Raw genomic sequence first — 141,312 nt, forward strand, 5'->3', positions numbered from 1 at the left:
CTGGGCAGGTTTTACCTTCCCTCTCACACCTGTCTGTTGTCACCTCTTGAAATTTAAGCCAGACAAACCTTGAAGCATCAGATATGTTTATTAGATAATTCCAAAAGTCAGTTTTAGTAGGCAACTTGGAAAGAAAAGTAGAATATATTTGAATGTCTTTGTTTTAATACTTCATGATCACAGGAGATAAAAACTGTTTTTACAAAAGTACAAAATGGCAGCAAACAGGATTAGCTGACAAGGAAGCTTTGGAAAAATGCAGATTTCCAGCTGATTCTGAACACTGATGGAGGTGCATTCCCAAAAAATCAGCATTGTGTGGAAATTAAGGCACTTTGGATACACAATATTCACCATTCCAGAGAAAACACAGGAAGGGATGGGACAGAATTCCCAGTACAGACCAGCAGAGCTGAGTGGGAGTGAAGCTCTGGAGGAAAAAATCTCACTGAAATATTATTTTTTACCATATTTGATAACAAAGTAAACTTATTTATAGAGGTTAAGGGACATCTCCATGATTTCAACACAATTTTAAACATTACATGGAAAACTGCATGGAATTCACATTAGGGATTAGTGCACATAGCTACTCCCAAATAATAATAATGAAAATAAAAATAAGAATAAAGCAGCATTGACCTTCTCCACTCAACACCCACGAGGTACCCACCAACCACAGCCCAAAGGGGATACAGTACAAGGGGAAAATTTGGCAAAAAAAGCAATTTAAATCAGCATTTTCTGGTCCTCCTGGTCACTTTGGATTGTCCTGGTTCTCTGCAGAGCCCACAAAGAATTATTTATTTTAAGGAAAAATTCCATCTCAGCTGGTTTTCCTCCCCAAACTCCATCAGTAATTGAGTAATTTTTAGATTTCTATTGCAGCCTTTGGTACATAAATGGAGTAAAAATCCTTCCAGAATCCAACCCCAACCCAAGAGGAGCTAAATGGAATTGTTAGCAATAAATTAAGGATTTATAATCAGGCACTGGCTGGGTTTTATTTCACTGTTTTACTTCATTATTGAGTGAAAAATGTCACTGTGCAAGGAAAAAAGGCATCTTCTTTAAAATCAAAGCAGGATTTAAAATGGACATGATGCTTCATCTGAAAAATCTGGTTTATCATTAAAATAAGTGATCTCCCCACTTTTAACAAAAGCAGGAAGACACTCAGATAATTTGTTATTCCCAGGATTTTTTAAGTTTTTCCTGCTGTGTCTTGGATGGAGCATTAACATCCAGAAAAAATCTGTCAATAAAATTCATGGTTTTTTTTTGTTTTTTTTTTTTTAGCAGGGGACAGCCTGGAACCCCTCAAATATAAAATACAGCTGAAATTTCCATGATAAACATGGAATTAACCTTCCTGAAACTCCATTTCCATTCCATATCCTATGACTGGGAACCACAAAATTATTTCTGTCCCCATTTCAGAGTGTTTAGTTAATTAATTCCCGACCATTCCCATCATTTAAAGCAATAAAATCCTATTTTCTTAAGTGTGATGATGAGAATGTTTACTAGAATAATGCTGTTTAAAAATATAGTGTTTTAATGTGAGAACAACCTTCTTCCAGACAAAAAAAAAAAAGGAGCTGAAGTTTGTTTTAAAAGCAAGGAGAAAATAAGAAATCCTACCCAGAAAAATACAGAGTTGAACATTAAATTGTGATTTTAACTGTCCTGGGGGGAGTTTCTCCTTTTGTGAACCTTCACAGAAGTCATGGCAGCTTTAAGATGCATTAAAATATATTATTAACCAAATACAGCCACAATTTTTAAATTTAATAGGGACAGGAAATATCTTTGTGAGGACAAAATTATCTTAAACATTAAGTGGAAGGGTTTTTAAACCTTTCATTAGGCAGTAAGAGTTGACATTAATTACATTTGGTTTTGTATCATTAAGAAAAATCACAATTTTTCTCAAATTACAATTAATGAGATGTAAATGAAATACATTAATTAAAATCCTAATTAAAGCAGAAAGATTGATCAAGCTGAACAATCCCCATCAGGATAATCTTTTTATCATTCTTTGATTTTATGGTTAAAAACCCAACAGGAATAGTGACCAATGGCTCAATGCAATTAAACCAAAAATTAATGCAAAGAGAGTGAGAAATGGATAAAACTGCTTGTAAGTTTTGTAAACTTCTCCAAGGAGAAATTCCCAATAATTCCAGATTTTAGTGACTGTCAGCACTGTCCCTTTGGCTGAAGTGCATTTCAAAAAGCAAATTATGAAGGGATAATGTAAAGCCAGGTGGATAACAGACCACACACATTATAATATTTATACATACACACAGGAGGAATAAAAAGCTGTAAAATATTCAGAATTACCAGCACCACAGGAGCTCCTACCACTGCTCCCAGCTAAAATCATCTCCTCTGCCAAACACAAGGAAAAAGCCTAAAATTGTAAGGAAAATGACTGCATTGCCAGCCAGCACCAGGCCACAGGCTCCCCATTTGATCTGAAATGCAAGAAATGGAACAATCAAAGCAGTTCTTGGACAAGATGCTCAGGGCAGTCAATTCTAGGCATTAGATCAGCTAAAATACTAAATAAAAATCAAAATACTACAGGAAGATGCTAAAAGCAGAACAGGCAAACAATAAATAATTCAGTTTGTGTGACTAATTATTCAATTAGCAGCTAATTGTATCACTAATAAACACTCCAGCCAAGCTACTGCTAGGATTTAGAAGAAAATGATGACTTGCCTTACAAATCATTAAAACACACCTAAATCAGAGAGAAATCTGGTGAAATTCATGCTCTCCTTTCATGGCCATGCAGCAAAATCAAAAGATCTTTTTAAATAAGTAACAGGCACAGAAAATGTGGATTTAAAAGCAAACAGCTTTTTGGTTTTTTTTCACTAGCTGCACAAGTAATTTACTTAAATAAGCAACATTTGCTTTTAAAATACATGACAGAGAGTTCCCTCTTGTGGTTGTTGTGGTGCTGCCAGGCCACAACTCCAAAATAAAAATATCAGGGGAATTTATTATTATAATTATCATAATTATAATAATTTATAATCATTATAATTTATTATTATAAATTTTATTTATTTATTATTATAAATAAATTCAGAGCAAGCACACCAAAGTGAAGGGAAAAAACCAACAGGACTCAGTAAAACATCCCTGGGGGGCTGGGACAGGGGGAATTCTTTACCTTTCACACAAATGTGACCAAAATCTCTCCATGGAGAGCAGAAAGCAAAGAGGAAAGAACTCAGAGTTTCCTCAGGCTTTGAGGGAACAAAGTTTGGGAAATGATTTGAGAGCCACAAGGAAGTTTGGCCTTTTAACCCCTCACAGTTTCCAAATTTGCAGCATCCTAAGGGGAGAATTCAGACATTCCAGGAGAAGAAATAAGGAAGCTGGAGCAAGAAATGATGCAAAGAGTCATGAGGCAGAGAGGAGGAGATGTTATCTTGTGTTGGACAAAACAAAGCTGGAGGGGAAAAAAAAACCAGCTAAAAACTTTTCAGTCATGTGAGTTTTGGGGGTTTTTTTCAGCTCAAAAAGGCAAATTTCAGTGGATTCTTTCCACCTGCACACAGCACCAGAATGAAATGAAAGCAGGATTGGAGATGATATCCAGTAAGGGATGCCTGGGAATAAAAATCAGCAAGGACTTACAGCTTCCACCCGTGCCAGGATGATGGGAAATCCAAAGGCAGACACAACAATTCCTGTGGTGAAGAAATAGGCCAGCTCCCTGCAGGCACTGCTGGCTGCATCGCTGTCATCACCCACTCTCCTGGCAATGAAGTGGGGAATGGGGCAGAGGAAGTAAAAAATCAACACAAACAGGGGCCAGTACACACTGGGAGGGGGGAAAAAAAAAAGCATCATCAGTTAAAATAAATATTTCAATCAGGAAGTTGGTGCAATACCCCTAATCCTACTTTTTGGGTTGAGAAGTGGATGAAGATTCCACCCAAAATGGGGCAATTCCACCTCGTTTTCCCTGCACTGACAGAGCAGCACCACCCTACACGAGCGAGTGGTGATTTATTTTAATTTTCCATTCAGTTTTGACTCATTTTGCTGCAATGCACTGGAGCAGCTTTCCCAAATTACAGGGGTGAGCCAGGCACACCCTTGTATTTCATCTCTGAGAGCTCTCAGGAGCCTTCTCGGAGTTTTTAAAGAGTTACAAAGATCACAGAATTGCAGAAGTTTGGACTTGAAGGGAACCCAGAGCTCACCCAGCTCCAGCCCCTGCCAGGGGTGGGGACATCCCACAAGGAAATTTGGAGGATTGTTCAAAAAGACAGGAAATTAAGGAAAATGTTGGTGTGAGATTAAAAAGCAAGGTGGCACCGCTTTTCCCCAGGCAGCACAGAGCTGTTTGCATTTTTATTTTAATAAAAGGAAGTGATGTTTAATCACAACAAACCCCACGTGCCAAGCGCCTGGAAGCGGGGGGGGAGCGTTCAACAGAGAAACACCTCAATTAATGAATTTTAAACACAACAAGCTTTGCCAAGGCCGCTCACCCGTAATACTCCAGGGCGCAGCCCAGCATGAGGAACGTCAGCCCGATGGCTCCGCTGAACGACAGCGCCACGAGAGCTGCAAAGCACAGGGCGGCCGGTGAGGCGGGACATCCCCCTCAGCGCCGGGCATCCCTCCCCGCCACTCCCAGCCGCCCCACCCCGCGCTGAGGCGCTGAGGCGCTGCCCGGGCCGCGCTCCCCTCACGGAGCTCCCGGTACCTTTCACGCCCGCCATGGCCGGGCTCCGTTGGCACCGCGCGACTTCCGGCTTTGGCCCCGCCCCTTGCGCCGCGTCACGTGACCGAGCCTTTAAAAGGAAGGGCGGGGCGTGAGGGCGGATTGTTCCCGCCACGCCCGCGCTCGCGCAAGGGGCGGAGCTTCGTGAGGGGACGGGTTTAATGCAGCAATCCTCACCAAAAAACGCGTTTATTTTCATATATAACCTCTGTTTTAACACCTAATGTGTATGTGTGCGCATTAAATTCATATCTGGCCCTAGCAAACGTAGATTTGTGCGCAGCTGCGGTTTGGATCCGCAAACACGGCTTTGGAGAGCCCCCGCCCCTCAGGCGCTGCCCTTTTGTGAATATTTTTTACTCCTGAAAATCTCTGATTTTGCCCCAAAAAATGGAGCCGGCTTTTGCCTCCAGCAAGGCCACCTCAGGATCTACATCACCACTAAAAAATTGTACAGTGTTTTATTTTAAAGCCGTGTTTTCAAACCTTGGATTTTTGAGGTGACACTTTGGAGCTCCACAGAAGCCCTTTTGCCCCAGTAATGGCTTTTTTACCCATTAACAGCTTTATTAATTCAGCGATGGCCTTTTTGCCCCAAGAATAATTTTTTTTTTGCCCCAAAACCAAACTTTTTGACCCAACACCAGCATTTTAGTCCCAAGAAAAGCCTTTTAGAGGGAGATTTTGCACCACCTTTTCAATAATTTTTTTCTTCATATCCATTCCTCCTCAGCTCTTCCCTTCATGCATTCCCTGATCCATATTTTCCCCATTTTTTGTTATCTAAAATTACTTTGAGCCACAAGGCTTATTAAAACAGGCTTAATCCACTAAATGCTTTAAAAAAAAAAATTAAAATTTGGGTTTGCTGGTTTGTTTGGCTGTGGGTCTCTGAAGGCAGTAACCTAAGAATAGCAGTGCTAAATTTCAATAATTCCCAAATAATTTGGGAAAAGCTGTGGATAATGACAAAACTGACCCAGCCAGGGCTCACCACCCCTCACACAGGATGTAGGACTTGAACCTCGTGGTCACAAGCACAAAAGATACCTGAATATGTTAATTTGAGCTTTTTAATGTATATACAAATGTTTTAGACCAGTCACAATTTCATCGAGTATATACTGTATTTACAAAAATTACAATAATTTAGTCAAACAGTAAACCTGAACATTGATAACCTCTGTCACTAGCAGATATGACAAGAATGGGTTTTTTTTTTTTTTAGTTAACTATTTGGATATACATACATCCTAATACTTTCATGCATCCATAAAAACATTAGGGATGGAAGTAATCAAAGCTTAAGTGGGGAAGAAGGGTTTGGTGATTTTTTTTTTTGGTAAAGTTTAATGATGGATTTGTATTTTGTGAACGTGTATCCAGAGTTATGTGCCGTGACAAACTCGATACAAAGCTAATGAGGTTTTCATCATTAAAAAAAGTACATTATAGTAATGAGATCCTTTTTATTATATAGGCATAGGTCACAATATCTACAAATGTGAATGAGAAACAATAAACCAACAAATCACAGGAACATGATTCACATTCCAGTTATCTCTTTAAATAAGACAAGCACATACTGGATCAAAACATTAATAAATAACATCCAGTTTGTTACTATTATCTTAAGGTCTTTTATATAAAAGGAGACCTAAGTGTTGGTTTCACATTTTCAGTTAATGGCAGTAAATAATGGACCAGTACAACAAAAGGATGTTTTATACAGAAAGCCATGGACTTTGACACACTGTCTTTGCAGTAAGAGCTTTGCCACTTGAAAATGTAAGTGCAACAAGTAGTGGATTGTCTTGAAAAACCACCAGCCTTAAAGACTCACATCTGATGGCAACCTGTTCCTGGGGCAGTAAATACACACAATTTCCTGCCCATCTTCTGAGTATCCCTCAAATACAGATAGGTGTTGGTAAATAAACTGCTAGCTTTAGTTACTCTGCAAAAGAACGCCAGAATTTGGGGTGAAGTTTGAATTTCAACTCGCTTTTGAACTAGGGAAGCTGCTTTCAGCTTCAGCACAGAGAGATTTCCTGGTGATGTTATTGCTTTGGTCCAATATAAACTTTGAAGATAATCAATTTGCACTGGAGTGACCTCAGAAATCAGACCTGGTCTGTGGATGTGCACCACGATCTGAAAAATGAAGTTGCAACAGGTTTCAGCCTGCCAAGAGCCTTGGCCACGTGCTCTGGAGCTGATAAAGGCATAAAGGTGATACAAGTGGGCTGGGAAAAGTTCTGAATCCTCAGGAGGGGAAGTGTTGCCTAGGAAGGGGGAAGTTTCTAAACCTCTCCAGCAGAATTTTAACTTGTTGGTGTTTCTCTGATGGTTTCAGGCTGCTGATGAGAACCACGGGAAATGCAGCACGCGCTCATTCCTCACTGGGACAAGGTGAATTCACCCTTCCCCCCAAAACTGCTGCTTGACAAACCAACAAGGGGCTGTTGGATCAAGGACTTGTTTGCTTTCCAAAGCAATTCTGCCTGCACATCTCACTGTGGGACTGGCAGGTGAAGCACAGCATTAACGCAAAAGCAGCTGCCACACTGACCCAGCCCAGGATTCAGCTTTGGCTCTGTTCAGCCACACTACACTAGATGAGCAATTAAGCAGCAAATGGTGACTGTTAGGAGTGTGCCTAAACCACAGCTGAGCACTTCAACTGGATAATTCCATCCAAACTCAGAGAAAAAAAAAATGTACATCGAAGTTTGGGCCTCACCAGCAGCTGTCGAACTCAACTGAAGCATTGCCATATCACACCTCACAAAAAAAGAAAAAAAAGTAGGAAATTCACCAGCTACACTTTGTTGGAGACACACCAATTCCACCTTTTCCCAGTATGTGTTCTCTCTTGTCCCACTGGAATTCAAAATAAAATAGAAAAGTCACCAGAAGCTGTAACCCTGTGGCTCTGGTCAGGTGAGCCAGGTGGCCAGAGCTCCTCTGAGCTCAGAATTCTGGAGACAAGTCTTAGGAAACCTTTCTCATGCTCTTCATGATAAGTGTTAGGCTCTTAGTTTTCTGAAACTTCTGAATTTCCAGCCAGAGTTTGGTTGATCTGTGATATTTGTGACAAGAGACTATAGAAGCACTAGCACGGGTCTGGAGTGGAGGCTGAGAAAGTTCCTAATACAAGGGTTTCTGTCCTTGGTTCTCAAATTCTGACCAGGCATCGTTCAGCTCCATAAATATCATCTTTGCATATTGTTCATATGGCTGCCCAGTAGCCTGGAATAAAAGCAGAGAGAAAAGAGGGATATCAAAGGTCCCAAACCCAACCACAACAGCTGGCACATCAGCAGATTCCCAAGCAGTTCCATGAATTTTCCTTGTCAAAAATAAGCTACTCTGGAAATTCCTTAAGAATTTCTTGGCATTGCTGCTCCTCAGAGCTCACAGCCCCCAGAATGGGATAAAGCACTGTCCCATGGGCATAATAAATGTGACCTTCTAAATAATAAATATAACCTTGGCACTGGGAGAGGAATTTCACCTGCATGGAAGGGGAAGAGCTGCCACCTGACACAGTTCCTGGATGAAATCAGAACCTCTGCAGCCCACATCCTCCCAAGCCTTGAGACCCTCAGGGCCTCCATTCCCTGCCAAGAGAAGTTTCCTCCTCCCCATGGGTGTCCCAGGGCAGCAGCCAGAGCAGGAGCCACGAGCTGGGCAATCAAACAAGCTGATGGTTCCACTGCAGGAGCTGGGTTTGGATCTCCTTTAGCAGCAGAACAGCTGGGAGTCAAAGTGAGGGTGACAAAAGCTCTGGATTTGTGCTGCTTGAAGCAGGTTCCAGGCACAGTTGTGGGGCTGGGAGTGGTTTCACAGAACCCCTGACTGGTTTGGGTTGGGAGGGACCTTAAACACTGAATGGTCCCATGGGCAGGGACACCTTCCACTATCCCAGATTGCTCCAGCCTGGCCTTGAACGCTTCCAGGGCTGAGTTTAGACTTCTCAGCTTTCAAAAAACCAGCAAAAATGTTAAGCTCCCACTTTGCAGCACTAAATGCAGTAATGCCATCCAGCATTTCAGAATCCCCCCCAGGTGGAGCAGCCCAGCTCACCTTGGAGCAATCCCAGATTGCTCCAACCTGGCCTTGAACGCTTCCATGGCTGAGTTTAGACTTCTCAACTTTCAGAAAACCAGCAAAAATGTTGAGTTCCCACTTTGCAGCACTAAATGCAGCAATGCCATCCAACATTTCAGAATCCCCCCAGGTGGAGTAGCCCAGCTCACCTTGGAGCAATCCCAAATTGCTCCAATCTGGCCTTGAACGCTTCCAGGGCTGAGTTTAAACTTCTCAACTTTCAAAAAACCAGCAAAAATGTTGAGCTCCCACTTTGCAGCACTGAATGCAGCAATGCCATCAAACATTTCAGAATCCCCCCAGGTGGAGCAGCCCAGCTCACCTTGGAGCAATCCCAGATTGCTCCAACCTGGCCTTGAACACTTCCAGGGCTGAGTTTAGACTTCTCAACTTTCAAAAAACCAGCAAAAATGTTGAGCTCCCACTTTGTAGCACTGAATGCAGCAATGCCATCCAATATTTCAGAATCCCAGCTCACCTTGTCGGGGTGAACGACGAGCACAGCGCGCCTGTACACCTTCTTCACCTGCTCTGGAGTCACCAGGTCTGCCATGCTCACAGGTTTCCACTTGGTCTCCCCTGCCCACAGCACCGTGTGCATGGTGGACAGCAGTGCCCTGATATTCCTCTCCTTCCCTTCAATCCACTCCAGCACCTGCAGAAAAGAGGATGAGTCTCTATTTATGTCTCAGATATTTCACCAGGACAGAATTTCATTTTAACAGCTGTGACCCCGAGGAGCATCTTAAACTTCCTTCCATTCCTTTAGAAATGGAAATGGATTCTTTTGAAATTTCTAAAGAATCCATTTCCATTTCTTTAGAAAACCTTTGTCTGATTGTCACTAATTTTTGTATCACTGCTTGAAAGTTAAGACAGACTTTGAACAACATCCCTGCTAAAAACACTGACTTAGTAATGCTTGATGGAACAGTCAAAAGACAAATTAAGTGTTTAACTGTCTGGTTCTTTAGCAAGGTTAATTGCACACCTAAACTAAGCTCAGCTAAGCTAAAATGCAAATGTGAAAACCAAATCATAAGTAGATTTTAGAGTTCCAGGCTGAGCTGTCCCAATGAAATAAAAATACATCAGAGGAAAGAGAATTATATTGGGAAGGCCAAATCAGTTGGGAGCTTCAGTGACTCAACAGCTTTTGTTAAAAAGGGGAGCTGGGCAAACTCCATGGCCTGACCTCTGTCCAGCTGCTGAGGCTGATGTGGTGCTCAGGATGTTACTGTCACTTCCCAAAGGTTCAAACCTTCCCACAAGGCTAAAACCAGGAATTTTGGGAGGGTCAATCTGTTTTCTAGAACCTGGCTTTTGCTGCAGCTTTTCCTCTGAGTTCTCTCTCCTGCAATTCCAATTTGTGGTCTCATATTTCACACACAGAGCAGGACAGGCTGAATTCCCTTCCCTTCCATGAGAGATCTGCAGTTTGGCAATTTATTGAGGAGAGATGAGAGAGCTCCAAAGCAGGCAGGATTGATGAGGCAGAGGATTAGTTCAATTAGCTGTGCCTGCTAATCAGGGCTGGAGTGCTGGGGAAGAGCAGCAGCCCAGCAGTGACACTGAGCAAGCCACTGTTGATGTGGCCTGGTTGGGGACAGAAATGTCACCTTGGAGTTTTAAATCTGCTGAGGACATTGAATGACTGGGAGAACATCCCCAAGAATTTTGCTTACTTTTAGTTTCTCAGGGTCCATCTCCTTTGCCATTTCTTCTTTTCTCATCTCAGCTATTGTTTTGGGGCCCTTCTTGTCCTTGTGAGCATTAAACCCTTGACCAGATAATAAATCTTCAAAATCTGCAGACACTTTTGGCTTGGAATCTTGAAAACCGAGAAGATTTGAAATTATTATCATAGCAGGGGTGCATTTAACACAGACTTTCAATATGAGATACATCCTTTGGTTAATCATATTAATAATTTCCCAGTGCTGATGAACGTGCAGGTTCTCATGAAAGATGTTATTAATGTTGTTAAATTTAAAAGTACTTAAAACTTAAAAATACTTTTAAGTTGTTTTTATTCTAGCATCCCAGAATGGTTTGTGTTGGAAGGTTTATCCAGACCATGGGCAGGGACACCTTCCACTATTTCAGGATGCTCCAAGCCCCATCCAACCTGCCCTTGGACACTTCCAGAATTATTTTGGAAGCTCACTTGAAACACAGAACTTCCTAAACAGCACAGTTAAGAATCTAGCACAGGCTAAACCCCCAAATAATCAACATGAGCGACTTGCTCAGCCCTACCCTGCCAACCAAAGATCCATCCCAAGGCACCCCACCCAATCCCAAAGCTCTCACCAACATTAGCGGCTCCTTTCCCCCGCTCCGCCTGCGCCCCCTGCGAGAAGCTCACGTTGTAGTTGGGCTTGTTCTGGGGGGAGGCGTGGGGCTGAGCTTTGGGCTGTGTCCCCTGCCAGCCGTATCCCGAGCCCTGCTGCCACCCGGTGCCACCCATGGGCTGCGGGGGTGGCTTCTGTGGGGACGGGGGGAAGCCCCCGCCCATGCCCGTCGGTGTGGTCGGCTTGCTGGCGAACGAGGAGCCACCTGCGGACAACAGGAGGGCGTTCAAACAGGAATCCAAGTCCCCCCCGGGCTGGATTTTTATCCTTTTGTGCCCCAGAGATGGGGGAACTGAGAGGCGTTTTGAAAAGGTTTTATTCCATTTTCATGCCAGTCTCGTATGGATGGTGAGACAATACAGATGTTAAATGATGAGACAATACAGATGTTAAAATTCACAAATGGTGAGACAATACAGATGTTAAATGGTAAGACAATACAGATGTTCTAATTCACAAATGGTGAGACAATACAGATGTTATAATTCACAATGCAGATGTTATCATTCACACCATCACAATCACCCCTCGTGAGCTCTACTACATTTTCCATTGTTCTATTTCTCCAAAGTATCTAGTCTTTTCTTTTTTCTAGCTCCATTTCTCTCTCAACAATATCTATCCTATTCCATAGCATTTCTAAATCAACGTTTCTTACCTCCAAGTTTACATACAAATACTGTATAACCCTTCTGCCCAGCCCTGAAAACTCTCCACAAATCCATTCCCCACACACCAGGCTTCCTTTTTCAGCTCTGCCACAATTTTTTTTTGCCCTGAGGTTGCTCTGTGGGTTGTTTATAGGACAGCACCTGGCTTGGAGGGTTTGAGGAATTGGAAATTCCTTGGAAAGCTGGATGTAGCAAGGAGCCACAGCTCTGTGTGGATGGTGGGACAGAATGATTAAAGTTGGGAGTGACCTTAGAGCTCATCCAGTCCCATTCCACTTGTCCAGAGCCCCACCCAGCCTGGCCTTGAGCACTTCCAGGGATGAGGAAGCTCTGGGCAGCCTGTGCCAGTGCCAACACCCAGCTGGTGGTGTTGAAATTCTGTCTCCTCACGCTGTGCTGATCAAAACCATCCACAGAGGTGTGTCCAACACCTCACTGCTTTGCTTTAGGAGATGCTCCCCTGCCTCTGGTTGTGCTGGTGGGAGGTACCAGAGTCAATGTTTTGTTATTTCACACTGACATCCACACTCAGCTCCCAGCCTGGGAATGTGTCATGGAAACTGGATGAAGTGCTTTCCATTCAGTCCCGACCAACAAAAATGTTGCTTAAATATCCTGGGGATGCCAAGCCATTTGTTTTGAAACCCCTCCACTCTCCTACAGGATGAGTGTTTTAGAAGGACCTCGGTGCCTCTGCCTGGGGCTTGGCAGCTTTTTTATTTTGCTCCTGCAGAGCAGCCTGAAATCCAGCAGAGGGAACTGGGAAACCTAATTCCAGAGGCGTGCTGGGGCTGACGCAAAGGGGAAAACAAACATCACACCAAACCACAAGGGCTCCAACAGAGCTGAGGGCAGCAACAAAAGCAAGAAAAATCTATTTATCACACTCAGACAATGCTGGGCTGTGGGGAAAGCTTCGATAATTTCTCAGAACTGCCTTTTAAACGTTGGAAATGAGGATTTGCTGATTGTTTTATGACATAAACAAAGGGGAAAAGCTTTTCTTAAGCAGTCAAGCTTAGAATAGATTAATAGATAACACTGCAAATTAGAGGCAGATCAATTCCACAGCTTTTCTCACAAAGCAGAAAAATGAGTCAAGTCTAGAAGGAAGTAATTCCTCAAGAAGCCCAGCACCTTTGCAGAGCCAAATTCTCCTCCCAGGCCTGCAGCAGCACTGGAACACAGAGCATCCTCAGCCAGAGCATGTTTGGGCTGAGCAGAGGTTGTGCTTTGCAATCCATGCAGCCTGCTGAGCTCCCTGCACTTTGCCAGCACATTTTTTTTTTTGCCTGGGGATCAGGAAAAGCACGGATTTGTGAGAGTTCACAGAGAATCAGGCAGAAGGGAAAGCCTGGCAGCAGCACTGCCATGCAGGTGGGTTGAGAGGCCCCACACACACTGCTCAGCCCATTTCTCTAAAAGAATCCTGGCAATTTATTCTTTTCCTTTTTGAAAATAAGGGTTACAAACCTGCTAAACTCGCTCCAAGACTTCCCAGATCAGCAAATGGATCCAGTGTTTGGGGTTTGGCCTGATGAGTGGGAGTGCTGTGGAGGGATCCTGTAGGACTGGTGGCAGCAGACTTACTTCCCATTCCTAGACCACCTTAAAAAGAAAGAAAAAAAATATATATAAAAGAAAAAAGAACATTTTCCCTCCTGTTTGATATGAGTGCAGCTCTTCCCCAGTGCTCAGCCACATTAAAATTGAGTTTTCCATTGTCAGGTTCCTGAGAACCTCAGACTTGTGGCACTCCCATCCCAATTAGGAGCAGCAGCAGCCGTGTTCCCAGACAGGAATTGTGACACATGGGTATATTTTAAGAACTAGAAGCCTTCAGGAAACAACTTTGGGAGGCCAGACACACTCTCCCAAGATTAGAAAGAGTTGTGCAATCATTTAGTGGGAATGCACAGCACTTCTCAGGTTTTTCCCAAGGCTTTACATGCAATGAAACAATCTCTGGAAGTCTCACCTCACCTGCCCTGCTCTGGGCTTGAGGAAACAAACCTAGATTTTTATTTTTTTTTAATATGGAAATCTTCTTAATTTTTTTAATATGGAAAATTTTTTATTTTTAATTTTTTAATTAGAGGGAACCTGTTCTTTGCAGTCACTGGCAGAATTTTCCCTCTACCTCTCCCCTCTCAGAGCTCCTTAAAGGTTTGGGTTTTTTTGGTTTTTTTTGCTAACCACCCTGAGTTTTATGACACATACCTGCTTTATTGGGCCAGTCCCAACCACTGGAAACATCTGGTTGGATGGAAACCGTTGGAGTGCTGGAAGCTGAAGAGAATGATTGGTATCAATATCTCAAACTGCCAGCACAGCCCAGTGGCCACAGGAGCCACTGGGACTCTGCAAAATCTAAAAACCTCAGGGGGCTGGAACTGGATGATTTTTAAGATCCCTTCCAACTTTCCAGGGAGATCCTCCCAAGGAACACGTGTTGGATAATCAGGCACAAACAAATCCATGACTGAATGTGCTTCAGACAGGCTTACACATTAAATTTTGGGAATTTTGTGAACAAATAGAAGAGAATTCCTTCTCTTCAGCTAAATTCAGCTGTGAATTTGGTTAGGGTTAGTACTGGAGCTAAAGGAAGTTGGTGCCTGCAACTAAAATCACCAAAGGCTGTGTGTTTCCTCTAAATATGGCTGTGTTTAGTGCAATTAATGGTAGTTTGGTTAAAAGGAGACCTCATAACCACAGGAATATGTGGGCAGACATTCTTCATGGCCTCTTTTTTCATTGATATAAATAGCCTATTAATTAAGTCTAAGACCTGAGCAAAACTCAGCTCATCCTACCACACTTCAGATGCTGAATATACTTCAAGTCCAGAGAGAAAAAAGCTCTTTCCTGTTTCGTGGGGTTTCTGTGGTTTAGAGTCATTTTATGGGAAGCATCAGTTTGTGCTTAATGGTTCCATTTCTATTTCAAAGCAACATTTTGCATTTATTTAAACACCCTGGAAGGGCCTCCCCTTTCTTACCCATGTGAAAGGGATCGCTGTGCACAGTTGGTGAAGGGCTTCTTGTGGCTTGAAGGAAAGGATCCCCAGGGCCAGCTGATGAGCCAAGGAAGGAACCCAGGAGGTCTGGACCAGTTTGCTTGGGGCTACTTCCAAATGGATCAAAGGCAGTGGCTGTGAAAATATATTTGAGAGAATATTTGCACCAGGAATGCTGTGGGGAGAGGAAAGCTGATAGCTGCAGGTAGCAAATAGGAAAGAACCTGAGGCTGGGGGGGAGCAACTGGAAAGCATCAACATCCCAAATTCTGGGCACCTAAAGAACCCCATAACTTGGTCATGGCAGCAAACTGAGCCCACCTCTCATTTCCTGAGAGAGGCTGAATTTAGAGCCAGGCAAAGTGAGTATTAAAGTGTTCAGGCACTTCAGATGGGTTTTAACTGTTAGTGGAGGGTGGAAGACAGTGTGGAGCTTGGAGTTACTGCCCTGGTGCAATTCCTGCCATTCCTGCTTCCTCTCAAGGTGATTTCAGGCTGGCAAAGGTTATCCATGTTGGGGATAAAAGGACTTTTAGAAACAGCTTTAGAAAATAATGGGTATCTTTTCTACATCACTTGTTACAAAAATCCAGTTCTTCTCAAACTCCATTTTTGATCAATTTGTTCAGTCTTCTTCTTTCGTGTAAAACCCTAACAAACTCAACCAAAAGAAACTCCTGTGAAGTCACTCAGATCCATGTCAACAAATTTAAGGCCAAAAGCATCCTGAAAGATGCAATCCCTAGAAGCTCTGCCCTGTGGAAATGATGCTACTCACTACTTATGTTACTCAGTCACTACTCTTCACTCAATTCCCGAGCTCTAATGCTTGTTTTCCTGAATTGGGACAATTGAGCTGTGTGATTCTGGCTCTGCAGAGCTCATAAATCCCTAAATCTTTTCCTAATCTGTTGCTGCACCTCTTGTGTGATATGTCTGCAAAACCTCCCCTGACTGAGAGCTCTCAGACTGAGCCTCAGACAGCCACAGAAACCTTCTCCAGGTACAAGTGACCAATTTCTTCCACTAAAACTTGCATTCTTCTTTCTCTTTGCACTTGCTCTGTTTTATCCTTCAAAAGATCCCTTTCCATATCTATCCAACCTCTCCAGCAGCCTTGGAAGAAACAGAAATTCTCTATTTCCTAGTCCAGCATCACTCTCACAGCTCCAAACCCCCTAAGTTAAAAGAGAAATTCAACTCATGGTGCTGTCGCTCTACCCCAACCCCCAGAGGATTTTTTTTCAAACTCGTGTGCACTCTTGGACACATCATGAGAGAATCTCCAGTGGTTGTTGGTGTGAGGAGCCTCCAGCAGGGACTGGTTTGGTGAGGATGCACCAGCTTAGAGTAGAGTAGAGTAGAGTAGAGTAGAGTAGAGTAGAGTAGGGTAGAGTAGGGTAGAGTAGAGTAGAGTAGGGTAGAGTAGAGTTGAGTAGGGTAGAGTAGGGTAGGATAGGGTAGAGTAGAGTAGAGTAGGGTAGGGTAGAGTAGAGTAGAGTTTAGTAGGGTAGGGTAGAACAGAGTAGGGTAGAGTATGGTAGAGTAGAGTAGAGTAGGGTAGAGTAGAGTAGGGTAGAGTAGAGTAGGGTGGAGTAGAGTAGAGTAGAGTAGAGCTGAGGAGAGTATGGTAGAGTAGAGTAGAGTATGGTAGAGTAGAGTAGGGTAGAGCTGAGTAGAGTAGGGTAGAGTAGACTTGTAGAGTAGCGTAGAGTAGGGTAGGGTAGAGTAGAGTAGTGTAGGGTAGAGTAGGGTAGAACAGAGTAGGGTAGAGTAGGGTAGAGTTTAGTAGGGTAGAGTAGAGTAGGGTGGAGTAGAGTAGGGTAGGGTAGAGTAGAGTAGAGTAGGTAGAGTAGGGTAGAATAGAGTAGGGTAGAGTAGGGTAGAGTAGAGTAGAGTAGAGTAGGTAGAGTAGGATAAAATAGAGTAGGGTAGAGTAGAGTAGAGTAGAGTAGAGTAGAGTAGAGTAGAGTGGAGTAGGGTAGAGTAGAGTAGAGTAGAGTAGAGTAGAGTAGAGTAGAGTAGAGTCTAGTAGAGTAAAGTAGAGTAGAATATGGTAGAGTAGAGTAGAGCTGTTTGTCCTCTTGGGATCCCCCACACCAAAGGGGGATAACCAAGAGCAGATCCCCCAGAGGGATCCTCCAAACCCCCCAAATCCCCCTTTACCTTCTCCCACCCTCGGCGACGGCGACGCCGAAGCCGCCGAGCGCCGCGGGGTCGAGTGCACGGATCCGGGTGCCCCCACGTGGAAAACCTCCTCAGCCGCGGCTGCGCCGGGGCTCTGCGACACCCCAAACAAATCATTCAGCAGCTCAGAGTTAGAGGGGGCAGCGCTGGGCTGCGAGGGAAAGCTCTTGCTCATGGGGCTGCCATCCAGGCCCAGCAGGTCCACGTCCTCGGGGGGAGGTGCTGCTGGAGGCTCTTGCTGCTTTTTGCTGTGTTTGGGTGTCCCGTGGGGCTTGTCACCGCTGGCATTACTGTGCTGACTGGAAAGGGACAAGAGTTCGTCATCTGACTGTTCGCTTTCCTCATGCACCAACGCTGCTCGATCCTCTGAGGTGGGGTGAGAGCTACTTTTGTCAGATTTCTGATCTAAATGATGATTGGAAATAAAATTAGGCAGCTGTTAGTTTGGTCATCACAAAGGTCCCGTAAAAATCAGCTTACAAGCAGAACAGAAAGCTGAGAATAGCACAGCAGCATTTGGCTAAAGTGATTTTGTTGGTTTTTTTTTCAAATAAAAGCTAGCAGATTTCTTCCCCAAAAAGGTTTTGCAGCCCTGGCACAGCTGGGTTCCCATCCATGGAGGATGTGGCACTTGGGGACATGGTCAGTGGTGGCCTTGGCAGTGCTGGGGAATGGTTGGACTTGATGACCTTAAAGATCTTTTCCAACCTGAATGATCCCATAATTCCTTTGCCAAAACCTACATTTTCTCATCAAGGCTTATTTATTTCAGATTTTAACCCAAAGGAGGCCTCAGGTGAAGGTTCCCCCTAGAGCTGTGTCAGTGATGGTCCCACAGAGCAGAGTTGGAGGAGGATGTTGTAGGAAAGGAATTCCCACTCCATTGCAACCCCAGCTGTGATCAGCTCTAATGGCAAAGCCATGCTGCAGTGCTCCAGGAGGGGAACACGAATTCTTGGTGTTCTTTGGAGCACATTTCACTCAAGACCAAACCTTGCCTACCTTGCCAGCTGAGAGAGGAGAAGAATGCACTCTGCCCAACGTTCCTGATGTTATCCTGGGGGGAATCCGTGGCACCTCTGCCTGCACAGAGCAGCAGAGAGGTGGAATGAAACAAAACCCAGCTCAGCAGGAAGAAATCATGACAGGGGAACAAATCCATGCAGCCCTTACCTGCCAAAGCAAGAGTGTCCTGGTGCTCCTGGTGGGAGGAGAAGAGAATGGAGGGATTGATGTCTTTTGTGGTGAAGTTCTCCCATGGGGGAGTTAATTCAGTTTGTCTGTCTGCAGACTGGATTTCTATGTCCAGTATAACATGAAAGAGCTGAGGATATTTGTCTGGAGAGTCACAGGCATCCAGCTCAGGCCTAAAAGGGACAAGAGTGGTTTGAAAAGGAAGAATATTTCTGGAAAGCTATAAAAAAAATAGCTTTGAGTATATTCAGGCTTTTCATATTTCATCTGTGACTGTTCTCCCTCAGCCTTCATCAGGCTTTTATGCATCAGGTCTGATTAATGTTCAGCTTCAAACACTCACTTGGTGAATTTGAGAGTGGTTGTTCCCAGGGCTATGAATCCAGTATGAAACTGAATTTGGAATATTTGTGTGTTGGTCATCTGAAAAGAAAAAGAAAAAAAAGCAGAGAGAACCAGACTGAACAAGGGCTTAAATATAGGGGTTAGTTAAGTCAACCCTAATCTTAATTTCTGCATAACTTAATTCATTCTGCTTGTTCTACAGGCAATAACTCCTTCTCAATATTCCCAAATATTCCCAGTATTTCCATCTGCCTTCAACCCTGCTGCTGCAGCCTCTGAACAGCAGAAAATAATTCAGGAATAATTTAGAGGTGAATTTGGGTGAATTTTGAGGTGAATTTTGGCTGTTTTGGGGATAATTTGGGAATAATTTTGAGGTGAATTTTGGGGATAATTTTGAGGTGAATTGGTGAATTTGGGTGAATTTTGGATGAATTTTGGAATAAGCCTTCTCTCCTTGCTTCTCTTTTTATTTCTGGGATCTATATACCAATTTTCCAATGAAATGAAACTTTTCCCACTGAATACATTGGAGCAACAGATTTGTGCCCCCAAAAAACATAAAACCATTTCACTTGGAAAACGACACAGGGAAATATCATCTACACAGCAAAGAGAATAATGAGTGGAGAGGGGCAAAATATTCACTGCCCACTCTGCAACGTGAACATTCCAGTTTCAAATATCCCCTGAGGGAAATGCTGGAGATTCCCTGTTCAGGCAGCTCTTATTTCCCCTCATCCTCCAAAAAATGAAAGCAGCTCCTACCTTGGCTTGCAGGCGTCCCCCGATGGTGGATCTCATGTGGTAGACAGAGACAACAACATCTCCATGGACTGTGGCTCCCAGGGGGATCAGGACCTTCCCTTCCTGCACACGGTATTCTCTTGGAGAGCAAGAGGAGGAAAGCCAGGGTTAAGCTCCCTTCAAAGCTCTCAGCTCCTTCAGGCCAAGCAAGGAGGAGCATTTAGTGTTCTGCTTGGTAAAAATAAAAATAGTGCACAGGGGGAAGCAACAGTGCACTGGGTGATATCTAGGAAGGCATCCTAGAGATAGGATAGGTATCTAGGGAGGTGTCCTGCTTCCTCCAGCCTCAGATCCTGATGTCTGTGCAGTTATTCACTCCTGACAGCCTCAGATCCTGATGTCTGTGCAGTTATTCACTCCTGAAAACCTCAGATCCTGCTGTCTGTGCAGTTATCCCATTCCTCAGATCCTGCTGTCTGTGCAGTTATCCCATTCCTCAGATCCTGCTGTCTGTGCAGTTATCCCATTCCTCAGATCGTGATGTCTATGCACTTATCCCATTCCTGAAAACCTCAGATCCTGGTGTCTGTGCATTTATCCCATTCCTCAGATCCTGCTGTCTGTGCAGTTATCCCACTCCTGACAGCCTCAGATCCTGCTGTCTGTGCAGTTATCCCACTCCTGACAGCCTCAGATCCTGCTGTCTGTGCAGTTATCCCATTCCTGAAAACCTCAGATCCTGCTGTCTGTGCAGTTATCCCATTCCTCAGATCCTGATGTCTGTGCAGTTACCCCACTCCTGAGAACCTCAGATCCTGGTGTTTATGCAGTTATCCCACTCCTCAGGTCCTGCTGTCTGTGCAGTTGTCCCATTCCTAACAACCTCATCCTGGTGTCTGTGCAGTTACCCCACTCCTGAAAACCTCAGATCTTGATGTCTGTGCAGTTATCCCATTCCTGACAGCCTCAGATCCTGCTGTCTGTGCAGTTATCCCATTCCTAACAACCTCAGATCCTGCTGTCTGTGCAGTTATCCCATTCCTCCCATTCCTCAGATCCTGCTGTCTATGCACTTATCCCATTCCTGCCAGCCTCACATCCTGCTGTCTGTGCAGTTATCCCATTCCTCAGCCCCTGGTGTCTGTGCAGTTATCCCATTCCTGAAAACCTCAGATACTAATGTCTGTGCATTTATCCCATTCCTCAGATCCTGGTGTCTGTGCAGTTATCCCATTCCTCAGATCCTGCTGTCTGTGCAGTTATCCCATTCCTAACAACCTCAGCCCCTGATGTCTGTGCATTTATCCCATTTCTGAAAACCTCAGATCCTGATATCTCTTCAGTTATCCCATTCCTAACAACCTCAGTCTCCCCCTGGCCATTTATTCCAACCCCAGGCACTCTCACTGAACACCTTCACTCAGCAGCAGCCAGGCAGTGCCTGCAGCTCAGCTACCCCACAGCAAAGTGCCAGAGGCTGCCTGCAGCCCCTGAGGCAGGCAGGGACTCACTTCATCCTCTCGTACTCCTGGGAGGTGCTGAGGATGCGGGTCTCCCCGCTGAGGATGTCGCAGAAGGGCCGGCAGCCGTTGCGCTGCTTGTTGAAGCAGGGCACGGGGCTGAGCGTGACTGACTTGATGGTCAGTGGTTTGCAGTGGGGGATGACAGGTTTGTCTGCTATTAGGTCACAGATGTATCCTATGTACCTGCAGGCAGAGAAAAACAAAGCTGGAATCTCCATTTCTTTCATTTCATGCTTAAAATCTGCCTGGATCTCCGCTTTATCCTTCAAAAGATCCCATTTCATATCTCTACAACCTCTCCAGCAGCCTTGGAAGAAACAGAAATTCTCTATTTCCTAGTCCAGCATCACTCTCACAGCTCCAAACCCCCCAAGTTAAAAGAGAAATTCAACTCATGGTGCTGTTGCTCTATCCCAACCCCCAGAGGATTTTTTTTAAACTCGTGTGCACTCTTGGGCACATCATGAGAGCAAAACAGAGAATCTCCAGTGGTTGTTGGTGTGAGGAGCCTCCAGCAGGGACTGGTTTGGTGAGGATGCACCAGCGTAGAGTAGAGTAGAGTAGAGTAGAGTAGAGTAGAGTAGAGTAGAGTAGAGTAGGGTAGGGTAGAGTAGGGTAGGGAAGAGAAGAGAAGAGAAGAGAAGAGAAGAGAAGAGAAGAGAAGAGAAGAGAAGAGAAGAGAAGAGAAGAGAAGAGAAGAGAAGAGAAGAGAAGAGAAGAGAAGAGAAGAGAAGAGAAGAGAAGAGAAGAGAAGAGAAGAGTAGGGTAGAGTAGGGTAGGATAGGATAGAGTAGGGTAGAGTAAAGTTGAGTAGAGTAGGGTAGGGTAGAGTAGAAGAGAGTAGAGTAGAGCAGAACAGAGTAGAGTAGAGTAGAGTAGAGTACAATAGAGTAGAGTAGAATAGAGTAGGGTAGAGTTTAGTAGAGTAGAGTTGAGTAGAGTACAGTAGAGTAGAGTAGAGTAGAGTAGAGTGGAGTAGAGTAGAGTTGAGTAGAGTTGAGTAGGGTAGAATAGAGTAGGGTAGAGTAGAAAATCCAGTGGTGGTGCCATCCTTTGAGAGGCAGGACTGGAGTTTCCACGTGCTCCAACATCCCAGCAGCTGGGACAGAATCTGCACTTCCAGCTCTGTTCCTGGGAGGATGCAGCTGGCACAGGAGAGGGATTCAGCAAGCCCTGTTAACCACAGGTTCAGCATGGCATGGGTGGGTTGGAAGGACCTTTGGTTGTCATCTAATCCCCCCTCTGCAGTGAGCAGAGACATCTCAAATAATGGAATAATTCAGGTTGGAAAATCTGCTCAGAGCAGGAGCAGCCTCACAGCTCTGTGTCACAACTTGATTTTGTGCTGGGGGTGATACCCCACTGGGGTTCTGCAAGGAAAGAAATCCCACAGCTGCTCTGGACAAGCTCTTCCAGCCCCTGATCCCCACTCATTTCTCAGGAACGCTGGGATCTGGACACCTGGCTGAGCCAAAGCACACCTGGCAGCTCCTTGGGCAGCTTGGAGCACGAGGAGAGGAGCTCCCAGTGCTGAGCCAGGATACTGTACCTCCTGTGGGATGGCCACAGTACAATCCCAGGTCTCTTTGTGTTCAGCAGCTGCACAGCAGGGCCAGGATGAGAGAAGAGGTGACAGAAACAGAACATTGCACTGACCAGAACTGCTGAGGCTGCACGGCCGTCCTGGCAACAAAAGGGGCAGAGAGGAAAAACTGTGAGTGTCAGAAAGATCCTTTACATTTCACCTCTCCATCCTCCTGAATTTAAAATATAATTCATCCAGAAAGACGAGGCTTGAGACAAAATAATGAGTAACTTTGAGTTCTGATTAATTTGTTCAACACTCAGGGCCTCAGTGAACAATCAAAGCAAAGATAAAATGCAGGGAGCAGCCAGAGCTGAGGGTGGTTTACACTTGTTTGGAAAGCCCACAAGAACATTTTGGCTGCAAATGTTGGTGTTTTGTGGCTGCTCCCCAGCTGTAATTTTATAATTATTTCAAACATAGGCCTGGAAATGACCACAGGGGTCAGAGTGCACCCATCCCACAGCTGCAGGCAGTCCTCTAACAGCAATTTATCCTGGAAAAGGATAAACTAACAAAAAATCCAGGCTCCTTCACCCAAACACCTCCACAGCTCTGAGCTTACAGATTGCTCCTGATGGGATGTTTTTAAAGGTGATTATAGGGGAGAGTTTGCTGAGTCACATTGATGGATCAAAAATACAGGAAGAGCAGGAGAAAATCAATGTATTCCCAGTGCCCTGGGTTCCTCACATACACCTCCCACCATCCCAAGTTGCTCCAAATCCCTTTGAACACTTTCAGGGCTGGGGAATCCACAGCTCCTCAAGGCCTCACCACTTTTGTTCCTTGCAATTGTTTTTTTCAGGCACCTTTTAGGCATTCCAGCCATTTTCTGTAGGATTTTCTGACCCAAGAACCTGCTGACATGAACAGGCTGATTGTTTTTTTCAAGTTTAGCCCCTGCCAGTTGTTTCTGACAAGATCTCCCAGGTTCACAAAAACTAAGTGAGCTTCTGCAGCCTTGTTAGAAAATGTTGGAAAGGACTCCCTGTCCTTTATCCCATTATCCTGATATCCATTGCTCAAAGGACAGGAGAGGAATTGGATTTTTGAGTTGGGTTTCCAGGATTGGAGGCATCAAGTGCATCCTTCTGTCTGTTTGAAGGGAATTTATGTCCTGGAGCTGCTGGCTGTGCTGTGCAAGGCAGAAATGCCAGGCTCACATGGGAGCTCTGTGCAATTTGGGATCAGTCATTTCCTCCATTCTGCCAGGTTCTGCTGATCAGTCCTGACAGCCTCCTGGATTAATCTGGGCTCCAGGAGCAGAGCAGAACTCTGCTTTTGGGCACTGCTGTCAGTGTGAAGGGTTGGATGGAGTGAATGAGGAGTGATCTGGGATCACACCACGCTCACACAGCCCAGCACTGCTGAACAATCCCTGGGGGCTTTCCCAGAGCAGAGGCAGCTGGGCTCCTTCAGCCAGGCCTGACCACTCCTGATGGCAAGAGACTTCAAAATCTCCATTTCACACTTCTACAGAATTCCCAGCTCTGTTTTCTGCCCAATTTCCAGCCCCCTTCAGTCTAAAAGCTGCATTTTCTCCTGTAACTACTTAGATTGAAATGCAAATCACAGAATCACAGGATGGTCTGTGTTGGGAGGAACCTTAAACCCCATCCAGTGCCACCTGGGACCTTCCACTGTCCCAGGCTGCTCCAAGCCCCATCCAGCCTGGCTTGGGCACTGCCAGGGATCCAGGAGCTGCTCTGGGCACGTCACAGCAAGCTGACAACCCCTGGGTGAAATTCAAACCTTTCACCCAGAGAATGATTTTGATCTCTTTGTATTCCTGCTTCTCACTCAGTGATTCTCTCCCAGCTGAGCTTTGGGTGGTGATTCCCTTCCTCTGGGTCAATCCCATCCCATCCCAATCCCCAATTCCAATCCCCAATTCCAATCCCCAATTCCAATCCCATCCCATCCCATCCCATCCCATCCCATCCCATCCCATCCCATCCCATCCCATCCCATCCCATCCCATCCCACCCCTCTTCCAGGCATTGTCCCAGACTCCAGACACCCCATGAGCAGTGTGAGCTGGGGCTCCTCAGCCCTGGGCAGGAGCTGGGGGTGCACTCACCATGCAGTGGATGACACAGACGTTTTTGGGGTTCTGCTGCAGCCAGTTGTGCATGTTCTTGCAGACAGCGTAGAGGTTGTGCAGGCTGGGCGCCTGCCGGACGGGCCAGCTGCACTCAGACACCTGCAGGGGTGGCACCAGCCACAAGAACAGCTTGGAAGGAGCTCCAAACCCCCTGCTCTACAAATTATCCCTGCCAAGAAAGCTGCTTGTGCTTTACAACCCAGAGTTACGTGCTGGAAACCTCCTCCTCCTCTCCTCGTGTGTAAATCCGCGCTGTGCCTCCCATGAGTTAGGAGGAGGCAGACAAAAATTCCAACATTCAATGAAGTAACATCAGGCTGGTGTGTTGTTCCTGACTGCACATTTTTCCAAAATTTGCATTTCACATCAGATTATCTGGATGGGCTCTTTTAGAATGCTCACATTGATTTCTAAAGCATTTGTACAACGTGTCCCTAAAAATTGCTCTGATTTGCACAGGGCACTGAGCATCTGTTGTTCTGACTCCTTCTGTGGCACAGGATCTCCAAGCCCTATGTGACAGATAATAAACTGATGAAATGAAAAATTCTGTTTAAAAAAAAAAATTTAAATCCTATCTGAGTAAGTATGAGCTAGAAAAATGACTGAAACCCCACAAATCCTGAAGGATGTCTGGTTCCTATTCCTCAGTGTGCTGGTTCTGAGCCAGTCCTTGCAGTCCCAAGCAGCACATCAAATAACCCTCAACAGGCATCTCCCTTTCATCTGGTTTTAATTGAAATATCTTTTTTTTAAAAGGCATTCCTGGCCAGAAGAAATTTGAAGGAGAAATGTCCTGAGGCTTGTCCTCAGCTGAAGAATTGGTTTTCTCTCTCTCTCTCTGAGCTGACATTTGGCTGCTGCTTAATGGGAACAGGGAAGGAAGGAGATGATTTGCCCAGATGTTCTTAAACAGCCACATGATCCCCAGAACTGTTTCATCTCTCAGAGGAAGGAAATGCTCCAGGTTTTCTAAAGCTTGCACTCAAGTTTCTGTCTGACACCTGCACAACATCTTGGAGCAGCAGCAGGTTCCAGCCAGAGCCCCACGGGCTGTGTCGTGCCCCACGAGGATCCCAAAGGCTCCCATGGGATGCAGGGCAGGCCAAGCTGCAAAATTCAATTTTTGTCTCACAGAAAATCAGATATTTTAGATCTGTGGAAGTTGTGGTCTCCAGAAGATCCTGCTGTGAGCAGATGTGGCTTTGTGCTGTGGAAGCCACTGAAGGAGTGAAGCAGTGCTCCAAGTTTGGAGAGCAGGGAGTGAGCATTCCCTGTTTACCTCCCCACATTTTCCTGTCTCCAGATTTTGTTTCATTCCTTCTGTTGTACATCCTTGATTTTCCCTGTTGGAATTCCTGCAGTGACCCTTCCACTGACAGTTTTCTGAGCACACCTCCCTGCCAAGCATCTGGAAAAGGCATTATCACTTCTCTAGTAAATAATACACATTTCCCACCAGTCCATAATTACATATTTACATTGCCTCTAATTACACATCTGCCTGATGGTTTGCAATTAGGAAATTAAATGTGTGCTTGGTGTTTCTACCAAACAGAACCTCACCAGCACTCAGCACAGACAACCTCAGGGAAAAGCCACTGGAATTCTCCAGCTCTGGGAATAAGCACTCAGCACTTGTTTGATTTTAGCAGCAGGGCAGCAAGTGCCAGGAATGTGACCCACGAGGGGCTTTGAAGTTTGGGTTTGTTTAGTGTCAGATTGGAGCTCTGTGTTCTGGAACTGCTCTCAGGGCAGTGGGAGCTCCCCTCTGGGGACACAGAGGGGACAGCAGAGCACAGGCAGCTCTCTGCTCAGCCTCACACACGGGGTGGGCTGGGAGGGACATTAAAAATCATCTTATTCACACCCTGCCCCCTCCCACCACCCCAGGGTGCTCCCAGGCTCCCAAACTCCCAGGTTTGGGGCAGCCACAGCTTCTCTGGAAAACCTTTCCAGTGCCTCACCACCCTCCTGTCCCCTCTCCTCCTCTGCACACTGGGGCCACTCAGCCAGCCCTGAAATGGCCCAGCAGGACACGATGTCACCTCCCTCCTGTGCCACCACCCAGCACACTGACCTACTTTGCTGGTGTTAAAGAAAGCAGGAATTCAAAAGCTGTTCCTGTCAAAGAACAAGTGTGTATCTCACAGCTGACATCCTCACCCCAGCAGAAAACTCACTGGGATTTCACGCCTTTGGTATTTTTGCAAGCTCAGCCTGGTAATTAGTTCATGTGTTGTGTTGTTCACACTTATTTCTCATAAAAAATACTTGGAATCAGGACTTCCCAGCCCATAAACTGAAAACAGAGTATTTTATTTAAAGAAAATGTTATTTTCTTCCTGTGTGAGTCAAAGCAGTGGTTCCAAAGCACTGAGCTATCCTTTGAGAGTGACATTAAAATCACTTGTTGAGGTGTTGGGTAGGGTGGGAGATAATTCCAGGGATTCAGGAATTATGGCCAGCTCACACAGCAATAGATCTTTAGTGCTGGGCTTTCAGAAGTTGATGAATTTTTCTCCACCCACAAATAGCAAAACACCAAAATCAATCAAGACTGAAGATTCAGAGCTCTTAATATCTCTTAATTAGTCTTCCCTGTTCATTTACTCCTGTTTGAAGTCTGGTTACTGATGGCCACAGAGAAATTTGCTTCAAATGCCAGTGAGTGGTTTTTGGTGATCAGAATTACTGAAGATAAATTCAGCTCCACCTCAAATTAAAACTCAATTAGGTTTAGATTAGATTCATTTACCCTGACAGAGGATTAAGCCTGGCAACTGCTGCTGCCTTTTGGGTTGAAGGCACCAAAAAGTTCAAAATTAAAATAAAAAAACCCACAACACCACTTGTGAGAGAGGGAAAGATTAAATCTAATCTTGCATTTCAGCAGCAGCATTTCGTGGAGATTTCCTCTAAAAGCCATTAATGAAGCAGAGTCTCAGTGCTCCCTGATGCTGCTCTGGTTTTAGAGGGGGAAACTGGGCCAGGCAGTGCAGGTGGCTTTTTAAAGCCACAAGAGTCAAAATGCCCCTCAAATCCCATTTCCACCCCGTGCTTTGCCTGCTTGATTAAAGCCCAACTGCAAGAAAATCATCTCCTTTTTTCTATTGGTAATTTCTTCCAAAGGCTTTTCATTTCATTCTTCCCAACACTCTGTAGGAGCAGCTGTAAACCTCTGGTTTATTCTGTATTTCTCTCCACTCTGTGCAATGCCATTCACCCTCCCAGTCTCCCATGAACATTATCCCTGAATTTCCAGCTCTTTCATCCCTGTGCTCCCAGATAAAGCCCCAAACCCACCCCAGCAGCTTAAAACCACCTCAAACTCCTAAATCCCCTCCAGTTCTGGCTGCAGGAGGAGCTGCTGCCCCTCTCCCTGAGGATTTTCCCCATGGCAGCACTCACCCTGTTGTGGAACTTGGCACTGCGATAATATTTGGGTGACAAGTTGAACACGGTGTAGTGGTCGGGGTGCCTGGAGTCCAGGAATGTCCTGACATCCTCAATGTGGTTCCTAAATCCCAGCTCCACACCCTCAGCAGGGAAAGACATCACTGGGAAAAGCAAGGAGAGCCAGGATGAGTGGGGATGGATGGAGATGGATGGATGATGGATGATGGATGATGGATGATGGATGGATGGATGGATGATGGATGGATGATGGATGATGGATGGATGGATGATGGATGGATGGATGATGGATAATGGATGGATGGATGATGGATGGATGGATGGATGGATGGATGGATGGATGATGGATGGATGGATGGATGGATGGGGATGGATGGATGGATGGATGATGGATGGATGATGGATGATGGATGGATGATGGATGGATGATGGATGATGGATGGATGGATGGATGGATGATGGATGATGGATGGATGGATGGATGGATGATGGATGGATGATGGATGATGGATGGATGGATGGATGGATGATGGATGGATGATGGATGGATGGATGGATGGATGGGGATGGATGGATGGATGGGGATGGATGGATGGGGATGGATGGATGGATGATGGATGGGGATGGATGGATGGATGGATGATGGATGGATGGATGGATGATGGATGGATGGATGATGGATGATGGATGGATGGATGGATGGATGGATGATGGATGATGGATGGATGATGGATGGATGATGGATGGATGGATGGATGGATGGATGGATGGATGGATGGATGATGGATGATGGATGGATGATGGATGGATGGATGGATGAATGGATGGATGGATGATGGATGATGGATGGATGATGGATGGATGGATGATGGATGATGGATGATGGATGGATGATGGATGGATGGATGATGGATGGATGATGGATGGATGGATGGATGGATGATGGATGATGGATGGATGGATGATGGATGATGGATGGATGATGGATGGATGGATGGATGGATGGATGGATGGATGATGGATGGATGGATGATGGATGGATGATGGATGGATGATGGATGGATGGATGATGGATGATGGATGGATGGATGGATGGATGATGGATGGATGGATGATGGATGGATGATGGATGGATGATGGATGGATGATGGATGGATGGATGGATGGATGGATGATGGATGGATGATGGATGATGGATGGATGGATGATGGATGGATCATGGATGGATGATGGATGGATGATGGATGGATGATGGATGGATGATGGATGGATGGATGATGGATGGATGATGGATGGATGGATGGATGATGGATGGATGGATGATGGATGATGGATGGATGGATGGATGGATGATGGATGGATGATGGATGATGGATGATGGATGGATGATGGATGGATGGATGGATGGATGATGGATGGATGGATGGATGATGGATGGATGATGGATGGATGGATGGATGGATGGATGGATGGATGGATGGATGGATGGATGGATGATGGATGGATGATGGATGATGGATGATGGATGGATGGAGATTGATGGAATTCTGGGTTGGATTTCTCCATGGAGCAGTGCTTACCTATGATCCTTGAGGTAATGTAGGAAATGTCCAGCTCTCCCTTGGTGTAACTGAGAGACAAAGCAGGAGACAGAATTCAGCAGCACATCAGGGGTGTTTTATCCAGAAAAACCTATTTATCACTCAAGGAAAAATCATTTTAAGATGAATTCTGACGGTGCAGACAGTGACCCAGCCTCCCCCTCTCCACATGCAATTAACTGGATGCAAAACCTGCAAGGAAGGTCCCTTTTCCCTTTTGTCATTAATTTTTGGTGCCAGGAGAAATCTCCAGAAGTTTGCACTTTGCAGATCCCTCAGACCCTCGGGGGCTTGCATTAAATTTCTTTAATTTCTTGTAGCCCCCAATTTGCAAAAATGCAAATCCCAAATAAGTACCCCTAACACACAACATAATTAAAATATTAAAACAAAAATTTTAAAAAGTATTTTAAACTCTCCATACTTCAAGCAACTATTAAAAAACACCTTCAATAATTACAATTTTATAGCTTTTAACTGCAAATGTATTGCTGCAACAATCTTGACAAATACACAATTCATGTTGTAGAAAATAAAATTTGAAAAAAAAACTCTCACCAAATTAATAAATTCTTCTAGTAAAAGTTCCCATAAAAACCTCACATTAAATCAATTAGCAAAAAATTGAATTCCTGGGAGCTGAGCTGTGCTCATTCAGTGGGAGCAGAGCTCTGATGTTGGAAAAAAATAAGGATTTGACAGGAAAGTCTCACAGATATTTTTGTATAACAGAAAGATTTTTGAATGTAGAATCTGAAGAAGGAATAGAAATGATAACAAGTTTTGATACAGAAGGAGAGAATTGTTGAGCCAGTCTTAGTGGGGAGCTAAGAAAGCTGAAAGTGTGTTAGTGTGTGAGCTGGGAGGGAGCAAAGGATAAATTTACCTTGAACAAAAAATGTTTTTACCAAGCAAAAAGATTTTCACAGACAAACAAGAAAACCAATGTTGCAAAAACAGAAAAGATCTCAGAATTTTTTACTGCAAGAAAACTGAAAAACAACTTTTAGCTTAAACTGTGACATACTGACTTCTAGTGATTGGAGAACAATAACATGAATATAGAAATGTTAATAGTTACGGTAGGGTATAGGTAATAGTAAAGGTATTGATTGGTTGTGTTTTAATGAAATAAATGCAATAAAAAGTAAATAATGCATTGTAACCAGAACTAGAGCTTCAGACAAACCCAGAGCTGAGGCTGAAAGCTGTGGGCTCGACTCTGCCACTCACAACCTGTGAATTGCTGTATATATCAATACAATAAACAGCATTTAAATAAGAAATAGATTCTGTGTATCTGGGTAAAATAATCAGCATTAAATAATAAATAAATTGCTGTATATCTGGATACAATAATCAGCATTTAAATAATAAATAAATTGTGTATATCCAGATACAATAATCAGCATTTTAAATAATAAATAAATTGTGTATATCTGGATACAATAATCAGCATTTAAATAATGAATAAATTGTGTGTATCTGGATACAATAAACGGCATTTAATAAATAAATTGCTGTATATACAGATACAATAATCAGCATTTAAATAATAAATAAATTGTATATATCTAGATACAATAAGCAGTATTAAATTATAAATAAATTGTATATATCTGGATACAATAAATTGCATTTAATAAATAAATTATTGTATATCCAGATACAATAGGCAACATTTAAATAATAAATAAATTGTGTATATCTAGATACAATAAACAACATTTAAATAATAAATAAATTGCAGTATATCCAGATATAATAAACAACATTCAATAATAAATAAATTGTGTATATCTGGATACAATAAATGGCATTTAATAAATAAATTGCTGTATATCTGGTTATAGTAAACGGCATTTGATAAATAAATTGTGTATATCTGGATATAATAAATTGCATTTAATACATAAATTCCTGTATATCCAGATACAATAAACAGCATTAAATAACAAATAAATTTGGTATATCCAGATACAATAATCAGCATTTAAAGAGCCACCTGGAGCCCCCACACCCTCCTTTGGGCTCTGTCATGCAGCTCCTGCTTTTTCCTATGTCAGGGGCACCGTACCTGGCGACAGACTGCATGACCTTGGAGGAGGTGTCCTTCAGGGTGTCCTTCAGGTTGTCCTTGAGGTTGCTGAAGAGCCTCCCTGCTCCTCCCTTCACCATGTCCAGCAGGCCTCCCCCATAGCTGGACTCCATGTCTGGAGACGAGGCACCTTCAGCACAGCAAAACCAAACCCAAACATCACTGGTGTGGAGCAAAGCCAGAAACCCTGCCCTGGCACCAAACAAACACAGCCCTGGCACCAAACACAGCCCAGGCACCAAACACAGCCCTGGCACCAAACAAACACAGCCCTGGTACCAAACACAGCCCTGGGCACCAAACACAGCCCTGGCACCAAACACAGCCCTGGGCACCAAACACAGCCCTGGCACCCAACACAGCCCTGGTACCAAACAAACACAGCCCAGGCACCCAACACAGCCCTGGTACCAAACAAACACAGCCCAGGCACCAAACAAACACAGCCCAGGCACCAAACCCTGCCCAGGCACCAAACACAGCCCTGGTACCAAACACAGCCCTGGCACCAAACACAGCCCTGGCACCAAACAAACAGAGCCCTGTCACCAAACAAACACAGCCCAGGCACCAAACACAGCCCAGGCACCAAACACAGCCCTGGTACCAAACACAGCCCAGGCACCAAACAAACACAGCCCTGGCACCAAACACAGCCCAGGGCACCAAACAAACAGAGCCCTGTCACCAAACAAACACAGCCCTGGTACCAAACACAGCCCAGGCACCAAACACAGCCCTGGTACCAAACACAGCCCAGGCACCAAACACAGCCCAGGCACCAAACACAGCCCTGGCACCAAACAAACACAGCCCTGGCACCAAACAAACACAGCCCTGGTACCAAACAAACACAGCCCTGGCACCAAACAAACACAGCCCTGGTACCCAACAAACACAGCCCAGGCACCCAACACTGCCCTGGCACCAAACAAACACAGCCCTGGCACCAAACAAACACAGCCCTGCACCAAACACAGCCCAGGCACCAAACAAACGCAGCCCTGGTACCAAACACAGCCCAGGCACCAAACACAGCCCTGGTACCAAACACAGCCCTGGTACCAAACACAGCCCTGGTACCAAACAAACACAGCCCTGGCACCAAACACAGCCCTGGGCACCAAACACAGCCCAGGCACCAAACACAGCCCTGGTACCAAACACAGCCCTGGTACCAAACACAGCCCTGGTACCAAACAAACACAGCCCTGGCACCAAACAAACACAGCCCTGGTACCAAACACAACCCTGGTACCAAACACAGCCCAGGCACCAAACAAACACAGCCCTGGCACCAAACAAACACAGCCCAGGCACCAAACACAGCCCTGGCACCAAACAAACACAGCCCTGGCACCAAACACAGCCCTGGTACCAAACACAGCCCAGGCACCAAACACAGCCCAGGCACCAAACACAGCCCTGGTACCAAACACAGCCCAGGCACCAAACACAGCCCTGGCACCAAACAAACACAGCCCTGGGCATCAAACACAGCCTGGGCACCAAACACAGCCCAGACACCAAACACAGCCCAGGCACCAAACAAACACAGCCCTAGTACCAAACACAGCCCTGGGCACCAAACACAGCCCTGGTACCAAACACAGCCCTGGCACCCAACACAGCCCTGGCACCAAACACAGCCCTGGGCACCAAACACAGCCCAGGCACCAAACAAACACAGCCCTGCTACCAAACACAGCCCTGGCACCAAACACAGCCCTGGCACCAAACAAACACAGCCCTGGCACCAAACACAGCCCAGGCACCCAACACAGCCCTGGCATCCAACACAGCCCAGGCACCAAACAAACACAGCCCTGGCACCCAACACAGCCCAGGCACCAAACACAGCCCAGGCACCAAACAAACACAGCCCTGCTACCAAACACAGCCCTGGCACCAAACACAGCCCTGGCACCAAACACAGCCCTGGTACCCAACACAGCCCTGGCACCAAACACAGCCCTGGCACCAAACACAGCCCTGGCACCCAACCCTGCCCAGGCACCCAAACACAGCCCTGGCAGTGCTCCAAGGTGAGGAAAGTTGATTTTCCTCCTCAAAGCTGATTTTCCAGGATGAGGGTGCACACAGAGCTCTGTGTGGGTTCAGTGTTCAGTCTCAGCACAGTCAGGACAAGGTAAGAGATTTAAACTGGGGGTTGGAACTGGGTGAGCTGAGATCAGCCAGGAGTGCCCAGGTGTGCCCAGGTGTGCCCAGGTGTGCCCAGGCCAAAGGCACCTGGGCTGTGGCAGGAATTATTTGGTAGCAGGAGCAGGGAAGGGATTCTGGTGAGGCCAAACCTCGAGGGCTGTGTCCAGTTCTGGGCTCCTCACAAGGACAAGAAGGACCTGGAGGGGCTGGAGCGTGTCCAGGGAAGGGAAAAGGGCTGGGAAGGGGCTGGAGAACCAGGAGAGGCTGAGGGAGCTGGGAAGGGAATGGAGAATCCCTGAGGGGCTGGGAAGGGGCTGGAGAATCCCTGAGGGAGCTGGGAAGGGGCTGGAGAATCCCTGAGGGAGCTGGGAAGGGGCTGGAGAATCCCTGAGGGAGCTGGGAAGGGGCTGGAGAATCCCTGAGGGAGCTGGGGGGGGGGGCTGGAGAATCCCTGAGGGAGCTGGGAAAGGGCTGGAGAATCCCTGAGGGAGCTGGGAAGGGGCTGGAGAATCCCTGAGGGAGCTGGGAAGGGAATGGAGAATCCCTGAGGGAGCTGGGGGGGCTCAGCCTGGAGAAAAGGAGGCTCAGGGGGAATTTCTGGCTCTGCACAAGTCCCTGCCAGGAGGGGACACCGGGGGGATTTGGGATCTGGGAACAGGGACAGGAGCAGAGGGAGCAGCTCAGGGTGGGCAGGGCAGGCTCAGGGTGGGCAGGGCAGGAATTTCCCCATGGAAAGGGGGATCAGGGATTGGAAGTGCTCTGGGAGGGTTGGATCCCATCCCTGGAGGTGTCCAAGGAATTCCTGTGACAAGGTGGGGATTGGGCACAGCTTGGACTCAATGGCCTGGAATGGCTTTTCCAGCCCCTTTAATTCTGGAATTCTGTGATCTTTAAGGTCCCTGCCAACCAAAGCCATCCCATGGTTCTGAACTCCCTCACCTCCATCCCTGGCTGATTTTCTTCTCCCAACCAACAACCCCCTCCTCAGGAGTGAGAGAAAAAGAGAGATGTCCCTTCAAGACAACCCTCCCAGCTGTCCAACCCGAACTGTTCTATGATTCCATGATAAAATGATAATTTAAATGCACCCCCCTCCCTCTCTGGGGCAGCCTCAGCCATGGGGAGCTGTCCATAAATCTTGAAACTGGAGATTCTGTTGGGAAGGTGATGCTGCTCTGATCCACAAGCACCTGATCCAGGTCCTGGACTGCTAAAATTAGAGAACACCTCTCCTCTATACTGTAAAGAACAGAAAATGCCTCCTCGAGGCACAAGGAATATTTCTTTTGCCAAACTTCCTGTGAGTATGATTTTTAAAAATAAATAAATTAAAAAAAAAAACAAAAAAGAAAGGAAGAAAAATCAAAGAAGCTTCTTGGTTTCCAAGCATGGAATCAGTGTTTGATCTCCCCTCCAAAAGCTTGTTTTCATGTTATTCTGTGCTGGAAGAGCCAGGGGTGGAAGAGGAGATGTTCAGAAGGGACTTTTCATTCTGCAGGTCAGCTTTTAAAGGAAAGGGAGACAGAAAAGTGGTAGCTTGGAACAGGGAAAAGGGGACAAAGGATCAGAGGTTCAACAGCACTGGGCAAATTCTTACAGCTGGAAATGCTGGAGGAGAGCAACAGAAGGGCTCTGAGAGTATGGAAAACTTAAAATCTTTAGAAATCTTTAAGAAGTGGAAAGAAGAGGAGAAACAGAAGAAGATTTTCACTGTTTCTAAGAGAAGCAGCAGGAATCAATTCCAAGTTTCCTGTGTCCCTAAAGCAGAGAATCAGAAAGGATGGATGAGGAAGAAAGGGTTTCCCCTGCCAGAGGGCAGGGATGGATGGGATTTTGGGAAGGAATTGTTCCCTGGGAGAGTGGGGAGGCCCTGGGACAGAATTCCCAGAGAAGTTGTGGCTGCCTCTGGATCCCTGGCAGTGTCCAAGGCCAGGTTGGAGCACTCTGTGCTCAGAATAAACCTCCAGCAGTCATTGATCCCAGAATCACAGAATCACAGAATCACAGAATCAGAGAATCCCAAAATCACAGAATGACAGAATCACAGGATCACAGGATCACAGGATCACAGGATTCCAGAATCACAGAATCAGAGAATCACAGAATGACAGAATCCCAGAATGACAGAATCCAAAAATCACAGGATCCCAGAATCACAGGATCCTAGAATGACAGAATCACAGAATCCCAGAATTCCAGAATGATAGGATCACAGAATCATAGAAGTCCAGGATCCCAGAATGACAGGATCACAGAATCCCAGAATCCCAGGATCCCAGAATCCCAGGATCACAGAATCACAGAATGACAGAATCCCAGAATCCCAAAATCACACAATCCCAGAATCCCAGGATCCCAGGACCCCAGAATCCCAGGATCCCAGAATCCCAGGATCCCAGAATCCCAGGATCACAGAATCACAGGATCACAGAATCCCAGAATGACAGAATCCCAGAATCCCAAAATCACACAATCCCAGAATCACAGGATCCCAGAATCACAGAATCCCAGGATCCCAAATTAATAACCCAAATATAATAACCCAAATTTCCTTGGCACAGCTCAAGGCTTTGTCCTCTGGTTCTGTCAGTTGTTACCTGGAAGAGACCAAGCCCCACCTGACTGAAACCACCCTTCAGGAAGCTGTAGAGACTGATAAGGAAATTCCAAATACAGCCACAACCTGCTGCACCTCCTTCCAAAATTGAAACAGGGCAGGCAGGAGCGTTCCTGCCATGGGCCACCCTCAGCACTGACATTTCAGCACCAGCCTGGTGATGAACAGGAGGGCAGCTGGAAATCTTAATTAAACCCTGAAGTGCTAATTTGATAGAGGATCAGGAGAAGGATGTGCAGAATTTCTGGAAGGGAGCAGTGACCCAGGGCAGCTCAGTGCTCAGTATAGGAGGTGGCAAAACCATCAATGGCTGGATTAGCCAGGCCAGGAAACTCATTCCTCCACAGGGAAAGGGAAAAAAAACCCAAATGTTGAAGGGAAAGCCTCCCTCCCCCTGTCCCCTGCAGTGCCACCAGCAGAGTTTGTGCTTATTCTCAAAAACAAAACATTAAAACCAGTCCTGCTTTAAACCTGGGGGTTTGGAGGCAGAAATGGTGAATGGAACAGCTGTGACCTGGAGTGATGGGGACATTTCAGCACCGGAGGGTCACACCCTGCCAGCAGCTGAGGGAGGTGTTCCCAGGGAGGAATTCCAGATTTGGAATTTTCCCTGCAAAATCTGCACGTGGGGAGGTCCCTGAGCAGCCACAAACCCTCCCCAGCACAGAGCCTGGATCCCAGCCCTGCAGAGAGCCCAGGGAGAGCAGCTGACATTTAAAAGGCGTTTTAGGCTCTGTCAGTCTGGGTTTTTATGCTGATGAAGCAACTCTGAGCCGGAGAGAGGGGAGGTGAAGGGAAGAGGCTGAAAATTGAGGCTCAGCAGAGAAGTGCTGCCTCTGCCAGGCTGCTCAGCAGGAGTGAAAGGGCAGACAAAAACACACATGAAACCACAGCAAAGGAGGCAGGTTTCCCTCAGCCTGCCCAGAATTTGTGTAACAGCATCTTCAGTGTCAAATGAGAATTTTTTGGGGGTTTTTTGTGTGTTCAGAGAGCTGCTGCCTGTGCTTTTGTTAGGGGTGGAGTGAGGAAGGATCTAAATATTCCCTGCTCCTCCTCATGGAATCACTGAATGGTTTGGGATCTGAAAGATCATCTCATTCCATGCAGAAAAACATTAAAACTTCATGTCCCACCTTCCCAAAAAAAAAAAAAAAAAAAGGGGAGTATTAAATCCACTCTGAATTCTCTTGCAATGGCACTACAATGGGAAAAATCTGTTTGTTCCTGTGTTTGTGTCCCAAATTCCCCATTTCTAGATGGTTCTATCTGCTTTTTCCTCCCCACAAAGTATTTTTTGGGGAAAAAGAAGAGAGTTTTACTTGTTTTACCCCCTAAGATAAAGGTGGAAGCTTTTTGTGCCCAGGGAGCTGCTGCCTGTGCTTTTGTTAGGGGTGGAGTGAGGAAGGATCCAAATATTCCCTGTTCCTCTTCATGGAATCACAGAATGGTTTGGGATCTGAAAGATCATCTCATTCCATGCAGAAAAACATTAAAACTTCATATCCCACCTTCCCAAAAAAAAAAAAAAAAAAAAAAAAGGGAGTATTAAATCCACTCTGAATTCTCTTGCAATGACACTACAATGGGAAAAAATCTGTTTGTTGCTGTGTTTGTGCCCCAAATTCCCCATTTCTAGATGGTTCTATCTGCTTTTTCCTCCCCACAAAGTATTTTTGGGGGAAAAGAAGAGGGTCTTGCTTGTTTTACCCCCTAAGATAAAGGTGGAGGCTTTTTGTGCTCAGGGAGCTGCTCCCTGTGCTTTTGTTAGGGGTGGAGTGAGGAAGGATCTAAATATTCCCTGTTCCTCTTCATGGAATCACAGAATGGTTTGGGATCTGAAAGATCATCTCATTCCATGCAGAAAAACATCAAAACTTCATGTCCCACCTTCCCAAAAAAAAAAAAAAAAAAATTAAAAAGAGAAATGGGAGTATTAAATCCCCTCCAAATTCTTTTCCAATGGCATTACAATGGGAAAAAAATCTGTTTGTGTCCCAAATTCCCCATTTCTAGATGGTTCTATCTGCCTTTTCCTCCCCACAAAGTATTTTTTGGGGGGAAATAAAGGGATTTTGCTTGTTTTACCCCCTAGGATAAAGGTGGAGGCTGCCTGGGCAGAAATGGCCCTTTCAAAGTTCCCGTGCTGTTGTTGTTGTGGCTTCACCAACAAAGCCTGGATTGTTTTGAAAGAACATTCAGCAAAAAAAAAAAAATAAAAAAGCTGTTTTTTGTGGCTGTCCCCCCCAGCAGCAGCAGAGCAGCTCAGCTCACGTTCCTCCCACACCCAGCTCATGTGGGACGTGCTTTCCCACCAGGCTGCTCCAGCCCAGGATCCCTCTGATCCCTGGGTTATAGTGCATGACATTTTGGTGGCTTTTTGCAACTATTAAAATAAATGCTGGGTGTATAATGTTAAAATAGCTTTTCTATAAAGTTTTTTCTAATAGCAAAATTTTTAAAAATTTTTTAAAAATAGTATGTTTAAACTACCCACTTAATTAAAATAACAACCCCTAAACGTGTAATAAAAACCCTACAACTAACACAACGATTATCAACACTCACCAACAACAAAAGGCCACCACCCAAATTAAAAAATAATAATAAAAAAATTAGAACCACAAACTAAAAAACCACACATGCTCTAAAACAACAAACCCAAAAAGTAACCTTGCTAAATAGTTCTCAAAAAAATAAAACTGGTTAAACTATGCATAAAAAAACATAAATACACAAGTTAATGTGTTATAAAACATATTTTAAAAAAGGATTCCCGAAGCAACCATGTGCTCTTAACAGCTTACCAAACTCCCAACCATTTTAACCCTTTATCTGTATCTCCTAATATCTTTTTATTAAACTTTTTAAGTTTTACCAAAACAATAAAAGGAGTTTTTCACACTTGGAATGTCTGGAGGGGAGGAGGAGCAGCCCTGGAGCAGGAATTCCTGCAACAACAGGCTTGGAGCATCCCTGAGTTAGGGAGAAACACAAAATCCCAGGGTGAGTGTGTGAGGTGATTTATTGCAGAGCTCTGGGATCAGGGCACAAACCCAAATCTGATCCCACATGGATTCCAGAGGGACAGGTGTTTATTCCCTTTTGTTATGGAGCTATAGAATAATTATTAAACTCACATTGTTCTGTTGTACACACTGATCTGATCCAAGCAGGGATTCCTGTGATTCCCATCAGCTCCCCAAACATCCTTTCTCATGGTTCTTGTCACCATTAAACAATAATATATTCAATCACCAAACAATTACTACATTTACCAATCCCATTATTGATCACATGATGATCACACAGGTGCAGTTTCACCTGATCCAATAAACACAAAGCCCAACAATCATTCCCCAGGCCTGGTTCCCTTTCCCAACCTTTCTGTGCACCCCCTGAATTTGTTATAATATATAATTTGTATAATTCCCATGATTTTAGGAACATTTTGAGCCCTTTGCTCTCCCTTGGAAGGGTTGGCCATGGATGGGGGGTGTTGGGTGCTCTACCCAGGCAGGGCATTCACAGCCTGGGTATCCCCAGCATTCCCACATCCCATCCCTCTCAGGGTTATAAAGAGGGATTTCACCCTCCCTGTGCTCCTGACAGCAAATCTCTGCCCCCAGGGATCATCAATAATCTGAGGGCTTGGAGCAGCCTGGGATGCTGAGATGGGCTTTAGAATCCCTCCAACCCAAATCATCTCATTCTCTGCTTCTAATTAAGTTTTAAGGGCACAAAATCCCATCCTGGAACCCAAACCTTCCTTCCAGCACATTTTTCATCTGGACAGCTGAGCTTTGCCCATTTAAGCCAAGACTGAAGCATTGATGCTGCTACAGGCACTGGCATCCTGTCTGGGATGGGACACAGCCCAAGTGCCAGAATTCCATCAACTTTTTAATGATGATTTGGGAGAGAAATCACCCCCAGGAGAGACAACTAAAGCAGTGATAAAGGGGCATTCACAGAAATTACTGGGGGAGCTCCTCAGACTCTCACAGACCCCAAACACTGATTGTTTTTTACCTAATTGTTTGCTACCAGTCCCATCTGTCCCCTCCTCCTCCTCCACTGTCCCAGATTCCTGGCAGAGTCAGGTTCCCTGGGAGGCTGAGCACAGACACCTCCAAGTGTTATTCCATAAAAATGAGCAGCAGAATGTGCAGAGCAGCCCTGCAGGACCAGAGCAGCAGAAAAATTGATAAAATCATTTCTGAGACCCCTCCAAGCCCAGGTTTCACTCATCTGACATTTCCAGGCTGCTCCAAGCCCCATCCTTGGACACTCCCAGAGATCCAGGAGCAGCCACAGCTCCTCTGGGAATTCTGTTCCAGGGCCTCTCCTGGAAATAATTCCTTCCCAAAATTCCATCTATCCCTTCCCTCTGGGATATTCAGGATATTCTCTCTTTTCCTGGCCCTCATCCAAAGGGGAAAGCCAGAATATTTCTCTCCTAAGCAGACAATCATGAGGCACAGAGACATCCCCAGCATCAAAATATCTTCAATAATTTATTCAGCTGAGCAGGGAGTTGTTGCTTCTGAGGTTTGTTTTTCTTTTTTTTTTTCTTCTGCAGCTTTCCAGCAATTCACTGGAATGTTTTTGCCTGGTAGAGATGGGAAATGCCTCAAAAAAAGGGAAGGTTTAGGTTGGATATTGAGAAAATTTCTCCCTAAAAGTGTTGCCCAGCCCTGGCAGGAGACATCCCTGGAAGGACTGAAAAGCCACGTGGATGTGGCACTTGGGGACATGAGGAATGTTGGACTGCAAGGTCTGAGAGAGCTTTTCCAAGCTGAGCAATTCCATAATTCTGTGCTTCTCTTGGGTCCCTGACCTCTCCTGGCAGCAAAATTTGGGGTAGGGAAGCTCAAGAATCTCTTTTTGTGCTTTGCTGGGATAAAATTCCAGAAGTAACAAGGCACAAACCCAGGCCTTTTTATCCAAAGGTTCTTTTGAGGCTGCTGAAATGTAAACTTCGTGGAAAGCTGAAGAATTAAGATATTTCTGCTCTTGCTTGAGAAATGGAAACTGAGCAATGCACCTTGCACCAAAAATGTGGAGGATTTCCACAGAGAGGGGAAATTCTGCTTTTTAGCAGAATATTGACAGGGAGGGGGGAATTACCACTCATTTAATTTGTTTAATTTGTTACAAATTTGTTTAATTTGTTTAATTTGTTACAAATTCCCCCTCCCAAATCCCATCCTGCAAGCTGAGCCACCAGCAGGAGCAGGAAATGTGGCTTTGAAGTTGATGGACATTCTCTCTGCTTCTCCTCCCTGTCAAAACAACTAAAAAAAGACAAAACTCCTGCCAACACCAAACCATTCATGGGTCCAAAACACACCCAGCAAACAAAGGAGTCATTAAAGCCAAGCTCCCTGTTAGAAAACAAGACAGCATTGTCAGGCCAGCCTTTGTCCCCCTGCCAGTGACATGGAGATGTCTCTCTTCTGACTCAGTGAAAAGGAATCGCCAGAGCACAAGATGTGATGTTTGCAAGTGTAAAACAGCTCAAGAAATCTCAATTTCACCACTTGAAGTTTCTTTTGGGTGTTTTTTTTCGTGGTTACTCTGCCTAAGCAAGCATAGAGCACAAAGTCCATGCCCCAACTGTTGAAAAATTCTTTTCTCTCTTATCTAGATTATAAACATCGCAGAATAGCACAGAAAGGTGTTTTTTTTCCTTTCATGACAATTATCCTTGCTGTTACTTTTGCATTTTATTTGCTAGAACTTCTTCTTTCAATGCTCAGCCAGCTGCTAAGAAAGCAGAATTGAATGCCACAGCAAAAACCCAAATAAATTGGTTTCTTCACTGCCTGCTTCTCATCTTGTGAGCACTTGCAGCAACTTCAAAAGGAGGAGACAGAAGCAGCTCTGCCTGGATAATCTTCTGGGAATCTGGGTTTGGAACTTGGGATGTTTTGTGTCCTGGGAGGTCCAGCTCAGGTCTCTCTTTGCAGCATTTCCAAACCTCCATCCTGAGCTCATTTGGAGGAGGAGCTGGTTAAGAGGAGCACAGAGATTCCCTGGATGTGTGCTGGGATCCTGAATCATCCCACAGAATTCCCCAGGAGCACAGAGATTCCCTGGATGTGTGCTGGGACCCTGAATCATCCCACAGAATTCCCCAGGACACAAATCTCCCATCCCTGAGCTTGGGGTGGTCCAGAGGAATCCACAGAGCTGGGAGAGCTGGGGGGGACACCTGGAGAGGAGAAGGATCCAGGGAGAGCTCAGAGCCCCTGGCAGGGCCTGGAGGGATCCAGGAGAGCTGCAGAGGGACTGGGGACAGGGATGGAGGGACAGGACACAGGGAATGGATTCCCAGAGGGCAGGGATGGGTGGGATTTTGGGCAGGAATTGTTCCCTGGGAGGGTGGAAGGGGCTGGGATGGAATTCCCAGATTTGCTGTGGCTGTTCCTGGATCCCTGGAGTGTCCAAGGCCAGGCTGGAGCACCCTGGGACAGTGGAAGTGTCCCTGCCATGGCAGGGGTGGCACTGGGTGGGGTTTAAGGTCCTTCCAGCACAAACCATTCCAGGATTCTTTCAGGACTCAGAGACCCCCTTGGAGCCCCTCTGTGCCATCCATGAGGAGCTCCTGCCTTCCAGCAGCAACCTTGTGCTTCTGGCTCCTGGATTTTGCTTTTTTTCTCTCTTTTCTCCTGTCCCACACCAATCCAAAAAGAAAAAAACCCAAGCCAATAACAGAAACACTTGGGAGTTTGAGCAAAGCTGCAAGCACTGATTCTTTCCTTGCAAGAAGGTGTTTATGAGGCTGCAAATCTGCATGGAGAGAGGATGCTTGAAGATCTAATACTCTGCATTAGTCTAAGGAAATGAACAGAAAAACCAGACAGGAGCCCTCAGCTCATGGGAGTTGGTGATGGCAAACACAGCCCCATCACTGAAACCAGCAGCAATTTATCCCAGAACTGGCAGTGCTTTCCCTTCAGCACAAATCCACAAACGTGGAACTGCTCACTGGTAACCCCCACACAAACATCCCACACAGCAAAGGGCATTTCCCTAAGCCCAGGTGCAGAGGAAATCCAACATGAGGGGAAAGAAGAGAAAAGTTTGATTGTTCAGCTTCTGAACTTGACTGGAAGTGAAGTTTCCAATTTACCTGCCCAGAGATGTGGCAGCAGGAGCAGGACAGTGCCTGTCCCTGTCCCCCAGTGCTGGGGACAGCTTTGGGCTCCTCAGGACAAGGACATGGAGGGGCTGGAGCATGTCCAGGGAAAGAATGGAGCTGGGAAAGGGTTTGGAGCAGCTCAGGGAGCTGGGGAGGGGCTGGAGAATCCCTGAGGGAGCTGGGAGGGGGCTGGAGAATCCCTGAGGGAGCTGGGAAGGGGCTGGAGAATCCCTGAGGGAGCTGGGGAGGGAATGGAGAATCCCTGAGGGAGCTGGGAAGGGGCTGGAGAATCCCTGAGGGAGCTGGGGGGGCTCAGCCTGGAGAAAAGGAGGCTCAGGGGGAATTTGTGGCACTGCACAAGTCCCTGCCAGGAGGGGACACCGGGGGGATTTGGGATATGGGAGCAGGGACAGGAGCAGAGGGAACAGCTCAGGGTGGGCAGGGGAGGGTCAGGTTGGATATTTGAGAAAATTTCTTCATAAAAAGAGTTGTCCAACCCTGGCACAGCTGCCCAGAGCAGTGGAGTCCCCATCCCTGCAGGGATTTAAAGCCCTGTGGATGTGGCACTTGGGGACATGGGTGGCATGGCTGGACTTGATATCCTGGGAGGATTTTCCCAGCATTAAAGATTTCATGATTCTCAGTTCAGCTCCCCACAATCACCCTGCCAGACAGACAAACCAGTGCCCAGTGTCCCCATCACTGGTGACACTGGGTTGTCCATCCAGACTGTTCCATTCCTCAGCTGCTCTGCCCCACAGGAAACCATCATTTAAAACCAGGGAAAAAAGAAAAATACAAACAGGGAAGGTGCAACAAGCTTGGATATGGCCAGGGCAGCTCAAGGATTTCACCTTCAGGCTCTGACCCTGAATTTCACAGACAAGAGATTCCCTGTCCCACCAAAACCCAGCAGCACATTCTTTTCCCTGAGATTGATTTTCCCCCACCCTTCTCCTTCCTGAGGAATTCAGATCTCTTTTCCCAACTGAATTATTCCCAACCACTTCCCACTTTGGGAGTTTCAACTTTGGCATCATTGGGAGGAGTCTGAAATATTTATAATATGAATATTTTCTCTATTAAAAAAAAAAAGCACAGAAGGTGGGTGGTGGTTTTCTCCTTGCTCCTATTCAGCCAAAATCCCAAACACCTTGTTTTCCTGTCTGTGCCTTCCACTGCTCCCTAATCCTTGTCCCCAGTTATCCATCTGCAGCCTGCATGAAAGATAAATCACGTCCCCCAATTCAGGAGCAACTGCAATTACCAAATCACTCGGAATCACAAGCACACCTCAGGGCTGGATTTGGTTCTTTAAGCTGTTGTAATTTCATAGTTGGCAAAGAAAAATGGCTTTGCAGTGAGCTGGGAGAAATTAGGAATTTATCAACCTGAAGTGCTCAGATGAACAAGAGATATAAATGTGGAGTTCAGGTTTGGAACTGAGCGTCACACTCAACACAGAAAATTTTTAAATTTTTGTTTTGGAGCAACCACCAAACAGTCCTTATTGAATAAAGAGGTTATTTTAAAATATATCTCCTGTAAATAGAATTCTGGGGCCACATTAAGGCCTGAGGTTTTTTGCTGCTCAAGTGCCAGCTGTGTTGTTCAGAGCACCTGTAAAATTGAGGCAGTGAACTGAAAGAAGAAAACTCTGGCTGAGACAGATCCCTTAAAAATCAGCTCCCAAATCCCAGAGCCAGCCCTTGATCCAGCCCATGTGTTTGGGAAGAACCTCCTGGAAAATGTAGAGGCCATTAATACAATTTAATGCTCTGGGTTAGAATCAGAGGAGCTGCAGAGTGGAAATGGCTGAATATTGCAGAAAACCTGTAAATAAAGGCATTGTCTGCCTGTCCATGAGCAGGTTTGGGGTTTTTTTTATTTTGCTCAGCAAAACCAGAAAACCAAATTGAGCTGCAGTGAAATCACAGCCCAGGATGAGGCTGGAGAGGAGCCCCAGCACGTGCCCACACCTGCCTGGGTGCCAGCACCCCCTCCCACCACAGCTCCTGCCCCTCCAGGAAATTCATCCAGATAATGGCCTTGATGATAGACATTAGCCTGCCTGCAGCATCTCACCATCCCAGCAGCTGGGAGAGCCCAAATCACTCTAACACAGCAGCCCACTGTGAGTAAGGAGCTGCTGGCACAGCCTGTGATTATGAGCAATTGCAGCAGAGATGTTGGAGCAGCAAATTCAGAGATGTTTCTGAAGTTTGGAAGTAAAAATAAAAAACCCAAAGTTATAGAAAAACAAACACCAGTTTAAAAGAAGACTTGGAAGCAAATTCAGAGGAAAACATGACTGAAAGTGTTCAGGGGGGTTGGACAGGGCTGGAGCAACCTGGGACAGCGGGAGGTGTCCCTGCCCATGGCACTGGATGAGTTTTAAGGTCCTTCCAACCCAAACTATTCTGGGATTTTATGGCTCTTGTTAGAGAAAATGAGGGGAAAAACAATCAAGGATAAGGTTCTCCCTGCCCAAGCCCAGCCATGGCCCATTAAGGTTTTTTTTTTTCCCTCAAAAAGAGGTTAGCAGGTTAAACAAAGATGCTGTGTCTGAAGTGCCTGTGGGCTCTGGCCCAGCCCTGCCTTTCATGGAGCAGTGCAGGTGGTTTTTTTGGGAATTACAGTGATGGAGTAAAGGGTTCACACTGAAAGAGAGGAAATTGAGGTCAGGTTTGCAGAAGGAATTGTTCCCTGGGAGGAGAGGAGGCCCTGGCACAGAGAAGCTGAGGTGTCCAAGGCCAGGTTGCAGCAGCCTGGGATAGTGGGAGGTGTCCCTGCCATGGCAGAGGTTTGGAATGGGATGAGCTTTAAGGTCCTTTCCAACCCAAACCATTCCATGATTCTGTGATTCTGTGCTGCAGGACAGAACCCTGGACACGAACGTGGTCCCTCCCAAAGAGCCAGGGTGTTTCCTGCACCAGCCTGAGCTCCAGAAGTTCCCTGCAAAGGCTGTGGAGATGGGCACAGGTAAGGATCCAGCACCAGAGGGTCCCTTCACAGCATGGCCACGCTCCATCCCTGGTTATCCAGGCAAATTTGAACCTTTCGAGGTGAAGAGCTCTCTATCCCATTACAGCCATAAAGACCATCTGCTCCCTTACTCCCTGATTAAAAAAAAAATGGTGCACGCAGCGCATCATCCAGAATTAATCCAACTCACTTTGATGAGTGCCTTTTAGAGAAGAGGGGAGGGTGGGGTGAAAAACAACAACAACAAAAAATAAAAAAAAAAACCTCAGGACAATTCTGACAATTCATTCCATCGCAGGGGAGCAAAGATCCCAGAGCGCTCCACGCACGGAGCGAGGACTCTGCGGCGCTGCCTCCCCTCCATCCCAGCGCTCCCGGACAAAGGGCCGCGCTTCTCCCCGTGGCTACCGAGCCCTCCCGCTCGCTCGCCAGCCGTACCTGAGCTGTCCATGGTGCTGCCGTCGGCTCGGGGCTGCGGCTGCTGCTGCTGCTGCTGCCGCCCGGGGCTGCGGGCCGGCCCCGCGCCCGCCCCGCCGCGCTCAGCGCCGCTGTCCACGAGCTGCAAGGATTCATAGCCGTCACTGCCCGGCTTTTTCCGGTAGCTCCCGAGCAGGCTCATGGGCGAGCCGGGCGGGAGAGCGGCTCCGGCGGCCGCGGGAGGGAGGGAGGGATGGATGGATGGATGGATGGAGGGATGGATGGATGGATGGGTGAGGGAGGGATGGAGGGATGGAGGGATGGATGGAGGGAGGGCACGGAGCGCTCCGGCCGCCCCGAGGGGAGGGGAAGGGCGGGCCGGCAGCGTGGCCGCCCCCCCGCAGCCGCCGGAAGCGGGCGGGGAGGACGCGGTGCCCGGCAGGAGCGTGGGGAGCTGGGGGAGCGGCGAGACATCAGCGACACCAAAGTGCTGGAGCCGCTGCGTTCCCTTCTCCGGGCTGCCATCCCTTCTCCCGGCTGCCATCCCTTCTCCGGGCTGCCATCCCTTCTCCGGGCTGACATCCCTTCTCCCGGCTGCCATCCCTTCTCCCGGCTGCCATCCCTTCTCCGGGCTGCCATCCCTTCTCCCGGCTGCCATCCCTTCTCCGGGCTGCCATCCCTTCTCCCGGCTGCCATCCCTTCTCCGGGCTGCCATCCCTTCTCTGGGCTGCCATCCCTTATCCCGGCTGCCATCCCTTCTCCGGGCTGCCATCCCTTCTCCCGGCTGCCATCCCTTCTCCGGGCTGCCATCCCTTCTCCGGGCTGCCATCCCTTCTCCGGGCTGCCATCCCTTCTCCCGGCTGCCATCCCTTCTCCGGGCTGCCATCCCTTCTCCGGGCTGCCATCCCTTCTCTGGGCTGCCATCCCTTCTCCCGGCTGCCATCCCTCCCTGCGTGCTGCCTGCGGGCCCGCTCAGCCCGGCGCGCCCAGCTCCAGGAATGGTGGCAGCGCTGGGTGACACCGAGATACGGGTGGCACGGAGATGCGGGTGACACTGAGGTCTGGGTGACACTGAGATACGGGTGACACCAAGATCTGGGTGACACCGAGATCTAGGTGACACCGAGATACAGGTGACACCGAGTTTTGGGTGACACCGAGATCCAGGTGACACCGAGATCGGGGTGACACCGAGGTCTGGGTGACACTGAGATCTGGGTGACACCGAGGTCTGGGTGACACTGAGGTCCGGGTGACACCGAGGTCTGGGTGACACTGAGGTCTGAGTGACACCGAGGTCTGGGTGACACAGAGATCTGGGTGACACCAAGATCCGGGTGACACCGAGTTTTGGGTGACACTGAGATCAGGATGACACCGAGGTCTGGGTGACACTGAGGTCTGGGTGACACCAAGATCCAGGTGACACCGAGATCGCGGTGACACCGCAGGAAAGCTGCGTTCCTCCCAAGGGCACCGCCCTGGGGCCGGCACGGCCCTCACTGCAGGACCAGGGGAGCTCAGCGCCGCTCACCCCAAAATCCTGAGGAGCATCCCTGGGCCCCAGTGCCCGGCTGGGTGTGGGTGGGGAGGCAGAGGGATCCCAGAGCTGGACCCTGCTGGGGTGATGCACCCACATCCCAAGCCCTGGCTTGTGCCACTGCTGCCTGTGGCTCCCAGCAGTGCCACTGACTGCTAAAGCCATTTCTGCTGTTGTCACCCATCTATTTTTAGCTGTTCCCATGAAAACAGAGTCTGGACAAAGCCAGAGCGTGGCCCTGAACGAGTGATGAGCTGTGCCTTGCTCAGATGCAGTTTCCAGCCAGGGCTTGTACATCATAATTTCATTGTGCATGGAACAGAGGAACCGAGGGATGCTCTGAAGGAAATGAGCACTATTAAACTCTTCTAAGTGGATTTCTTTGTAATTTAAGGAAATCTAAAGGCAAAAGGAAGCCCTAGCATGCCTTTGATCTCTTGCAGAAAGGAAAGATCTCTGCTCAAAAAATAGCCCAGAATTTGTTTAGAAACAAATTTCTGAAGCAATGACATCAATAAGCAAGGCCAGGCTGGACAGGGACAGGGCTTAGAGCCACCTGGGCTGGGGGAGGTGTCCCTGCCATGCCAAGGGGTGGCACTGAGTGAACTTTAAATTCCCTCCCAACCCAAATAATTCTGGGATTCTCTGATTCGCTGTAGCAACACCCAGGCCTTGCAATATCTCTGGCACCTGGCTGGAATTTCCTGCAGAGCACTCTGGGGCAGCAGACATCTGCTCCAGCCATACCTTGTCATGTGCTGCAGTTTATGTAACCCCTGAGACTTCATGGCATGGAGCACACAAGGTACATCTGTGACCCAGAATTTCCCCAGAAAAACCCCGGCAGATTAACAAGCAGCAAACCAAAAATGAACTGACCTGACTTGGGCAGCTCCCTGACAGCAGCAGGGACAGCTTGAACCCAAGGTTGGGGTTGTGTTTTCTACCCCCTCCATACTTTGGTCTGTGTGGAGCAATTCATGGATTGCAACACCGGCCAGCAGGGGTGAGCCCCTCCCTCTTGGCACCCACGAGCAGCAAGTTAATGAAATTAAAAATAAACACATTTCCTGAGCAACCTGGGCTGGTGGGAGGTGTCCCTGCCCGTGGCGCAGAGCTGGAACAGGATGGTTTGGAAGGTCCTTCCCAGCCCAAGCCATGCCAGGATTCCATGATCTTTATCAGGGATCACATCTCCTAGTCATTCTAGGATAAAACAATCCCTGTGCTCTGGGATAAAGATGGGGAATTTCTGGGGGTGGAGATGAGTTGTCATTTGTTTTGCTTGCTCAGGTAGAGCCCAAACACATCCAAACAGGAGGAGGAGGCTCGGTGACATTTCCAGGAGTGCTCTGGAGGAAGCTGGCACCACACAAACCCTGCAGAGCCTAAATCTCCCCACCTGTGCTGTGCCCCCTGCATCCAGCAGCTCCAGAGGCTCAGCTCAGACAAAATTCCTGACCCTCAACCCAGCAGCCACTCCCCCACTGCTGAGCAGCCTCAGCTTTTTTTTGGGGGGGAAAAATAAAATTACTCTTCCTTGTCGAATCTGTTATTAATTCCTTTCCTTGTCTGAGCTTTTGGGGGGGTCACAGAGGAATCACCACCCCAGCCTGAAGCTCCAGCCTGGAAAAAGGGATAAAAGGACAGAGCAGCCACTCCAGAGGATCTTGGGGCAGAGGGAGGAGGAAACGACCTCAAAGTCCAAACAAACCCCAGGAGATGGGATTGAGGAATTATGTGGGATTCAGGTGAAGCTGCACTCATCCAGTGGGAAGTTCAGCTGAAAAATAATATAAAATAATATTCCCTTCTCCCTGTAAAGCAGGGCCACGTGGTTTCTCTGGGTTTTTTTGAGATCTACAATATAAAAAATGCTATGACAAGACAAAAACCAACCAAAATCAAATAACTTTGAATTGCTTGTGGCTTTCAAAAGTGAAAAGGAAGAGGTAGGGGATGAACCCCTCAGAAATATTCATTTATTGAGCAGTGGCTGGTGACAGATTTGACTGAGGGCGAGGCTGGCAGGACCACGAGGGCTGGGGAGGTGTTAGGGATGAGCTAAGGAGGATTTTGTGTTGCTCCACAAGAGATACAAACTCTCCCCGTTCCTGACCTTGGAAAAAATTGATTTGCCAACCTCTGGCTGTTTTTCTCTGTCTGGGTTGCAGCCTCTCCTGGGTAAAGTCTCTCTTTGCAGCTGTAATCAAGCCCCAACTGTCCTGAGGTGCAATTCCATTTTCTGCACCTCTCCTCCCGTCAGCTGAGCAGCCCAGGTGAAATATTACACCCTGAATTCTTCAGGAGCATAATTAAACTGGGGAGCGTTGCTAGAATTGCAAATAGAGCTTGAAAATTAATGTAAAGCTGCAGCAATACCTTTAAAACTCCTCATACCAAACATTTGTTCTGAAGTTTCTCTCCTGGGAATGCTGCATGGAGTTGTGGCCAAGCCCAGGTGTGGAGCCACAAAATCTCAGGGTCATGGAATGGTTTGGGCTGGGAGGGAGCTCAGAGTTCATCCCCAGGGCAGGGACACCTCCTGCAGGGCAGGGATCACCTTTCCTGCCCTCCCACCTGAGCTCCATCCACTCCTTGGGCAGGGACAGGAACATCCATGAACCCCAGGATTCAGAGCCAGGAGCTCCAGCTCAAAGCAGTTTCCAAACTTGTGCTGGGATAAAAGAGTGAGGATTGGCCTGGATGAGGGAATTTATTCATGGGAATAAATTCATTCCTTCCTCTGGATGAGGGAATTTATTCATGGGAATAAATTCATTCCTTCCTCTAGATAAGAGCATTTATTCATGGGAATAAATTCATTCATTCCTTTGGATGAGGGAATTTATCCATGGGAATAAATTCATTCCTTCCTCTGGATGAGGGAATTTATCCTTGGGAATAAATTCATTCCTTCCTCTGGATGAGGGAATGATGTGTCCCAGCCTGGAACAAGGAGCTGTCCCAGCCTGCCCCTGAGTGGTGGCTCCTCAGGCAGCAAAGCACATTCCCAGGGTGGGATGGGATGTTCCAGGGAAAAACTGGGATGGTTTGTGTGGAGAGAGGGGCAGCACATGACCCAACCCCTTCTTTATCCCATTCCACATTCTGGAAGATCCAAACTGGCCCTGCCTGTGTCATTCCTCTCTAACCAAAAGTTCTGAGGTGTTTGAGCCAGGTTTAAATGTTAAACTGGATTTAACCTTCAGCAGAGGATGCTGCAGTGAAGCCCAGCCCAAATTTCAGAGCCTGGCTGGCTACTGGAGTGTTCCTCTGAGGATGGACACTCAGGATGACACAGGAGGTGACAAATAATCACCTCTCAGTGTCTGCTCTCCCCATCCTTTCCTCCCTGTGAGAGCACACCCATCAACCACACCGCTGTGTCAGCACATCTTTTATTCCTTGCCTTCCAGCCTTGTTAAAAAAGCAGTCAGGGATGATCCACAATTTACCCATCCCAGCCCAGGGCTGGGTTTTGGAGTGTTCAAGGATTTGCCTGGCTCCTCAGCAGTGCTGAGATGAGGAGCTGCCTGCCAAGGGCTGCTGGAGCTGCTAAAAATGTCCATGGTTCACAAAGAAAGAGGAGAAAGGGATGGGAAGTGGATCTACAAGAGGCCATTAAATAGGAAATGCTGGCTCAGGAAGTCCCCAGCCTGCAAAACGTTGGAAAATCAGAGGCTGCACAGCCATTCACCATCAGGTATTTTGGTAAAAATCAGATATTTTGTGGCCTAAATGCTGTTCATTCATCATTTCCCATTCACTGGGCGGTAAGTGCTTAAACCCTGAGGAAAATTTGGGCACTGGGTGCTGTCTGCACTGGGAAATGGCTGGTGGGGAAAACAGGGAGGAAAATTATACAACCAAGAGTCGTGGTGGGGTTGCATCAGCTGCAGCTGCTGGGCTCAGGTCAGGCTCCAGCAGCACAGAACTCCTTGGCAATGCTCAGCTCAGGTAGCTCTGAGCATGCACCCCTCAGGAAAATCAGCTTTTCCATGAAAAAAGAGGGAAATCCCAGCTGGGAGCTGCCATCCCCTCACTTCATGGGGATGGGGTGAGGGTTTCCTGAGGGGGAATGATGTGTTCCCTCTCCAAACCTCACTGGGATGGATTGGCCTGGGGGGATGTTTGAGAGAGGCCCAGGGCAGGGAGGTACAGAAGGGTCTGGTGGCACAGGAAAGTTGGCCAGAAACAGCACAACCCCATTAATGTGGTTCTAGCTTCTGCCAGAATTGAGGTTTTTACCTAAAACTAACAGGAAAAGTGATATCATTAAAGCTTTGTTATTCTGGCTGATATAAAATATTTTAAGTTTGTATTTTTAGATTTGTATTAAATATTTTAATTTTTGTGTTTGTCTCAGCTGTGAGGACTTACAGGTCCTGCATCACCCCTGAGTGAGGCAGTTTGGGTCCAGGTTTAGAAATAATCATCATTTCCAAAGGGTTCCTCCAGCAGGGCTGCTCGAGCTCTCTCCCAAATTCTGATTTTAACCCACGTGGTGCTCTGGGGTTTGGGATATTCTTTAAGGAACAGACAACAGTTTGGTGTGGGAATAAATTTCAGCTGGAAAGGGGTGCCCAGAGCAGCTGTGGCTGCCCCTGGATCCCTGGAGCAGCTTGGGACAGTGCCAGGTGTCCCTGGAAGGTGGCACTGGATGAGCTTTAAACCCTTCCCAACCCAAACCATTCCAGAATTCCACAGCTTTGGATGAAAACCCAGCAGTGCAGGAGCCAGCAGCTTGGGGACATCCTTGGGGACATCCTTGGGGACCAGGCTGGGGTTGTCCCTCACCCTTCTGGGTGTCCTTTTCGACCAGGACAGGTAACAAAGCACTGCCTGCATCAGCCTGGGCTGGGAATGCTCTCCTGGGGTGACACAAATCCATGGAAAACTCCTTGGACACGGAGCAGGAGAGTGCTGACTCAGCTCTGAAACACGTGGCTCTGCAATAATTCACCCTGTGCTCCCAGCCTGGAGCTCTGTGGAGATTAAAAACCTTCCCAAAGCTGGCAGGGTGGGGAAGGAGTGCCAAGAGGGAGCGGGAGGGGGAGCCTGGTGCTCCCCACCCTTCACAGGAGCAGAGAATCGCTCTTCCTGCAAAGTTTTCCATGAAAACTCTTACTTGGAAAAGGAATTCAAATGGTTTTTTTTGGATGATTTCTTTTTTATTTCCAATCATGATGTGGGGAAGGGGATAAATCAAATTTTCCTGCATGGCAAAAGTCCCATTTCAGAGGATTTGGAGCAAACCCTGCCTCTGGTCTGTCTCCCTGGCTGATTTTTCCTGCATTCCCAATTTTTCCATCTCTCTCTTTCCCAGCCTGAATTCAGGGATCTAAATGATACCAATTCCCATCCTTATTATTTCTGGCTGCTGAAGACAAAGAGTTATTCAAGAGAAAGAAATCCATATGTTGTTTGTGGGCCTCGTCCACTTTTGGGACTGTAAGAGCTCACAAAATATTGTTTATAATTTAATATAATAATATTTAAAATTGTAATAAAATACTAAACCCCTTCTAAAAAATTAACATCATAGAAATATTAGTGGGAACTAAAACTTGTGGGAATTATAAACTCCTATTTGTGGCATTTTAATTGCAGAGTTTCCCACAGCTGCTTTATGCACCCCTGAAGAATCACCTATAATCCAATTTTTATGGGAATTACAGCATCTCTGCCTGCTACATCCACAGAATTCTGGAATTTCCAGGCTGTGTTCCCAAAAATCTGGGAGCTATGGGATCCCATGGGCAGCTCCAGTGGTTCCCAGCATCTCTGGAGCATCCCCACATCTGGCAGAGCTGGATTCATGGTTGCACTCGATGTTCTCAGAGGGTTTTTCCCACTTGGATGATTTTGGGACTCTGGGAGAGGAGCAACCACCCCTTTAAATCCAGATGTTTGCAATGGATGAGCTGCATCCTTTGGTGCTGCCAATCCTAATTCCCTTCCCGAGGGGAATTCCAACCCCTGAGCAGAACTGTGCTAAAACACAACCCCAACCATCCCAAATCCCAAATCCCAAATCCCAAATCCCAATCCCTCTGCACCCTTTTCCCCTGCACTTTTCCCAGCAGAGCAGGAGGGGTTGGAGCAGATCCTGCCCCAAACCTCGCTGCAGGGAGGGGGTGCCGGGATTAGGCTGCGCCCGGGATTAGTTGGGTCAGCAATTCAACATCGGCGCTCAGCCCGGCTCAAGGACAAACCCGGAGCCTCCTTAAGGGCTGTGGCCACCCCAAAATGCTGCGGCCACCCCAAAATGCTGCAGCCACCCCAAAATGCTGCATCCCTGGCCGGGAGCGTTCCCGGGATGGTGAGCAGGGTGGCTGTGCCACCTAAATTTAGAGGTGCCGGTGTTGTCACGCTGCCTGTGCCGCCGGCATCGCTCCGAACTGCTTTCATGGGGTTTATTTTTATTTTTTTTTCCTCTCTCTCTCCCCTCAGGGAAGGCTATGACTAAGAGAAATGCACGGCTGGAGGGATGGCAGAAGATGGAGGCCCTGGTCCAGCTGCAGAGTTTGCAGAGCTGAGGGTTTGCCCGAAACATTCCTCACCCTCCTCCTCCTCCTCTTCCTCCCTCTCCTTCCTCCTCCTCTCCCTGGCGGTATCCAAAACAAGGCAGCGATAAGGCCAGGCACAAACACAGCAGCCAGACGGGAATTGTGGGGATAAACACCTACCTGGAGCCGTGGGGAGCTCCGGCAGCTCCGTCCCCTCCCGGAGCGCCCGCCCGGAGCTGCCTCAGCGATGTCTGCATTCACCTCTTTTTATTTTTGGGATTTTTAAAGGGAATGCAGCCCTGTGTTTGACTCGGCAGAGCAGAGAGGGGGGGTTGAAGGTCAGCTTCCCGCTGGATTGGCAGGGAAAGGCTGGGATCAGCATTGGATGGCAGCATTGGATGCCATCTCCGCCAATCCCCCTCCCGCAGAGCTCCGGCTCCGGCCGCGGACCAGCCGCACTTATTTATTATTTTAATCCCCGTCCTCTCTCATTCAGTGCACCCGCAGAGCTCCCGGGCAGCCCCAAAAGCATTTTGGGGTGCAGGAAGAGGTGTCCGTGCCCCTCTCGGCGTTATCCAGCACTCCATGCCCAGCTGCCCATTCCCAAATCCTAGCTCCTCACCTTCCCTGCCCTGCCGAGCAGATTTTGGGCTCCATCCCTTCCCTCAACCCTATTACATAACCACAGAAAACAGGGAAAAATCCCCTTTATCCCGGGGTGCCAGCACAATTTATCCCCAATTACTCAGCACAAACGGGCCGTAAACAACACCACCACCCCCCCAATTTTCTCCTTCTCTCCTCTTTTCCATGAGCTCCGGGAGCTTTTCCTTACCTGGCTGCTCTGCCCCGAGCATCCTGCGGCTGCCGGGGGCTGCCCGGGTCCCGCTGGTTGATTCTCCGCCCGGCACGGGCGGCGGGGCCGCTGCCGCCGCTGCTGCCTGCCAGCCGCTCCCGGGTTATTTTTGGGATTACAGAGACTCAGGGAAGGATGGGGATGGAGGCAGACATATCACACCGTCTAAAATGTGGCCTGGAGTGGGATCTGGAGTCTGCAGCGCAAACCTCAGCAGGGATTTTTTTTTTTTTTTTGGTTGGTTGGGTTTTTTTTTTTCTTTATTTTTTTCCTTTGATTTTTTTTCTTTTCCATGATTTTTTCCCTTTTCCTCTCTTTTTATTTTTTTTTCTTTTCCCTTCTTTTTTTAAATTTTTTTTTAATTTTTTTTTAATTTTTTCTTTAAACCTGGAAAATACCGAGTGCTGCTGGATGGGCTCAGCAGGGATGTGACCCGTCCGAGTTTTGCAGCCCCGGGAACGGGGCTGATCCAGGCACACCCTGGGTACCAGGCAGACAAAGACTTCAGAGATGCTGGAAATAAATATTTGGAATCATTTGGGCTGGAAAAGATCATCGAGTCCAGCCATTCCCAGCACTGCCAAGGCCACCACAGCCCCATGTCCCCAAGTGCCACATCCACGAGGATTTTAAATCCCTCCAGGGACAGGGACTCATCCAGCTGTGCCAGGGCTGGAGAACCTTTTCTGGGAAGGAATTTTCCCCCGGTGCAGTTCGAGGCCGTTTCCTTCTGCTCTCCGGGCTGAGGTCAGGGTGGGGACGTGTCCCCTGTGCCCTCGCAGCTCCCCCGATGGCACCAGGGACAATCCAAGGCTTTGATCCCAGCTGGATTTGGCCTCACATTCCTCTGCTTTTTCACCTCCCAACTTTTGTTTTCAGACTGAGTTCATATTCTATCTTATGTTGATATTTTTCCTCCTCGGATTTCTCTGCCCCCGGAGCTGCCCGCACATCCCTGCTCCACCTGCGGATTGTCGCGACCCTAAATCGCGACATCCCCAGCCGGCTGGGGCTCTCTGCCACCTCCCCTGTTTGTCACCTTGTTTTCCACTGTCCCCATCACCCCTGAGGCTCTGCTCGCTCGGGAACTGGTGGCACTGGGAGGAGGCACCGCAGCTCCGGGAGTTGATTCCCAAATCCAAGCACTCCTGTGGATGAGCCGGGGCACAGGGCACGGTCAGAGCCCCCTGTCCTGATGCTCCCCGGGGTTTTCATCAGGGACAAGTTAAAAAGGGAATTAAAGCCACTTTATGTGCAGGAGGGTGGATTGAGACGGGCTTTAAGGATCCTCCCAACTCAAACCAGTCTGGGGTTATGGGGTTATAGAATTCTGGGATTCTGGGGTTCTGAGATCCTGGGATTCTGACATTCTGGGGTTCTGGGATTCTGGGGTTCTGAGATTCTGGGGTTATGGGCTTCTGAGATTCTGAGATTCTGGGGTTTTGGGCTTCTGAGATTCTGGGGTTTTGGGGTTCTGAGATTCTGGAATTCTGGGATTCTGGGATTCTGGCCTTCTGGCCTTCTGGGATTCAGGGGTTCTGGAGTTCTGGCATTCTGGGATTCTGGGATTCTGAGATTCTGGGGTTTTGGGGTTCTGAGATTCTGGGATTCTGAGGCTCTGGAGTTCTGGGATTCTGGAGTTCTGTGGTTCTGGAATTCTGAGATTCCAGGATTCTTGAGTTCTGGGATTCAGAGGTTCTGGATTTCTGGCATTCTGGGATTTGGGGATTTGTGGGTTCTGAGAGGGCAGGAGCAAATTGCTGCATCCAAACCATCTTTTTAACCAATATTTTGGATTCTGTCAGATAAAGGACCCAAAGAGCTGTGCTGTGTCCCAACCCAAACCCTGAGGCGCTCTCCAGGTTCAGGCAGGGATGCTCTGACTCCTCTCCTTCCCCTCCCCTCCTCCTCCTCCTCAGCTCCTACAGAGGAACTCGAGGTCAGCGCTGCCCTGCTGCCTTGGCAAGGCGCACCCCACACAGACTCTGCCAGCAAAGGGATCAGCAGGAGAAAATCTTTATTTACATCTCGAGAGCAGTAACACAGCTGCAGCGATTCACCGGGAAGAAAAAACTCCGGGAAGAAAAAACTCCGGGAAGAAAAAACTCGGCGTGACATTCCAGGGAGGAGAGGGCTCCTCCCTCCACACAGTATCTCGGGTCAGTACAAAATTGGCTGTGACTTTACAAAAGGTTTGCGATTCACAGTAAAATACCAAAGGGGAGCAAGGCCAGGGACAGGGCCCCATCCCTGCTGGAATTTGGTCCTGGAAAATGCAACAGGTCTGGTGGAAAAATCCATCCCGAGGGCTGGGTGCATGCACAGCCGCGGGATTTCTACACCTATAGTAGGGCTGAAAGGCTGGGAAAGGCATCTGCAGACCTGTCCTGTGCTGGGCTGCTGGAATTCTCTCTTCAGGAGGAATTTTGCAGGAGGGAAGGACAGGACAAGGCAAAGCAGGGGTCAGCCCCTCTGCCTGGCACTCAGCTGCTTTTACAGCCAAAAAAACTCCTAAATCCTCCTCCCCTCCTGCCCAAAGCTTTACAAAGAAAGCAGCACACAGGTTTTGGCTATTTCTGGATTTGTGTCTAAAACCAGCCCAGACCTTCATCCCAGGGTCATGGGAAAATCCCAAATCTTTCTGAAATAGGCTTTCACTGCTGGCTGGAAGATTTGCTGCCTCCCAGGGCACGGAAAGGACAGCAGTGAGACCTGACATTCCCTCTGTTCCCAGCTGGAAAATTCCCACCTGGAGCAGGGTGGGAGCACTTCGGGCAGGATGAGCAGGGGGGATGTGGGCACTGATCCTGCTCTGGTTCCACTGGGGACAGCACCAGGATGAAGCAGATTTTAGGGGATCCTTGCTCAGCATGAGGATGCTCAGCTAGGATAAATAAACCCAGGCAGGTGCTGATGTTTCACACATGGAAAAAAAAATCCCAAAAAAATCTCTTTTCCCTTCTGTGGGCAGCTCTCCAAGGAAAAATAAACCCAGGCACATCCAGCAGCAGAAAAGTGCCCAGGCTGCTCTGATTAATCCAAGAAGTGCCAGGCAGTGCCAGATTCCTGCCCTCCTGTGAGCCCCTGGCAGAAGCAGCATTCCCTGTGGATCCAGCAGCTCCATGCACAATTCCCAAAAGGTGATGCTTGTTTGGCTGTTTGTTTGTTTTTAAACCTTTACAAATACACATCTTGCTTTTATTTTATTTTGTTTTCTTAAATATATAGTTTATAAAATAAGGCAACTCGAGGAGACAAGGATTGTCCCCATTGCTTGGTCACTGCATCCTACAAAAAGAGGGTGACAGTACTTCCAGCTGAGAAAAGCCCAGCCCCAACACAATCCAGGGATGCTGTAAATCATGGGAAAGCACCTGGCCATGGCCCTGGATGCAGCCCAAGGAAGGAAAGATCTCAGGGATTTCGTGGGGAGGGAGTCACTTCTCTGGGGAACGCAGCAGGAACAGCTGAGGGACCCCCAGGCCAGGGGACAAAGGCAGCACAGAGGATGGAATGAGCTGATTTCTACCCAAAACTGAAGTGGAGATAAATCTTTGGGAGAAACTCTCAGGACATTGCTATCTGGTGGTATTAAAAGCTATAAACCAGGAAAGCACAAAGGAGTGCAACTCATCCCCAGCCCAGATCCTGCTCAGTCACAGATTCCATAAAAACCTGCACAGCAGCTTTTTCTAACAGGGAATTCTGCTCTCCCTATGAAAGGGCACAGGGGAGTTTTTCACCTCCAATGTTTTGCCTCATTTATGTGTGTTAATGCTGGAAATGTGAGCCTCACACCTCTCAGCTTTGGAGCACACACATTTTCCACGTTGCTCCCCAAATTGCCACTGGGCTAAGTGTTGCTTTTTGGCTGAGAAATACATTTAATAGAAAATAATTTATAGAAAAAAACCAAAAAAACCACCTCAGCCTAGAGAGTCCTCAGCAGTAAACAGTCCTGTGAAGCAACAGGATGGCACATGTGGGCTCAGCCAGGGATTGGGGCTGGAAAGGGATGGCAAGGACACCATGGCAAAGCTGTGTAAACCTGGAGTGACCAATGCCCTGGTCAGCATCACCAATCCAGGATGGACCACGGGCAGGAAAACTCCACAGCCCCAAAAGAGGGGGATAAAAAACCCTTATTCCAGCAGGCTTGACCTTCTAAACACAGATCTGATCCTGGTATCCACCAACATCACCCAGCTCACGATCACCCAACCCCAGCACAGCCCTGGCACTGCACTGGGAAGCAAATCCACGAGGGAATGAAATGCTGGTCCTTGGCACGAGCTGTTCAGTGCTCCTCCTCTGAGAGGATGGGGGGGATCCTGCTGGACAGCAGGGTGTACACGTAGGGCCAGATCTTGTTGGTCTCTGTGCCAGAGAAGGAGTAAAGGATGCCCCTGCTCCTGGAAAAGAGGTGGGAGAAGTTAAAAAAGGTGGGAGAAGTGATAAAAGGTGGGAAAATCAGGACCAGCCCATCCCAAGGCAGCTGGGACAGGGTTTGGAGCACCCTGGGATAGGGGAGGTGTGGAGCTGCAGCCTGGGATGGGCTTTGAGGTCCCTTCCAACCCAAAGCATTTTGGGGTTCTGGAATCCTCCCCCTTCTCCTGCAAGGACAATTTTGGCCCCATGTCTGCTTAAAAACACCCTCTGAGCAGCAATCCCTCATTCCCAAGCTGGCCAGGGAACAACAGTCCCAGAGTTCCAGGGAACAACAGTCCCAGAGTTCAGGGAACAACAGTCCCAGAGTTCCAAGGAACAACAATCCCAGAGTTCAGGGTACAACAGCCCCAGAGTTTCAGGATACAACAGTCCCACAGTTCCAGGGTACAATAGACCCACATTTCCAGGGAACAGCTGCCCCACGAGGGGAACAAGCCCTGGATCCCCAGCAGATCCATCAGACCAGAACTGGGTCTCTCCCTTCTCCTGCCCTCTTGCCAACCTCCCTGTGCTCCCCCAAACCCTTTGGGGCCCTGGATGGATTTTTCATGGCGTGTCCCACCCCGGACCTAGGCCAAAATCCTCCTCCCATTGGATGAGCTCACAGGAGCTGGGAATTTCTTTGGATCACTTTCCTTCCCCTATCCAGCTCAGGGCTTGGCCCCAAAAACCTGCCAGGGCCCTTTGGGATGTGGGTATGGGACAAGCAGCCCTGGAGTTGTTCTGACAGCCCTGCTGTGGGTTCTCCTCATGCCCAACTCACTTGTAGAGCTCAATCACGGGCTTGGCAGCATCCTTGTACTTCCTGAGCCGCGCAGCCACCGCCTCGGGCTTGTCGTCCTCCCGCTGCACCAAGGGCTCTCCTGTCAGGTCATCCACACCCTGAGGGGACACAAAGCCACACAGGGACATCACTGACCCTGTCCTGTCCCCACAAACCCCGCTTTCCTCATGAACACCCAGCACAGCTCCTCCCGGTGCTCAGCGCTTCCCCCAGCATCGCATCCCCAGCGAGGGAAAGAGCTCCAAAAACTCCTCACAGGAGGGAATTTTCCTCCTCTTGACCCTCCCAGGCAGCGGCAGGGGCTCTCACCTGTGTGTGGGGAGGGTTGAAGTCCATGTTGTAGACCCTGCCGCTGGCGGGGTGCACCCAGCGGGCGCTCAGGCGATCCTTGAGCGTCTCGAAGGGGATGTTGAGGCTGATCACCAGGTCCGGCTGGCAGATCCCATCCAGAGCCTTGGCCTGGCCCAGCGTGCGAGGGAAACCTGGCCAGGCAGCAGCACAGCAATGGGAATGAGGCTGGCAAGCAGCAGGGATGGAGCCAAACTCATCCATCAGGCAGCTCTGGAGCTGCAGGCTCAGCCCCGCTGCGGCACAAGCAGTGGGAAAGGCAGACACCACCATATGGCTCCCAGGGAAAAAAAATAGCTCCTGCAGCAGCAGCAGCTCCAGAAATGTGACACCCAGGGCTCTGCTCTGTGCCTGCTGTCCCTGCACGGGGCTGGGGACAGGCAGGAGGGCACAGCAATGGCAGGACAGGGATAAATGCTGGAAGGACAAGGGAAAAGGGGAAGGGAGCAGAGTGCTGGGTACAGACTGGGCACAAAGTGCTGGTTTATGTGGAGGGCATCAGGGATACTGCAGGAAAACAGTCCTGTCCTCCTTGGAGAGCCAGTGAGCAGCTGGAGCAGGGAATTCCAGAACCCCAGATGCTTTGGATAGGAGGGGACTTTCAAGACCTGAAGGGAGCTCACAAGGAAGATGGAGAGAGATCTTTTACAAAGGATGGAGGGACAGGACACAGGGAATGGATTCCCAGTGCCAGAGGGCAGGGCTGGGTGGGATTTTGGGATGGAATTGTTCCCTGGGAGGGTGGGCAGGGCTGGGTGGGATTTTGGGATGGAATTGTTCCCTGGGAGGGTGGGCAGGGCTGGATGGGATTTTGGGATGGAATTGTTCCCTGGGAGGGTGCCCAGAGCAGCTGTGGCTTTCACATCCCTGGAAATGTCCAAGGTTGGGTGGGAACACCCTGGGCTGCAGGGAGGTGTCCTTGCCATGGCAGGAGTGACCTGGATGAGCTTTGGGGTCTCACCCAACCCAAACCTCTCTTGTTCTCCTTGATTCTCATTCCAGCCATGTTTGCCCCATTCCAGGCCTTGTTTGCCCCCAGCACCTCCCACCCCTCCTCCTTGGGTGTTTTTTGGGCTGGGACTGAGGAGCTCATTTACAGACATGTGAAGGAGGGAAGAAGTTTTTCCTGGCATATCTCCAGCCCTGCTGTGCTCTGTGGAACACCCAGCTCCTCTCCCTGCCCTTCCCTTTCCCAGTTGGATGCGCACACACCGAGGCCAGCGGGAAATGTCCCTGCCTGCACATCAGCTCTTGCTCCTCCAGCAAAACTTTTCTCTCTGCTGGGACTGCCAAGCCATTAGGAACAAAGGGATGCTCCAAAGTGGGGCTGGGATTTCCCCCTGTGCACTCACCATCGAGCAGCCAGTGCTGCTCCCGCCGCTTCTCCAGCTCCGTCAGCATCACGCGCGTGATGACGTGGTCGGGCACCAGGAGACCTCTCTCCAGGTACTGCTGAGCCAGGACTCCAGCTTCTGCTCAAGGCAAGAAGGAGAAACCCAAAAGTGATAGATGGGAAAAAAAATAATTAAAAAATCGTGATATTTTCACTTAAAAAATATCACACCCCCTCAAATTCTGCCTGGGCTGCTCTGTCTGGGAGGTTTTTGGCAGCGCCGCTCTGCTCGTGATGGGGAGGCCACACGGTGCTTTGGGGCTGGAGGAATGGCAATTCCTGAGATACCTGAGAGCAGGAACATGCTGGGGCTCAGCCAAGCCCTCAGCTGATGGAGAGAGAAGCCCTGGACGTGCTCTGGCTCTGATGTGGTCACAGGTAAGGGCTGTCCCCAACACCTCAGCCTGCTGAAAGATTTCTCTGAAGTCTCCACTTAAGATAAGCTCAGCTAAAAAAATTATTCCCAAGATCACATCCTTGAGAACATAATTGGGATAACTGCAAGGTAAGTGCACATTGCTGGGGTCTCTGCCACATCCCTCAGCTTCAGCTGCTTCTGGAAGCTGGAGAGGGACTGGGGATAAGGGATGGAGGGACAGGACACAGGGAATGGATTCCACTGCCATGGATGGGATGGATGGGATATTGGGAAGGAATTGTTCCCTGGGAGGGAGATGAGGGGCTGGGATGGAAATTCCAGATTTGCTGTGGCTGTTCTGGATCCCTGGCAGTGCCCAAGGCCAGGTGGAGCAGCCTGGGACAGTGGAAGTGTCCCTGCCATGGCAGGGGTGGCACTGGATAGGATTTAAGGTCCTTTCCAACCCAAACAACTCCAGGATTGATGTTTGCTGTGGTTTTCTTTCAGCCCCACAGAAACACGAAGAAAACATTTGGAAAATGCCAATATTCTTTGTCCCTGTGTGTGACAAGTCGTGCTCCTGCCCCAGGAGAGCTCCAGCCCCTTTCCCCTGGACCAGGACACATCTTCTGCTGCTGAAATAGCATCTGTCACCAGAAATGAACAATTCCCTGATCTATTTTCTGCACCCTTTCTGGTGAGGACAGCACATTTCAGCCTCTCTAAAAATAACCCCCAGGATCCCGGATTTGGGGGCAGCTCTGGCTCTGCAGCAAAATATCAACATGGGCAGCACCTGCACCTGGCTGGGCATGAACCCCTCAGCTGCAGGGGGGGTTCTTGCAAGAAGAACAATTCTTGGAGAGAATTCACCCGAGTTAAGGGAAGAACCAACCCTGAACACATCCCCCTGGGAGCCAGGGAATCCAGGGAGATGGGGCTCCCTGAGCAGCCAGGCTCTCAGATTAATCCAGAATCCAAATAATCTGCCTGGAAATCGCACAGATTTCTCCCTGCTGTGCGTGACAAGTCCTTCTCATGACAGCAGAAGAAAAGTCCAGCCTCTCTCTCCTTGGAGCAGAGCCAGGAGTGCAGAATGTTGGAATCCAGCACACAACCTGCCTGGGAGCGGGGCAGCGCTGACTCAGGGGCTGAGTCACCGGGATCGCATCCCACTGCCTCCGTGCGGGCAGCATCCCAGCCAGAACGCCACCAAACACCTTTCCTCAATGACAGCTCCTTTGTCACTGCCCAGACGTCAGCACCACCTGGGAGAGCGGGACGGGGATGGAAAAAACACCCCGCGGGTTGTGCAAACAGCCCCGAGGGCATGGATGGTGTAAAAACAGCGATTTGGGGTTTTTGTGTTTATTGGCGTGGTCTGTGCAGGGACAGAGATCACAGAGCTGGCAGGGCTGGGCTGGAACCACGGAGCTGCAGCTGCTGGGCAAGGTCTGGTGTCACCTGGGGAGGGATGGACATTCAGGAGCTGTCACACAAGGTCTGGTGTCACCCCAGGGAGGGATGGACATCCAGGAGCTGTCACACAAGGTCTGATGTCACCCCAAGGAAAGATGGACATCCAGGAGCTGTCACACAAGGTCTGGTGTCACCTTAAGGAGGGATGGACATCCAGGAGCTGTCACACAAGGTCTGGTGTCACCTGGGGAGGGATGGACACCCAGGAGCTGTCACACAAGGTCTGGTGTCACCTGGGGAGGGATGGACATCCAGGAGGTGTCACACAAGGTCTGGTGTCACCCCAGGGAAGGATGGACACCCAGGAGGTGTCACACAAGGTCTGGTGTCACCCCAAGCAGGGATGGACACCCAGGAGGTGTCACACAAGGTCTGGTGTCACCCCAAGCAGGGATGGACACCCAGGAGGTGTCACACAAGGTCTGGTGTCACCCCAAGCAGGGATGGACACCCAGGGGACCAGGAACTGCTGGGCAAGGTCTGACAATCACCTGAAGGGTGATGGCCATCCCAGGAGCTGGGAGTGACTACACAAAGTCTGGGCTGTCACCCAAGCAGGGATGGCATCCCAGGAGCTGCCACACAAAGTTTGAGCTGTCACCTGAGGAGGGATGGCCATTGCAGGAGCTGTCACACAAAGTCTGGTGTCACCTGGGGAGGGATGGACATCCAGGAGCTGTCACACAAGGTCTGGTGTCACCTGGGGAGGGATGGACATCCAGGAGCTGTCACACAAGGTCTGGTGTCACCTGAAGAGGGATGGACATCCAGGAGGTGTCACACAGGGTCTGGAGTCACCCCAAGGAGGGATGGACATCCAGGAGCTGTCACACAAGGTCTGGTGTCACCTGGGGAGGGATGGACATCCAGGAGGTGTCACACAAGGTCTGGTGTCACCTGGGGAGGGATGGACACCCAGGAGCTGTCACACAAGGTCTGGTGTCACCTGGGGAGGGATGGACACCCAGGAGCTGTCACACAAGGTCTGGTGTCACCCCAAGGAGGGATGGACATCCAGGAGCTGTCACACAAGGTCTGGTGTCACCCCAAGGAGGGATGGACATCCAGGAGCTGTCACACAAGGTCTGGTGTCACCTGGGGAGGGATGGACACCCAGGAGCTGTCACACAAGGTCTGGTGTCACTTGGGGAGGGATGGACATCCAGGAGGTGTCACACAAGGTCTGGTGTCACCTGAAGAGGGATGGACATCCAGGAGGTGTCACACAAAGTTTGAGCTGTCACCTGAGGACAGATGGCCATCCCAGGGACCAGCTGTGGCTCAGCAGGGCTGCTGGAGCCAGGCCTGAAGCTGCAGGCCAGAAATACCTCGAGGCACAGCTGGGGCTGGGAACACAGGCTGGGAGCACGGCAGGGCCCTGCTGGCCCCAGGCTGCAGCTTTCCCACGCCCCCAGGACAGAGGGACAGCTCTGTCCAGCTCTCCGTGGCTCTGTCAGGGACAATCTCCTCTCTCCCAGGAGCAATGGCCATGGATTTGCAGGAAGGACCTGCAGAGCTCTCCAGACCCCCAGCATGTGCTGGAGAGCATCACCCCAACCTCCCCGCCCTTGGGGCTTCTTCCAGGCAGTCTAAACTCCAAATTTAACATTTGCTAGCCCCTTCCCAGCCCCCAGCCCCCAAACCTCCCTGGTGCAGCCCTCCCTGGCCTCATTCCAAAGGGAGCAGGGTTTGGGGGGTCCCAAACTCACCCTACAGCCCCAAACCTGATAGCTGTGCCTGGGTCACAGAGGGGGTGCAAGCTTTACCCTGCACTTACTCCAGGTAGCAAAGGGCTTTTTAGTGCTCTGGGCTCAAACCCAGCCTTTCAACTCCTGGTTTAATCCCATTAATGTGGCTTTAATCTGCCCTGAAACTCACGGGACTCCCGGTCCTCTGTGGCTTCCCCCACGCGACCTTGATCTGTCCCTCCTTATCACAGCAGCACAGATCCAGCCCCGAGGGACCTGAACCAGCCCCGAGGGACTGTCCCAGCCCTAAGGGAGTTGTCCCAGCCCCAAGGGACTGTCCCAGCCCCAAGGGAGGTGTCCCAGCCCTAAGGGAGGTGTCCCAGCCCCAAGGGAGGTGTCCCAGACCCCAGGACTGTCCCAGCCACGGAGGAGGTGTCCGACCCCCAAGGGACTGTCCCAGCCCCGAGGGACTGTCCCAGCCCCAAGGGAGGTGTCCCAGCTCCAAGGGACTGTCCCAGCCCCAAGGCCACCCAGCAGCCAGCCAGGGCCAGGCAGGACAGGCTGGAGTAGAAGCTGTTCCCAAACACAGCTCCTCCAGAGCCTGCAGAACAACCCCAGATTTTTTTTTCCTACCCAAAACATTTTCCAGGATTTTTTAATTATTAATATTTAGGCTACAGCAGCACAATCTGGAGCTAACAGATGATAAACCCTGGGAGTGCATGGGGCACAGCAGATGTCACCCCAGTTTTGGGACCTTTTCCTGACACTGGTGCTGCATCCACCCTCCCTCAGCATCAGGATGGCATTTTAGGGAGCAGGAGCCCGATGTGGCCCCAAATTCAGGCTTGCTGGGTGGACAGTGGGGTCTGTCTGGAGGGCAGCAGCCAGGGCTGGGAGAGATCCCCGAGGTCAGAGCAGTGCTCCCACACTCAGGGACACAGCAGGGACCCTATGGAAAGGCAGAGGGCTGGCAGGCTGCATCCCTGGGCTCAGCTTTGGCCACCAACCAGGCCAGTGTGGCCAGCAAACACCACATGGGAAAGGTGTGGAGAAGGGCAGTGCACAGCCCAGCCCACATCCCCCAGGGATTTTGTTTTTGTACTTTAGTCTCAGAGGAAATCTGTCACGAGGAGGGGACAGGAGCCACTTCTGGCTCAACAGAAAGGGAGCAGTGGGACAGACACAAGGCCCTCAGACCCTCAGCCAAAGCCAGGACAAGCAGTTCAGTTGTTTGGAAATGAACTGTGGAGTCCTGCTATGACCTGGGGGTGCTGCCAACACCAGAGACAACCACCTGGGTTCCAGGGCAAGTGCTGGCCAAGGAAATGGTTCACCACCCTCCAGCACCCCTGCCTGGCACCAAAACACAGCCTGGAAGTTTCCCAAGATGTTCCAAAGGTCTTTTCCTGCAGCAGAGCCGCCACTTGCTGTGAGACATTAATCAGGAGACACACGGATGTACTCGGGGGTGCTGGAGCACAACTTCAAAAATGCCTCAGAAGTGAGTCCTTGTCCCCTGAGCTGCCACTGCCAGTCCAGCAGTGGCCTGGAACACTCTCCATGCTGGGAGCTCAGCCTTCCTCCAGCAGAGGAGCCTCCCGTGCCCCCAAGCCCCAACCCTCAGGCACGGCCATGCCTGGAGTGGGCAGCAGGAAAATCCCTGGAGCACTGACACATCAGGCCAAGATCCCTGTAAAAACACAGGGCTCAGAGCTGCCTTTGGGATGATGAGTCTGTAATGACTCTGTTGGTTCTGCAGAGCCCCAGCTCCCCTCAAGCACAAAGCTGGTGACGCAGCTGATGAAGAGGAGCCGCTTCCACCTCGTTTCCCCCAGAGCTGGCACATGGCAGCACAGTCATGTAACAGCTTGTCCAAAGCAAATAGCACAAAAAAAAAATAAAAACCAACCAAAACCAAACACCCAAATAGCTGGAGCTCACTGAGAGCTGTTACAGAGGCTGTAACAAGTCAAAGGTGGGACCTGAATGTCACGCCAGATGAACCAAACCACGGCTGGTTTCCTTCTGAGTAATTTTCCCTGCGTTTCTCCCTGTTCTTTCCTTCTGAATGCACCCAAGACACCTTCAGCTAACTCTTCTTGCTTCTCCAGTGTCCCCAGAGGAGACATGAACTGAAATGTGAAGTTTGGGACAGTCAGAGGCTCAGAGCTCGGCTGTGCCAGTTCCCAAGTCTCGCTGTGCTGCCCCTCTCTGCACGCTGCACCTCTGCTTGTTTTTCAGCCCGGCTTTCTGTCCATCAGCCAAATCCCTCACCGGGATTTTCCGAATTTTAAGCCTCCCTCTAAAGGAAATATTATTGTCCTCTTTATTTACAAAAGGAAATCTGGATATTTTTACATGAGTGACCAGCGCAGAGCTGTGTGCAACGCCCTTGTCGGACCGCGCACCTCTCCAAAACTTTACCCTCCCTAATTTTCCTCCCTGTTTTTGCCATCCTTCCAGAATAGAAATCACTTCGAAATCCTCTCGGCTTGTTTTGCACGGACACCATTCACCGTTCCCCTGCCCTGTGAGTCAGCTTATCCCCCGGGTCGGTTTTTCACACATTAGCAGAGGAGAGAAGGAAATGTTGGGAAAAGAAACGCGCCGGGATTGCCCAACGCTGCAGAGCTGGGGCTCAGCACGGCGGCTCCAGAGCCTCGCCTGGACCTGGAGCCCCTCGGACAGCACATCCCAGCTCCCAGGGCTTTGGATTCGGGTGTTGGACACGAAAACCCGGGTGTCCAGGGGTGACACCCATCTCCTGCACTCCCCGCTTTGGGACCCGGCCAGAGCAGCCGGTGTCCCGCAGCGATATTCCCGGCAGGTTTTCCCTGTGGATAAATGCTCCTTGCTAATCCATCCATGCCGCCGTGGGAATGCCGCAGCATTCCACAGCCATCTGCCATCCATGCCCGGACACCACCTGGGGCAGGATGGAGTTATTAATAACAGCTCACGCCCCGAGCCCCCGGACAGCGCCGGCCGGGCTTTTCACACCGCCCTCTCCGGAGCCGTGATCACCCAGCACAGGGAAAATAAACCCAGCGCACATCCACGGCATCCCCCGGCTTCAGATCCCAGCGCTCCCGAGCGGCTCCGCCAGCTCCGGCTGGAGGGAGCAGGCGATGAATGAGCCGTGCCAAATCCACGGGAAGAAAACAACCTGTGGAGATGGATCCCCATCCGTGCCCGTCTCCATCGCAGCCCCATCTCCATCCGCATCCCCACCCGGAGCTCATGCCCAGCCCGTCCCATGCCCAGTGGAGAGGCGCGGGCAGGGTGTCCCGGTGCCGGTGCCGGTGCCGGTGCCGACGGGGCGGCCCCGCGGGCACTCACCGCCGCCGCTGCCGAGGCTCTCCCGCAGGAACTGCCCGCTGGAGAGGTGCTGGAGCCCGAAGCTGCGGGCGATCCTCTCGCACACCGTGCCCTTGCCGGAGCCGGGGGGGCCGAGCACCACGGCCCGCAGCAGCTTGGAGGCCATGGCCGGCTGCCGGCGCCGGAGCGCTGCGGGGCAGGACACGCGTCAGCCCCGGCCGCGCTCCCCCCGCACCGCCCGGACACATCAGCAGGGCGGGGGGACCCCGCGGCCGCTCCCCCCGCCCGCCCCCTCGGGCCGCGGCACCCTGGGATTTGTAGTCCCGGAGCTGCCCGCGCATCCCCCGGCCCGACGGGGCTCCCGCGGTTCCGCACATCCCGCTCCGGCACATCCCGCTCCGGCACATCCCGGTTCCGCACATCCCGGCTCGGTGCATCCCGGTTTCGCACATCCCGGTTTCTCACATCCCGGCTCGGTGCATCCCGCTCCGGCACATCCCGGCTCTCCCGAGCTGCGTTTCCCATGGAGCGGCTCCCGGGGCACGTCCCGCACGCCCGGCACGGCCGTGCCCGCCGGGACTGGGGGGGACCCACGGGGCACCGCCACCGCCCGGGCGGGCACCGCCTGCCAACAGCCGGGAAACGCGGCCGTGGGCGGGCAGGCTGTGCAGGGATGCGCAGCTGGAAAAGCACAGCTGGAAAAGCACAGCCCGGGGGGTACAACCTGTGGGTGCACAGCTGGAAAAGCACAGCCCGGGGGGTACAACCTGTGTGTGCACAGCTGGAAAAGCACAGTCTGGAGGGTACAACCTGTGGGTGCACAGCTGGAAAAGCACAGCTGGAAAACACAACCGGGGGGTACAACCTGTGCATGCACAGCTGGAAAGCACAGTCTGGGGAGATAGAACCTGTGGATGCACAGCTGGAAAAGCACAGCTGGAAAAGCACAGTCTGGGGGGTACAGCCTGTGTGCGCACAGCTGGAAAGCACAGCCTGGGGGTACAACCTGTGTGTGCACATCTGGAAAAGCACAGCCTGGGGGGTACAACCTGTGGATGCACATGTGTCACACACACACACAGCCTGTGAACAGCCTGGCACCGCACTGCCCGCCGTGCCCTGGGGCTGCTCAGCGCTGGTGACACCCCGAGGGCTATCGGTGTCACTGTTTCTGTGTCACTGTGTGTTCGTGTCACTCGCTCTGTGTGTGTGCCTGCATGGGTGTCATTCCTTGTCACTGTGCGTGCGTGTGTGTGTCCCTTTTTCGGTGCATGTCACTCCCTCCATGTCACTGTGAGTGTGTGTGTCACCCCATGTGTGTGTGTCACCCCATGTGTGTGTGTCACTCCATGTGTGTGCCACTGTGTGTGTCACTCTGGGTGTCACTCTCCATGTGTGTCACTCTGTGTCGCTGTATGTGTCACCGTGTGTCACTCCATGTGTGCCACTGTGTGTCACCGTGTGTCACTCCATGTGTGTCACTCTGTGTGTGTCACGGTGTGTCACTCCATGCGTGTCACCGTGTGTCACTCTGTGTATGTCACTCCATGTGTGTCCCTGTGTGTGTCACCGTGTGTCATTGTGTGTGTCACTGTGTGTCACTACATGTGTGTCACTGTGTGTGTCACCGCGTGTCACTCCATGTGTGTGCCTGTGTGTGTCACTGTGTGTCATTGTGTGTGTCACTGTGTGTCACCGCGTGTCACTCCATGCGTGTCACCGTGTGTGTCACCGTGCGTCACTCCGTGTGTGTCACTCCGTGTGTGTCACTGTGTGTGTCACTCCATGTGTGTCACCGTGTGTGTCACTGTGTGTCACTCCATGTGTATCACCGTGTGTGTCACCCTGTGTCCCTGTGTGTGTCACCGTGTGTCCCTCCCCGTCCGTCCCTCCCCGCTCCGTCCCGCCGGGCTCACCCCGTGCCCGTTCCCGTTCCCGGTGCGCGCCCCCGCGGGTTCCGCCGTTCCCGCTCTCGGGGGCGCGCGCGCCGCTCCCGCTCCCCTCCCTCCCCCCCCCCCCGCCCGCGCGCGCCCCCGCGCCGCCCCCGGAAGCGGCCGCGGGTCACGTGGGCGCGCGGCGCTGCCATAAACACGGCAAGATGGCGGCGCTCACGCCGCCCGCCCGCCCGTGCTGCGTCATGTCGCGCCCCGGCCCCGCCGCGCCCGCAGGTGGGTCCGGCCCGGCGCGGCCCCGGGCACCGCGGGGTGGGCGGCCGGCGGCGGGGGGAGCGGGGCCGGCGGTGCCGGGCGCGGCGCTGCTCCGTGGCGCACTCGCATTTTCGGGGGGTTCGCGGGCGGGGCCGCCGCCCCCCCCCTGCCCCGGGCGGGTCTCGGCGCTCCTGAGGGGCGAGCGGGGCGGGGGGCGCTCCGCGGGGTTCGGGGGGTCCCCGCTCGGTTCTGTCCCGTCCCGTCCCGTCCCGCCGCTGCTCCGCGGTTTTCCCCCGCCCCCGTCGCAGGTAACCTCGGGGAGCGCTGGCAGCCGGGTTGGGAGGGAGCGGCGGTGGCGGCCCGGGCCCTGGCGCCCCTCGGCCGTGCCAGCGCCGCTCCATCCCCGTAACCGCCCGTTCGCTTTCTTCCCTCTCCAGGCCGGCCGGGATTTGTGTTCAGAGCGCGCCGGGCAGGATGGAAATGAGGTTTGTTCGCCTCGCAGCCCGTGCGGGGTGAGAGCGGCTCGCAGATCCTCGTGGGGCTGGGGAGGGACGAGCCCTGGGGCTGCGGGCAGGGAATGTCCCCATCCCAGCGCTGAGATGCCGCAGGAATTTTGGTTCCTATGAAACAACTGGGAAAATATCACCGGCCCCACATGGGCAGGAGGTGGAACTGGAGTTTAAAAAACAACCGGGCCAACTTAAACAGGTTTCAAAGGTGAGAAGTGGCAGCAAACACTGGAAATTTTTCTTTTTAAGTGTATGGAAATTTGCAGTGCTTTAGCAATAACAAGAACAAAAATGTGTGTTGGACCTCAAAACTAACGTGGGGTTTGCTATGAAAAAGGTGGGTTTTTTCCAGATAAATGGACAACCTGCTTGAGCTTTCTGCATCAGGCCTGTGTAGCTTTAGTCTGACTGAAGCAAAGCAAAAATCAATGTATGTGTGTGAGATGCACAACAAACTGTGTTTGTATTGGGGGAAGAGCTGGATCCTGCAGAGAAAAAGGGCATCAGCCCCTGGAACACGGGTGTGACTCCAGCAGCTGCTGTGCCAGAGGGTGCTGGCAGGATTTGTTCACTCTCTCCCTTTAATACAGTGATAAGTGACTGCTGGAGCAAGAGTAAAATCCTGATGGAGTGATCAAAGCACGCTTGAATTGCAAAGCAGTGATTCTTCTCCCATCACCTCAGCCTGTGAAATGTGGAATTCCCAATCCCCCACTGAAACCAGTGGAATTCCTCACCTGGAATACCAATGGTGGTGTGAAAACACCTGGGAGTGAGAGCCAAGGGCTCCTGCAGCTCCTTTCCTTTTCCAAACCCACCCTAGCACGGACAGAATCCATTAATATTTTTAGCAAGTTTTTGTTGTGCTTTCCTAGCAACAGCCAATTCCTTAATGATTAATCCTCAAACTGTGGCAAATCTGCAAATTTGGGGATGTGTGCTGAAGTCATCTGTGCTGCCTGACGTCAGCATTGCATAATCTGTTGACTGTCCCCTTTTTATGTAATGTATGTTTGGAGTTTGTTTTAAAATGTACAAATGGATTTTTTTTTTTTTCCCCCTGCGTGCTGCTCCTCCAATATTCCACGTTTGCCTCTCCATTGCCCTCTGGAGTTGCAAACTTGTAAGGCAGGGTTTTCATGGCTGGATCTAGCCCAGTGTTTTGTGTTTCTCTCTAAAAAACAGCCTCTGGAACATCTCAGCACCTTCCCTTTGCCAGGTGAGTTATTTAGAGTGTTAAAAAATAAAAACCTCCAATTTTTGGAGTTTCTGCTTCCTCGTGGTGGAAGCTTCTTGTGCTGCTGGAGTCCATCAACCTCATAAATGGATTTTATTGGAAACTTAGTAACACATTAACTTCGGCAGCAGAAAACCGTTGTGGTTTTTTCAAACTCGTTTCTGAACTCGATGGATCCAATTCCCTCAGGCAACGTGGGGGTTGTAGAAATAATTTGGTGATGTTTTCAGGAATGCCTGGTTTTAGGGATGAAAAAACCAAGAGGGGGTAAAGAAATGCACAATGAAATAAGGGGTGCAGAAACAGTTCCATGATCTTTTCAGCAGGGCCTGTTTTTAAGGAAGGAAAAAAAAAAAAGACATGGGAGAGTAAATACAGGTTGATGGAAGCTTGTAATTTAACTAATTGGTGGGATTGTGTATTTCTAATGTTTTTATGTGGGTTTGATGACCTAAAAATGGGACACCTCGAGGCCCCTCTTGGCTTCCTGCAGCTGCAGCCCCTGTGAGCCCAGCTGGGAGCTGCTCCCCTCGGGGGGCACAGCAAGGAGAGACAAAAAACTCCAGAGGGGAGCCCAGGGAAGGTGTGGGATGGGCTGGAAAATCCCAGCTCCTGGAAAATCAGGCAGCAGGAGGCTGGCAGGCTCAGGGCACAGTGCCAGCGCCGCCGTCGGGGCCGTGCCCGTGGTGATCCCGCTGTCCCAGAGTGGCTCCAGCAGCTCTCCTGGCTGCCTGCCACTGTCCCCACTGCTCCCTGACACCCAACACTGCAGCAGCAGCGTGAGCCAAGTGCTGCTGGCTGCGTTTAAGGGGGAGGAAGGGCTGGTTACTCTTTCTCCATGAAATCCAGCGTGGGTGGATTTGCCCGGAAGGTGCCGCTTAAAACCTCTCAGAGCTGCGCTGCAGAAGCCACCGTGGTCATTAAGATAACACTAATTATGTGGATAATTGCTGGAGTGAACCTCAGCTGCAAAGCCACTTGTGTTAAAGCTCCTGAGGCTTTCACCTGTGGGGTGAGATGGGGTTTTGGGGACACTGAGAGAGGAGGACACCGAGGACTCTGCAGTGCCACGGAGGGGCCAATGACTGCCAGGCTGCCCTGGCTCAGTTATCACAGTGCTGATGCTGTCTCTTGTAAAGGTACAGTACTGTGATAACTGAAGGATGGCAGCCATCTGAGCTTCATGGCATCCTGGGGCCACCAAAGCCACCACACGTCCTGCCACCGTGTCCCAGCCGCGTCCTGCTCCGCTGGAGTGTCCTCGTCTCACCTGGAACCCCTGGCACAAAAGTCGCTTTTGTTTCAATAAAATCTTACACGCTTTGCCTCGTTATTGGCTGGTTTGTCTTGGGAGGGCTTCCAGAACTGCTGTGCTTTGGAAGTTTTCAGAAATGGTTCCCAAAGCAGCCTGGTGGATATTAAATAACAGAGAGGCCCCTCGGTGGGGGATACTTGGTAACAGAACAAATTATTCTGTAGCAACAGAGAGAGTAAACCCTTTTAAGATACTCTTTGATATTTTTTTGTTAAGGATACCACTGGCTACTGTAACTCAGAGGTCTCTGCATGGAAATAAGGGGTGGGAAGTGGATTCTTTCTGGTGGATCGGGACAGTCCCTTGCAGGCTTTGCTCGGGGCTTCTCTGCTCTGTGAGTGGAAGACTGAATTTCCTGGGTCATTTTTACAGAAATGCCTGGAACTGGGGCGGTTTTCAGCGAGCCTGTGCTGGTCTTTGTGCTGTGTGAGTTAACTCTGCAGTGCTGGGACACGACAGCAGAGGGGCCCCGCGGGCCGCCGTGTGCTGGGTGTGTGAAATCCCGAGGTTTTTGCATAAAGGAACCGGAACCCTGCAGAAATATCCATGCAGTACCTGTTTCCCAAATTCCTGCCTTTCCCCGAGGAGCTGGTGGCATTCAGGCTGATGTGGCACTTCCCAGAGGTCACTATTTACTCCCCATCCTGAGTGGTCATTGACCCAGTGCTGTTTAGAAATTCTTCATTCTGGCCTGGATAATTCATGTCCAGCAGGGCTTTGCCCTGTGCTTCCCTGCTGCTCGGGGGAGAGGACAGGGATTAGCCCCAGGATAGTAAAAAGCTGGTTTTTCATTTCCCTGCAGCTCACTGGAGGTTTTTGGGGCCAGCCCAGCAGGGTCAGGGTGGTGCAGCCGTGGTGGAACATTTTGCCAGCCTGCGTCACTTAAAGGGGGGAAATTCTTACTGGTGCTGTGACAGAGGCTCGAGGCTGCTTCTGGAGGAGGGCTCTGCCTCACCAGAAACTTCAAACAATAAAAAAAAAGACTTCCTGCTACCAGGATTAACATCTGAGCAGAGTCAATCCTCAGCTTCTTTTTTCCAAAAATTTCAGGCACCTCTTGATCAGGCAGGAATGTGTTTATCCCAAAAGGAGCAGTGGTCACCTGTGCTCTGGCTGTCCCACAACAACACTGCTGTGCTCCTTCTGTGCCACACTCCCACTCCAGGATGGACAGGAGAGAGGAGGAGCTGTGGGATCCATTTGAAAGCTGCTCAGGGCTCTGTTTTTACCTATTTCAGGATCCAGCAGGTGCTCAGGGAATGTTCATCCCGTTTCCCTGGAGAAATGCATCCAGCCAGGTCCTCGTGGTGCTGCCCCAGGGCCAGCTCCAGGTGCTCCCTGCTGGAAAAAGTCAGCGTGCTGATTCCTTGTAGATACCATCAAGTTCTTTTCCTGCCCATGGGAAACAAGAGAAGCACTCAGAGGCAGGTCCAAGGTTTGTTGTGGATTGGATCTGAGGAATTCAGCTGCTCACCTGCCAAGCCATGGCTGAGGTTTGAGGTTAATGACCAAGCTGTGCTGTTTTTAGGGGTGTGCAGTGGAGCTGTGCATGGGACACTCGTTGGGGGCTGCTGAACAGGGCACAGAGCCCAGCCCAGTGACTTGTGCCTCTCATTTCCTGTGACAACAAGCACAGCTCGAGTTCTGGCACGGGAGAGGAGCTGGAGCACTGGCTGTGCCTCAGAACAGCACCTCTCCAGTCACACTGACTGGAATTTATCTCCCTCTCTAGCACAGTGGGCAGAGAGTCCATCTCCTTTTCCTGTGGCTTCCTACTGATATGGGAATGGACAGAGTGATGGGTTTGCTGTCCAGATCTTGCTGCACACAAACAATGCAGCTCTCAGAGTCTCTTTAGCTTCCTACTGATATGGGAATGGGACACACTGATGGGTTTGCTGTCCAAATCTTGCTGCACACGAACAATGCAGCTCTCAGAGTCTCTTTTGGCAGTGGAGCACTTCCTCCCTCCAACGTGTTAAAGCAAGACACAAACAACCTGCATCCAGTGACACAGCCTGAGAAACAAAATCCATCCTCTCTCTGATGAAGCTGTCTGGGCTTTCTGGGATTGATCCCAAGGCAAGGCAGTTTCTGGTGTCTCAGCTGCCGTTCCAGATGGGTCTGTTCTTACCCAGTGCTTCTCAGGCTCTTGCATCAGGAAAGTCCCTTTTCCCATCTGGACCGTGCTGCTGCCTCCCCACCCACGTTGTGCATGAGGAGAGGAGCAGTCGTGCTCCTGTGATGTCTCCTCGGGGCTGTGAGGCTGCAGGCTGCTCTGCTCCTGGCTCCCAGCCCCAGCTCAGCCCTTCAAGGGTGGGAGCTGCTGCTCAGAGCAGCCTGGCCCTTCTGACAGCAGCAGGATTCAAGGCATCCATTGTCTGCAGGCCTTGATATCCATTTTCTGCAGACCTTGAAACAGGGGAAGATGTTGCCTTTCCCCAGAATGCCTTTTTTTCCTCCCCAAATGTACCTTCTGTTGCTGTTGTACTAAAACAAGAAGAATCCTTCCCAACAAAGCTGCAAGCACTCAGCCATTTCAAAGTCCAGCAGTGCCCCGTGTGAGTCAGACTGATTTAATTGCTGCTCATTCACATCTTCTCCATCTTAGTGCAGACACTTGAACTTGAACTTTAACCCAGATCTTTGTGATTAAACATCTTTGCAAACCAAGCTGCCTACTTGCAATGTCCCTATGCAAATATTAGATGTACCAGAAAGCAGCTTGGGTTTGTGTCTGATGAAGCAATTCCTCAGTGTGACTGCAATGTTGGACTGTGTGGAAAGAACTCTGCTGGTCTGTCTGTACTGTCCTGGTTTTCCCTGGAACTGGGAAAGCAGTGCCCAGGAGCAGTGTGTGCACAGAGATCCCTTCTCCTTTCCCCATCAGCTATTCCTGCCTTATCTCACAGTTTGGAAGCAGCTGCTTGCTGAGTTGTTGGATTATATGTAAACCCTGCATTCTGTCATTAGCTTGATTCACCAAGGGAAGCTGTGACTTTGTTTGATGGCTGAGCAGGGACTGAGGTACTCAGCAGGAGCTGAGTGCTCCAGTGTGGTGCAGTATCAAAGTTTCTGCTGTCATTTCTGTATTTGGGCAGATGAGAGAGCCAAGATTGCACAACTTGGCTCATCATTTGTCTTCATAACATTTCACAGGAGCAGGAGAGGTGCACAGATTAATAAGCTCTTACACAAGGTCTTTCCTTGATGTTGGGCAAATGTTATCATTTTTCTGGGAGTGGTGGAACCAGAGGAAAGACCCCCTGTACTCCAAAGGGCTTTGGCTCCCAGCTGTGTTCAGTTCATAAGTGAAATTAGAATTCAAATCTCAATTTCCTTTGACTTCAAGAGGCTGAGAGCTGCACTTTGGGTTTTGTGCTGCACAGGGGTGTGCATCTGCCACTGGAAAAAGCCTCTTTCAACCAGAGCAGAAAATGGAGAAAAAGATGAGGCTGCTGAGGTTTTTCTTTGGCTTTTCTTAAGTCAGGCACTGCAGCCTCACCCATAGCTCAGGACACAGCAGTCCCCAGGTCTGTGCCACCTTAAATTAAGGCAATTTTTCTCAGATTTGGTGCTGGACAGCAGTGCCAGGAGAGCCCAGAGCTGGAGCCTGTGGGGCAGGAGGGGTGGAGAGGTCAGGGGGTTGTCAGTGCTCCCTCTGCCACCTCTCTGTGGTGACTGCCAGGGCTCTGCTGAGTGCCCTCCCTTTGAATGAACTCCAGGAGCAGGCAGAGTGCACTGAATAATTCAGGAGAGACATGTTGTTTAAACATTTGCACAAGCCTCACATTCCTCCTGCCTAAAAACAAATCTGGCAGAGAGCAAATGGTTCCTGGCCAAGGTGTTGGTGGATGGAGAAGGGAGCTGTGGGCCCCATTCCAGCATCCAAAACTCCATCCATGGCTCTCATCCCTGTGGGACCAGCCTGGGGCTGAGGGTGGTGCAAAGTTCAAGGCCATGACTTGAGGGCTGCACACACAGGGCTGGGAGAAGAGCAGGGAGGTCAGTGAGTTTAATTGGTACAGGGAGAGCTGTTTTCCATGAGGGGAGCCTCACCTCCTCCTGCTTTCTTTGAATAAAGACAGCATGACTTTGAGATAACACACAGAAAGGTGCCAGTGTTTGAGCAGAAGTGATTCTTCCAGAGGGAAGTGGGTGAGGAGGAGTCAATCCCTCTCCCATGGAAGCACAGGCTGTGCTGGATGAGATGGACACAAATCACAGAGACAAAGTGAGAAACTCCACAAGGATATTCCTGATTTGCTGTGTTCCAGGTGTGAGCACTTTCCTCAAACATGTGTGCTCACATTCCCAGTGAGAAAAACGTCACATGGGCTTGAGCAAAATCTCCTCCCTGTGCAGAACACCCAAAGCCTTGCTGCATCCTGGTTTGAAATGTCTCCAGGGGACTCTGGAAATGAAAACTTTTCATTTCAGAGGTTTACTGCCAATGAAGCCTAATTAATTTTGGATGTAAATCTGCCAAGCTTCTGCAGTTGTGTTTGCAGCCCCATTAAAGGAAAACTCATGGCAGCTTTTATTTATTAGAGGAACAGGGTTGTTTAGTTCCTTCTTAGACTGTGGACTTCTCACTTCTTCACCACCTGAACTCAGCTAGGTTAAAGGAAATGTCACAACCTTTTAAAACAACTGCCTGAAATAGAAGAGGAGATGAGGAAAACAGAGAGATGGGAGAAAATTCCTGCACTGCTGCTCACCTCCATAGGTTTCATGGACTGGAATGGTAACATCAGCAATCCCCACCAGATTTTGTGTTGCAGTCTGGATGTTCTCAGTAGGTCTGAAACCCACATTCGAGTGCACTGTGACAATTCTCCTCTTGATGTGGACTGTGCCATTTAAAGGCAGCCCAGGGTGACAGAGACCATCACATTTCTCTGCCTCTAAGATCCCTGACACTTTCTTTTTTCCCTTCCCACAGCAGCCATTTGGTCCTGCTGACTCCATTCAACAGCACAGCTGGACTGGGGCACTCAGCTCATCCTTAATGGGAAAAAAATTCCACTTTCCTCCAGATCTGGAGCTTGTTTGCCATCCTGCCTGGATTTCTGAACCCTCTGTGCCATTATGAACATCACCTTTCCTGGAAACCCAACCTTAATTCCCAATCTGCTTATGACAGAGGAAGGGGAAATATAAGAAACCCCACCTCAAAATGCTGCTTTATAACCCAGAGTGAGGAATTGTAATTTCCAGAAGTGCACATGAGAAAACCAGCAGTGGCAGAATGAGCTTTTGAATTTGTCCAAGCATTAAAGATTTCAGAAATGCTACGTGCTCTGTGTCACATGTGTCCCCCTGAATGGGACATGACCTGAGAAATGTCCCAGCCATGTACACAAAGCTCTGGGCTGTGTGGACAGAGAGGGACATGATCAATATTGTATCATTTTGGTGACAAATGTGCATTCCCATCCAAAAATACTGAATTATTGCTCTGGTTGAGGTCACTGCTCTGCTTTGTGCCTCTCCAGTTCCAGTAAGTGCTAAACCTTCTCTTATAAAACCCAGCTGTTGCACATACAGCTTTTTCTGGGAGATATATATATATCTGTCCAGAAAAAGATATATATCCATATATATCCATAAATAGCCGTGGATGTGGAGCCAGGCCATGAGCAGGAGCATTGTCTAACTCCAGTGGTGTGGCTGGCAGGCAGCCAGGCAGCAAGTGGGTACCTGTGAGCTGTGCCAGCTCCGAGCTCATCCTTCTGGAAAAGGCTGTGCTGGGAAGTGGATGAGCTCAAGAAAATGCATTTAAGCTTCTGGGCAATATTGATTTGAAATGATGTATTTTATTCATCTGCTTGAAGCACAGTTAAAAACGTGCTGGGGGAAGGAGTGGGAGTTCAGGGGAGGGGGAGCCACAAGTGGGGTTTGGAGCTGCTCACCATCACCTTCCTCCTTTGCAGCTGCTCTGCACAAACCCAGTTTCTGCTTCCCAGCAAGGCACAGGAGGGATCATTTTCAGCCGAGAAATCTGGGCAGAAAATGAAAATAAAACTGTTGGTTTGCTTTGGTGTAAGAACAATGAAGAACCAGAAAGATGGCAACGGGAAAAAGCAGGCGATGAAGGCAAGCAGCGACATGAACACTCCCGCTGCAGGGCTGAGCAGCATCTCCACACTCCCCAGCTGGCAAAGTGAGTGAACTCCATCCCCCCGGCCAGGAAAGCCGGGAATTGCCTCGTTCCACCTCCCACCCACGGCTCTGGCAGCTCGCTCCAGCCCTGCCCAGGAAATCCCCCTGCAGCCCGGCTGGGGCACCCTCGCAGCCAGGGCTGCACAAAATCGAATTTATTTTTTTTTTTTTTACCAAATACCGTTGGACTACCGACATGAAGTAGCTCTCCTTCTCCAAACTTAGATTATTTGCTTTAAATAAAGAAGTGTTGAGCAGCATCTTCAGAAGTAGTTAATTACTCGGAAGCAATTCACACCTTCCCTGTGTCTCAAAATAAATTCTCTCGCTTTTCCAAGCAGAGCCCTCTGAAAGCCGTGTCAGCAGCGGGGTTTCACGCATGTTCCGTGAGCACAGGAAGCCGAAGATAAATTCAGCACCAGATCAGATGTAAAGAATTTGTGCACTTGGGTGTTTATTTTTGCAGGGGTGCTCCGTGGGGATGGGGTGCAGGAGTCCCCCCAAAGGGTGGCTTTGGCTGGGTCACCCCTTCCTGCTGCTCCTCCTGGCTGCTCCCCATCCTCCAGCCCGGACAGAACCAAAAATCTCATTGATAGAATCGTTTCTGAGCACAGAGCTGTTCTCAGAATGCTTTCAAATCCTACCCAGGTTAAGGAATTTTACATCTCCTTTTACTCAGCTCCCAGCACCTCTGACTTCTTTGCATCCTCCCGAATTTTGCTGATACGAGTGAGGAGAACCAGACCCCAGAGTTACTGCCAGGAACAAATCAATGACAAACTGGAACCACTTAGAGGGTGTTAAATCACCTTTATATCAAAGTCCTGTCAATCCCAAGCTGATGCCATCAGTGATTTAAAGCACTTTACCGTCTGCCCCTCGTTGTACCTTGACATACAAGGGGGAAAAAAAACTTAAAACATTTAAACTGTTTAAAGTAGAGTGGAAATATCCCATTTCAGAGGGACAGGTGAAGCTTGAAATCAAGTAATGCATCCATCCCTATCCCTTCTTTAAAGAAGGCTACAAAAGGGAATTTGTTGGAATTTAGTTTGATTTTTAAATCACAAATACCAACACAGATCTCATCTTCTGTATTTTGCCTCTTTTTTTTGGTGGAGAATATCAGTGCATCCTAGAATTTGCAAAATAAAAAAGGATGTGAGATATAAAATAATTCTCCAGATGTGCCACCTAGTACTTAGAGGGAAAAAATAAGATTTATTTTTATTTATTTACTTTTCTGCAGCTCTTTGCAATCCTCTTTCTAAGCAAGAAACAAAGTCAGCCACAAACACAGATGATTAATTCCTTAGAGAAAACTTCTTTAAGAGTTTTAATACAAAATGACACCCTTCCCATAGGCTGGAATGTTGTGGTAAACACAGACAGTTATGGGTATGGGATGGAAATCTCCCCCTGTTATTAACATAGTTCTTGGAGGAATTTTTAGAAGCACATTGATTTCATCCCAGTTTCGTGTCACAGAACAACCAACAGAAATCAGCAGTGTCCCAAAATCAAGGAAAAGAAGGCAAAAGCTCACACAGCAGACAGGGCTGGGAGGCTGAACACACAATTTCAGTGAAATCCAAATGCCAGAGCAGCTCAGCCCCTGGTTTGGTTTTTATTTTGTTGTTTGTTTGTTTGTTTGTTTTTAAGTGAGGTGTGTGAGAATTTAACCCTGGCTGAAGGACTTTGGAGCCTGGGTCATTCCTGGACGTGATCCTGAGCTCTGGGCATGGATTTAGGTGGAGGAGAGGTAAAGCTGCTCTCCTCCCAGGCTAAGCCCCTTATGCAATCCTTGGTCACAACCTCAGCTGGGCAGCTCCAGGATTTCAGGACCTTTGCAGCATCGAGTCCTGCCTGCATAAATAATGCAGGTCTGGTGTGGTTTTCAGCAGGAAAATGCACCAGGAAAACTGATTTTATCCTGATCAAGGCATGGTGAGAAGGAAAGAGAATTGTTGGAAGCAGCTCCTGCAGATAAAATGTGGGCAGAAGGGAACAAGGAGAGGTCAGGCCTGGGAATATCCACACAGAAATCCTTCCCTGTGAGGGAGGTGAGGGTTCCAGTGGTGCCCAGAGAAGCTGTGGCTGCCCCTGGATCCCTGGAAGCATCCAAATCCAGGCTGGACGGGGCTTGGAGCAGCCTAGGGGGGTGGGAAGTGGCAGGGTGTGACATTTTTGGGATTTTTAACGTCCCGTCCAATCCAGACCATTCCATGATTTGCACTGTTTAACCTTTCTTCTTCCAGCCTCAGGTTTTTTTTCTAATCCTGAGATCAGCAGAGTGATGGAAAGAGGGAGAGGCTCCAGAGCTTCCCCACAGTGCATGGTTAACCCAGACCCAGTGGGCATGTGGCTGGGAAAAAGGTTAACATGCTACAAAATCATGCAAATTCTGCAAAATCATCCAAAATCATCCAAAATCATCCAAAATCATCCAAATCCTGCTGGTTCCCTGCTAGCTGTGGAAACAGGTGGGGAAAGGCTGGCTTGATTCCTCTTGGGAGAGGGGAAAAATGGAATCAAAGATTATTTCTTCAGTGGATAAATTCCAACCAGCTGGACTCGTGCACTCCCTGGCCAGCAGCACCTGGCTCCCAGCTGCTCCCAGGTGGATTTCCTGGAGAAAAAGGAGAAAACTCGGGATTGCTGAGGCACAGCAAGTGCAGTGCTGTGTAAACACTTCAGAGCAGCGAGGGGCCTTTCACACCTGGTGCTACCAGAAAACCTCGATAAAATGATGTCAGTGCGCTTGGTCTGAGCTGCATGGAGGGGAAACTTTTATCAGAATGGGTTTTTTTTAATGACCTATTCATCTTTTAGGACAATTCCCCCAAAAGGCAGCAGCAGATTTACTCTTCTGTCAGAAGAAAATGCCAGATACGTGTAGTGTGTGGGAAGCAGGGGCGAATGATTTCATTGAACTGAATCATTCTCTTACTCGTTTTACTTCCACTTGTGCAGTTTCCTGTGACTTTGACAAGAGTTTGAAACCGCAGTGAAGAAACTGGTTTCTTTTCTGTGCAGACGGGAGGATTGTGAGCATCTCACATCAGCGGGTTGTTTACACTGGCTCGTTCACATCGGTGTGAGAATGGAAACGAGATTGTGGCTTTGTGAAAGATGATGCAAACACACCTGACACGAGGTTGTAGCCAGGTGGGGGTCGGCCTCTTCTCTAACCAGCAACAGGACAAGAGGAGATGGTGTTAAACTGTGCCAAGGCTGGTTTTTTGGGCAGCAGGAGGAATTTCTCCTTGGCAGGAGCTGCCCAGGGAGGTTTGGAGTGCCCATCCCTGGAGGTGTCCAAGGAAGGGCTGGATGTGGCACTCAGCGCTGGGCTGGGTGACTGCTTGGACTCGATGCTCTCGCAGGGCTTTTCCAACCTCAACGATTGTGTGATTATTCTGTAGCTCAAACCGCACCGTGACAAACTCCGGGCATCCGCGGAGGCGACAGCCACAGCCCGGCCTGGGGTGGGGAAGAACCGGCGGCTCCAGCCCTGCCCGAGCAGTGACAGGGGCGGGCACAGAGTCCCGGCCCGGTTCTGTCCCGTGCAGTGAGGGGCCAGCACAGAGTCCCGGCCCGGTTCTGTCCCGTGCAGTGAGGGGCCAGCACAGAGTCCCGGCCCGGTTCTGTCCCGTACAGTGACAGGGGCCAGCACAGAGTCCCGGCCCGGTTCTGTCCCGAGTGGTGACAGAGACCAGCACAGAGTCCTGGCCCGGTTCTGTCCCGAGCGGTGACAGGGGTGAGCACAGAGTCCCGGCCCGGTTCTGTCCCGAGCGGTGACAGGGGCGGGCACAGAGTCCTGGCCCGGTTCTGTCCCGTACAGTGACAGGGGCCAGCACAGAGTCCCGGCCCGGTTCTGTCCTGTACAGTGACAGAGACCAGCACAGAGTCCCGGCCCGGTTCTGTCCCGAGCGGTGACAGAGACCAGCACAGAGTCCTGGCCCGGTTCTGTCCCATACAGTGACAGGGGCCAGCACAGAGTCCTGACCCGGTTCTGTCCCGTACAGTGACAGGGGCGGGCACAGAGTCCTGGCCCGGTTCTGTCCCGTGCAGTGACAGAGGCCAGCACAGAGTCCTGGCCCGGTTCTGTCCCGTACAGTGACAGAGGCCAGCACAGAGTCCTGGCCCGGTTCTGTCCCGTACAGTGACAGAGGCCAGCACAGAGTCCTGGCCCGGTTCTGTCCCGTGCAGTGACAGGGGTGAGCACAGAGTCCCGGCCCGGTTCGGGTTGGAAGGGGCCGTGCCCAGCCCGGTTCAGTTCGGAAGGGGCCGTTCCCACTCCCGGCCCGGTTCGGAAGGGCCCATTCCCGTTCCCACCCCCGGCCCGGTTCGGAAGGGCCCGTTCCCACACCCAGTTCGAGTCAGAAGGGGCCGTTCCCGTTTCCACTCCCAGCCCCGGCCCGGCCCGGCCCGGCCCGGTTCGGTTCGGAAGGGCCCGTTCCCGTTCCCACTCCCACCCCCGGCCCGGTTCAGTTCGGAAGGGCTCGTTCCCGTTCCCAGCCCCGGTTCGGTTCGGTTCGGTTCGGTTCAGTTCGGTAGGGCCCATTCCCGTTCCCACCCCGGCCCGCTCCGCTCCCCGCGGTGCCTCAGGCGCGGCCCAGGCGCCTCCCCGGGGCGGTGCCGGGCGCGCGGCCCGCGCATGCTCCGCTGCGGCTGCGCCGGGCCGGGACCGCCGCCCTCCGCTCTCCGCCGCCGAGCGCCGCGGGCCGGCCCGCACTGCGCCGCTGGCCCCGCACCGAGCCGGGCTCTGCCGTGTCCGCACCGTGTCCGCACCGTGTCCGCACCGTGTCCGCATCGTGTCCGCACCGTGTCCGCATCGTGTCCGCACCGTGTCCGCATCGTGTCCGCATCGTGTCCGCACCGCCCGGCCCGGCCAGCCCGCCCCGGGCCGCCCCGCCGGGCACCACGGCAGCGGTGAGTGGGGCCGGCCGGGGAGGGCGGGGAGGGCGCCGGGCCCGGGGAGGCTCTGCCGGCGGCCGCGGTGCCCTGAGCACGGAGGGGCCGGTGCGGAACCTCCTGATCCGAGCGGGTGCGGAGCTGCTGGGTCCGTCTGTCTGAGGGAATGCGGGTAGAGCTGCCCCTGAGCCGGGGCTGCGGATGGAGCTGCCCCTGAGCCGGGGCTGCGGGCAGCGCTGTCACAGCCCCTGGAGGAACGGCAGTGAAACAGCTCCGGCTCCGGCCGCGGGTGGGTTTGGAGGAGTTAAAAATCCCCCGGAGCCCGTGGGTGAGCTCTCTGTGCCGCTCGGGGCGGTTGGCGGTGTCCAGCTGTCGGTCTGGCAGCTGCTCTCTGTATGGCATAGGGACACTTGGGGACATCTGTCACCCCACGGGAGGCAGGTGACACTTGGGGCTGGGTATCTAGCACCCCAAAGCACACCCAGGGATGCGGAACAGGGAACCTGGCAGCGGGCAAGGTGTGCTGGCTGTGCACCTCCAGGTACCTAAAACGTAATTCTGCTCTGTGTTGGATAATGGGCAAAGAGTTGGAGCTAAATCGATCTTCTGAACCAATCTGTGATTCTATAATCGTGTTGAATTGGGGTTTTTAAAATCCATGTATGGGGAGAACCAGGATGAGTCTGAAGCACATCAAGCCTGCTGTTAATAATGTAGATTGAGGGTGGAAACACAACTCGGTGTGGCAGGAGAGGATGGATCCAGCTCTGTTCAAACACGCTGATCCTGTGCCTAGGAGGATGCACTGTGTGCCCAAAGGATTAGCAATGGGAAATCATACTTTGAGCATGTCTAGAATGCACAGTGCGAGAAAACTTGAGGATTTTTTTGGTGATTCTTTCATTGGAAATAATTCAGAGTCGTGTCAGTGTTTAAACCAAACTCCTGTGAGCTCAGTTTTGCTTGGGGACGATTCCCTAGAGTTTTATTTCCCAGTGGAGTGGGTGTACTTTGGTACAGCTTTATTCACTGCTGGAGCTCTGTATCAAGTTCAGTTTTGCCCTTATAAGGGGCCTGGGAGGCATTTCCTCCTGGCACTTGTTTTTAATAAAACACACAGGAAGTTGCACCTTGATCTGGGTCTGTGTTAGGTGATACCAGGACAGGTGCTCTGAAATGTGGGGCCAGCTCAGGACACACTGCTCTGGCTGAGCCAGCAAACCCGTCAGGCTTGAGATGTTCGAAGTTTGTCATGGCAGGCAGATGCTACAAATAGTTTCGTCAGGACGTTTGTAGTGATTCAGTTGTTAAATATGTTATTTATCTAGGTGTCACAGTATCTGCAGGCTGTCCCAAAGCCTGGTGGCACAGTGTATCCTTTGAGAAAGGTGGTGTGAAAAGCTTATAAAAAGCCAGAGTGAGCGAGTTTAAACTTGCACAAGAATATAAACACAAAACGGAGACAATTTTAAAGTTTGTGAACTCCTGAAGGTTGTGCACTGCACAGTGAGTTCAGAATTAATTGCAAAGTGTTCCTTTTTTGAGAGGTAGCTTCTGTAAATGTTGAACTGTGAACGTTCAAATTGTCTGTTCAGTGATTTTAGTTGAAAAACAATCAGGAATATTTAATGCAAAAACTTTGAAAAGCAAACCTGTATCAGCTGCAAAGCAAAAAGCTGAACAGTCACTCAGGGGTAAAATAAATATTCCTTTTTAACTCATGAGTTAATTAAACCAAAGTTTAATAATTCTTTTGCCTTACTTCTTCGGGGCTGGAAGTAAGGCAGGGTTCTTACAAGTGGTATAAATTCAGGAAGTTTAGACAGACATTTCTGTGGTGGTTTAGTCTTGCAAATAAAGACAGAATTCAGAGAAATCAGCTTCCCTTTTTTGTGTGGAGGGGAAAAAATCTGTTTTCACAGGTAGCATCCTGACAGCTTCACCTCCTTCCCACCACGTTCCTCCCCTGCTCCCTGGATTTGGAGGTGAAACATCTTTTTCTTGGACAGAACTGGCCTCAGGTGCCTTGACACTTTCTGATCTGGGCACGAGGAAGAGGCTCAAAATGAGGAAGGGAGGTTAAAAACCCAGCAGCCAGACAGATAATCCTCGTGTTGGGTGTGAATTGCAGCAGAAGGAGCTGCTCTGATTCCATAAAGAGGAAGGTGTTTGCATTGTTTGGAGAGGCCAGAGCTTTCACACATAAAAGCAAACCCTTAGGACTGGTTTAATCGAGGTGTGAAAAGGGTTGTTGTGAGAATTTCTGACCCAGAAAGGAGCTTGAGAAGCCGGATTATGGAGGGAGCACCGAGTTGGGGCTCGGTTCCCGATTTGTCTCGTGTCCAACAGCAATTAAAAACGATAAAATGTTTTCTTCTGGGTGAAAATCTGGCAATACTCACGTTGTTCTTTTTCAGCCTGGCTGGCAGTTTGCAATTCAGACATTATTCCTGTAAACACATTGAGTCGCTCCAGATCTTTGAAGCACTTAAAATGCAATTAGGTTTCAGGTATTGGTGATGGCAAACACTTGCTAAATTGATAGAAAATAGCTTTTACAGTTCAAGCACATAATTCAGGCAGTTAATGCTGAAAGCCTGCCTGCAATAAAGCTTTTCATGGGCTGATACTGCTCGGTTTTGCTGGCAGGGTGAGAAAGAAATGCTTGAACCTCATCAAGAAGGAAAAAGGAGCTTTAAAAAAATCGGCATTTTGGGGTTTTGGCAGCTAAATTGCCACTTGCATCTCTTGCTGTAGTTTCCATGCAGGACATGAAGTGACAGATGAAGGGGGTTGTTTTCTCTCTTGATTTTTTTAGCAGCACTTTGGGGCTCCCATCCAGGATTTGCTTTTGATCCTTCCAAAAAGCTGAAACAGTGCTGAAAACTACTGGAAGAAGAAGTTGCTGATGATTTTCTTGGGCAAAATGGCTGCAGTTTCTCTCGACTGAAAGTGGAGAGGAGGAAGTACAATTCAGTGGTTTTAATGTCCTGGCCTGTTGCAGACAGGTGGATTTTTAAGGAACATGCCCTGACCATTTTCTTCATGCTGAAAGGCTTTCTAAAACTGCAGACAGTTTTACTAGCTGGAGTAATTCTTGGTTTTGTTTTTTTTTTTCCTCGAACTGGTTATATAAATGTAACATAAGTTGCATAACTGACAGAAAAATTGAGCTACAGGAAACTGGGAGAGCAGTCTCGACATGGAAAAGTAAAGTCTAGAGCAGTTCCCTCTGCATATCAATAATGCCTTTTGCACAGTGTGGGAGGTTTGATAGCAGAGGTATTAATATCATTCTCTGCATGTGATGTCATTGTGATTATGCCTTGAAACTGCTGGCACAGAAAATTATTCTGTTGAATTTATTCTAGATTTCCTTCTCCCCCACTCTGGTATGTAAAAGGTGATCTAGGAAATAATGGAAAAGAACTGGAAGTTGAGGGAAAAGCAGAGGATTTATGCATGATCCTGAATTGTGGAGAGTTTTTATCTGAGATAAAGAAAAAGAGTTTTTATCTGAGAAGGAACCAACCTGCAGAGTAAGGTGGAAATAAACAGAGAGTAGGAAAATTGTCATTTTAAAGTGGTTTGGTGTCTCTTGGTCCTGCTTGGATCTGGTTGCAAACAGTTTTCTGGAAATAGCAAGAAGGAGCCTTTACTGGGGGATTTGCTTTGGAAGAACTCAGCTGTCATAAATCCATTTATCTGGTAGCTTTGCTTTATGATAGATTTTACTGGTGCTCCTTTGAAGCAGACCTGCTGCTTAAGGGAGGCTCTGCTAATAAAGGGAGTTAATCCAGGCTTTAATGCAGTTTTCTCTGAATTTTGAAGCATTTGGGATTTACTCTGAGTCAAGAGTTTGGCCCCAGTTCCCAAAGGCATAATTCTCTTTGAACACAAAATCTGACAACTGTTTTTCCTCCTTCCAGGAGAAAACTCCTAAAAGGAATTTGCAGATTCCTCCCTTATTTATAGAATGGATCTGAGAGGGGCTTTGGCTTGTTGAGGCCCCAGAATGTGAACATAGTTCAAATTTTTAGCAGTTTTGGACTCCAAGTGCTGTTTAGACTGTTCCTTGAGTGTTTCCTGTCCCTTCCAGCTATTCCAAGACTGAGTGGAATTTGTCTTGCTCATCAGGGGGCCCAGCTGGAGTTTAGCAGGATATTGAAATATTGAATTGTATTAGTGGTACTCTTAACAATCACCCTTCAATGTGGTGCATATTCTCTCAAAATGAGTTTATTGGTCTTTCACTTCAAATCTTTGAAAGCACTTCATTTTCTTGGCTGGGAGCTGGCACTGAACTAATATTGACTGATGTCATTTGGAACAGGAAAAAATTGTTGTTCAGCTTAGGAAATCTGGGAAAAGCCCTTAACACCTTGTTTGTCAGGAAAAGGACAGATCTAAAACTTCCACTTTTTTTTTTTTAGATGAGGAAAATGGAGCAGACAGTGCTCAGTCCATGACTGGGACAGTAGGGAGGAGAGGGAGCACAATTTGTTTGTGTGTGGACTCAGATTTTCAAGAAATTAATTTGGCAGAGGTGACTTTTATGTTCATTTTGAGCCACCAGCAGCACGGAGAGAAACATTAAACAAAAACCTTAAAAAGCTTGGCACTTGGACAGACTAAATGACTTCCTGGTGCTTGCCATCCATAAATACCTGGCTCTGGATTTCACTGAAATATGATAACAAATGCAAAGCAGGTTTTTTTGTTTGTGTGGATTGTTCTGTTTGAGTCTTTTCAGGAAGATAAATTAGTGTAGAGCATCAGATGTTTAAGGGAAAAAGAAAAAAATATTTTAGGTAGCGCCCTAAGTGCTGCATTAGGCTCACTCTTTTGTATTTAAATCTATTTTGCATGAGTTGTTTTTCTTGTCAAACTCTCACCTCTTCTCTCAAGCTGGTGGCCTCCTGCATGGAAAAAAAGGGGACAAAAACCTCACCCTCAGTGCTGAGGTTTTGCATCCAAAGCAGCTGGAAGTGGCATTTGCAGGTCACTTTGTGTGATGTTTCCTTGTGCGCTCAGCGTTTCGTGTTTACTGAGGATGCACAAGAAATAACCTTTCACTTCCTGGACACCTCTGTATTTCACTTTTCCTCAAAGTACAGCAAAGCAGGCACTGAGAATTTTGAAATTGCTGGGGCTGAGAGTTTAAAAGTTCATAAAGGACCAGAGGTCAGGGAGTATCACACCTTTGTGTCAGCCTGTTGTCACAGCTCTGTCACTCTGTGCTACAGGAATTACCCTCCCTCTGAAAAAGAAAAAGGATTACAAATTCACTGCTTGCCTCTTTGCTCTTGATTTGTATTGCATTTATATTAAATTCTGTTGTTTTTTTCTTCTACCCTTCTTTCTAGTTCTTAATACTGAAAGGTGCATTTGATTTTGGTAATGAAACAACAGCTGCAATTCCCAGATTTAGCACTTTACCTTCCAGTGCTCCTGAGGGAAAAGTCTTTGGGCTCTGCAGGTTGTGATGGGCACCAGGTGCTTCTGAAATAGAGTTATAACCCTGGAACTTTCCTATTAGAAACCTCAGGGCTTGGCTTAAATGTCTTTTATTTGGGTATTGATTTGTAGAAGTCTGTTAATAACCCCAGGCTCTAAAGACAAGGTGACAAAGAGTAGGAACTCAGGGAAAGGAACCTGTGTGATCCCTGATTTTTGCTGGGATCATAACAATTCATTGCCAAGGAAGTTTGTGCTCATTGTCCTGAGGGGAGCGTGGAGGTTGTTTATTGATGGCACAGAACAAACCCCCATGGAGATGCAAATTGAGCTTTCCCAGCTGGAATTCTCCCCTGGAATCCTTTGTTTTACCACGTGGAAAAAAATCAACTTGCTGTTATTCTACACCAACAATTGCTTCAGGAGGAATTCATGGCCTTGAACAACTTTCCTGTAGTGGTGGGGTGGATTAGCAGAGAGCCTGGCTTTGATTTGGATGTCAAAGCCCCACAGGGTAAGTGAAAGGACACAGAGGGACTGGCTCAGAGCTCCTTTTTACCACACAACAGCCATCTTCTGCCAAGTTAAAAAAAATTAAAAAAAAAATCCTGTGGGTTTTACAGTCCTTACAGCTTCCTGCACATGTGACTGACAACTCAGCCAGCTCCAGATATATAAGCAAGATACATCAGCAAACAGGCTTGGCTTAGAAGGAAGGCAGCTTTTAAATCCTGAGTGTGCCAGCACAGCCTTAAAACACCTAAAGCTGAGGTGCTGATCAGATTAACTGGGCTGTGATTAACTCTTCACCCTTTATTGGGATGTTTACCTCGCAGTTCAAAGTGTGCTACCTCCAGCTTTACTCACACCGTGTCCTTAGGAGTTTGCTGTTGAATTAAGTGGAAAAGAAACCAATATTTTCCTTGGCTCATGGTGGGTGTGGAGGCAGGAGGGGCATCCTTGAGGCTGGGAAAATCCTGAGTGAGGAACACCAAGGTTGAGGTGGAGCAGTTTAGCTCCATCAGGCACAGAGTTGTGCACAGAATTGTGCACAGAATTCTCCTCCCCACACTCACACCACAGCCTGTGCATCATTTCCTGTTCCTATAGAACCACCCTCTCTCACTGTACTTGAAATATTAATTTTATATGACCAAGGCAGGACCTGCCAGCCTATAAATCTTTATCCTTCACCTCTTGACAAACCCTCATTGACTTTGCTTCGTGCTTTGCCTGATGAACAAATTCCTCAGGACTTGTTCGATCTGCTGTGTCCTTGTTACTTAAGTGCTTGATGAGGTTTAATTAGCAGTTAAATTGCTGTGCTTGTTTGTGTGCACACTCTGCTGGCTCCCTTTTGGCCCCTGAGTTCTGTAAAAGCTCAGCTTTGCACACACAAATCTCTGCCCATCGCTGAAATTATTACATAAAAACCTGGATTTCTCCAAGCTCTGTGGCGAGTTCAGCCTTTGAAATACAGCTGAGATGCAAACCACTCTTCCTGATAATTTTGCTGATATTGCAAAGGGTTTTGTGAAAACCACAACGTTTTCCAGCCAAAACCAGGGAAAAGAAGATTTGCTGCCTGTTTCAGCTCACATTTTGGAAGCTCTTTAATCTGCAGTAGTTCTGCATTTAGGGCCAGGCCAGCTGGCAGATGTGCACATGATCACTCAAAATTCCTTTGTTTAACCAATAAACTCTGACAACCACCAGTAAAGCAGGGACACCTTCACCAGGCTCTGTTGTACATCTACTCACAATTTTAGAAATGTTTTAGTGGATGTTCTAATCACCAAGTTAACCTTTAAAAAAAAATTCTTCAGTATGGTTTAGAAGTTTTCAAAATCAGTGGAGATGAGCAGCTTTCCCAGGCATTTCAGGGTAATTATTTATTAAAACCTGGTGTTGCTCAGTTCTAGAGACAGGGAAAGTTGGGTGTGGTTAATTAGCAGGGAAAACTGACAGAATGATGCTTATCTTTTGAACAAATACACATTTATGGTCCTGTAAAACTTTTCCCACATGTCTGTACTCATTGGGAGGGCACAGCCTGAAAGAGAGATGTTTAATTTGTGAAACCCCAACCAAAGGCTTAAGAAGCAGCTTTTTATGTTATATCTCTGTGTTAATAGAGCTGAATTTTTTAAGGTTTAGTTTAGAATCAGGCTTTAAGGATAGGGCTAGTCCATGCCTCTGTAGAGAGCAAGGACTCTGCTCCATAATGAAATTATAAAATGGATTTAAATGGGGTCATTCCCTTTTCTCCCCATCAGCCTCACCCAGAGTCAGGGGTGAGCTGGAAAATGGGAATAGGAAGGAAAAGTTCATTTTTGGGAGTTTGAGCTGGCTGCTCTGGAGGAGCCCAGGGTGCTGGGTGCTCTTCAGCAGAACTGGTGACTCAGAATTGTGTTGAGGACTTGGCTCTGCTCGGAGTTTTCCTGCTGAGCCTCACATCATTTTCTCAGTTTCCAGCTCAGTTTGTCTTCCTGCTTCCATTTGCATTTGATCCTGATTGTTTCCTGGAGCTGGGACCTAAAAATATAAACCAGGGTGGGATTTTTATCTGTAAGCATGAATAATGGGGGGTCAGGCCAATTAATTATGCAATAATTGTGTTTTTTCCTCTTTCTTTTTGTAGCTGTGGTCTTGTTCTAAGTCAAAGGCTCTGGCTTTAGGAAGAGAAAAATTGTAATTTGACCAGAATGTGTTTTTAATAAGACAGAATGTCATCTTATGCTTAAGAAAATAAATATTTGTACACCAGTCCTCTCATGAAGAGGCAGGAACATCTTTCATGCAACACTTTAGTAATAAATAATTTTTAATACAGTTAAACCTCAGACATCCATTTTTAATTTATAATTGGGTTTATTGCCAGATTAATGTGTGTGTTTCAATCCTGTTGATAACTAGCAGGGAATGGCTGTTCTTGGAATATCTGGAATTCTCTTCTCTTGCCCCATCTGTATTACAGAGACAGCAAAGAATTCACAAGATTTTAAAACCGTGGCTTTGGCTTCTGTAATTCTCAATTAAACTTTCATCATTCCCAGCTGAAATGGCAGGGTGGCTTTTCCAGAGGCATTTTTCTTTTGGGGGAAGTGCCCCTGCCCATGGGTCCTTCCCAATCCAAACCATTCCATCCTTCCAGGCCAAGCATGTGATGAGAATTGGCAGAAAACAGAGTTTGAAGCAGCCTCAATGAAGTCCTTTGCCCTGATTTTTGTGACTTCTGGTCACAATCCACTAGCTCTACATTCCTTGAGACAAAAATAAGAAGTGGGATGGTATTTTTGGAGTGTTTAACACTTAATAAATCAAGGCTTTTAATACCATCAAAATAAAAATGTACAGAGCAAGTGTTCTAAGTGTAATTAGTCTTCTTGCTCTGATTAATGAGGAAATGCAAATTTCTCTCTCTTGGGAATGGAATTCTCCTCGTGCTGATTTTGTAGAACAGGATTGTGGGGTTTTTTGTGTCAATTCAGGTGAATTTGCTCATGAGAGTGTTGTCTGCATGTCTTGTTCCACTGAAATGTCAGATTGTACAGCGAGCACTGAAGGGGCACAAAAATAGATTGTGCACTGATGGATTGGTTGAGTTTATTTCCCTGTAAGAATGAGGAAAATTACTTCTTTTTTTCTATTTACATGGCAACATGGAATTGTGTGCAGAGCTGCAGCAGGCAGTTTTTAATTGCAAATAATCTTTTCTATAAAGATAACCACTGTGTGTGCACAAAAGCCACATACATAAAAATAAATACTGAGTTTTTTATTGCTGGCTAAATATAATTTAAGTGACTTTCCATTTGAGAAATGAACCAATTTGACTTTGTGACATAAATACCAAGGCAGAAATGCAGCTTGGTTGTGGCCAGATCTCCAGGTTGTGACACCCAGGGCAATATTTTGATTTGAAAATCAGGTATTTGCCCTCTGTGGTAATTCTCAAATTCCCTAAGAAGTGTGTACATCCACATTACTGCAGGAATTACAGATTTTTTTCTTTTTCCTAAAACTGATTTCTGTGACTTTTGTCTGAAGTCTCTGATTAACCTTTCAACACAGAGATCTGCTTCATGTCCTTAATAAATATTTATTTAATGTGTACTAAAATATTCTCTCAGGTCTTTCAATCCTGAAACTATTCAAGATTTTTTTTTTTTTTAAGTGCTGATGCATTTTGAGACAGTTCTCATGGGATAACAACACTCTGGTAATTACAGTGACAGGGCAGTGGTTTCTGAACCTCCCAAAAATCCAGAGGTTTCTGTAAATTAGGGAAATGCCTGATGTGGGATTGCTAGTTTTTGTGAGAGATGAGCCAACAACAAGATGAAATTGGAGGTTTTATTCTTCAGATTCCTGCATAATAACTTGTAATTCGATTTCTGAGTTGTTTCTAAGGCCAGAAAAAAAATTTTTTTCTTCCCTTTGCTGTTTCTTTATGATCTCTTTTAAGGCACGAGCATCACAAACTATTGATTATTGAATTATTGGGTCAATACCACTGCAGTTCTGGCAAAGACTTTGGTTTGTACAATTTTTAAGCAGATAAGGGCTGTGATGTCCTCAGTTTTGTGCACGCACAGGGCACCTCCTTCTTTCATTTCTCATTATTTCCACCAGGATTCCATGTGCTTTACAGTGGAATTTTTGGGAAGTGCTGCCCACTGCAGTTAAATATTTATTGCCCAGAATAGCTGCACTGGATTTGTAAATTGGCTGCAGCTTTGGAGCCAAGCAGGGAATGTCCAGATGCTTCAGAAAATTCATTTTTCCATGGATTTTGGGCTGGAAATCCAGGCTTTGGAATTGTGAGTGCAAACAACCAGTTCATCACTGGATAAAAAGGGGAGAGGTGTGATTTGTGATTTGAACTTCTTCAGACTTGTCTCTCTCCTCTTTTGTGTCTTTCCCTCTATCTTTCCAAATTTCCTGCCTGTGGGATTCACAAATTTCCCTTGCAATCCTTTTCCAGCTGTGTTCACTCCTCTGTTTTCTCATTTGTAGGAATTAAAAAAAAAAAAAAATCCAGAGGGGGTGTGAAGCTACGCTCACAGCTCAGTTAAAATTAAAACCAAATTTTTGCAACAAATAATGAATTCTAAATTTACCCTCCCCCCTTCCAAAAAAAAAAAAAAAATTGAGAAAATTTCGTGTCTCATGGTCTGTGAGGCACAAAATGTGCTGTTAGTTCTGGTATCAAGTTCAAAAGGGGAAACACAAAACCCCAGTTCTAGAGCCCAGTTCCTGTTTTTGTGACTTGACAGTTTGAGCTGGGACTTTGTTGCTGCTGAGTTTTGTTCGTTTTGGACACAGACAAATTGGTTTGAGTAGTTGATAATTGAGTTAGGCTGGGCTTAACATTTATCTGCTCTCTCTTTTTTTCTGAGTTAAGGTGAAAACTTCACCCAAATTAGTGATGTTGTGCTTTTTCTGGGGAAAAAAAAAAAAAGAGCAGAAAATGGTATTTTTTTGTGCTGGCACAATCTAATGGAAAGGAAAAAATTAATGATTGATTCATAGGTATCTAATAGAGTAGTGCAAGTATAATATTCCATAAGATATGAAGGATTTTTCCTAAAAGTTTTGGGATTTTTTCCTCTTGTGTTTTTTCCCCTTGATGTCCAAAAAAAACCCACTCAACCCCAGAAGATACTGTTGTTATTTCTGGCAGTGAGAGAAGAAGATGCAATGAGAACTTGGCATAACTTTTGAAAGATTTATGTGAGGATTAATTATATGATTGCAACATTAACTCTGTGCTTTGCTACCACTGGCCTCCTTTCCTCCCTTTGCCATTTCTTTATGAGGCATGAGATCACAATTGAATTATTTATCATTTAATCACTGGGTCAATATCACTGCAGTTCTGCCAAAGATTTTGTTTATATGATTTTTTTAAGCACATAAATAGTTCTGGAGACCTACTTGTGTATATAAAATATACAGGATCACTTATTACCACCTCTAATGTAGATAATCTATATATCACTGATACCTGATCAGCATAATTAATCTTGATTAAGCTTTACATCCGTCATGAAGATTTCTTCAAAGGTTTTTCTGTTCTGTTTCCATGGTAAATGTACAGTCAAAAGTCTAAAAATTACAAATTAAACTCAGTGGAAATTCCCTGAATGTGACCACCAGTTCCTGTAAATAAGACAAAGAGGGGTTTTTCTGATTTTTGTGGGGATCAAACAGCAAAGGGCAGAGATCCTGCATTCAGAAAGTGGTGATCCCAACTTTGGGATTTCTGGGGATGGCCTTGGAGGGCAACTCAGTAATTCAGTATTTTAGAGGAATCTCAGTAATTCAATATTTTAGAGGGCAACTCAGTAATTCAGTATTTTAGAGGAAATCTCAGTAATTCAATATTTTAGAGGGCAACTCAGTAATTCAGTTTTTTAGAGGAAATCTCAGTAATTCAATATTTTAGAGGGCAACTCAGTAATTGAGTATTTTAGAGGGCAACTCAATAATTTAATGTTTTAGAGGACATCTCAGTAATTCAGTTTTTTAGAGGGGAACTCAGTAATTCAGTATTTTAGAGGGGAACTCAGTAATTCAATATTTTAGAGGGCAACTCAGTAGCTCAGCATGGCTACAGTTAAGGGGGAGAGGGTAAGAAATTATTTTCTGAAACCAAATATTTGGAAGTTGCCTGTTAAACTTCTGGAGAGTGATTTTAGCATGACAACCCCTAATTTCAGGTATTTTTAAATACTTTTTAATACTTTTAATACTTTAATAGCATAAACTCACGAATGATCTTTCCCAAAACGATCCTTGAAGGCTGGAAGAAGGAGCAGCAAATCCTGATGAGTTTTTTGTGCTGTTTTTATGACCCCTCTTGTCCTGGAGCTGCTGAGTGGTGGCCAGGGTGTGGAGCAGCAGCTGCCAGGGCCAGGCTGGGAGAGCAGACAGGGCAGGAGGGATTTGGGATGAGCCTTGGCATGAGTCACCCCCATCTGACTCAGTGCAAGAAGCCATTGAACACGAGTGGCCCAGCTTAGCTATTTTTAATATTTGCTTACTCACATTTACTGTACTAAGCTCTTTACAGGAAAGGTAGTTAAGAGCTGTAGTGAGCTCTCAAAGCCACTTTCCATGGCAGCAGCTCCTTTAATTGATTGGGAGTGATGGCTTCAGTCCTGTTTTCTCTGAGCTTTTAAGGGCAGAAAAAGGTTTTTTCAGCTTTATGGGCGTAATTCTTGTGCTTGGTGCTTCCACAAGTGCTGCAGTGTGGTGCTCACAGGATTGCCTGGAGAGACAGGGATAAACTGGACTCTAAAACCAGCAGGAGCAGCTTGGTAGTACCTAGAGGTGGTTTTTGAGCTCACCAGGTGGAATTTTGTCTCCAAAGGGCTGTGGTTTAATATCTGAATAAAACATTCTGAGTTTTTAGCCACGATGGATTAAACAAATCCCAGAGCCCTGTTTGCAGTGTCCACTCACCCTGATGGGCAGGAGGGCCCAGCCCTGGCTCTGTCCTTGCCAGGCAGAGCTGTTCTCCTGTCTCCAGCTGTTCCAGCTGTGTCTGAGCAGGAGGAAGCCGAGCAGGGTGCTTGGGGTGCCTCTGTCACCGAGTTCAGTGGTGGCTTCCTGTTTACTGCTGCTGAGGGAGGGCTTGGCCTGGCACCAGGCAAGGTGCAAGAGTGGCTCGTGGATTTGCTGTTAGGGATTGTAGCTGTGAGTTGGGGAACTTTGCACTTTTTTTTTATTTTCAAACATTCCTTGCTGCACAACCAAATTCTTTGAGTTTGTGTTGGCACTGGAGCTGGGAAGGGTGAGTGGGGTCACAGCTCTGCAGAGCAGATGTTGAGGGCTTGTGATGCCATTAAGTTTGAGCTTTCATCATTTCCAGATTCTGCACTGCTTTAGTGTATAACTCTGAATTTCATGTAAAGTGTTCCAGGCTCTCCTCCCAGCCCAGGCACACAGAACAATCCTTTCCCAGCCCAGAACCAAGGACACCCTGCAGCTCCAGCCCCAAAAATGCAACCAGGGAATTGAGGAGAGAATCTGGGAGGGTGGGACTGCAGAGCCTGGAACAGTGAACCCCAGAATGGAAATGGACCCACACTTATAAAAGTGTGAAACTCCTGATTTGGGTCCATCTCGGGTGTAGCCACAGCTCTGGCACTGCCCAGGGTGAATCCTTGGAAGGGTTTTTAATAAATCCCTGCTTCATTCCTTTAACTCTGCCCAGCCTCACTTTAGGATGGGGATAAACTGGAGCTGTGGGAGCTGAGATAACTCCTGTTATCAGCTCCTGGGAGCAGGGGCTGCCCTGTGGCTTTTGTGGCTGAGATCCTGGGGGAGCAAAGCCCAAAGATCTCTCCAGCAGCAGGGATGTGGTCCTGCATCCAGGACTGCTCCTGGGAGAGGGAGGCACAGTGCAGCTGGGACATGACTGCTGCTCTGGGCTTCTGGAGAGCTGAAATAAAATCATAACTGGCCTGGAAAATTAACTGGCCATAAACTTTGATGAAGCTGCTCTTGCCAAAACAAGAAATGGAGCTGCTGTCAGTTTTCATACAGGCAATGCTGGGAATGCAGATAAACTCCTTGAAAGGCAGGAGTTGATATTCCTCTCATCATTTTTGACTTTGAATCCTGAAATACAGAGTATATGTTCAAAGTTGGTGTTTTTTTCAGCTTTCCTGCGTGGTGTAAAACTCACAGATGATGAATCTGGAGTTAAAGACCACCTGGAGTTAGTGGCAGCCACTGCAGAAATGCTTTCGAAATTTCTAATTTGCCACAAGCAAATATTTTCTAAAAGCAAGTGTTTTCTAAAAAGAGAGAGATGAGTGAATTGTAAATAAACACGAGGTGATTCAGCCCTAGCAGAACTGCATAGAAGAGTTTATTTGGATTGTTAACCTGGAGGAGGTGTGAGGCTCTCTAGGGCTGGACAGTTGGTGCCGGGCTGGAATTGTTTGGGGTGAGATCTGTGCCAGGTGTGGAGTGTGGCAGAGTGGGATGGGTGCCAAGGCACCTTTGGGACAAACCCTCAGTTAGACAGAGAACTGTGCAAGCTGCAGGACACATTTTCAAACCCAGCAGGACTCCCTAAGGAAAGGAAAACAAAGTCCCACTGCTCATCATTGTACACTGAAGCCACTCACGTGTCTCACCACCTTTGAACCAGTGTTGACACAATTCTCAGATACAAACATGTCAAATTTACTCCTATTTAGCCAGCTAGTTAAAAATAGTGGGTGTGTTTGTCCAGGAGATTGAATGAATGGAGGGTAAATATTTGGGTTGCTACAGCTCCTGGTTGACAGGAGACTCCCACCAGCAAACTCTGAATTTTAGCAGCTCCTCCAGAGCATCCACAGTTAAACTGGCCACTGAAAATTCATGGCTGAAAACGACTGGTGGGAAATATAAATCTGTAATGGTGTGTGGGGTGTCTGGAAGCACTGAAGTGTGTTAGGGGGTGGTGCTGGAGGACAGGACTGGATTTACAGGTTCCTTCCTGCTGCTGGTGGCAGAGCTCAAACACAGGGAGATAAAACTGATAGCACACAAACGAGTGGGTGTTCCTCTGGCGGCTCTCAGATAAAGCTTCAACTGCAGCTGCTCTTATTCTGCAGGAGAATCCTTGGGAAAAGTGTCCTTAGTGTCCCAGAGGAGCCAGAGTTCTGCTTTTGGCCACCAAAGGGAGGCACAAGGATCCTGGGTTTTGGCAGAGCTCGAGTTGTTTATTGAGACAACTTTCTGAAAGCTTCGTTTGGCTCTCACTGATTGGCTTCTGGTTCAAGTTTCCTTGGGTTTGATTTTTGGGAAGAAAAGAGCCTTCAGCTGGGAGAAATTAAAAGTGGTTTTTTTTCCCAATCTTTGTTGCAGCTGGGATCAGAGAAAAACAATTCAGGGAGATCTGAACCACATCATTTCTTTGTCGTTTCCCAGGTGGTGTTTAGGGCTCAGCTCCTCTTTTTGGAGGTGGCAATAGAAGAATTCAGAGTAGGCAATATGAGGATTCATTAAAGCCTGAAAATAGAAAAGCAGTTGCAACAAACCAAAGCATATCCTGGGGGAGAGTTCACTCCCCCAGATTTGAATCTGCAGTTTGAAGAGATGAGTTGAGATGCAGATGTGAATCATTTCTCATCCACACTTGCAAACCTCATTTGGGTTCACACAATTGTCCCACTTCCTCTGGCTAAGGGGGGAAAATGTCTTTACAGCCAGCCATGAATACAGGTGTTCTCTGGTGATCAGTTTATAAAACAAAAATATATTTAAAAATTGCTATGTGTTTATCCCAACAGATGGGCAATAAATAACTGTATTTCCCACTTGTATTAAAAATTATCTCAGTGGCATTTGGTTCTTCCTTGGGCACCATGAAGTGCTTGAGCTGCTCACTCTGCACCCACTTTGCTAAACTGAAAACATTTTTTTTCTATGCACACCAAACCAGTGCAGCCCAATTACTGTACCTGGGAATTTTTTGGGTTGGAAAAATCCATATTATCCACTGAACCTGACAAGATCTTATGCACATTTGTGACTAAATAGAGATGGGGGGTACCAGCATTAGAGCAGGATTTTAATGGAAGAGGAGCCAAGAGCACAGAGAGGGGTTTTGAAGATCAAATTTCTCTTGATGTCAGTAGTAAATACTAAATTTATTATGTAATTTCATGGTTTTCAACCCTATTATAGCAAGAATGTTTCTTAGTTGGGGGATATTTTTGTTGGTGGTTTGCTCTTAACAGGTGAACAAAACTGGTGAAGTTTTGTTTTTGTTTGAGGCTCATTTTAAACTGTGAGCCCTTCAGAGTGAACTTTAACAATATCTTCTCACCACATTAAAAAAAGAAAAAAAACCCAACCAACAACAACAAAAAATTAACAAACAAAAAAAGAAAAAGGCAAACCATCAGAAAAGTCTTACCAAAGTGCAAAGCCACCACAGGAAGCACATGACTGCCAGCTCTGGGGGTTCAGGTGCTCTGCCCTTCTCACAGCAGATGTTGAGCACGTAGTCAGCACCTCTGGAGGGGTTTTGGAAGGGATCTGCATGGTGGGGACATTTCTTTTGAAAGCAGCTTGAGTGTTAGAGGTGCCACCATTTCAGTTTGTTCTTCTCAGGGAAAGTTGGGGTTGGTCCTTGGGAGGAGCTGGGAATGTCCTCACAGCTTCTGGGCAGCTCAGCTCCACTGCAGGATGGGGCTGGACTGAAGGGATTTTGTTCCTCTGTCCTAAAGGAATTTTGCTGCTCCTCTGTCCCAAAGGAATTTTGTTCCTCCTCTGTCCCAAAGGAATTTTGCTACCCTTCTGTCCTAGGGGAATTTTGCTGCTCCTCTGTCTTACAGAAATTTTGCTGCTCCTCTGTCCTAAAGGGATTTTGTTCCTCTGTCCTAAAAGAATTTTTGCTGTTCCAAAGGAATTTTGCTGCTTGTTCCCTCTCTGGGGCCAGGTGACCTCCATGTGTTGGTGGCAGGGGTAGCCATGGGATGATCCTTAAGGTCCCTTCCAACCCAAAATCTGATTTTATGGTGGGGATGTTGTAGGGGATGAGGAGTTTTACTCAGTCAGTGCTGCCCAGCACAGAGAGAGAGCTGGGCTGGAGTCTCCATGTGCTGAGAGGTGAGAATGGAACAGCTCAGGAGGAACATCTGGAGCTCAACTCAGGAGGAACATCTGGAATGCAGCTCAGGAGGAACATCTGGAGTCCAGCTCAGGGGTTTGGGGGAGCTGCTCCCAGCTCTCTGTTGGGGGGATGTGACAGAGCTGGGCATTGCCAGGGCTGGCACTGATTTCCTGGCTAAATCAGCACCTCGTTTCATTTCTGTACTAATTTGCAGCAAGGATGTGTTGAGAATGTTCCTCACCAGTCTTGGCTTTGCCAGACCTCAGCTGGTTGGTTGTTTGGGTTTGTTTTTTACTAAAAATCTAAGGCATCATCAGAAATCTGGGTGCTGTTGTGATAAATCCATGTTTGCTTTTTCCTAAAGATCTGGGAAATGTGGGATTGCCTTGCTGAGGAGCATCAGTGGGTCCTGGAGGTGCAACAGCAGTGGGGTACAAACAACTCCTTTGGAATTATCTCAGGAATTATCCAGTGATCAGCACTGGGGTACAAACAACTCCTTTGGAATTATCTCAGGAATTATCCAGTGGTCAGCACTGGGGTACAGACAATTCCTTCAGAATTATCTCTGGAATTATTCAGTGATAGCAGTGTGGTACAGACAATTCCTTCAGAATTATCTCTGGAATTGTCCAGTGATCAGCAGTGGGGTGCAGACAGTTCCTTTGGAATTATCTCAGGAGTTGTGCAGTGGTTATTGGGCTTGTTTTCAGCAGTGGGGTACAAAAACTTTGGAATTATCTCAGGAATTTTTCAGTGATCAGCAGTGGGGTACAAAAACTCTGGAATTATCTCAGGAATTATCCAGTGTTCAGCACTGGGGTACAAAAACTCTGAAATTATCTCAGGAATTATTCAGTGATCAGCACTGGGGTACAAAACCTCTGGAATTATCTCAGGAATTCTGCAGTGGATACATAAAGAGTCCCCAGAGGTTTCTTCATGAGCCGTTCCTGCATTAGGGTTGGGATTGAATGGATCAGAGATGGAATTTTTTGTTTGGATTTAGGTGTTTGTTAATTTTATTTTATTATTCATTATTATTTTTTCGACCTTAAATCAAAACCAATCTTTTTTCTTTTTAAATCAGTACTTGTTAACACAAAAAAATTAAAACTCTCAATTTCCAAAATTCCGCCACACCTCCACACCTCCATGTTGTCAATAGTTTCACTAATAATAATAATAATAATAATAATGATAATGATAATTTTAATAATAATAGTTTCACCAATAATTTCAATAATGATGATAATGATAATAATAATTTAAATAATAATACTTTCACTAATAATTTCAATAATGATAATGATGATAATAATTTATAATAATATTTTCACTAATAATTTCAATAACAATAATGATAATAATTTAAATAATAATTTCAATAATGATAATAATAAATTATAATAATATTTTCACTAATAATTTCAATAACAATAATGATAATAATAATAATGGTAATGATAATAATAATTTTAATAATAATTTCACTAATAATTTGGATAATGATAATAATTTATAATAATATTTTCACTATTAATTTCAATAACGATAATGATAATGATAATAATGTCACTAATAATTTCAATAATGATAATAATAATATAATATTTTCACTAATAATTTCAATGTGGTAATGATAATAATGATAATGATAATAATTTTAATAATAATTTCACTAATGATAATGATACTGATAATACTGATAATAATAATAATAATAATTTAAAATAATATTTTTTAATGTTAATATTTTTTCTCTGGCTGTGTCCTGCACAGAACCCCAAGGTTTTTCCCAGGATGATTTCCCTGGAAGTTTTTCTGCAATCTCAGGAAACTCCTGAGCTCAGTTCCTGGAGTTGTGCTGCTCTGCTGGGAAGGTTCTGGCTCTTTTCCAGAGAATCCCCATCCCATCTTCCATCCCCAAACTGCCAGCAGGACATCAAGGAAGGAAAAAGATCATTAAGGCAGGAATAAAAACAAATTGTCTGTGTAAATCACTTACAAACTGGAATGCCCCTTCAGCCCCAGCCTGAGCAATCAAGCTGGTTTTTAATTGGGAGGAAAAAGTAATTACAGAAAAATCAGGTTATTGTTGGAAACTTTCCATGGTGGCTTCTTTCCTTTCCCTCCAAGGAAGTTGAGCTTGGTTTAGCAGGGAAGTGCTTCAATATACAAGGATATCATAATTGGTTGTAAACCCCAGGAATTGTGGCATTGAAAGTTATTACAGCAGAAATTGGGGTGAAGGACAATCAGGCACACATTTATAAGCTATAAAAACTTAGTTAAGGATACCCCTGCTCATTGCAGAGGGGTTGTGACCTTTAAAGGTCAGACTGTGAAAAATTGGTCATTAGAGCAGCCTGGTGTGTACCCAAAGGAAAACCAGGCTGGAAAGAGCAGGTAATACAGAAAAAAAAAAAAAAAAAAAAGTGATTTTGTGTTTGTGTGCCATTAGAGTCAGGACAACGAAAACGGCAAATAAATTGAAATTAAAAATTATTAAATTATTAAAAATCAATGAAGATGGCAAATTATCTGTCTGAGAGGGCTGAGAAACTTCTTCCCACATTGGTGGCAGGTCATGAAATTCAGAGAAGTTCTGCAAGTGCCTTGGGAAGGCACAGGAGAGGGGCAGGCTCTGTTCACACCACACTCCAGGGCTTGGCCTCTGCTGCTTTTCAGAGCTGCAGGGCTGAAAATGGAAATATTTCATATCTGGTGATATTAGCATGGCACTAATGAAGCTGGCTGCTTTTCAGAGCTTTCACTTTTGGTGAAAATTTCCATCCTCTGCCCTCCTGGCCTTGATTTAAAACAGAATTTTACAACCACAACACAGCCTAGATCCAACAGAAAAACCCAAGGGAAATCACTAATCCTGGTTTGGGGTAAACAGCATGTGATGAGATCACTGTCAATAAAAGCATGAAATAAACACAGTAATGAATAATTAAATAAAATGTGCATTTGCTGAGAGAATTCCTGTGGAATACAAACAGCATGTGCTCATATATCTGAATTTTCACTGGGTTTCTAAGAGGTTGGGAAACCTGAAACTAAATTGGCTGAGAGGGCAGAAAAGAGGAAGAAGTTTTAAATGGTGCTTCAGAGTGAGTTTTGGGTTGGTCAGGTTTGATTTGGGATTTCCCTCTATTTGTATTTTAGGGACTTTTGCCCTGCCATGGACCTTCCATCTTCATTTGGCTTCCAGGATCCTGGTTTTGGTGGAGCAGAATCCTTCTGGTGCAAGGAACATTTGCAGAGAGTTTCAAAAATATTTAATTTCTGCATCTGCCTTTTCTTAGTTTGCATGCACGAGTCTGAAGGGTTTAACAAATGCTGTTGTACATTTGGTTTTTTTTTCCTTAAAAATGCTGGAGCTGCTGAGTTTCTAATGTAGCAAATCAAAGCCAAATATTACCAAATATTATTCTCTCCCAAATACTCTAACAGTTTAAAGCCAAACTGATTTTGAACAACCCACCTTTAGACTTTCATCCCCCTTTTTCATAATTCTTTCTGATACCAGAAGTTTTTGAGGGCTCTGTGTAGGAGGAAAAAAAAACAAACCTCACCTGGTTTTCCTTGAGCAACCATGGGTGTGTACCTGGGTCAGGATTTTAAATAACCTGGAAAAGAACCTGTTTAAATAACCAGAAAAGTGGAATTTCAAGAAAAGCCATCCTGCATGCCCAAAAATATTTTGGAGGATGCATCACAAAGTGCTGTTTCCAATGGGAGAAACAGAAATTAAATGAAATTAAAATATTCCTGGGAAAAAAAAAAAAAAGCAAATGTTGTCCTGTCTGTGAGCACATCCCTGTTACCCTTGAAGGAGAGAAAAGACAGAAAATCCACAAATATCATTTTGAGGCTCTGAGACAGTGGCAAAGGATAAAAACCCCCTGCACATTTCCCAGCTGAGACATTTGCAGGGCTGGGGAGGATGCTCAGACACAGCAGGAATTTGGCTCCCTCAGAGGAGACTTTTTGGGAGATGCTGAAGCATTTTTAAAACGTGAATCCCTGACAGTGAGAATTTCCTAATGGCTTTCCCAGACATAACAGAGATTGGAAACTCAGAAAACCAGAAGGTTTTGTACATGAAGCAGCACTTAAAGGTTTTTAGGATTCTGGGAATTGTTGTGACTAAAACCCAGAGCAGGAGCTTTTAACCAAAGCTCTGTTGGAACACAAGAATTTGATTTATGAGTCTGTAAAAGGCACTGGTTTTATATTCCCCACTCACATTTTAAAACATCTGCACAATCTTTTTAACATTAGGCCCACACAGACATTAAAATATACTGAGCTTGTGTTAGATGTGATTTAAAAGGGGGTGGTTTTAATGAGATTCAAGTTAATGTATTTCACCTTTTGCATTTTGATTTTTCTGGTGCTGTGCAGAAATAATTCCTGGCTTGTTTGCATGTCCCAAAAATCACACTCTCAATTTCTTCTTCCCCATATTATTGCCAAGGGAATGTGTCTGGGGACTCAAATTTAGCATTCAAGTGGCAGGAAAATGGAATTTAATTGGGAATGTGGGCCAGGCTCTTCTATATAATTTTTTTTTTCATGTTTGCTGGGCTCTCCCCAAGCACCAGGGAAGGTGTGTGGCTCTGACTTTTCCCAGACTTTTAAAGCAATATTTGCTGAAGTCTGCTAGGTGTCAGATTGAGGCCTCACCCTGGTGAAGCAAAAATAATAAATAAACATTTAGTTTTAAACACATTTTGGCAGAGAGGCTGGAGGAGGATGGAGGCTGGAAGAGGAAGAATCTGCCAGGGCAGCAGCACTGTCAGGTGCAGTTTGGATAATCTGGGAGGGGAAGGAGCAACACAGAGCAGGGAAGAATTGGGATTAATATCTAATGAAAAATGTCAGGGATGAAGGGATGGAGGAGGTGAAGCAGAGAGGAAAATGTTCCTGTGGTGTCACAGCTGGGGCTTGTGATGAGAACAATTCCAATCTGAAAATGGGGGGAAAGCCAGGGAGTAACCAGGGCTGGATTTCCCTGGTTTGGTTTTTTGTTTTTCTTTTTTTTTTCCTATTTTATTTTGTTTTGTTTTGTACTAGGAGGGATCAGTGGATGTGCCCAAACTCCTGGCTGGTTCCTGGGATGCCTTTGGCTGAGATCAGATCTCAGTTACAATAAATTCCCTGGGATTGCAGGTGGAATTTTATCAGCCTGGACATTTCATTTGTGCCTCAAACTGTACTGAGCCATTCCTAAAAATGTTCATTTTTCCTTTTTTTGCAGTCAGAGTGAAGCTTCTCCTGGGGAGAGTGAAGACCCATTTCAGTTGTGTAGAGGATCCCACAGGCACATAAATGCAGGTGTGTTGGCTTTGGGGGTTCATTTTTAATTTGTTTTTTAGTGGGAGGATTAATTTTATAAACTGGGCTTTTGTTGTTTTTTGAGCTAAAGCTTAGAAAAAACACAGAACAAAGAACCCAAAATAACTCAAATAACTTTCTGCTCCTTCTATTTAAACACTGGTATAAAATGCAATTTTCTTTTGAGTCAGAGCTGCCCTGTTGTGCATCCTTGGCCATGTAAAAGCTCTTGCATTAAATCTACTCAGTGCTCCCCTTTCCTCCTGGAGAGACAGAGAAGCAGGAATAAAAAAGAAATGCCAATAAATCTTACAAAATACATCATGACTCATAAAGCATCAGCAGTTTCAAACACAAAGTGTGAGAGGGGAGAAAACAATGAGAAACATTTTGCCGTTAAGGGGCTGTAAAAATAGAAGCCAACTTTTAAAAAAAAAGGAAACATCAAATGAGCTTAATTAAATCACTCAGGCTCAAGTGTTGTTTTCCAGCCAATTGGGAGCTGAAGGATGTGAAAGTTCTTTGTGCTTTGAGAAGAGAAACCCTTTAGAAAAACTGTGGAAAGGAAGGGACAGGAGAAGGGACTGGTTTGGAGCAGAGTTCCCAGAATCAGAATAATCCCTGACATTTCTTTTTTCCCCTTTTCACTCATTGGTTTGGGGTGAATCCCCACCTGAGATTTGAGGATTGTGCTGCCTCAGAACCAGCACTGATGGATTTGTGTCCTGACAATTCCAACTCCCCCTCTTCTCCCTCCCCTCCCAGTATCTCAACGTGAAAGAAGATTGCAAAGCCATGGCTTTCTGTGCAAAAATGAGGAGCACAAGGAAGAATGAGCTCAACCTGGAAGCTCAGCACCAGGGGCTGGAGATCCTCTTCTACCTGCAGGACAAAGCCCCCATCTGTTACACCAGCGGCGAGTTCACCTCGGAGGAGCTGTGCATCGAGGCTGCCCAGAGGTGTTGTGAGTATTTCCATCATTCCAGTTCTCTGCACCCAAAGTGAGGCATCCCCTGAGTGTCAGTCACAGGATGAGCCATCCCATGGCAGTAAATCCCCACAAAGCTGATTTCACCTCGTGTGCATCCCTCACGTGGCAGGGGCTGTGCTGTGCTGCTCCCTCTGGGCTGGGGCTCACAGAACACCTGTACAGTAATTTCACAATTATAAGCTGCATGTTACAATGCAGAGTGTGATCAAAGGTATCTATTCTATCACCATCTGTTGAGGGTGGGGCAGTGATCCTGATCTCTGTGGGAGATATTCTGCTAATGGGCATCCATTGAAACCAGGCAGGGCATTGTTCTTTATCTCATGGGATATCTCCTGTTCATGGCCATGGTTTATAAACCAGGCAGGGCAGTGTTCTTTATCTCCATGGGATATCTCCTGTTCATGGCCATGTTTATAAACCAGGCAGGGCAGTGTTCTTTATCTCCATGGGATATTTCCTGTTAATGGCCATGGTTTATAAACCAGGCAGGGCATTGTTCTTTATCTTTTCACAACCCATCCTTCCTCCAGCCAGTCATTTTCTGCTCATGGCCATTGAGTCCCACTGTGGCACTGATAAAATTACTGCATCCCATTGGGAGTTGCTCCAGCCAGGGGGAAGAGCCCAACATTTCTTACCAAGATAAAAACAGAGGGTTTGGGACACTAAGGGAGCCCCTTTCTCCACTGGACTCCAGAGGAAAACCGGATTTCTCCACATCCCCACTGGAGCTCCGGAGGGAAACTGCACCTTGTACAGGAGCACTGCTCCAGCTGAGCCACATCTGTCACTGCAGGAGGATGCAGCCACCATGGGATGGGACTGCTGCCAACACCCTGCCTGACGGTGTCAGGCTGTACTCTGACTGTGTCAGGGTTTGGGGTTTGTTCTTTGTAGTGCTGTATTTCTATTTTAATTTCCCTAGTAAAGAACTGTTATTCCTAATTCCCATATCTTTGCCTGAGAGCCCCTTGATTTCAAAATTATAATAATTTGGAGGGAGGGGGTTTCCATTCTCCATTTCAAAGAGAAGCTCCTGCCTTTCTCAGCAGACACCTGTCCTCCAAACTAAAACAGCAACTTTTCATTCTTTGTCCATATATCAGCCACACCTGATTATAAGCCACACTTCGGGTTCAGACCAAAATTTTAGTGAAAATGGTGCAGCTTATAATGGTGAAATTACTGTAATTCCCCAGGGAAAACATGGATTTCATCTCTGATCTCACAGCCCACTGGGATTTTATGTCTGCAGTTCTGAACACCAAATGTTATCCAGGGGAACTGGGCAGGAATTCTCCTGCAGCTCTCAAATGTTTTCTTTGCCCACATCACCTGGATTCTTGTAATCCCCTTCAGCTCATTTTTCTGATTGCTCTTCTTCCATGGGAATGGGTGAAAGACATAAATCTGCAGGACAAACCTCATCAAACGAGTGCTGATGTTGTTTTTGAAGAGATTTAAGGGGTGTTTAACAGGCACCTGTTAATGCTGCTCTTTTGGGGCTGTGATCCCACAGATGCTCCCAGAACTGGAGCAGGGAGTTCCAGAGATCTGGAACACAGCACAGCTCTGGGATGGAGTCAATGCAAAGCTCAAGCAGATCAGCCCACTGATACCAAAATCTGTTCCTAGCCCCACTGTGGAGGGAGCAAAGCTTTCTGCTCATTTGCTAAAACCTCATTTCACCTCCTGGGGGTTGAAATTATCACTGAAATAAAGCTGAGAACAAAGTTGTGAGTTTGGTAAAACTCCCGTTTCTGTCACCTGGACAAAATGAAAGTTTAAAGTAATTTCCTTGTAGCTCAGACCTTGGGCCAAATGAGGATTTGAGAATTTCTTTAACACCAGAAATATCTGTTTAATCCACCCCACAGCCCATGGGTTGAACCAAGGTGACAGCTCCACCTCAACCTTTCCTCCCTAATATTTGCTGCAGGCTAATCCCACTATCAGTTTCTTTTCATGATCCAATATTTGCTTTATTCATTTGTGTTTGGGGGTGTGGGTGTGCACTGGAGCCTGGTGATTCATCCTTTTGTGTGTTTTTGTGCCAGCTGTGTCCCCTCTGTGCCACAACCTCTTTGCTCTGTATGATGAGAACAAAAAGCTCTGGTATGCACCAAACCAGGTCTTCAAGGTGGATGAAAAATCATCCTTCAGGCTCCATTATCGCATGAGGTAAGAGAAAACACCTGGAAAATGAGATTTATTTCTTCCCTGAGGGAGCAGGAAAGCAACACCAAAAGCAGCAGCTTGCTTGGCACAGCTTAGAGGAGAGATGAGCAGCAGGAGGCTCAAATATCTCCTGAGTTCTTTGCATCTTTGGGATTTAACCTTGAAAAAAAAATTGAAAAACCATGAGAAGTTGTTTCCACAAAGCTGGGAGTGAATAAAGTCAAAATTAATTGGAAAATTGGCTCCAAACCTTTGGGTTTTGTGTCAGGGATGAATTTATATCTGAAATGTTGCAGTTCCTACTGAAATCAGAGAGAATTTTACTCTCCAAAAGAAAAACAGAAAGTTCTTTTTTTTGGAATTCTCCAGCACTGCAAGAGCTCTGTGGGAAAACATGGAAAAATCAAACCAGGAGCCAGGACAACATTATTATTATTATTATTATTATTATTATTATTATTATTATTATTATTATTATTATTATTATTATTATTATTATTATTATTATATTGTTATTATTATATCATTATTATCACTATTATTATATTACTATTATTATCATCATAATCATAATCATTATTATCCCTTTTCTTGTATCAATATGAGCTTTAAGTGCTCAATATAGGAGAAAAACATCTGAAATAAACTTGGCTTGCAGGAATAATTAATCCAGAAACTTTAGGAAATCCCAGATTTCTTGATTCTTCAAGGGACAGCTGTAAGAAAATAACCTTGTGAATAATATTGCCACACTCTGGGGCATTTTGGGTGCTCAAAAATGGGATTTTTGAGCTGGAGGTGCTTCCCCTTGGATTCCATGCTGGAATTGTTATTTTTGGATGAACTGCTGCAAGGAAAAATGAAGGAAAAATGAAGGAAAAATGACTGATTTTGATTTTCAAACAGTGATCATTCCTATTTTTGGAGGAGGAAGAAGATGCTGGAGTATTTTCTTTTTTTTTTTTTTTTTTTTCTTTAATTAGGGTGATTAATGCCTTATCCCTGGCTGATCTCAGATTTACCCAGCTGGGATGAGGTTGGGCAGATAAACACCACAAAATAAAATAACAGAATTGAAGGTTCTAAAAGGATTTTACAGAGCACTGGGTGCCCTGAGATCAGCCACAGGAACAATAACCTGAATAATAAAAATTTCTGCTGTAATGTGATTTCCCTGAGCCTGAAATTCTCTGTTTTTCTCAGTAAAACAAGGTGATATTGAAAGTGTAATTGTGGGGATTTAATCCTTTTCATTCTTAAGAACTTAAAATTAATTAGGATCTTCTAAATTTAATTTTTTAATAATTAACTTTGAAATTTAATGAATTAATGAAGAACTTTTAATTCCTAAACCCCAGTTTTTGCTGTGGGTGGATGGGAGGCACCTTCCTAAAAATTGCCTGAGCAGCTCCCTCTTAAAAATCATTTTTGGCTGTTCATAACCCAGGAAAGTGATTTAAGATAATTAATGACTCCAATTCTTTTGTTAAATTAATGACTCCAATCCTTTTGTTATTTCCTGAAATTAATTTATGCTGAGCTTTATTTTCTGTATTTTTTTTCCTGTTGTACCACCTTGTAGAATGATGCTGTGGAAAACCCCGTGCTTTCCATAATTAACAGTTCTGGTGGTTTATTATTTGTTTTTAATTTTTTTTTAAATTTTTATTTATTATTTTATTAATCTTTTCAGCTTTGGAGTTGGGATTTGAAGTTTGGCAGGGACATCTCTTTTGTCCCTTACACTCCATGAATGAAAACTGACAAATTTAGGGCCAAAAAAAAAAGATTTTAAATAATTTCAGCTGCATTTCAGAGTTTTTCACTAAAATCCAAAGTTTCCCATTTTCCCAGGAATACATTCATGTCCTGGTGGTGTTTTGCTTCATTTCATTTATTTTTATTGCGGTTTTTGGGTTGTGAAACTGCTCCCTACATGAATTTGGTTTGTGCTGGGCTCTGCCAGAGGCAGAATTCCACAGGAAAAAGGAAAATGATCTGGGCTTTTTTAGCAGAGCAATGGATTAACTGTCCATGGTAATTCAGAAATGAAATAATTTGTATTTGTGATCACTGGTAGGTTTAGTCATGTCCTTTTTGATGTCTCTAAAGTGAATGGTGTGACTGCCTTGAAATGTTTTTGGGGTTTGACTTTCCTCCCACTGCTGAGAGTTTTTTGTTTTCTGTGTGAGCTTTTCCTCCTCTGCCCTAAATCAGTGCCAGATGCTGCTGCACTTCTGGTGATGTTTTAAAAGGATTTTTCAGAGAAACTTTATGAGCACCCTGTGCTTTCACACTTGACTCAAGTTCTTTAAAAAAAAAAAAATAAAAAGTCTCCATCACGAGAAACCCCAGGATTTTGTAATATCCTGGAGTCATTGGCTCACAGAGAATTTAACTCTTCCATAACTGGGTTTGGGTTTTTTTGGTGAGGAAAAGGGATCCAGTTCCCTTCTGGAGGGATTTTGGGCAGATGATTCTTCCAGATCCCTCCCAGCCCACTCTGGGATAACAGAATTTCCTGAAATCTAAATCCACCTTCCCAAGAAATCCAAAATTCCCCTCCCCAGCTCCTGCAAGAGCTCTGAGGGAGGGCTGGATGCTGCTCCTGGAGCTCAGGGGCACAATTCCCTTCCCAGGAACTGGGAATGAGGAAATCTGTGCCCCTGTTCCTGTGTTGTGCAAGAGAAATACCAAAAATCACTCACACAAATCCATGGAGCTTTCCAAGGAAAAGATTCTCCTTTATTTACTCATCCCTCAAACAATGGGGCTCCAGTTGTTTTTGTGACTCCTCAGTGTTGTCTTAATCAGAGCAGTTAATTAGGAAAAGGAGCAAATTCTCCTCTCAATCACAAACAATACACAGTACCTTGCCCATAATTATTTCCAGGAAATAACAAAAGAGTTGGAGTTATTAATTCTGACTCCTCTTCTGCAGGAGAAGTGGGAAGCAAAATCATTTCCTTTGGATTTCAGAAGGATTTGCTTTGCTCTGCTCTTCAGGCTTCAGCCCAAGGAGCTCTTGAGTATCTCCTGGTTCTTGTCAGGAGTTTTTGGCACAGTTTTGGGTTGGAGTTCCTGCCTAAGAAGAGCTGACCTAAAAATATTAATTTTATTTTGCTGCAGAGCCTGACTCTGTGCTGAGGCTGAGACACTCCAGCCTTGACCTCTGCAGATTTGGGGCTTTAGAAATGTCAATCCCAGACTGGTTTGGACTGGGAGGGACCTTAAATCCCATCCCATCCCACCCCAGGGACACCTTTCACTGTCCAGGCTGCTCCAAGCCCCATCCAGCCTGACCTTGGGCACTGCCAGGGATCCAGGGGCAGCCACAGCTGCTCTGGGAATTCCAACCCAGCCAGGAATTCCTTCCCAATATCCCAAAATCCCAATATCCCAAAATCTTAAAATCCCAATATCCCAATATCTCAGTATCCCAAAATCCCCAAATCCCACCCATCCCTACCCTCTGGGAATCCATTCCCTGTGTCCTGTCCCTCCATCCTTGTCCCCAGTCCCTCTGCAGCTCTCCTGGAGCCCCTTCAGGCCCTGCCAGGGGCTCTGAGCTCTCCCTGGATCCTTCTCCTTTCCAGGTGAGCACCCCCAGCTCTCAGTCTTTCCTCACAGGAGAGGTGCTCCATCTTTTTAACAAAAAAATAAAAAATTTTATCATTTCCCCCAGGAATGTGCTTGCACTGTCAGACCACTCAATCTTAGGGCAGAAATTTGACTGACTTTTGCCTTTAACTGCTTTCCTTTTCAAAGTCCAATTTATCTTGTGGAAATTAAGACTTTTCCCAGAAAGTTTTAAAGTTTGACTGTGTTTTTTTTGGCCAGATATTATTTCACCAACTGGCACGGGACCAGCGAGAGCGAGCCCTCGGTGTGGAGACACTCCCCAAGGAAAGCCAAGGCCTATGACAAGAAACTGGCCCCAGAGGGGACCCCCATCCTCGATGCATATTCCCTGGAGTACATCTTTGCACAGGTTGGAATTGTCTCTGATCCTGCATTCCCATTAAAACTCGGGGATTCTGCTTTAAAAACCGCTTTTTAAGCTCCTAAAATATACACTGTGTGTTCTGAATGGTGGGGAGGAATTTGCTGCATGAAAGAAACTCTGCCAGTCCAAAAAGTGTTTTATTTTTATAGATATTTTCTTCTAAAGTGGATTATTTGTGTTTGTAAAAGCTGTCAGTCACAGAGCTGGGACATTCTGGGGCTGGAGAGGAGCAGCAGCAGAGGGAGATCTGGCAGGGCTGGGTCCTTTTAATGAGGTTTTGTTACTGGGTGGTGCTAAAAAATTGATAAACATTTACTGATAACCCCGTGGTGATAAAGATTTATAATCTCACTGCAGTTTTGCTCTCTTCTTGTGCCTTCCAAAGGATTTTTCAAACACACAAAAAAACAAAAAAAAACAAAAAAAACCACCCCAAACAAACAACAAAAAAAAAACCAAAAAAAAAAGGGAAAATTCAGATTGATGAAAGGGCAAATTGAATGCACTGAGGAAATCTCATTTACTGTTGATTCTGAGTGGAATTCCTGCAGGATTTTGGTAATAGGAGTGTGCCCTTCAGAAAAAGACACAAGGTGGAGCTGCTCCAGCAAATCCTTGTTTAGTTGGGAAACCCCAAGGAAAGGGAATTCCAGGGAAACATTAAAGCAACAAGGACAGAAATGTCTTTGCTCTTTGATAACCAAACACTTCCCAGGCTGTGCCAGAGCCAGACTTGGCTTAGAGATAAATCCATGAAATTCATGGAGGCTTTGCATGAGAAGGAAAGAGATAAAACAGAGACACACAACTGGTTTTGTGGACCAGAAAATAAATATTAAAGGGGTTAAAAGGGGGCAGGGCTGGTGATTTCTGTAGTTAATTTTTTAAAAAGTGAATTTTTGATGGGCTGAGGTATAAAAGAAGGGGAGGAGCTTCTCCTTGCCTAAGGATCCTGGGATGAATTCCTGGCTCAGGGACAAGCTCTGGGAATGAGCAGCTGGATAAATTGGATTTTTTGTTGTGTTAAGGGCCAGTATGACCTGGTGAAGGGGCTGGCACCCATCCGGGACCCCAAGAACGAGCAGGAGGTGCACGAGATCGAGAACGAGTGCCTGGGCATGGCTGTGCTGGCCATCTCCCACGATGCCATCAGGAGGAACATGAAACTGCCAGAGCTGCCCAAGGACATCAGGTCAGCTGCCAGCAGCCCTTGGCCCACTTCTCCCAGCTCTCCCAGCTGAGCCCCTTTTCTCCCTGCCGGTTACAAGCGTTACATCCGAGACCCTGAACAAGACCATCAGGCAGAGGAATTCTCCCAGTTCTCCCAGTTCTTTCTCCCTGTTCTCCCAGTTCTCCCAACTGAATCCCTTGTTCTCCCTCCCAGTTACAAGCATTACATCCCTGAGACCCTGAACAGAACCATCAGGCAGAGGAATTCTCCCAATTCTCCCAGTTGTCCCAGTTTTCCCAGTTCTCCCAGTTGAATCCCTTGTTCTACCCCCCAAGTTACAAGCATTGCATCCCTGAGACCCTGAACCATCAGGCAGAGGAGTTCTCCCAGTTCTCCCAATTCTCCCAATTCTCCCAGTTCTCCCAGCTGAATCCCTCATTATCCCCTCCAGTTACAAGCAGTAGATCCCTGAGATCCTGAATCATCAGGCTGAGGAATTCTCCCAGTTCTCCCAATTCTCCCAGTTCTCCCACTTGAATCCCTTGTTCTCCCCCCCAAGTTACAAGCATTATATCCCTGAGACCCTGAACAGAACCATCAGGTAGAGGAATTCTCCCAGTTCTCCCAATTCTCCCAATTCTCCCAGTTTTCCCAATTCTCCCAGTTCTTCCAGTCCTCCCAGCTGAATCCCTTGTTCTCCCTCCCAGTTACAAGCATTACATCCCTGAGACCTTGAACAAGATCATCAGGCAGAGGAATTCTCCCAGTTCTCCCAGTTGAATCCCTTGTTCTCCCCGCCAGTTACAAGTGTTACATCTGAGACCCTGAACCATCAGGCAAAGGAATTCTCCCAATTATCCCAATTCTCCCAGTTCTCCCAGTTCTTTCTCCCAGTTCTCCCAGCTGAATCCCTTGTTCTCCCTCCCAGTTACAAGCATTACATCCCTGAGATCCTGAATCATCAGGCTGAGGAATTCTCCCAATTCTCCCAGTTCTCTCCATTCTCCCAATTCTCCCAGTTCTCCCACTTGAATCCCTTGTTCTCCCCCCCAAGTTACAAGCATTATATCCTTGAGACCCTGAACCATCAGGCAGAGGAATTCTCCCAATTCTCCCAATTCTCCCAGTTCTCTCCATTCTCCCAGTTCTCCCAATTCTCCCAGTTCTCCCAGTTCTCTCCATTCTCCCAGTTCTCCCAATTCTCCCAGTTCTCCCAGTTCTCCCAGCTGAATCCCTCATTCTCCCCCCCAGTTACAAGCATTACATCCCTGAGACCCTGAACAGAACCATCAGGCAGAGGAATTTCCTGACCAGGATCCGGATCAATAACGTTTTCAAGCATTTCCTCAAGGAGTTCAACAACAAAACCATCTGCAACAACAGCGTCTCCCCGCGCGACCTGAAGGTGAAATATTTATCCACCATGGAGATCCTGACCAAATACTATGGGGCAGAGATCTTTGAGACTTCCTTCCTGCTGATCTCTGCTGAGAATGAGATCAGTAAATTGAATTGTGGAGAGCAGGAGAAGTACGAGGTGATGGTGACGGGGAACAACGGCATCCAGTGGAGGCTCAAGCCCAGCGTGAGTAACAATTCCAGAATTTGCTTTGGGGTTTTTGGGGATTTTTGTGCTCTTCACACACTGCAGAGCAGATTTTGTTGGAGGGGGTGATTTACCAAAATATGAGTATTGGTCTAACACTGATACTCAGCTGTGAGGACAAAAAACTCTGTAACAATTTAAAGTTAGGAAGTGAATGTTTATTCAGCACTGGGCAGCAACGTGGGGTAACCCCTAATACACACTGGGAAATTACAGAATGATTTTTGGTACAGAGTGAATGTACATTATACAGTATATTATATTTTCTGTTATTATTCTATAATTTATATTATAATTCTATTTGATAATTCTAACTAAGAAATAATTAATTTATATTACTATTCTAGAATGAATTTTTGGTATTGAAAAAATGTATTAGAAAACATATTCTATATTTTCTATTATTATTCAAGAAGTTATTTTAATTGTATAATTCATATTATAATTCTAATTAATAGTTAATTTATATAATTATTCTAGAATGAAATGAGTAAATGTATTAGAATACATTATATTCTTTATTTTCTATTATTATTCTATAATTTATATAATTTTCATAATTTATATTATAATTCTATTTGATAATTCTAACTAAGAAATAACTAATTTATATTACTACTCTGGAGTGAATTTTTGGTATAGAGTAAATGTATTAGAATACATTATATTCTATATTTTCTATTATTATTCAAGAAGTTATATTAATTGTATAATTCATATTATAATTCTAATTAATAGTTAATTTATATAATTATTCTAGAATGAAATGAGTAAATGTATTAGAATACATTATATTCTCTATTTTCTATTATTCTATAATTTATATTATTTTCATAATTTCTATTATAATTTTATTTGATAATTCTAACTAAGAAATAACTAATTTATATTACTACTCTGGAGTGAATTTTTGGTATAGAGAAAATGTATTAGAATAAATTGTGTTCTATATTTTCTATTATTATTCCATAATTTATATTATTTTTTATACTTTATATTTTAACTCTGTTATATAATTCTAACTAATAAATAATTAATTTATATTACTAGAAGGAATTCTAGAATTTATAGAATGAATGAATGAATTCTAATTTATATTCTTGAATGATTTTTGGTATAGAGTAAGCGTATATTATACAATACATTATATTCTATATTTTATATAATTATAAATAGAATTATAAATATAATTATACTGTAATTTATATTATTTTTAAGATTTTAAATTCTATTCTAAAATTCCAATTAATAATTAATTATTTTACATTACTATTCATTTTTGTTTTAGACTAAAACCACTGTGCTAAACAAATTTATCCCAAATCCATTTGCAGCCTGTACAGACAGAGAAGGAGAAGAAGAAAAAATCTGATGGCAAAGGCAAGAAGGAGGAGGAAAAGCACAAACTCAGGGAGATGTGGAACAGCTTCTCCTACTTCCCTGAAATCACCCACATTGTCATCAAGGACTCCACAGTCAGCATCAACAAACAGGACAACAAAAGGATGGTGAGAACTACCCAGAAAAACAAAATTCAGAATTTGTCACCTCACCCTCCCTGGGGTGTGGATTCAATTCCCTGCTTGGAATTATTATTAATTATTTCATATTCTTATTTTAATAAGAATTATTATTTATTTTAAAGCATATTTCCATAATTATTATTTATTTTAAATCATATTTTCCAGTAATAATTATTGATTTCTATAAATAATTATTATAATCACATTGAATATTATAATAATTAAATAAGTCAATATTACATATTATAATAATAAAATACACTAATAATAATAATAATAAATAATTGACTTAATTATTGATTATTAAAACAGTTGTCAAATTATTAAATAATATTTATTAGATTATATTTATTTAAATTATTATATCGATATTAATATTCACATTATTATATTGATGTTAATATTCAAATTATTATATTGATATTGATATTCAAGTTATTATATTGATATTATTATTCAAATTATTATATTGATGTTAATATTCAAATTATATTGATTTTAATATTCAAATTATTATATTGATGTTAATGTTCAAATTATTATATTGATATTAATATTCAAGTTATTATATTGATATTAATATTCAAATTATTATATTGATATTAATATTCTTATTTCCCTCCATGGGCAGAAGGTGACAACAGCCTGGAGGGACATTTGGAGTGGAAACAACAAAGAACACAAAATGTGCTGCCCTTTGCTGCAGTAACAGCAGACAGGACTCAGTTTCTTCCTGCAGAAAAACCAATTTTTAATGTTCCAGCCCATTTTTATACACTGTTCAAGACCTTGTGTTTAATTGGTTCATAACTTTCTTGCCACTCAATTAATTGGTCAGTAAATGGCATTTTGCTTGTCCATCAAACCTCTGTTCCTGGATTTACACATTTTATTTTTTATTTCACTGATTCCCATGGCACAGATTTCTTGGTTTTTACAGGTGCAGGCTGGGTTTTCCCTACAGGAATAATTCGTTGTGCTGCCTGCTTTCCTTTTTAGGATTTTTATTTATGGGAACTGGTAATTCAGAGCAAGGGCTGATTTTATAAAACCTTTCTTTTCTAAGATATTATCTCTAAAATCAACCCTTGGCACTGGGCAGGGCAAAGTACTGTTAAAAGTTGTGTCCACTCTGGCAGCAAATTTTCCATCACAAATCCCAGGAGGAATTACAGAATTTGTGATGCTGGAGAATCTGGGCAGGACAGGGGACAGCAGGGAATGGCCACTAAAACCAACATCCTGTAGCCAGAAGTGACACAAATGTGTAATTGAGACAAAAATGTGATTCAAAATGTGCTGTCCTTGGCAATGGCACAGATTTTTCTCTCACAAATTCCAGGAGGAAATTACAGAATTTGTGATGCTCGAGAATCTGGGCAGGACAGGGAACAGCAGGGAATGGCCACTAAAACCAACATCCTGTAGCCAGAGGTGGTTGGATGCTGGTGCCTCTCTAACCCCAGCAGTGCAGGGACCTTGCAGCCCTGCTGCTGCTGCCCTGGCCCAGCTGAGTTTGTGTTCCTGCAGGAGCTGAGGCTGGGCTCGCACGCCGAGGCGCTGTCCTTCACCTCGCTGGTCGATGGCTACTTCAGGCTGACAGCAGATGCCCACCACTACCTGTGCACTGATGTGGCTCCTCCCCTCATCCAGCACAACATCAAGAACGGCTGCCACGGGCCCATCTGGTCAGTCACTTCTGCATTTTTAACTTTATTTAAAATTTCACAATTGTAAGCTGCACCATTTTCACTAAAATTTTGGTCCGAACCCAAAGTGCGGTTTATAATCAGGTGTGGCTGATATATGGACAAAGAATGAAAAGTTGCTGTTTTAGTTTGGAGGAGAGGTGTCTGCTGAGAAAGGCAGGAGCTTCTCTTTGAAATGGAGAATGGAAACCCCCTCCCTCCAAATTATTATAATTTTGAAATCAAGGGGCTTTCAGGCAAAAATATGGGAATTAGGAATAACAGTTCTTTTCTAGGGAAATTAAAATAGAAATACAGCACTACAAAGAACAAACCCCAAACCCTGACACAGTCAGAGTACAGCCTGACACCCGTCAGGCAGGGTGTTGGCAGCAGTCCCATCCCATGGTGGCTGCATCCTCCTGCAGTGACAGATGTGGCTCAGTTGGAGCAGTGCTCCTGTACAAGGTGCAGTTTCCCTCTAAAGCTCCAGTGGGGATGTGGAGAAATCCGGTTTTCCTCTGGAGTCCAGTGGAGAAAGGGGCTCCCTTAGTGTCCCAAACCCTCTGTTTTTATCTTGGTAAGAAATGTTGGGCTCTTCCCCCTGGCTGGAGCAGCTCCCAATGGGATGCAGTAATTTTATCAGTGCCACAGTGGGACTCAATGGCCATGAGCAGAAAATGACTGGCTGGAGGAAGGATGGGTTGTGAAAAGATAAAGAACACTGCCCCAGCTGGTTTATAAACCATGGCCATGAACAGGAGATATCCCATGAGATAAAGAACACTGCCCTGCCTGGTTTATAAACCATGGCCATGAACAGGAGATATCCCATGAGATAAAGAACACTGCCCTGCCTGGTTTATAAACGTGGCCATGAACAGGAGATATCCCATGAGATAAAGAACAATGCCCTGCCTGGTTTATAAACCATGGCCATGAACAGGAGATATCCCATGAGATAAAGAACACTGCCCCAGCTGGTTTCAATGGATGCCCATTAGCAGAATATCTCCCACAGAGATCAGGATCACTGCCCCACCCTCAACAGATGGTGATAGAACAGAAACCTTTTATCACACTCTGGATTGTAATGTGAGGCTTATAATTGTGAAATTACTGTAATTCCTTTCATAGTGAGGCCACTGAGGAAATGAGGGGTTTGGATGGTGGTGGTTGTCAAAGGGTTGGAAAAATCTTAATTTTGTTAAAGGAAAAAAAATCAGTGTTTCTCTTTGCTCATCTATAACTCAGTTGTGCACTAAAGGAGTGCTCCAGGAGTTTTGTCCATGGACACCTGGGAATATTTTAGGTAGAGATGGAATTGTCTCTGCACTCAGCCCAGGAGTCCTGGGGTGGATGAACAAAGCTTTGGGTTTTTAAACACCTGGAGGAATTCTCTTTGTGGTTTTTCCCTTCATGTTTAAGCTGCAAACTGCAGAATCCCAGTTCACCTGCACAGTGTTGGGTGCAGAATTCCCAGTGTGAGCAATGCACCCTTAAATCCTATTTCAATAACAACATCAATATCTCTAAACTGCTGTTACACCCCCAATAGATGTTTGCTCTTTGTACAAACCCCAAAATGAATTTTTGGCTGCTCCCTTGGTGGCTTTGCTCACTGTCCCTTCCCTTGCAGCACGGAATATGCCATCAACAAGCTGAGGCAGGAGGGGAACGAGGTGGGGATGTACGTGCTGAGGTGGAGCTGCACCAACTTCAACCACATCCTCATGACTGTGACGTGTCTGGAAGGCTCAGAGGTACAAACAGCAGGAATTCCCAGCAGGAATCTGCTCCCTGCAACCCCTGGGGATGTGCTTTTGTCCTTTGGGAACTCACTCACCCTCATCTCTCTGAGAGAAATTGGCTTTTTTTTTTTTCCCTCCCCAACCCTTTGTGCTGTCTCTCCAAATGGGATTAATTAGATCCAGAACAGCTCCCAATCAAACTGTGCAGGAATGTGATAAAAATGAAACATTTTAAATTCATGACACAGAGAATTTGTCACTTTTCCTTGCCTTGAGCATGGTTCAGTTTCCCTGGAGCCTTTTTGGACATGGATTTAATTCCCTTGATGGATTTTATTCCCACACCAGCCTCAGCTGGAAGCTTGCAGCTGACTTGGTGGTTTGGGAGAATATTTGAAGTGTTCACACAAGAATAATAATAAATAATAAAGAATTAATAATATTAGTGATGATGATGACATAAATCCTTCTCTTAGGCAAAAATGGTCATGGAATCAGTGGTGAGTCAGGAAGGGATATTTGATACTGGGATTATCTCCTGTAGATATTTTAAAAAACAAACAAAAAAAAGATGATCAGCTTTCTCTTTTAACAGTGAAACAAGAAAGGAATTTTGTCTGGGAAAAGAGGGAAGGGAGAGGTGACCTAAAGCTGCAGAGACCCTGAGAGCTGTTGAGATGGGGAAGTTCAGAAGTTCAGCCCCTCCCCAGCACCTCTGAGTGAAACTGGAAGATCTCAGCACCAGCCTGAAATCTTGTCAGACAGGGTGGGAAAGGGAGTTTTGCTATTTTTAAATTGAGATTTTGAAACCCTGCTCCAGATTCTGCAATTCTTGACCAAAGGAAGAGAAAATTCTTCCAGAAGAGGCAAAATTGCATATTCTCAGAGTCTGAAAAACAAACAAACAAAAATAAAACAACAAAGCCATAATTTGGTCTTGTTGGGTGCAACATCTTTATGTTGCTGCTCTTCTCTTTGAGCCTTCCTGGCAGTGAAAATCCCAGGAATTTTAGGTTTTTCCTGCTTTGTTGCAGTTTGATTAGAGAACCCTGGCTTAGGAGCAGGGGATGAGCTGGTCCCACGTGTGGTGCCAAGGTTTTGGGAACCTTTGATGCCTTCCCAAACAATTCCTTCCCTGCAGTGATCCCCTTGGCTCTCTTCTCCCTCCACCACCAGGTGATGAATAACTCAGGCCCCTACAAGAACTTCCAGATCGAGGTGAAGAAAGGAGGATACTTCCTCCATGGCTCCAACAAATCCTTTGCATCCCTGAAGGACCTCATGGATCACCTGAAGGGACAAATCCTGCGCACAGACAACATCAGCTTCACCCTCAAGAGGTGCTGCCAGCCCAGACCCAGAGGTAACCTGACCCTGCAGGGTTTTGTTGTTGCAAGAGAGCAAACTCCAGGCACAGTGCTGTATCCTGGTGTGAAGCTCTTTTAAAAAAAAAAAGAGGTTTAAAGTTTTTTCCTTCTGTGGGGAGGAGTTTTTTCAGAAGCAAAGCAAGTGCTGTGGGCAGGTTTGAGGAGGGGGAAGGAGAGGTTTGGAACCTGCTGTGTTTGCTCTTTGTGAGCTGGTGTTGAATAACTCCCCTGCACGAGGCAGCAGGGAAGGGTTTGGGTCCCAGCTGATGTCCTGCAGGGCCTGGTGGCAGCAAATCATCTGTGGGGGACAATGGGGCAGTTGTTGGGTGATGGCAGCACTCTGTGGAGCTGCTTGCTATGAACTCTGAGTGCCTTGCAGCTGAATTTTGTGTGAGAGAGGAAGCACAGAGGGCTGATTGTGCTGAGCTGATAATGGTTTCCTGTCAGAAGCAGGGGAAGAACTGAGCCACATCAATCACCTGCTGCTCTGAGGCTTTGGGAGAGCCCCTGAACTTCTCACTCTGCACAAAGATCGTGGCTCCTGGCCTGGAGCAGGGGGATGTTGCACATTTGACATTTTGGTTTCATTTTGATGGCTGGTAAAATAAAATAAAAAGGCTCAGGGAGTTGATTGCCCACTTCAGCTTCTCCCTGGCTTTAGTTGCAGCAGGATTCAGTGCTTGTTCCCTCTCCTGTCTCTTCCCTGGTGGGATTTTTCCTTTCTGAATATCACAAAGTTCAGGAGGTGCAGGACTGAAGCAGCTTGGCAGGGTGTGGTTATTCCTGGTGATTCCAATCCCAGATGAGGATTTAGCAGGTTCTGCTCTCAGCAGGAGGAATCCCAGATGGCCACACACACCCCAGTCCATCCTCCCCCAGAAATAATGCCTGCAAAGCAGAATCCATGAGCAGAACTTCTGGTGTGTCCTGCAGCAGTGGGGAGGAAGCACTGGATTTTGGAGTCTGTTCCTTCTGCCCATTCCCCATTCCCAGCTGAATTCCAGAGCCCTGGGAGCTCTGTTGGTGATTCCCAGAGCAGAGGGGATTTGGCAGGAGGTGAAGAGGAGATGAGAATCCCCCATGCACACACTGGAGAGGAGCTGGCCCTGCAGGCAGGAGGGGATGTGGGATATTTGATTCCATTCTATTCCATGGCCAGCACAGATATTTTCTCTTTCAGTCTTTGTGCAGAAAACTCTGTTCAGTTGCTCAACATCCCCCTGATCTGGCTGATAAAACTCTGTATTTAAAACACAAACATGAAACTGTGCTTTAGTGATTTCTCTGTTGAATGAGGAGCAGAAGTCAGGTCCAAGTTTCTTTTTTTCCTCCCTTTTTTGGGGGATTGAATCCATTTCCATCCATGTTGATGCTGGGAGGGGGGATTGCAGTTTCTTTAAAAACCTTTCAGGATTTTTTCTCCCCCTGCCTTGCAGAAATCTCCAACTTGCTGGTGGCAACCAAGAAGGCCCAGGAGTGGCAGCCAGTGTATCCCATGGGGCAGCTGAGCTTCCACAGGATCCGCAAGGAGGAGATTGTGCAGGTGGGTGCTGAGCTGCCCTGGCAGCAGGAGTGTCCCTGGGGACACCAGAGTGTTCCTGAGCCCTGCAGGGGACACCAGGAGTGTCCTGAGCCCTGCCCTGGCACCAGGAGTGTCCTGAACTCTGCAGGGGACACCAGGATTGTCCCTGAGCCCTGCAGGGGACACCAGGAGTGTCCTGAGCCCTGCCCTGGCAGCAGAGTGTCCCTTAGCCCTGCAGGGGACACCAGGAGTGTCCCTGAGCCCTCCAGGGGACACCAGGAGTGTCCCTAAGTCCTGCAGGGGACACCAGGAGTGTCCCTGAACCCTGCAGGGGACACCAGCCCAACTGCAGGGGACACCAGGAGTGTGTCTGAGCCCTGCAGGGGACACCAGGAGTGTCCTTGAGCCCTGCAGGGGACACCAGGAGTGTCCCTAAGTCCTGCAGGGGACACCAGGATTGTCCCTGAACCCTGCCCTGGCAGCAGAGTGTCCCTGGGGACACCAGGAGTGTCCTGAGCCCTACAGGGGACACCAGCCCAACTGCAGGGGACACCAGGAGTGTCCCTGAGCCCTCCAGGAGACACCAGGAGTGTCCCTGAGCCCTGTAGGGGACACCAGGATTGTCCTGAACCCTTCAGGGGACAGGAGGGGACAGCCCAGCCCTGCCACTGCCAGCTCTTTCTTGAGAGTCTTACAGAGCTGGTTTTTTGTGGGTGTATTTTTTAAAGCCTGACATAGAATACTGTAGAAAATTAAAGCTCTGAGAAACAGAGGTTTAATATTGTACAGTAAAAAAAAGGTGAAGTATTTAAAAGCTCTGAGCAGTCAGAATTCTGTGTTTAAACCTCCCCAAATTTTCAAATTGCTCCATGTTTGTAGTTGTTATTCAGCTCACCTGAATAAACCTCAACAAACACACAGGGGACTGAATACACTTAAATCAGATTTCATGTTGCTAAAAGAGCTCTTGGCTTCTTCTGGGAAATAAAAAGGAATTGGGGGGTTTTTTATTTGCAACACTGCAGCAGAGATTGGCTTTGTGTTGTTGTGTTTGCACTCAGCATCCTGCAAAAATCTCCCAAGGCAGGATGTTATTTGGGAGGAAACTGCTTCCCCAAACAAAGCTTCCAGTGAAATATTACTTCCTCTCACTTTTGGAAACACATGAAAGATCACCTCAGTAGCAGTTTGTGAATAGGAACCCCAGCTGTTGTTTATTCATTTGTTTAGTCTGGGAATGTTCAATCCCAGGGAACCTGCTGGATGATGTGGAGGTGAAATATCCAAAGAATTCCTGTGGGGAGGATGCTCAGAGCTCACTGAAGCAAAAGCAGCTCCCTGTTCTCAGTAATTTAAATCTGTTACAAATCAGCCAGAGACAGGAAAAATGCAGATTCCAATAAATATTTGTGTAAATCTTACTTGTGACTCAGGGAGAACACCTGGGAAGAGGAACCAGAACCCAGATTTACTCAGGGATGCTGAGCCTCAAGGATGATGAGAATGAAGGGTACCAGAATGAGAGAGAGATCCGAGTGCTGCTCAAAGTGCTGGACCCCAGCCACAGAGACATTTCCTTGGCAAGTGTTTCCCTCCTGTGTGCTGTGCTTGGAGAGCTTCAAAACAGGGCTGGGATGGGGAAATGCTGAATGTCCTGGGGCACATCCCTCCCCTGCTGCCCCTGGGTGTGATCAGCCCAGGACTGGTTTGTGCTGCTGTTCCATGGATTTTTGTGCTGCTGTCCCATGGATGTTTTGTGCTGCTGTTCCATGGATGTTTTTGTGCTGCTGTTCCATGGATTTTTGTGCTGCTGTTCCATTCATGGTTTTTGTGCTGCTGTTCCATGGATTTTTGTGCTGCTGTCCCATGGATTTTGTGCTGTTATTCCATGGATATTTTTTGTGCTGCTGTCCCATGGATTTTTGTGCTGCTGTCCCATGGATTTTTGTGCTGTTGTTCCATGGATTTTTGTGCTGCTGTTCCATAGATTTTTGTGCTGCTGTCCCATGGATTTTTGTGCTGCTGTTCCATAGATTTTTGTGCTGCTGTCCCATGGATGTTTTTGTGCTGTTCCATAGATTTTTGTGCTTCTGTCCCATGGATTTTTTGTGCTGCTGTTCCATGGATGTTTTTGTTCTGCTGTCCCATGGATGTTTTTGTGCTGCTGTTCCATGGATGTTTTTGTGCTGCTGTCCCATGGATTTTATGCTGCTGTCCCATGGATGTTTTGTGCTGTGGGTGTGCTCAGGAGCAGCAGCTGGATGTGATTCTGTCTCCCTTTCCCCAGGCATTCTTTGAGACAGCCAGCATGATGAGACAGGTGTCCCACAAACACATCGTGCTCCTGCACGGCGTCTGCGTCAGGGACCTGGAGAGTGAGTGCGGGGTGGGACAGGGGAGGGACAGGGACAGGGACAGGGGAGGGACAGGGACAGGGGACAGGGGAGGGACAGGGACATGGGAGGGATAGGGACAGGGATAGGGGAGGGACAGGGACAGGGGAGACACATGGGACAGGGGACAGGGAAAGTGAGTCCAGGGAATGGCACCTGGGAGGGACATGGGTTGGGACATGGGACAGGGACTGGGACATGGGACAGGGACATGGGACAGGGGCTAGGATATGGGACATGAGACAGGGACATGGGATAAGGACATGGGACAGGGGCTGGGATATGAGACAGGGACATGGGACAGGGAAAGTGAGTCCAGGAAATGGCACCTGAGAGGAACATGGGCTGGGACAAGGACATGGGACAGGGACATGAGACAGGGAAAGTGAGTCCAAGGAATGGCACCTGGGCTGGGACATGGGCTGGGACATGGGACAGGGACATGGGACTGTGGTTGGGACAAGGACATGGGACAGGGAAAGTGAGTCCAGGGAGTGGCACCTGGGAAGGACATGGAACAGGGACTGGGACATGGAACAGGGCTGGGACAGGAACATGTGACAGGGACTACAAATGTACATTCATTTGTATAAAATAAATGTGTATTTGTATTTACACATATAAAGCATGTACACGTTTATATGTATATGTTTATGTGTATACATTTTTATGTTTAGACATATAAAATATAAAAATGCACATTAAAATGTAAATGTATGCAATAGATTTTTATATTTTTAACCCAAGACAGTCCTAATGTTGTGGTGTGGGCACCAGAAGGAGAGGGAAGATTTAGAAAATGAAAAGACAAATTGGTTAATGCCCAGCCTTAGCTCTTGCAGACTCAGGGAAGGAGTTTGAGTTCCATGTGGGTGTTAAACAGGGCCATGCTGAAGGGATTTTGGTACAAGAGCTCAGGGGAACACGGCAGCCTGGTGCTTATTTTTTTCTGTTATTTCTATAAAATAATATGCTTATTATTTTCTATTGTTTTTCTGTTATGTGCAATAAAATTGCACCTTTGGAATGCCTGGCTCCAGGTTTAGTGTTCATTTGCCACATGAAGCCCCTCAGCCTTTTAATCTGGGCTCTGAGCACTGAAAGAAACTTTGGGCAAGGTGAAATAAAAACATTTTCCAACCATCTGGGAGGTGGGAACACAAATGAAATGACTCCAAACCACTGATTGCAGCACTGACTCCTGCCCCTGCCTTTGCAGATATCATGGTTGAAGAGTTTGTTGAGTGTGGGCCTCTGGATCTGTTCATGCATAAGAAAAGTGAGGTTCTCACAACCCCATGGAAATTCAAAGTGGCCAAACAACTTGCAAGTGCCCTGAGCTACCTGGTAAGAGACACCTTGGAAAAGTGCTGAAGGGGAACACTCCATTTCCCTGCTCCTCCTTTCCTTCTTTTCCTCCAGTTCCTTCCCAGGTGTAATTTTGGATTTCAGTTTGGAATATTGAAATATTTTAGAGACGTTCTGGATACCCTGGAGCACTCACAGAATTCCAGTTTATTCCCAGGTGTAATTTCAGATTTCAGCTTGGAGCATTTTAGAACTGCACTGTGGTATGGATGCCCTGGAGCACTCAAAGAATTACAGTTTATTCCCAGATGTAATTTTGGATTTCAATTTGGAGTATTTTAGAGCTGCCCTGGAGCACTCACAGAATTCCAGTTTGTTCCCAGGTGTAATTTTGGATTTCAGTTTGGAGCATTTTAGAGCTACCCTGGGTACCCTGGAGCACTCACAGAATTACAGTTTATTCCCAGATGTAGTTTTGGATTTCAATTTGGAGCATTTTAGAGCTGCCCTGGAGCACTCACAGAATTCCAGTTTGTTCCCAGGTGTAATTTTGGATTTCAGTTTGGAGTATTTTAGGGATGCCCTGTGTTGTGGAGATCCTGGAGCACTCTCAGAGCCTCTCACTGTTCTCTCCCTGCTTTTTCCCTGTAGGAGGACAAGGATTTGGTGCATGGCAATGTGTGCACCAAGAACATCCTGCTGGCCAGAGAGGGCATTGATTCTGAGTATGGGCCTTTCATAAAGCTGAGTGACCCAGGAATCCCCATCACCGTGCTGTCCAGGCAAGGTATGTCCAGGGAAAGGCAGAAATGTCATTTGCTGCAGCCAGAACTGCCTCTGGAACAGGGGCAATCAACTTTCATGGATCTGAAAACACACAGTGGCTGTTCAGAGCATTCATTTCTCTTACAAAATCTGGTGTCCAGTGAGATGAGACAGAAGGAATCTCAGTTTGTGGATGGCTCCAGGCACGAACCTGTGCAAGCTGCAGGCACATCCTTCTGGCAGCAATTTGGGAGTCAATAAACTGGGCAAATTCTGCAGCTCCAGTTCATTTCAAACAAGAATAATTCAGTTCCAAGCTGCTTTTTCCCTCCTGTGATATTCACTCCCTGATGTGTTCTATCCCAGAGCGTGTTGAGAGGATCCCCTGGATTGCACCTGAGTGTGTTGAGGATTCCAAAAACCTCAGCATTGCTGCAGACAAGTGGAGTTTTGGTACAACCCTGTGGGAAATCTGCTATAATGGAGAAACTCCACTGAAAGACAAGACCTTAGCAGAGGTAAAATTGTTACACAAACTTGGATCCATCCTCTTGAGCCCTTCAGTTTTCCCCCTTGTCCTGTCCCTCCATCCCTGTCCCCAGTCCCTCTCCAGCTCTCCTGGAGTCCTTTAGGCTCTGCAAGGGGCTCTGAGCTCTCCCTGGAGCCTTTTCTCCTCCACACTGGACAATCCCAGTTCTCCCAGCCTTCTCTAACCCCTGTGTCCAGTTAGAAGCTGAGTGAGATTGTCCCAAACATCTCCTGTTTCTGTTGGATTGATTCCAGAGGGTCTCCCAGGGGACACTGCTGCTGTTCACTGCAGTTTAAAGAATTGGAGTCACTCTTGTGCCCTTCCTGCCCTGCAGGGTTGGGAATGCCCATCCCAGCCCTGTCCCTCCTGGCCTGGAGCTGGGACCTCTCAGGGCTGTGAGGAGCACCCAGGGTGTCCTTGGCAAACATTTCCTGGTGTATAAATAATGGAAAACCTGGCAGGAAATGGTTCCTGACAGTGGAAATACTCAGCACTTTTTAAACACTTCATGGGTGTTAAGTGGTTACTCCAGATCCAGCACAAGAGGGATTCTCTCCTGGAAAGACCCAAGTTCCAGCTGAAAAGGGAGATTTCCTTGGCAAGGCTCCCATTGAATTAAGGATTTAATGTCACATCCTCTGATGTAGAATCACACAATTGCTCAGGTTAGAAAAGACCTCAGAGATCCTCAAGTCCAGCCACTGCCCCAGCTCAGAGCTGAGTGATGGAAGTTAAAATTGCTGGGATTTGTGTTTGTTGCCACAGAAGGAGAGGTTCTATGAGGGGCACTTTGTGCTGGCCACGCCGTCCTGCAAGGAGCTGGCAGATCTGATGAAGCAGTGCATGAACTACGACCCCCACCAGAGACCCTTCTTCAGGGCCATCATGAGGGACATCAACAAACTGGAGGAGCAGAGTAAGGCCAGGGGACACCTGCAGGGAGGGATCTCAGAATCCTGGGGTGGGACCTGAAGCTGCTCCAGGCTGGGAAGTTCACCAGGAGAAATTTGGGTGTGGGTGTGGAAGCAGATGCAGAGTGGATGGAGAATTCCCTGTCAGAAAGCAGGGGGGATGTGAGGAAGGAACAGAGCAGGGATGGCCTGGAGGGTCAGACCATGCAGGAATCTCAGCTGGGACCTGTCCCCTCCTAGATCCTGACATTGTCTCAGAGAAGAAACCCGTCACCGAGGTGGATCCCACGCTCTTCGAGAAGAGGTTCCTGAAAAGAATCCGGGATTTGGGTGAGGTAAGAGCAGTGTCACCCCCAGAACACAGCCAGAGCTGCTGGCTGTCCCCACAGCCTGTGCTGTGTGACACAAACACCCAAATCAGTGCCTGGCTGTCCCCACAGCCTGTGCTGTGTGACACAAACACCCAGATCAGTGTCTGGCTGTCCCCACAGCCTGTGCTGTGTGACACAAACACCCAAATGAGTGTCTGGGTGTCCCCACAGCCTGTGCTGTGTCACATCAGTGCCTGGCTGTCCCCACAGCCTGTGCTGTGTGACACAAACACCCAGATCAGTGCCTGGCTGTCCCCACAGCCTGTGCTGTGTCACAGACACCCAAATGAGTGTCTGGGTGTCCCCACAGCCTGTGCTGTGTGACACAAACACCCAGATCAGTGCCTGGCTGTCCCCACAGCCTGTGCTGTGTCACATCAACACCCAAATCAGTGCCTGGCTGTCCCCACAGCCTGTGCTGTGTGACACAAACACCCAAATCAGTGCCTGGCTGTCCCCATAGCCTGTGCTGTGTGACACAAACACCCAGATCAGTGCTTGACTGTCCCCACAGCCTGTGCTGTGACACAAACACCCAAATCAGTGCCTGGCTGTCCCCACAGCCTGTGCTGTGTGACACAAACACCCAGATCAGTGCCTGGCTGTCCCCACAGCCTGTGCTGTGACACAAACACCCAAATCAGTGCCTGGCTGTCCCCACAGCCTGTGCTGTGTCACATCACCCCCCAAATCAGTGCCTGGGTGTCACTGAGTGTTGTCCTCAAGGATTCTCCTTTCTCTCCCACCCAGGGCCACTTTGGCAAGGTGGAACTGTGCAGATATGACCCAGAAGGTGACAACACCGGGGAGCAGGTGGCAGTGAAATCCCTGAAGCCAGAGAGTGGAGGGAATCACATTGCTGACCTCAAGAAGGAAATTGAAATCCTGAGGAATCTTTACCACGACAACATCGTCAAATACAAGGGCATTTGCACAGAAGATGGTAAATCTTGCAGAATATTAAAATGTAGATGTGTTTTCATTTAGAATTTATAAATGTCCTGCCTGGAGCAGGTTTTGCTGTGGGTTGGCTCAGGGATGGATGATGGGAATGAGCCATGGGATGTTTAAAGTGCTGCTGCTGTACAAAATCTGTTGCTGTTCACAATGTGAGAAGAGTCTGCAAATGAAACCTGCTGTGTTTTTTAGGAGGAAGTGGGATTAAACTCATCATGGAGTTCCTTCCCTCTGGGAGCCTGAAGGAGTATCTCCCACGGAACAAGAACAAGATCAATCTCAAGCAGCTGCTCAGATATGCAGTTCAGATCTGCAAGGTGAGCCTGAGCCTGCAGGGTGAGGGGGATGGAAAACATCAGCAACAAACCCGTGCTCCTTTTTCCCCAAGGATCAGGATCCTGAAGCAATCTCTGCCACCCTTGGGGTGCTACTGGCACAAAAATCAGCAGGGGAACAGTGAGGAGGTTCCAAAGTTTGCTGTGAGAAGTTGTTCCTGTGGGAGGATTTGGAGGATCAGGAGGGAGGGCAGCACTTGGAATGTTAAAGGGATGGAAATGAGAGTGCAGAGCATGACCAGGCCACGTGAAGCAGTAACTGGAGAAAAAGGGATTAAAGTATTGGAGGAATAAAAGAAAAGGAAATAAATAAAAGGTTTCTTTGCTCCTCTCCTAGGGCATGGACTACCTGGGCTCCCGTCAGTACGTGCACCGTGACCTGGCAGCGAGGAATGTCCTGGTGGAGAGCGAGAACAGGGTGAAGATTGGGGACTTTGGGCTCACCAAGGCCATCGAGACAGACAAGGAATATTACACAGTCAAGGACGACCGCGACAGCCCCGTCTTCTGGTACGGCCCTGGCTCCAGGCTGGGGGGCAGGCACCTGCTCCTGCACCCCAGCATCCTCCTGCTTTTAGGGTGCCTCAGTGAAGACACACCATGAGGGCAAAGAACAGCACCTGGTGGGCTGGACTCACCTCTTGTGCTGTTTATTTCTGCCTGCAGTTCTGGGTTTGGTCTCCTTGGTTTCACAGGGCCTTGCTGGGGCACAAACCTTGTGTAGGAGCGACCTTGAGATGCTTGAATGCATCCAGAGAAGGGCAGAAAGGCTGGGGAGGGGCTTGGAACACCAACCCTGGGAGCTGAGGGAGCTGGGGTTATTCAGCCTGGAGAAAAGGAGACTCAGGGGTGACCTCATCACTCTTTTACAACTTTCTGAAAAGTGGTTGTGGTCAGGGGGAGTTGGTCTCCTTCTCCAGGCAGCACTGACAGAATGAGAGGACACAGTCTCAATCTGCATCAAGGGAAAATTAGGTTGGATATTAGGAAAAAGTTTTCCACAGAAATAGTGATCAAGTACTGGAATGGTCTGCCCAGGGAGGTGGATGTGGTAAAAAAATCCTGGATGTGGCACTGGGTGCCATGGTCTAGTGGAGGTGTTAGGGCTGGGTTGGACTCCATCATCTTAAAGCTCTCTTCCAATCCAAAATTCTGGGATTCTGTGAATAATTTATTACTTTTTCATTTATGTGCAAGGGCTCCACCAGCACAGCTGTGTTTCCTGAGCTGCTCTGGCTGGGTGGGGTCCCTGGGTGTGACGCTGTCCCCTGGTGTCCCCAGGTACGCCCCGGAGTGTTTGCTGCAGAGCAAGTTCTACATCGCCTCGGACGTGTGGTCCTTCGGGGTGACGCTCTACGAGCTCCTCACCTACTGTGACTCCGAGTCCAGCCCCATGGCAGTAAGTGACTGGGACACAAATGGCTGCCAGAGCTGCTTCAATCCCATCACTTTAAACAAAATTATTCTTGTTTTTGGCAACAAGGAGAGAAATCAGAGAATTGCGGGCTCATTTGGGGCGGGAGGGACCTTAATGCTCCACCCCTTCCACGGGGCACACCTTGCTCCAGGTTTATCTGGGAAACCCCTGGTGCTTGTCCTTGCAGTGGGGTGAGGGATTCCTGAGGGATTCCCAACTGATCCTGCTGTCCCCACAGGAATTCCTGAAGATGATCGGCCCCACGCAGGGACAGATGACGGTGGCGCGGCTCGTGAGGGTCCTGCAGGACGACAAACGGCTGCCACGGCCTCCCACCTGTCCTGAGGAGGTGAGGGAGGGAGGGAGGGGGATGGATGGATGGATGGATGGATGGATGGATGGATGATGGATGGATGATGGATGGATGGATGATGGATGGATGATGGATGGATGGATGATGGATGGATGATGGATGGATGGATGGATGATGGATGGATGGATGATGGATGGATGGATGATGGATGGATGATGGATGGATGGATGGATGATGGATGGATGGATGATGGATGGATGATGGATGGATGGATGGATGATGGATGGATGATGGATGGATGATGGATGGATGAGTGATGGATGGATGATGGATGATGGATGGATGATGGATGGATGGTGGATGGATGGATGGATGGATGGATGATGGATGGATGGATGATGGATGGATGGATGGATGATGGATGGATGGATGGATGATGGATGGATGATGGATGGATGAGGGATGGATGGATGGATGGATGATGGATGGATGATGGATGGATGGTGGATGGATGGATGGATGATGGATGGATGGATGATGGATGGATGGATGGATGATGGATGGATGGATGGATGATGGATGGATGATGGATGATGGATGGATGGATGATGGATGGATGGATGATGGATGATGGATGGATGGTGGATGGATGGATGGATGATGGATGGATGGATGATGGATGGATGGATGGATGATGGATGGATGATGGATGGATGAGGGATGGATGGATGATGGATGGATGGTGGATGGATGATGGATGATGGATGATGGATGGATGGATGATGGATGATGGATGGATGATGGATGGATGGTGGATGGATGGATGATGGATGGATGGATGATGGATGATGGATGGATGGTGGATGGATGGATGGATGATGGATGGATGATGGATGGATGGAGGATGGATGGATGGATGGATGATGGATGGATGGATGGATGATGGATGGATGAGGGATGGATGGATGATGGATGGATGATGGATGGATGATGGATGGATGATGGATGGATGGATGGATGGATGATGGATGGATGATGGATGGATGGTGGATGGATGGATGGATGATGGATGGATGATGGATGGATGGATGATGGATGGATGGATGGATGATGGATGGATGGATGGATGATGGATGGATGATGGATGGATGGATGATGGATGGATGGATGGATGATGGATGGATGGATGATGGATGGATGGATGGATGGATGATGGAAGGAAAAAAGAAGGAATAAAGGAAGGAAGGAAAGTCTATCTTTCCATCCCTTCCTGGACACCAATTCAGCCCCAGAGGGGTGACACTCCCCTGGTTCCACCGGCCTGACGGGGTAGCAAAACCTTCAGGAACACTGGGAATACGCATTTTCAAGGTTTTCAAGGATTGTTTTGAGATATTTTTTGACATTAACATTCCCAGTCTGTGGTGTCCCTTCAGAGGGGTCAAGGACTGACTCACTGCAGTACCTGGATCCATGAACATTCCTTTGGACTCGTTCAGATTTTGGCAATTCCTGGGGTGCAGCTCCCCAGCTGGAAGTGCTGTGCTGGTTTAAACCTGAACTGAGCAAACCCCCTGCCCAACACCTGAGGTGTTTCTGTTCATTCAGGGACACTCTGCTCCATTGGGAAAACCCAAAGGAATGTTTCATTCCTTAAAAAATCCCTGTTTCTGTTGCCAGGTGGATCAGCTGATGAGGAAGTGCTGGATCTACAAACACGACGAACGCACCACCTTCCACAACCTGATCCAAGGATTTGAAACAATTATGAGTAAAATGTAATTAATTTTTTTTTACTCCTGTCAGGACTTTAAATGCCCAGCAAACAATCTAGGCCCAAGGCTATTCCTTTTTTGTGTTTTTGTTTTTACTTCTGTAATTTTACTCTGGCTGGGCTGATGTGGTTATAAAGGATTCTTTTGCCAACAGATTGAAGAGTTGGATTAAAAGAATTGAAAAAGTTTGGGCAAAATGAGCTCCAGCTCCCTTTGCTGCTGTTCTTGCAGGGCAGTTTTATCCTGCTCTGATTCTGGTTGTGCCACAATTGGAATTGCCCTGATGGATGATGTGAGCTGGGAAAATGAAAATCCCCAGCTCAAACAGCCACAGCCAGTGGATGTAAGAGGACTCAATTAATAATTTTGAAGTCAGCTGACAAAATATCCTTCTCATGCACTTAAATCCTAGTAAGAAACAAAACAACCTATAAAATATAGGGAAGGGAAAATTTGCAGCTCTTTTTAAGTCACCAGGCCCCCAGTCCTGAGCTCTTACAGGTATTTTTTAAAAAGTGTTCAAAACTTGCACCCCCAGCAGCATGGAGGGGTGGGCACAACTTCAATTTTGGGATAAATAATTTGCTTTTCCTAACTCCACTCCCACATTTTTGCCCCTGGAGCTCCCAGACTGGCTGCACCCCTGGAGGGGGTGAATGTGCAGGAAGGGATTCATGGAGATGGGAAAGAACCTGCCCAGAGTCTGGAGGGGATTTTCCAAAAAGAAAAAAAGGCCTGAGCACCCAGGCGTGTCCTGGGGAACCCCTCTAACAAAATTTTTAAAGAACATTTTGACTCAGCCCATGAGTGGTTTAACTGGAACCTTCTGCTGCCAACACTTCTCCTACCACACCTGGAGTTGGAAAATGCTCTGAAGAGATCCTCAAGTTTTGGCAATAATAGAAAGAGGTCTATATATATATATATAAATATATATAAAATGGTAATTATGAGCTCCAAGGAGGTCAGATTTATTTTTACAGTGTTATTGTTTCTGTATGTCACGTAGGAAGCTGAATTTAATCTGTAAGCACTTTGTTACTCTTTATACAAACAAGTCTAATAAAGAATTTTTTTTTCTCCATGTGCCTCCCTTTTTAATCATAAATTAAACAGAGGAGAGTTTTGAAAATATAATTTCCATAGGAATTATGTTCTTTCAAAACCTTTTCCTACCTTATCTGATTACAGGAGTCCAGGGCTGCTTTCCTCCCACAAAAATTCACTTGAAATAAGTATCAACAGTTTATTTTCATTGAAAAGTGTAACAAGTTGAGAAAGTTGCATATACAAACAGTTGAAACAAAATATTACAAGTGAATTTATCAATACATACAGGCAGAATCCCAGAAAAGCTCCTGGTGTGGAGCAGTTCCAGCAGCTGAGGGAAGAGGGATTTGGACTGGGATTTTTTTTAAGCTTTGAAAATGCAGATCCTGGTCACATCCCAAAGCTTGAAAGGCAAAGTTTAAGACTTTTAATTTAAAAAAAAATCAGTATTGAAAAATGGCTTCAGTGTTTTCTAGCAAAGAAAAGGGAGAAGGAGGTGGCTCCTGGCCTCAGTGAACTCAATCCAAGTGGATTTGCAGCAGGATTCCAAGGAATTGGAATTCCAAAGCCTTGCAATGAGGGCTGGCTCCTCCTTCACCTGCCACTGATGGCAAAAGGAAGGATTGCTGATCTCCAGCTCCAAGGGCTGATGGCAGAAGAGAACAACTCGAGCCAGAGCTGCTACTAAGCTAAAAATACAAAAAGTCTTTAAAAAAAAAAAAAGAAAATACACTCAAAAGTGGGAAACAATGTGGGGTAGCCCAGAGGAGCTGTCCCACACCTGTGGAAGGATGATGCTGCCTCACACTGGGAATGACTTCCTCCATGGAAAAGCTGTGGATTCTCAGCCTGAAAACAAAGTGATTCCACTGTGCAAGGGTCAGCTCTCCAATCCCAGGGAATATTCTGAGGCAGCACAGGACAGCATCTCCCTTTGAACAGGCATTTATTGAGAACATCACCCAGGCTCTGGGAATCCATTTGGTATCACTCCATTCCAGGATTAAGGAGAAATATTAAAAATTGAAAGGCTGTAAATGCAGAGCTCTTAATCCTGGAAAAAGGAAAAGTTGGGACAAAAACGCCTCCCACATTCGGAGTTAAAAAAATACAAAATAATTACTGTCAGGACTTCCTCTTTTAACTTCCTCAGGCTGAGGACTGGAGAAAGGATCAGCTTTCTTTCCTCTGGGCTTTTATTGCTTTCAGCTGGAGCTGCCCCAGCTCCCCAAGTCCTTGTGCTCTGTCCCTCAGGTGCCAAAGCCAACGCTGTCCCCTCCTCTCCTGTCACACCCGTGTCCTTGATGTGCCGGGACAGAGCTGGCTCCTCTTGGGACACTCACCCCGTGCAGAAAGAACTCCTTGGCTGAAGTTAAGGCAGCAATAAATACAGAGGGGTTCCCAGCTGCCTTCCCTGGGCCACAGGGGATCCAGCAGCGCTGGGCTGGCTCAGTACACGCGCTTCTTCTTCAGCGACGACTCCGAGTAGCGCGGCGCCGGCAGCTCCGCAGGGCCGGGCTCGGGGGACGACACCAGGTACGAGGAGCTGCGCTTGGGGGCCTGGCACAGGGAGACACAGCCTGCCTCAGTGCTCCAGCACAGAGCAGGGAACTCAAGCACAGCCTTTGCATGGACTGAAACATCAAGCCACCCACATAGAATGGGAGTTTAAGTGGAAGAATAAATTTAAGTTTAGAGTAAGTTTGAGTTTTAGGATAAGTCAGTACATTTTAGTGTGAGCTGCAGTGGTTTCAGTAAGTAAAAGATCCAGATGCCAGAGTAGAACAAGTTCTACTGAAGGTTAATAAAAACATTAATGTTTTCACTAGAAGCTCCAGAAGTTCCTTTGGATGGACTGAAACATGGCCAGCCACCCACACACAGAATGGGAGTTTGTGGAAGAATAAAAGTTTAGCGTAAGTTTGAATTTTAGGATAAGTCAGTACATTTTAGTGTGAGCTGCAGTGCTTTCAGCAAGTAAAAGGTGCAGACAGCAGAGCAGAAGAAGTTCTAGTGAAGGTTAATAAACATATTAATGTTTTCACTAGAGGCTCCAGAAGTTGCTTTGGATGGATTGAAACACGTCAAGCCACCCACACATACAATGGGAGTTTAAGTGGAAGATTAAGTTTAGGTGTAAGTTTGAGTTCTAGGATAAGTCAGTAAGTTTTAGTGTGAGCTGCAATGTTTTTAGTAAGTGAAAGTGATGCCAGGCTCCAGAATTTCCTTTGGATGGATTGAAACATGGCAAGCCACCCCCACACAGAATGGGCGTTTAAGTGGAAAAATACGTTTAAGTTTAGATGTAAGTTTGAGTTTAAGGTAAGTCAGTCAGTTTTAGTGTGAGCTGCAGTGCCTTCAGTAAGTAAAAGGTCCAGATACCAGAGTAGAACAAGTTCTAGTGAAGGTTAATAACATCAATGTTTTCACTAGAAGCTCCAGAAATTCCTTTGGATGGATTGAAACATGTCAAGCCCCCACAATGTGAGTTTATATACAATGTGAGTTTAAGTGGAAGAATAAGTTTAAGTTTAGATATAAGTTTTAGGATAAGAAAGTCAGTAAGTCAGTACATTTTAGTGTGAGCTGCAGTGCTTTCAGTAAGTGAAAGGTGCAGATAGCAGAGTAGAAGAACAAGTACTAGTGAAGGTTAATAAACATATTAATGTTTTCAGTGCAGGCTCCAGCAGTTTGTTGGGAGACCATGCTTAGATAAAACAGAGTTCCAGTGAGAATATTGCTGATACTTTTCAGATAGAACAAGCAGATGTATATATAGTTTATAAGAATTTTAACGTGTTAAGAAATCAGAATTCTCATAGGTTAAGTGGCAGTGGTCAGAGTTTATGTGTTAGCTTGTTGGAAAAAAGACCTTGTGAGATC

At 47.1% G+C, this 141,312-nt stretch overlaps 5 protein-coding genes and 1 long non-coding RNA gene across 7 annotated transcripts in view; 2 read left to right on the plus strand and 4 right to left on the minus strand.

The window, feature by feature from the left end:
- Window positions 1–1,285: 1,285 nt before the first annotated feature.
- On the minus strand, window positions 1,286–4,807 carry LEPROT. Its single transcript, XM_033068111.1, has 4 exons — window positions 4,748–4,807; window positions 4,530–4,605; window positions 3,667–3,853; window positions 1,286–2,486 (listed from the first exon to the last, which is right to left on the minus strand). Exons 1-4 carry the CDS (start codon window positions 4,761–4,763, stop codon window positions 2,370–2,372), a joined length of 396 nt encoding a protein of 131 aa, XP_032924002.1. The 5' UTR covers window positions 4,764–4,807; the 3' UTR covers window positions 1,286–2,369.
- A 1,013-nt stretch (window positions 4,808–5,820) lies between these two features.
- LOC116999910 (putative tyrosine-protein phosphatase auxilin) lies at window positions 5,821–56,037 on the minus strand. Of its 2 annotated transcripts, none has more exons than XM_033067033.2 (19): window positions 55,940–56,037; window positions 31,706–31,856; window positions 29,608–29,657; window positions 28,022–28,170; window positions 24,587–24,709; window positions 22,468–22,601; window positions 20,907–21,101; window positions 19,417–19,534; window positions 18,647–18,726; window positions 18,283–18,476; window positions 18,112–18,192; window positions 17,089–17,514; window positions 14,905–15,057; window positions 14,124–14,192; window positions 13,377–13,511; window positions 11,192–11,437; window positions 10,564–10,709; window positions 9,357–9,533; window positions 5,821–8,017 (listed from the first exon to the last, which is right to left on the minus strand). In XM_033067033.2, the coding sequence occupies exons 1-19, from the start codon at window positions 55,959–55,961 to the stop codon at window positions 7,916–7,918; spliced, it is 2,751 nt and encodes a 916-aa protein (XP_032922924.1). In that variant the 5' UTR covers window positions 55,962–56,037; the 3' UTR covers window positions 5,821–7,915. The 2 variants fall into 2 exon arrangements, with proteins under 2 accessions (XP_032922924.1, XP_032922923.1); XM_033067032.2 differs by lacking the exon at window positions 55,940–56,037 and adding an exon at window positions 47,074–47,328.
- Window positions 56,038–59,107: 3,070 nt separating this feature from the next.
- On the minus strand, window positions 59,108–69,993 carry LOC116999911 (adenylate kinase 4, mitochondrial-like). The gene is made up of 5 exons (XM_033067034.1): window positions 69,802–69,993; window positions 62,894–63,013; window positions 61,503–61,675; window positions 61,173–61,291; window positions 59,108–60,372 (listed from the first exon to the last, which is right to left on the minus strand). Exons 1-5 carry the CDS (start codon window positions 69,944–69,946, stop codon window positions 60,258–60,260), a joined length of 672 nt encoding a protein of 223 aa, XP_032922925.1. The 5' UTR covers window positions 69,947–69,993; the 3' UTR covers window positions 59,108–60,257.
- Window positions 69,994–72,440: 2,447 nt separating this feature from the next.
- On the plus strand, window positions 72,441–81,419 carry LOC117000056. The gene is made up of 2 exons (XR_004418690.1): window positions 72,441–72,644; window positions 80,925–81,419. It is a non-coding gene; the product is annotated as an uncharacterized LOC117000056 (long non-coding RNA).
- A 4,587-nt stretch (window positions 81,420–86,006) lies between these two features.
- Window positions 86,007–138,461, plus strand: LOC117000055 (tyrosine-protein kinase JAK1-like). Its single transcript, XM_033067402.2, has 25 exons — window positions 86,007–86,085; window positions 108,423–108,499; window positions 109,265–109,463; window positions 111,551–111,674; window positions 115,512–115,662; window positions 116,706–116,869; window positions 118,100–118,433; window positions 119,789–119,962; window positions 121,508–121,665; window positions 123,305–123,428; window positions 124,593–124,779; window positions 126,220–126,326; window positions 127,739–127,885; window positions 128,593–128,680; window positions 129,918–130,045; window positions 130,658–130,793; window positions 131,138–131,289; window positions 132,066–132,216; window positions 132,452–132,546; window positions 133,333–133,525; window positions 133,732–133,856; window positions 134,212–134,384; window positions 135,156–135,273; window positions 135,530–135,640; window positions 137,285–138,461. The coding sequence occupies exons 2-25, from the start codon at window positions 108,494–108,496 to the stop codon at window positions 137,384–137,386; spliced, it is 3,447 nt and encodes a 1,148-aa protein (XP_032923293.1). The 5' UTR covers window positions 86,007–86,085; window positions 108,423–108,493; the 3' UTR covers window positions 137,387–138,461.
- A 140-nt stretch (window positions 138,462–138,601) lies between these two features.
- LOC117000141 (ribonucleoprotein PTB-binding 2-like) overlaps window positions 138,602–141,312 on the minus strand; it is a 31,347-nt gene continuing 28,636 nt past the window's right edge. Inside the window, exon 13 of the mRNA XM_033067544.2 lies at window positions 138,602–139,989. Coding sequence (XP_032923435.2) covers window positions 139,879–139,989 — 111 coding nt within the window. The 3' untranslated portion in view covers window positions 138,602–139,878. The remainder of the gene's footprint in view (window positions 139,990–141,312) is intronic.

Source organism: Catharus ustulatus, chromosome 9 (genome assembly GCF_009819885.2).
Source record: "Catharus ustulatus isolate bCatUst1 chromosome 9, bCatUst1.pri.v2, whole genome shotgun sequence".
NCBI lineage: Eukaryota > Metazoa > Chordata > Aves > Passeriformes > Turdidae > Catharus > Catharus ustulatus.

What these genes read in the sequence shown, in the direction of transcription:
- LOC117000055 (XM_033067402.2), top strand. An exon ending in GAGCTGCCCAAGGACATCAG is followed by an intron (nt 116,870 to 118,099) that starts GTCAGCTGCCAG and finishes TCTCCCCCCCAG; the next exon opens with TTACAAGCATTACATCCCTG. An exon ending in CTGCCAGCCCAGACCCAGAG is followed by an intron (nt 124,780 to 126,219) that starts GTAACCTGACCC and finishes CCTGCCTTGCAG; the next exon opens with AAATCTCCAACTTGCTGGTG.
- LEPROT (XM_033068111.1), bottom strand. An exon ending in TGCGCCCTGGAGTATTACGG is followed by an intron (nt 3,854 to 4,529) that starts GTGAGCGGCCTT and finishes CCCCCCTCCCAG; the next exon opens with TGTGTACTGGCCCCTGTTTG. An exon ending in TCCTGGCACGGGTGGAAGCT is followed by an intron (nt 2,487 to 3,666) that starts GTAAGTCCTTGC and finishes CTTGCATTTCAG; the next exon opens with ATCAAATGGGGAGCCTGTGG.
- LOC116999911 (XM_033067034.1), bottom strand. Translation starts at nt 69,946, where the DNA reads ATGGCCTCCAAGCTGCTGCGGGCCGTGGTGCTCGGCCCCCCCGGCTCC. An exon ending in GAGCCTCGGCAGCGGCGGCG is followed by an intron (nt 63,014 to 69,801) that starts GTGAGTGCCCGC and finishes TGCCTTGAGCAG; the next exon opens with AAGCTGGAGTCCTGGCTCAG. An exon ending in GCAGCACTGGCTGCTCGATG is followed by an intron (nt 61,676 to 62,893) that starts GTGAGTGCACAG and finishes CTGCCTGGCCAG; the next exon opens with GTTTCCCTCGCACGCTGGGC.
- LOC116999910 (XM_033067032.2), bottom strand. Translation starts at nt 47,254, where the DNA reads ATGAGCCTGCTCGGGAGCTACCGGAAAAAGCCGGGCAGTGACGGCTAT. An exon ending in ACCACTCTCAAATTCACCAA is followed by an intron (nt 18,477 to 18,646) that starts GTGAGTGTTTGA and finishes TGTCCCTTTTAG; the next exon opens with GCCTGAGCTGGATGCCTGTG. An exon ending in GGACTGGCCCAATAAAGCAG is followed by an intron (nt 13,512 to 14,123) that starts GTATGTGTCATA and finishes TTTCTTTTTAAG; the next exon opens with GTGGTCTAGGAATGGGAAGT.